We start from the raw sequence: 121,896 nt of genomic DNA, 5'->3' as shown, positions 1-121,896 counted from the left end.
ATTATCACGCTGCTGTATTTTCAAGTCTTTTTTTAGTTAGTTATACGATTTTTAGGCATGGTATCTCCATACCAAGACTCTGCAAGTGAAATTTCACCCCCCAAAAAATGTTTTTACTCCCCCTCTTGTCATTTCAAACCTGTATTACTTTCCTTATTCCATAGAACTCAAAACATATATCAAGTAGAATGTTGTTTACTGGCACCCATTCACTTGTTTATTTTATTTTGTGTCCATACAATAGAAGTGAATGGCAGCCACTGCTGCTGAGTAACCAACTTTCTTTAAAAAAGCTCCTGAATAAATGAATAGAATAAATATAATTTATTATAATGTAATAAACACTAAAAACATGTTTTCATGCATGATTTACGACAGCCTCAGACAGGAAGTGTTTTTATTGCTATTTGGGCATGTCAGTGTATTTATATACAGTATATATATATAATATCGTGTTGGTCCCCCTGTAAGGCATTGTGTATTTTGACACCTTTCTACTCAGGACCAACATTATGTAACATCTTCAGCAATTTAAAATACAGTAACTCGTCTGTTGGACCACTCAGGCCAGTATTCGCTCCCCACATGCAACAATGAGCCTCGGCCGCCCATGACCCTTTCGCCAGTTCACTACTGTTCCTTCCTTGGAACACTTTTGATAGATACTGGGAACATCCTCAAGAGCGGCAGTTTTGGAGATGCTCTGACCCAGTCATCTAGACATCACAGTTTGCCCTTGTCAAACTCGCTGTAATCCTTACGCTTGACCATTTTTCATGCATCTAACAAATCAACTTTCAGAAAATGTTCTCTTGCTGCCTAATATATCCTACCCACTAATAGGCGCCGTGATTAAGAGATAATCAGTAGGCCTACTATTCACTTCACCTATCAGTGGTCATATTGATATGACTGATCGGTGTGAGCGTATGCGTGTGTGTGTGTGCATGCGCCCATGCGCATGCATTTATGCCATCAAATCCCATGCATAAAAAGGACATTGATGTGTTATGTAACACATCGTTATGTAACGAAAAGTAGCGTTCTGTAGGTTAACATGTATTTCTATATAGTATAATAATATTTTAGTCATTTTTACCACATAGGATTAAATAGGAAATTAATATTTTATGCTTATTTTACCCATAGTGTCTTCTCTCCTGTGAAGCTGCTTCCTGAAACAGAAGGTCACCAAAGAGACACATCACACACAATTACATTTATTAAATACATACAGATATTGTCTTATGAAATAGTTTTACTCTTAATCTCTCTTGATCTGAATACCTTATACTTATTCTGTGAAGAAATCTCTGCAATTGGCAAAGTTATTCCAGGGGTTCAGAAAGATTGCCAGCATAGCATAATGGCAGAAGGGCTGTCTATCTATGATTGTGTCCCACTCCAGTCTACATATAACAGACATTATAGTCACATGTGCTTGTCTTCCAACTTCTCTATCACCAGAAGGAACCTTTCTTAAAAATTTATTACTATGTGGAGTCTATTGTCATTGTCATTTTTATTGTTTACTGCTTCTAAGTTGAATGGACTTTATCTGTTTTGAGTCTAGTTAGTTTCTACTTAGGAATCGGAGTTTGCCTCCTGTTGGTAAATGCTGTTACTTATTTCACCATTGACAATAATGTAACAAAGAATCCTACTTAAACTAATATTTTTGTGTGTGTCTGTGTACAAAACATTTAGGCATACATCTGTAGAAATTTTTTTTTTGAAGATTATGAGAAACATTTCAATTAATTGATGAACTAATTACAGGTATATTTTACAATTTGTTTATATATTACTATAGTACTTTAGTTATTTTGATTCATATTGTCTCTTGTAGCTCCAATTAAATTTTTATGAAGTTACTCCCTTCATGTTTGTCTGGGGGTTTTGCAAATATTTAACCAATTAAAAAAATTTAAGAGTTGACAAGCTTTGACAGGACAGTGTTTAATCATTTAAACAAATGAAGTGCCATTTCCTGTAAAGTGGCAGTATTGGAAATACAGAGTTTCTGTCTGATAGCAATGCTGATGTATAACTGGATGATCATTTCATGATAAACACACAGTCTTCCAATATTGGAACTGATATTTCCAAAATATATTTATTACACTTGAATATTGTATTATCCTTAAAAACACATTCATTATCACCATTATGCAATGAAAAGAAGAAAACTGTTCATCCACGAGTTAGTATTTTATACACTCATTTAATCTTTTCTATATATTCATAACATTAAAAAAATCTATTCTTCAACTTTTAAAGCAAGTTAACAAAACATGCAAAACAAATATGTTACATAAAAAATAGGTACTTTCAAGAGAGCGCTCAGAATAAAAAAAAACAAGGCAAAGAAATACTGTAGATAGCCAACAAATGACAGATACAAAAAAGAAAAGAATTTAGGCACAGAAATCTTTAAAATGACAAATGATTTTGACCTAAATCAAATGAACCTAAGTATATAGTCAGTTAATGATGCATTTTTATCTGTATTACGTAAAAATATGAAATCTCTCTAAACGTGTAATACAGAGTATGCATGTCTAATGCATTATTTCTAATTTGAAATATTTTTTTAATAAACCCTGCAAAGGGGCTGCAAAAACTGCATGTAAAATCTCAAGTCAATTTCTCAGTTGAGGTGGATTTCAAAATACTAAAGGATCAGTTCACCAAAGTAGCCGTTCCTGGTATGATATCCAAGGCTTCAAGGTAGCCCTAGCCTCTAGTGTCTTCATGCAAATGGTAGATGCAATGGAAGGAAGTAAAGTCTCAGTGAGGATCTATAAGCAACATAAAAAAACAATGAAGCAACAAAATTAAAAAAGCCAAGAAAACAGTAAATGTGGGGAAACAAAAACATTCTATGAATCAAACAGTATTTACCTGAATGTCTGAGGATGCGAGCTGCTGTTGAGCATCATTTATCTCGTGATCCAAGACCAAATGTGCAGCATCGCTAAGTTCACCTCTATTAATTGGTGACCTCTGTTGAAAAATGTGACATGGGACAATTTTTTTTATCTGGGTCAAGAAAGGTCTACAGTAGATACAAAGCAAATACAGCCACAGAGACCACTCCACTTTTGCCTTTAATCAGGAGTGGCAATTCCAGTCCAGTGTCTGTTGAATATCAACAAAAACAAACCTCTGGAGTGATAAAATTACCCAACAGCAATATGAAAGATGCCAATTTCAACTTTCTGAAAATAAAATTGTTCATTTGGAATTTGCAAGAAATATTGTCACTAGTCTACCGAATTTAGTCAAAAATATCAGATTTTACTTAAACATAAATGAAAAAAAGGAAAATAATTTTGGAGTGGTTTTTCAGCTGTATAAACTATTCACATCACTATGAAATATTTGAATAAACCACAGTATACTTCTAACACGGAAGAACATTAGGTAGAACAGTGCAAGATAAGATCAGTGCTGTCTTTAAAAATGAAGATGCATTATATTTGTTCAACTTACAAGTAAAAAATTCATCCAGATCTGTTCAGATGTTATGAATGTGGAATGGATCAGACATCTGAGACATCTCAAATCTTCACTGGACAATACACCACTGGAGGACTGACAGTGATCTTGTTCTTGGCATTCAGGAGCAATGAGTTTTGCAAAGAACTTGGGATATGTATTGGACTTTCTTAACAGTAAACCCAGCTGATAAAAAAATGGCTTGTTTATACTAGCAGTTCTCTCTTTCTTTAGTGTTTATGTTTGTGTGTATTGATTTCTGGACATTCTTGAAATTCAAGCCATTTCTTGTCAAGCTTCTGGTACATTAACCTGAAACTACCTCTCTTATAGTATGTAGAAATGTATGCTACATGAAATATTAAATACAATCTTTTCAGTATTGGTTAAATGATATCAGAATGTAATTAGCAGTGCTCTTAAAATGTCCTTAAATCTGATGGTGTATTTAAGTATAAAAATAAAAAGGTAAATATATCACGTTCTTCGATGATCTAAAGGGAACTACAATAATCCCAAATTAGATAACAATGATTAGAGCTAAGCAACTAATTGAAAGATTGTAGGTATCCAAACTACATGAAAGATAAAGATACTTGTAGTTTTTGCAATGCGTATCAAAAATGCAGGGAAAAATAAAAGCACTCTTTTTATGTATAATTAATAACTATGTAATATGTAAGTGTAGTGTGTACTAAGCTGATATAAAGGAGCATGTTTGACAGGTCCATTGTGAGGTCAATTTAAAATCTGCGGCTGTAACTAGAGGAAGTGTAGGAAGCTGATGAAAAGTTCATGTTGAATCCAGAACCCGTAGCATCAATGCTTCCTCTTCTTGAACCAGACCTAGAGCCTGTCCTGGACCCAGACCGAGAGCCAGAGGCAGATGCAGCACCACTGACGTTGTAGGGACTGTAAAGACCTTTACTGGACATTGATGATGCTTCAAGAAGCCTAAGGCCAGATCCCTCCTCAACCATGCTTCTTTCCATGGCATCTTTGTAGGAAATCTTTAGTTTGGTTTTAGGACATGTAAGGTATTTGGTGTAAGCACTCACATCTCTTAGCTTTTGGGCAGTACGACCATCAATTGAGCCTTTTCGAATTGCCTCCTCTAGAGAAATTCGTCCTGAATCCTCTGGCTCGATAAGGCCACCAGTGAGATACTGCACCTCAAGGAAACGCTGTCCTGCTTCATAATAAAGCCAGCCTTTTTTGAGGGCCTGTGCAGCAGACATTTTAACTTTAGTCCGAGGATCATCAAATCCATTGAAAGCTTTCTGGGCTAGGTTGAGTCTATCAACCATTATCTTATCCACAAGTCCTTTCTCTGTTGCTTCGCCTACTGTGAATTTCTCTCCAGTAGATGGGTCCAATATACCACCGGTGCAAGCCTGTGCCTCTAACAGTCTCTGGCCAGATATAGAATCAACTAAGCCCCTATGCATGGCTTCAGTGATTGAAACTTTTTCTAGACTGTCTGTATCAAGAATTCCAGCCACAGGACCAGTCTCCTCTGTTGGATCATTCCATATAGTTGCAGGAGTTTTAATTGAGGGTATGGGGCTCATTGGATAAGAGGAGGTGGATCCAAAGGAGGAGGATCGGGAACGGAAACCTCCCATGTTCCCACATAACATATCAGCAAATTCTGTGATTGAAAGAGTGCCAGAGCGGTATTGGTCAATTGCAGTACGATCAATAAGGCCTCTTGCAATAGCATCATCAATGTCATACTGTCGACCCGACCTTCTGTCAATCAATATGGACTTCTCTACCCCATCTGATGATGTCATTGTAATTTCTTCCCATTCACATTCTTGTTCTGAAAGTTCAAGATATGTCTGATGGTCAATTAGCCCTTTGTGGTAGGCTTCATACACAGACATCTCTTTGCCTGAATCAGGATCTACGATGACAACTCTGCGTTTACGAACTGAGGATTTGGAAGAAGTCTTTCTCTCATGTTTCTTTTCCTTAAGAAGCAGGAGCACGAGACCTGTATCCGGATCTATAATACACCTCTCCATCAGTTGCAGGTAAGTGAGATTTTCTTCTGTGTTTGGGTCAAAGAACCCCTTGGTGTCATCTGATGGGTCACTAAGGATTTCATTCATCTCCTCATCAAAGAAACCTCGGTTGTAGGCCACTTCGACTGGCAAGCGGTGACTCTGCTCAGGATCAATGATTCCACCAGTGGCGATCTGAGCTTCCAAAAGACGAATTCCATGGTCTCTTAAAATAAGGCCCTTTTTCATAGCTTGGAAAAGTGAGATTGTTTTGCCTGTATAGGGATCTCTGTAGCCAGTCACAGCTCTCTCAGCTGACAGGAGCTTGTCTTTGAACTCTGGACCCACAATTCCCATTTTAATGGCTTCATTAACAGTTAACCTGAGGTTCTTAATCGGGTCAATGATATAACCTGTGGCTGCTTGAGCTTCCAGCAATTCAAAAGCAGTACCTGGCCTGATCATATTCTTTTTCATGGCTTGGTAGATGGATAGTCGGTCTTTGGTGGACTCCACGTAAACACCAGCAATAGAACTTGAACCCTGAAGATAATTCCGCAATTTACTGCTTAGCTCATCCATTGTTAAAAGTCCCTCATTAAGTTCAGTGACTGTTTGTTCATCAATGACCTTGGAGAGGAGCAACTCCTCTATTGTAATGTCCTTTCTGATACCTTTGAACAACAACCTTCTGTCTGATAAAGATAACAAATAGAGCCCATTTTGGTCAAGCTTGCATCTTTTAAGAAGCTGAGCATATGAAACCTTGTCATCAGTTAATGGGTCGACATATCCTTTAACCTCATCTGCCAGCCTTTCAGTTGTCTCTTTGTTAATGTATCCACGTTGTGTGGCAATGTCTGCTGGTAGATGAAAGTTAAATTCTGGATCAATAATTCCACCTGTAGCTGTTTGAGCTTCAAGTAGCCTTAGAGCATAGTCCTCTAGTACCAGTTCTTTTTTCATTGCCTGGAATAGGGAGATAACCTTCCCACTATATGGATCCTTATAGCCGGTGACTGCTCTCTCGGCAGACAAAAGCTTGTCGTGAATTTCTGGCCCAACTACACCCTTGCGCACTGCTTCATCTACTGTAAGCATCTCATTCCTGATGGGATCAATGATGAATCCAGTAGATGCTTGAGCCTCTAAAAGACAGACTGCTGCATCTGGCTTTAAGAATCCTTTCTTCATTGCTTCATAAATGCTGATCTTGGAATTTGAATCAGTCACCACACCAGCAACACTACCAGTACCATACAAATACTGTTTAACACTCTCCATTGCCATTACGTCGCGCATAGTCTTTTTCTCCTTCTTCAACAAGTTGTAGGTCTCAAGGTCAATGATGCGGGCATTATAGAGATCTTCAGTGGTGATTTGGCGTCGTCTACTGCTGTTGCTCTGAATGCCTCCACCTACAACAATTTCCTTCTGCTCTAGAATTTCAATGATGATGATTATCATCCGTTCTTTTGTTATTTTTCCAGAACGATATTCCTCTAGAAGCTGAGTCCTCTGCTCCTCAGGCAGTAGATTAGAATTCATAACATCCCATAGTGACATAGAACCCTGGCCTTCAATGGGTAGATCAATCTGAGTAGTAGACAAATCACTTTGGGTTTGTTCTTCACTGTAAAGGTAAGTTTTCTCCACAACTGTTGGGGCCTGTGGTTTAGAGAGTTTTAACAGATTTAATCCGGTATCAGGGTCTGTCATACACTTGTCTTTCAATACTTTGTAAGATATGTTCTCATCAGTGGCAGGATCAGAGAAGTACTTGCTTTCAGTAATGCTGCTGGCTAGCTGCTTGCTAAAATATCCCCTCTGGATTGCAATATCAATAGGAACACGGTGACTGTTTACTGGATCAATAATTCCACCTGTTGCCAATTGTGCCTCCAAGAGTGGCATGGCGTGTTCTTTTAGGATAAGGTCTTTCTCCATGGCGTGGTGTAGGGAGATCTTGTTGCCTGTAAATGGGTCTTTATAGCCAGTGACAGCTTTTTCAGCAGAAAGAAGTTTCTCATGAAGCTCAGGACCAACAATCCCCGCTTTAACAGCATCATCAACACTGAGAAACTCATTTCTCAAAGGATCCACAATGAAACCTGTGGCAGCTTGAGCTTCAAGCAAGGCAATTCCTGTGTTCTGTCTGAGGAATTTCTTTTTCATTGCTTGGTAGATGCTAGCTTTCTCCTGTGCAGGTTCAAGAAAAACTCCAGCAATGCTTTCAGAGCCTTGGAGATATTGGTGGATCGAGCTGTTTTTACTGATCTCTTCTGGAGTATTTTTGCCTTGTTCCAGCAAATCATATGTACATTTGTCAATGATTTTAGAGTCAAACAACGATTTTGCTAGAACGGGGGCCCTGAGACCTTTAAAGCACTTCTCTTCTGGTTTCATGTTCTCTTTCACATTAATTATTTCAATTAAAATCTTTGTAATCTTTTCAATTGTAATTTTGCCGGATCTGTATTGCCTCACTAGGTCAAGCCTCTGCTCCTCTGTAAGATAGTTAGAGATGATGAGCTCCCATATGGTTACTTTTTTCCCTTGGAACGGTCCACTCTGAACCTCAACAGTTGACTGAGTCATTGCATCTTTGGTTTGAGCCTCAGTGTACTTCAGCTCTTCCTTGGCATTAATGGCTTGCTCAGACAAAGGCAGAAGCTGAAGACCAGTCTTTTTGTCCGTTATACATCTTTTAAAAAGCTGTAGATAAGTCACATCTTCCTGTGTATTTGGATCAAAGTATCCTTTAACATCATCAGTTAGACTGGTCAAAGACTTGTGGGTTGCATCATCAAAACAACCCCTTATGCAGGCAATGTCATGAGGAATACGATGACTTTGAACTGGATCAATAATGCCCCCTGTTGCTAGCTGTGCATCAAGAAGTCGAATACCCCGATCTTTCATGATCAGATATTTTTTCATTGCTTCAAACAGAGAAATTGTTTTTCCAGTGTATGGATCTTTGTAGCCTGTGACAGCTCTCTCAGCAGACAGAAGTTTTTCATGAAGCTCTGGGCCGACAACACCAGCTTTGACAGCTTCATCTACTGTAAGTTTTTGATTTTTAATAGGATCAACAATGTATCCTGTGGCAGCCTGTGCTTCTAAAAGATTTAGAGCGAGCTCAGATCTCATTATGTTCTTCTTCATGGCATCATGAAAAGACATTGTTTGTTTTGTGGAATCAATAATTACTCCTGCAATGCAGTCTGTGCCCTTCAAGGCACTGTGCACATTCTCCATGTCAGAAACTTCCTTTATACAGAGTTGTCCCCTTTGCAATTTGTTGTAAAGGTCTTTGTCGATAACTTTGGATTCAAACAGTTTTGAGGCAGGAACAGGTGCTCTGAGGCCTTCAAAGGCAAGTTCATTCTTTTTCTCTTTCTCTTCTGCCACAGTTAGAACTATTTTGATGATTTTTTCAACTGTAATCTTTCCTGTTTTGTATTGACGGATAAGATCTTTTTTCTGGACATCTGTGAAGTACTCTGAGTTTATTATTTCCCATATGGTGACAGTCTTTCCTTTAAATATTCCAAATGGTATGGATACAGTTGTCTTGTCAAAAACGTCCTTCGTTTCCTCATCAGTGAATGTTCTGGCATTTAAAGCAGCCTCATCTGAGATGGGCAGAAGAAGTAGTCCTGTTTCTGGATCTGTAATACATCTTTCCATTAGCTTTTGGTATGTAGTATTTTCTTGGGTATTTGGATCATAGAATCCTTTCATATCATCTGAGGGATTCTGTAGGATTTTATTGGTGGCTGTGTCTAGCTGACCCTGCTTACAAGCTATTTCAGTTGGCACACGGTGACTGTTGAGTGGATCAATAATGCCCCCTGAAGCTATCTGAGCATCCAGCAATCTAATGGCATGATCCTGCCCAATGAGACCCTTCTTCATTGCTTCAAAGAGTGAGATCTTTGCTTCTGTGTATGGATCCTTGTAACCTGTAACAGCTCTCTCTGCAGACAGCATTTTGTTGTGAAGTTCAGGCCCAATGAGACCTTCTTTTACTGCTTCGTTGACGGATAGTTTTTTGTTTTTCACTGGGTCAATTATGTAACCAGAGGCTGCCTGGGCCTCCAGGAGCACTAGACCTGTCCCAGGAGCAATCTTTTTGTCTTTGATGGCTTGATAGATAGGCATCTTTTGATTTGGATGAACAAGCAGGCCACTAATGCAACCCTTACCCTTGAGAATTGTTTTAAGTTTGTCTGTCTTGCTGAGTTCTTGCACTGTGGTTTCCCCCCTCTGCAGCTTATCATAATCCACTTTGCTTAGAAGTCCTATGTCAAAAAGTCTGCTTGCATGCACCTTCTCGCGAATGCCATCAAAAGATAATGCAGGGAAACTGTCAACCTCCACAACACTTTGTCCATTAAGGACTCTTTCGCTTTCTTTCACCTCAGTGACTTTTTGAGCAACCTCCAGCTGCTGAAGTTTCTCACGCAGTTGCTGGTTCTCCTCAGCAAGCATCCTCTCTTGTTCAAGCTTTTTTCTCTCAAGTTCTTGCATTTCTTTTTGCTTGTTGAGCATCTCTTGTTCAGCCTCTTTTTGTTTATTTAGAGCTGCATCCAGAGTGGCCTTTAGTTTAATTTTTTCACCCTCCATATGTTTTCTCTGACGTTCCTGCTCGTCTTTTAAGTCTTTTGCTTTTCTGACCTCCTCTTCAAATTGGTTCTCTAACTTCTTTTTTTCATCCTCAATTTGTTTTTCTTTTTTCAGCAGCATGTCCTTTTCTGACATGAATGTCTGCTGTAGAATTGTTTTCTCCTGTTTAATTTGCTCTTGCTGAGAATTTGCCATCTATAAAAAAGAGAAAAACAATAAAAAGAATTAAGACAATAAAAAATATTTTAAATTGTTTTAGATTATCTTTATATGTGTTAGCACATGTAGTTTGGTTCTATTCTTTAGTCCGGACCAAAAAGAACAATACAATTTTGTCTTTTAACAATGAATGTACAACATTTTTAATACAGAATATACTAAATTGGACCTACAGTCATAAGGATAAGGTAACAACCTCAGTGATCAGCTTTTATCATATATACTTTGCAATAAAACTTAAACATTTAATCAATGTTGTGTACTAGCTAAAAGTGCTAAATATTTGCGTGCACATGGTGGTATTTTTTTACTAGCCAAGAAAACAGGAATAGCTCATAAAATGTTTTAAGGAGTCAAAACAGTGCCAGAAATCCATCCATTGTACACTAACAAGCACTGTGTGACTTTTAGGGCCCCCTCTTGTTGTTAAATACTGTTTCTGCTTTGTTTATGTGTTTGTATATATTTCAGTCAAACCGCATGATAGATTATTTGGAAGTGAACCAGCACTTTCCTTTTCAGGGCTTTTGGTCCAATTGTTTGGTATCTAGCAAGGATTGGATGGAAGTACGTATTCAAATGAACGTAATTGCTAATAGAGCAATTACACCCATTTGTTTTAATCGAACCATACCAGCCAAGTGTGAACACACACTAAGTTAAGTAAAGGGTTGTTATGATATGGTAATGTTAGTTTTCAGAGAGAGGGGGTTAACAAAGACAATTTAAGACATGTTTGACACAATACCTCTTTGGACTTTTTCTGTAACTCCTCAGCCTCATTTTTCAATTTTGCTTTCTCTTTCTCAAGTTCAGCAATGGCTTTGCGCAGTTCATCTGCTTCTCTGTCACTGCTCAACCTCTTTATTTCAGTATTTTTCTCTTTGGAGGCAAGTTCTGTAGCATGAAGCCGGGCACTGATCTCATCTGCTTGCTTTTTGAATTTCCTGGCTTCCTCCTCAGTTCTGGACTGGGCATCACTGAGTTGGGAAACCTGAAGTCTGAGTTTCTCTGCCTCAGCTGTTATTTTCAGCTGTCTTTTGCGCTCAGCTTCTAATGATTTTTGGAAACATTCAGTTTCCTCTTCAAGTCGTTGCTGCATTAGCTGTTTGTCTTCAAGGAGCCTTTGAGCTTGCTCCTGGGCAAGATCTTTTTGTCTCTGTAACATTTCTGCTTCAGCTCTAAGTTTAGATGCCTCCTGAATAGCTTGCATCTTTTCTTTGAGCATCTTTTCAGCAAGTGTTCTTTGTTCAGCAAGATCAGCTTCAGCAATGTGTCTCATTCGAGCAGTTTCCTGTGCCTCGATGCTGAGTCTGGCAGCTCCTTCAGCAAGCTTTTTCATGTTTTCAGCTTCCTCAGCCAGAAATTTTTGAGTGTTGTCCTTGTCCTTCTGCATAAGACGTTGGTTCTCCTCTTCAATTCTGAGCTTAAGTTTAATAAGCTCCTCCATTTGAATCTTGACTTTGAACAGTTCATCCTCTACCTGGGACTTCTGTTTAACAGCATCACTGACCTCATCCTTAAGGCGATGAAGATCTTCATCTAGGAGAGTTTTCTGTTTATCTGTGTCATCCAACCTCAACTTTACTTTAGCAAGTTCTTGCTCTACCTGAGATTTTTGCTTAAGTGTCTGCTCTGCAATTTTCTTGTGCCTAGCCATCTCTTCATCTGCCAGCTGTTTTTGCTTCAGTGCTGCTGCCTCAGCCTGAGCTCTCTTTTCTGCATCAAGCTCTGCCTCTTTTCTGAGCCTCTCAGTTTCCTCCTGGGCTTTGGCTTGATGCCCTGCCTCGACCTCAGCAGCCTGTCGTTGAAGGTCTGCCTCCTCTGCTTGAAGGCGGAGTGAGGAAGCCTCTCTCTCTGCTTTTTGCTTGGCTTTTTCAGCCTCTTGTGCAAGCTTTTTGGCTTTCTCAAACTCTTCCTTGAGCTTTTTCTGCACCAGGCTGTCCTCTTTCTGTTGAACAAGAACAGCCTGGACTTGCTGCTCAGCTGAAATTGCTTTCTCGGCAGCCTCTTTGGCAGCACGTATTTGTCTCTCAGCCTCTTTATCAGCATCTTCTTTCTGCTTTCGGGCCTCTTCTGCTCTCTTTTTGAGACGCTCTACTTCTTCTTGAGCAGTCTGGCGCTGTCGAGCAGCTTCCTGTTCTGCCGCAGTAATTTTTTTTAGTTTTTCTTCAGCTTCCCTTCTCCTGTTCTCCTCCTCAAGGGCAAGTTTGCGGAGCTTCTCAGCTTCCTCCTCAGCCCGTAGCTTACTTAGTTGTGTTTCCTCTGCAATGTTCTTCAGCTTGTTGAGTTCAAGCTCCAAATCAAGCTTTCCAGATGAAGCCCTCTCAAAGCTCAGTTTTAAGATACGAATCTCCTCCTCAACTATTCTTTTCTGTTTAAGAGTTTCATCTACTATCGATTTCTGTCTTTCCAATTCGGTTTCGGAGGACTTCTTGAGTTGTTCTATCTTCTGTTCAATGTCTTGTTTGTGCTGGCTCGCCTGGTCTTCGAGTGCCTTTCTCTGGTAAGCCTCATCCTCTGCGTTTCTTCGAAGGCGTTCATTTTCTGCCTCTTTTTCTTTAAGTGCTATCTCTGCTTCTGTTTTTAAGCGGGTGGCCTCATTAATAGCAGCTAGTTTCTCTTTAAGAATTCTCTCTGCTTCTGCTCTCTGTCTCATTGCTTCCTCCTCAGCCACATGTCTCTGCCTCTTTGCCTCTTCAGCAATAGCACGGAGCTTGGCTGCTTCATCTGCGAGGTCCCTCAGTTTAGCAGCTTCAGCTTCGAAGAGTTGTTTACTTTTTTCAGTGGTAGACATGCTATCCTTTTCAGCCTTTGCTTTCATCTGCAATAGAATCTCCATTTCACTTCTAACCATGGAAAGCTCGTCCACAAGCTGCTTTCGTTGTTGCTCTGCTGCACTGACCTCATTCTTAAGACGATACAATTCATCCTCAAGCAAGGATCTTTGCTGCTCTGCATGTTCAAAATCAGCCCTCAAGCGGATAAGCTCATGCTCTGCGGAAAGCTTTTGTTGTGCTGTGCTCTCTGCCAGCTTCCTTTGCCGTTCCAGCTCTTGTTCGGCCATCTCCTTCTGTTTCAGGGCAGACTCCTCAGCTTTGGCACGTTTTTTGGCCTCCCGCTCTGCCTGTTCCTTCTGTTTTTCAGCATCTTCCTGTGCAAGAGTTTTCTTGTGGGCCTCTTCCTCTGCCTGGAGCCTTAGACGAAGAGCTTCATTGGCTTTTTGCCTCCATTTTTCAAGTTCTTTCTCAGCTTCTTCTCTTGCCTTGTCTGCCTCTTCGTGTTGCTTTTTGAGACGTTCTGCCTCCTCCTGAAGTTGAATGACAGTCCCGTGCTTCTCTCGCAGTGACTCCTCAAGTTTGGTTGTCTTTTCAACAAAGGACATACGTTTACTATCCAGCTCAGTGGCGGCTGATTTCTGAGCTGCTTCTTGAGCAAGTTTGTTTTGCCTGTCTTTTTCAAGCTCAGCTTGCTTCATGTTCCTCACTGCCTCTTCTGCTTGCATCTTAAGCTTGTCAAGGTCGTCCAGGGCTTTCTGTTTCTGCCTAGCAGCCTCCTTTTCTGCTTCAGACTTCAGTTTTAATTCCTCCTCTGCCAGGCGTTTCTTTTGGGTTTCTTCATTAACTTGCTTGTGAAGTTTCTCAGCCTCCTCCTGAGCTGCCTTGCGAAGTCTATCTGCCTCTGTAGCCTTGTCCCTAAGCTGGTTCAGCTCATCCTCCGCAGTGGACTTCTGTTTCACTGTGGTTTCAAGCTGAAGTCTTATGATGCGGATCTCTTCCTCTATTTTTCCCCGGCTAAGCAGAGCCTCCTCCACTTGCTGACTCTTTGATTTGATCTGTTGCTCTGAGAGGTTTCTGAGCTCATGAAGTTCCTGCTGGATGTTGTGTTTCTGCCTTTCAGCATCCACCGCAACAATCTCTCGTTTGCTAACCTCCTTCTGCATCATGAGCTTGAGTTCATTTGCCTCTTGCTCCGCTTTGGCAATGGCCTTGGCATGAGCTGCAGCTAGCTGCTTCTGTTTTTCTAACTCTGCCTGCATCTCAGCCATTTTTTTACTTTCTTCCTTTTTAAGTTTCTCAGCAGCTTTCTGTATTAGTGGAAGTAAATGGTAAAGAAATGATTAGGGTTAAGCATTGCTGGCTGTTAAGTGTTAAAGTTATTGTTTAGATCAAAGAAAGACAAGTTTGCATACATGACATATGGTGTTAAAGTATTAAAGTAAATGAACAGTCAAACATTCAAGCAAATAGTGAGGTAAATTAAGAAATTAATTTGATTATGTTATAATGATTTCTATAATATGGCATAATTAATGTATAGAGATATAAGACATACTTTCAAAACATTCCACAGTCTAACTACATGTCTAACTAAATAAATAGTCGCTTCCCAAAAACAATTTGCTGCATTTCAGTCAGATAAAGCAACTCAAGGTGCTCGGATTCTAAAAGAGATAAATATTTTAGTCGTACTTAGGCCTGAAATTACACTCTTTAAATTATGAAAACTTCCGACACGATTAATACATTGTGTGGAAAGTTATCTGTTTTCCAAAGATATACCATAGCGAAGAGAGAGAAACCAAACGGTAAGATCAACAGATCAATAAAATTTCAATAATACAAGCAAGTACGAAAAAGTTACTTTTAAAAGCATAGTTGTCATGTAATTTAGTTTCCCAGATCCACAGTTAAAGAAATGCAGCAAAGGTGAGGCAAAGGTTAGTGATGGAAATGTTTCTGAAAATTCCACTCCACTCGCTCAATCCCCTTGGTGATTTACTTTTCGCTGCTAGCATTCATATCCTTTGCACACTGCATGAGCCTGAAGCCTGACACTAGCTGCTTATTAATTCAAAGGCTGCGTCCTTCTGAGATATATTAAATGTAAGACCTAATTCTAGAGTCATTCTTACCCTAAAATGTAGTAATGGTTGCTTTTCTAAAATAAAACCTGAAATGCGGTCGACAAATGCGACCTCCAGAGGACGCAGCCTTTGAATTGAAACGCAGCTACATTGCTTATGTAGAAGTGGCTAAAAAAATATTGGCTGTAATGTCATAGAATGACGAACTAAAACATAACTGCTATTTTTTAGCCTACTACCTTAACTGAGACATTTATGCAACAGTTTATTATAAACTGAAAACAATTTAGGCCTGCTAGACACATTATATGACGGAGCAAGATCTGAGCAAGATTTGGTTTACTGGTGAGAGTAAGTGCAACATGAGCGGAGAGTTTGCTTGGTCCACGAGCGACTGACAAAGCGCACAGTCATAAAGCAAAATATCGTGTGGAGCGTCACACCGCTCTGCTTTGCTCACATATGCTCTGTGTAAACTCCACTGTCATCATAACCTTATGAAAAAAGGTTACGTAAAACTAAAGAGACAGCATGTCATATGCTTATATCGCGAATGTGTGAGAGAAAAACGATCGCATCACAAGTCAAGTTTAACACTACTAGTGCCTGATAATATAACTGTTTATATTAAATTGTTGTTATATATGTTTATTTTGTTGTATGTTCATTTTTAAGTAGACAATTTGTTGAATGGGTCCTGTAGTTTTGACGCATTTAAAGAAATCGTATGGTCAATTGACATCTGGTGGTTGAGCTTGGTCTCGCAGTCTAAATAAAAAATGGCAAGTTTGGCCAAGTAACGGTTCTTCTTGGATTCTTTTGTTTGTTATCATAAACAATATACAGGAACTCTATTATTTGCTATAATGGCTCTATTAAATGTGTACCAAAAGTTAAGGGGAGTCCACTAACAAGCACACGCGCTGTAACATTTGTTTATGTTGTCACTTTGAAACACAGGGGAATTGTCATGTTGGAATAGAATCCTGTTTAAACTGCTGCTATAAAATTAAAACCACACAATTCTCTAGAATATCAGTAGATGCTGTCAATTTAAGATTTGTACTCATAAAAATGATCACCAAATACACACGAAAACACACTAAAAAGTGAACTATTTAAATTTAGAGAGAAAGGGCAAAATGAAAGCTTGATGGAAAGAAACAGAATTATAATGGAAATGGATACCGGAATGTGGATATGGAATTACCAGAGCATAGTAAAAAGTTTTACCTCTTTAGAGCCCAAAAAAGATCAAGCAATCATCAAGACAAAGCACTGGCAAGCAGTTAAGAAAAGCAAAGAAATCAAGGGTTAGGGCGTGAAAGACAGTGAGAGAGAAGTCTATAAGAAATTGTGTTGGTTGTACAGTTATAACATTATAGCCTGCTCTGTTAAAATGCTTTATTATATTTTACTATTTTACGACGTGTTCTTTAAGAAATGGTGAAGATTGTATTTAAAAAATGTATAACATATTTAACCCTTTTTTTATCAATTTGAATAGGTCGCTGCAGACTCTTTACAGACTCTTCCTTTCAGCTAGTCTGAAATACTTACAGCTGTTTGTTTTGATACAACACAGAATAAATGTCTAGTCACCCATTAAGTATATGTAAGTGATGTTTCTTTGATAGCTTGGGTTGGTTAAACTTAATATGTTGGGTTAGTCTAATATGATTAGTGTGGCTTGATTTCACGCACCTCTTCCTCCTCTAGACGGCGTTGCGAGTCTGTGATGAACTTAATGTATTGACTGGTCAATGTCATCAGTTCACTATAGCGAGTCCTCAGAGTTACATACTAAGATGAAGAAGACAAACCATGTCATTTAAAAACATTCAATAGCATTAAATGGCATATGATGCACGATTGACTATTTTACAAGAAAGCTTAATAATTGTACATTTAAAAATAAACAGCACAAAATTACAAATAAATAAAAAAGAACAACAATGCATGTGTAAACTATTATGACTCGACTCCTTACCTCTTGAATGATGTTATCTGAGGCAGATTCCATCTTGTTTTTCTTCATAGGAGACAGTAAGGGTTCGACATGAGCTTTATAAGCAACCAACTGTAGTTCATAATCCTGTAAGTAAATACATAATAAATGTTTCCGCGCTCAACCACAAAAAGTTTAAAAGACAAAAACAAACAAAAACACAGAATATACATATCTGCTCTTCTGCCTTTACCTTAATAGTATCAATGTAAGCTTTGGCATATTTCTGACACTCATCCACTTTCTCTTTGTTTTTCTCGATCTCCTCTAGAAGTTTCTGTGAAAAAAACTCAACAGGTTAATCATTGTACTGCTTAAAACTTCTAAAACATGTATGTGCGGTTTCCTAGACAGTGGATATATTAGGCCTGGACTAGGTTTAAGTATATGAAGACATTTAAGTAGTATTTACAACGTGCCTAACAAAAAACACTCCGTATTCCGTTGTTAAGTGGTGACGTAAAGAATACCTTTACATGGTCCCAGCATCTTTTAATATCAAGCGGGGCTACAACTTAAACAGCTGTTTATGAGCATGGTTTACTCATATTGCATATTTAAGCTAAACATTACAGTCATCAGACTCACGGAATCTCTGACATCCATATTTGAATAAATTATTTAAAAAAAATCGCTGACTGACTGACAGATAGAAGATAAAGGATGGATTGTGGTTTTCCGATAGTTTTATAGCTCGCCATGAGTGTATATTAGCATTTGTTGTTGTTTGCCCATGTCATCTTATTGAGCGTTTAGACCCGGAAACAGTATATGACCTTCCATATATGGTGGTGCCAGGCTTAACAAGCAGATAGGGTCTGTGAGCTGTCTCATGGTCTATCACTGTCTGTCTGTTCAAACAGCCCTTATGTCTAAATTACATTTATGATCTCTTAACCTTTAAATGCATACCTCGAGTCTTTATGACCTGGGGCATCTATCACTACCCTCCCCCTCATTCATCTTTTTTATATTTTCAACAATTCAAGGCAAAAATGTAAAATAATATCGGTTTTATAATTATAAGGTAAAAAGTGTATATGGTCACTAAATACCTTTTTATGTTTTTTGCTTGTTTTCCCTGTGTAAGTGTGGGTGTCCTTCATGAGGAGTAACTAAACCGGACTTAGGTGTGTGGGTGTCTGTGAATGTGTGTTTGTGTCTGTAAGTGCCCTGTAATGTACAGGTCATCTATACAGCGTGTACTCTGCCTGTGACCCAAGATGCCGGGATAGGTTCCAACCCTCTGCTGACCTTTTATAGGATAAGTCTGTTTGGAAACTGAATAAATGGATGGATGTATGGACTGAAATAATTTGATACAAATGCTGCAGTGCTCTGACTATTGCGGTGCCTGAATTATTAGTGTGTAACTTTAACCTTTTACATTTTAACAGCTTTTGATGACAACTAAAATATATAGTAGGCGAAAATGAGTATGCTTCATAAATAGTCCGAAACCTAGAATTCTTAATGTAAGTGCCAATAAGTACATTTCTCGTGACTAAATTATGATTTTATCAACACTCAAGTGTGGGTTGTTGTTAATACGTCATAGGTAAAAGAGCACACGGGTAACATGACCATAAACCCCATAAATGTATTCATACTTCTCCCACTCATACTGTATAAAACGTAGGTAACCAATAGGTAGGTACTTATTCAAATTCAGTACGTACTGTCACAGTATGCAATTTCGGACGCACCCCAAGTGTGTAAATGCTACTTCTTCTGCAGCTCATTCTGCAGTTTCTACGCGAGAGCGCCCTCTGGCTTTCGGATGTAGCATCATTTTACCGTAATTTATTGAGAATCTGTGTATAATAAGTGCACGATAAATCGTCTGCAGTCACTAATTACCTTCTCCTGTGCCAGCTGTTCTTTCAGTGTTTTGCTGTCAACGATAGGCACTGCCTGGATCTTCTCCTGACGCTGTTTGGCATCTGCAATCCAGCGGATAAGCCAGTCATAGCTCTCCCTGTAGTAGCCCAAATGACGTCCCAGCTGTTCCAGCTCACGCTGACGCAGGTCGATCTGGGCAAATACGGCACGCCATCGTTCCTGCAGGCTGCTCTGGAGCTGTCTGTAGTGGTCTAGCTCAGCATCCCGCTCTGTGTGAATCTTTACCATATGCTGACTGACCGCTGTGGCTTTGGACAGCTCGCCCTCCATACCATCAATCACGGGCTGTTGAGCTTTTGCGTCCACATAGATTTTCTGTGACAACGGAGAAAAACAATGAGATGATTCCCGAAAGAAAATTAATTTCAGTAAAGGAAAAACTGTCATCAAATTTCCACACTTTATCGATCTTGATTGCATATAACAGTTTTGCTTTAGGACCCACATTTTCAATGAACATTGAATGGCACAGTACCAAAAAACGTTTACTGCACTAAAGAAAACATAACTTGACAATTTAACTTGTTTTGTTTTTCTTGTAAAAAATATGTAACCTGAAAACAAATTTAAAAGTTAAATAAATGGAAACAACAAAGTTGATAATCCTGAATATTGTTAAATCTTGCTTTGCACTAAGTGTAGTGCTCAATGTAGTACAAACATCGGTAGTTCAATTGGTAAAGCATTTAGCCAACAGGCCAAGGTTTGATTTCCAAGAAGAAAACATGCTGACGAAATATACTTGAAATCACTGTGAGTTGTTTTAGATAAAGGTTTCTGCCAAAAGCATTAATGTAAATTTTTACCAGTGGGCACAGCACAGGTTACCTTGAGCTCAGAACAGTAGGTCTCCACTTCCTGGATATTTGAAGGAACAGTGTGAACCTCACGCAGGTGAGTCTCATATTTCTTTACAACATCTTCAGCTCCCTGTGTGTTCTGGATCACAAGTTCTATAGTCTTAAGCCTGCAGAGAGAAGTTACCTTGAGTTCTTATGCCTCTTTAAGGTTTATGAGAATGACAGAAAACAGCATCTTTAAAACTGTGGTAGTAAACAGCAGAACTCATATGTTTAAGCCACAAATACGGCATTCATACTTCTCCAAGTACACAGAGGACAGGTTGTAGGTATGGTCCATCTTTTGTAGGGTGATATCCAGTTCTGAGCGTAGCACTGGAGTACTTGACTGCTCTGGAGAGGCCAAGAGCTCCTCAGCTTTCTTTGCTACATTATCCAGGTTCTTCTTAATACCCTCCAGCTCCCCATGCGCTTTCTGTTAAAATCAGAAACAGAGATTCTCAGAACGTCTGAACAATTACATGAAATTAGTTTTATTGCTGTTGCTCTATTGGTAGATTATAAGCCGCCTTTCCACTGTCGAGCCAAAAGCAGGCGTGCTAGTGCATGCCAGGGTCAGTCACGTTTTAACACTTCCTGGGGCTTGATTCACCAGGTCCTAAAACCTTGAGCCAAAGCGAGCCAACTGTGGCTTGAGGAGTGGTTAGGGTGAAAGGAGGAGATAATCTGAGTCAGAGAGACTGAGGCAGATGTGTCTCACTTACAAAGACAAACAAATAACTGCAAATTAAACTCAAAATTGTCAATTGCTAGCACTGATGTAAAGTTAATACGCGAAAATAAATACAGTGAATAATATTACAAATTTCAAGATTTTATCAAATAAATCATTCTTAATGGTCATATTCTTTAATGATTGTCTGATAAGGGGCATTCACATTTTAACAATAACTATAATGATAGCTATAACCATATTTGCATCCACAGTCCACACGAGTGGACGATAACACTACTGTTATGTTTATTTTAAGCATGCTGCAGTGTTCCCAGTCACTAAACTGAATGCAGATGCTTTATTACTGAAAGTCTTCTCCAATACATGACAGCAGGATGAAGGTGCGCTCGTGTCCGGCATGTAAAGCATAGGCCATATTTTGCCAGCTTGCTACCTGCTAGCACACATAGGCCTACGTCTTTAAGACGTCTTCTAAAGATCTGGAGATCTGGAAAACATCTGCTGTGTAAAAACATCTGCTAAACATCTTAGAAAGAGCATTTTTATTTCATTCATATAATCTTAAACATCTTACAGTCATCTTATAAACGTCTACCAGGTCCGTAGCCAGCCTATTGAAAGGGGAGGTTCTTTTTTTTAAAAGTGGACTTTTTTGCAGTTTTTCTCCTCCTTTTGTATTTAATTATGAGGTTCAAATACTTCATTTTGGTGACCTTTCATGCTCTAATTTGTGCTGGATTAGCTTGTCTGCTGGTATTTTAACCAGCACGCTTTTCGATGCACCTAAAATATTTATTGCATTGTTGTCCAATTTCTTCCTCGTGTAACACTTTTGTCAGTCCATACACAGTTCATAAGTTTAAAGACCAGAATAGATTTAATGAACTTTACTGAAATATTAATAATAATTCTTCTCATCATAATTTCTTGACTCTCTGTCAATGCCTCTTTGCTATGTTTTATTATTATAATCACGATACGTTTATATGGTTATTATATTGTAGACCAGGGGTCCACAAACTTTTTTCTGCAAGGGCCACATAATTCTCCCTGTCTTTAATGCGGAGCCGGGTCGGTTTGTAACAGAAAATTACATGGTTTGGAGGTACTACTTGAATTATTGTGGAGATTTGAAATGTATTTAGGATGCCTCCTAATGGTAGAATAGTTTATTAATAGTTTATAGTTTAGTGCTACTCAAATTAAAAAAGAATTCTTATGCATATTAATTAACCTTTCTCTTTCCCAACCGCTTGGCCATTTTGTCGTCTCTTTGAAATTTTCCGATGGTTCGCGCATCACTTCTATCGCAATGGTACGTTATGAATTCAACAAATAATTAGGCTATGTGAGTAACTTTGCGAAATTTGGGTCTGAAAGCCAAAATTTATTATCAAATATAGACATGATATAAGTGAAACTGTACGCCTATATATTTTTTTTTTTAAATGTCTCATAGAGTGTTCACAGCGAATTCGCGTCATGGGAGGGGCTTCTGACGCTTGCTCAGAGCCCTACTAGAGCAAGCTGCTGATTGGTTAACGCGCCGCGAATTTTCGCCAAAGTTCAGATTTTTCAACTCGCGCGAATCACGCGAACGCTCGAATCGCGCCGCAAGTAGGTCATCGCGTCTTTGCATTGACTTAACATGTAAATCACTCGCGCTTAACGCTTCATTCGCGCTTGGTGTGAACACACTATAAGGCATTGTTCAGAGGGCCGGTCCAAATCTGTGGGCGGGCCGTAGTTTGGGGACCCCTGTGTAGAGCGGATAAATCCTTTTAATTAAAAAAATTATATATATATATATATATATATATATAACCCCTCCCCCCGCATCATTCAGAGGCGATGCTTCTTCACGTTGCTTTGAAAAGTGTATTGAGAGAACTCTCTCTGTCTGCACGCACGGCACACACGCGTTCTGCAACAATAATCATATTAATTTGAAACAGCAACCCAGAAATTTGTCACAAGCATTAATTAAAACAATGATGACAATAATCACATGAAAAAAAAACTACTTAAATTCTGGACCTTTGGCAGTGAGGGGGGGGTTCGTTCGAACCACACCTGCCTACAGGCTTGTCTACTTTTTCATTGTTTTATATGTAAACCAGTGCTTGTTTACAGTAGCAAGTTGATACAGCAATTTCTATTATGTAAAGCATGTCTAGAGACATTTGCATCACGCGCTGTAATTTCTTTCCTTCAGAAGTTGCCAAAAACGCTTATGTAATTTTTAACCTTTACTTCACACATGTACAAATATTATTGTTGTATTGCTTAAAAGTGAATATGAACTTGTTTCCTTGGCAGTATTTGAGGTCTGAAAAAATACTGAGAATCTTGTTGATATTTTGACATGTTTCTCCAGTTTTCACTTTTTGCAAATAAAAACAATATTACAATATTCATGGCCCAAGCACCGAGGTGCAGGCCAGAGGCCTTGCACTGTAGGTGCACAGCCCTATTGTTTTTGTTCCATTTATTATTATTATTATTAGGCCCTGAGCACCGAGGTGCAGGCTAGAGGCCTTGTAGCGCCACCTTTGGGCAAAAATGTGTGGGTTAGTTTTACCGACAGTTACCAAACTTTTTACATATATTGTTCTCACCAAACCAAACAACAGTCATGAGCTCTGTCCAAAAGGAAGTCAGCTATTTTGACAATGGCACATTGAAGATTCTAAATTATGAATGGATAGTCGATATCTCGAATGGCGAGGCAATGAATGTATGGTGAAGTGTTCATACCTACTGCATGCATTGAGTGACTTTGATCAAACGTGAGATGTATGTTTTTTTCATGGCATTTGATCACATTGATGTAGCTATGATGAGTCCCAGGTATAGGGCCAGCGTGGCAGGAAGTGTCTCATATCTACAGCATACATTGATCTATTTGGATCTTAACTAAATGTTCCCACTGTGCATTGTTTTCTAATAGCCAACATGTAGTGGAGGCACAGTAGTGCAAAGTCCTGACATTGCTGCTCGCAGCTATATTTTTATTTGAAAATTTGGAGAAATATTGTTAGTCATTGTACCTAAACACATACCTATAAATAGTACATCTCAAAATCAGAAAAACTGATTTTGAAATGGTCTTCACATTTTTTCCACAGCTGTATATAAAAATATTCTGTATATATAAAGAGTTTTACTTCAAAACATTACTTCAACTATAAGTAATTAATCAATAAATAAAACAGATAATTATGTATGAGGAGAGCATGATATTCTTTCATACCCTCTGTTCAGCAGCCTTCTGGATGCAGTCTCTGAGTGGATCCTCATTTAATGACTGTCGGATACGGGTCACAGTGCGAGAATCACAGTCCTCAATCTGCAGCCGTAGGCTTCTAATCTGAGTGATGTAGTTCTTACAGATGGACTCATTCTGCTCACCTGTAAAGAGATGAGACTTCTTGTTAACGTTTTCTCAACACACAAAAAGAAAATGAATAGCCCATGTATGTCAAAGGCACATGTTTCTTTAATCTGTGCACTGCAGCAACATTCCTGGCACTCTGTTTGTTCAGACACATTCACAATTTGTGTTAGTACATGAATCTCTTTAGACCATGCTCAGGCAACTACTAATTATAATAGCATATTTTCTACTTAAAATGTTGGCATAAAAAGTGAAGTAAATGGTTTGTGAGATTCAACATAGAGATTCAAAATGACAGTCTTACGGATATAAAGTAAATCTGTTGACAACTATACCTTTACACCGGTGTCAAAAATGTCATCAGATAACTCGTAATGTGTGCTTTTTATTAAGAAATATAATCATGTACAAAATCCGAATACACAAATAAAATAATAAAAACATACACACTCTGAAAATAGAGTTAGCTAAAGCACGGGAAACAACAACAGCTGAAATGAGCTCAAACAACAAGTTTTTGAAGAAGATCTCTGCATGTGACTGTTTTTTTTCGTCCGTTACCACAAATTTATATTTCAGACCCGCTCGCTCCCACTTAAAATTCACTCCACTGAGTTCACCCACTATCGGCTTAGAATGATTTTCATCATGGACCCGGACCCGACGGAACCCGCTAAATTTAGATCATGTTTCCAGATCTCACATTTAATAACTCACATTAAAATTTCTCTATAACAAGCATGAACTGTGGGCTATACAAAATTGTGTCAGTTGTTTTTATTCCACTTGTCCATATACAAAATTGTTTTAAAATTGTAATGTCCCCACAATAGACATAATGTTGCAGAGAAAAAAAATCACTGTCACTCAAATTATAAGCAAAATATTAGTAAACAAAACATGTTGGTTCATGAGCGTCATTTGAGGTGCACTCGTCGGACACCTGCTCAAACTGTAACTGTGTGGCACATGCAAATTCAACTTATAACGCATAAGGAACTGGTCCGTGCTTATAGAGCAGGCATAATACAAAATTCCGATCAGGTGAGTTAGAATGACTCATTCTGAATGAGTAAACTGTGGATACCCTGTTGTCAAAGGACATTGGAAGTGGGCTCTTGTCCTGTAAATCTAGAGTAATCGACCGCTACTGATATCGAAAATATTATCCTGCTCCACAAGAATTCTTAGAGGAAATGCAGACATTTATTTTAAAGCTTATCCATGATTAACAGCCTTTGGTCAGGACTGCCTGCAGGAGCTCAATGCTTAATAACTTACCTTGTGATCTGACACCTGTTCCTGAAACTCCTGTAACAATTACCCAACATTCATAGAAAATGTCAGCCATGTTTCGCAAGTGCTTTAAGCCATCAGTAATGAACATTGGGATCTGTTTCGGGACTAAAGTCTGTACCTTTCTCAAGGCTGCGGAGCAGGTTGTCGAAATGCTGTGTTGTGTCCTTGTAGTCCCTCTCGAATTGCATGTACTCTTTTGAATCAAAGAGCTTTGAGTCTTTGCTGTCCTTCAGAAACTCCTGATAGTGAAGCTGAAGGTTCCTCAAGATCAACTGGTAATCATCTGTCTTCATTGTCTTGAACTGAAACAAAATTGTAGTATAAGCAATCCAGTAGCTAAATACGTTTATATATACTTCAATAATTACATTTTCACCTTGTGTTATGACAGAAAAAGTAAATCTGCAATAAATAATGATTTTTTAACACATGACAGATGATTCAATTCAGTAAATAACAAATAAACCAGAGAGAACGAACCACTGTGATGTTCCAGGAGCGAATGAGCTGAATGTCTTTCATCAGGTATTGCCACGATAGCAAAGTTCTCAGGTCGCAATGCAGTTTCTGCCACAGAACCAGTATCTGCTGGTGATTAGCATCCAGACTGCCACAAAAATGACCACACGTGTAAATAACTAGCCATCACTTTTGTATTCTACTATTAAAAATAAAACTTAAACCGCAACAAAAGTAGTAGAAACCCTGAATATATGGGTTTTATTTGTAGAAACCACACAATACATATTAAGAGTAAGTCATTCAAATTATGGTAATTCAAAATTGTAATAAATTTGCCCCAAAAAACATAATACATTTTTAAAAAGCATTAGATTCCTTTTCTTAACAAGCAACCTGATTCTTATCTACAAAAGGCATGCAAACATTGCACAACATTAGCAACATACTCTCATGCGCTTCACTAACGTAACAGCATTTGTGAAGTGTGTTGTGATTGGTAAAGTTTTATCTATGTACTGTCCTGTAGTTCACTATGGTTTGTATCAACATAGTCCAAGTAATATATTAAAGTATTAAAGACTAAAGAGAAAAGATTTGACAGTGGAAGGTGTCTATGGCTGTGTCTGAAAGCTTAGGCAGCTGACTTGTTAGGAGGCATGCGTTTGGGCATGAAAGCAGCTCAGAGAAAAACATTCAGACAGCCTTCACGGGCAGCATAAGGAATTCTGTTCTAAATATACTGTAAACAGAGGGCACCTTTGTGATAACTAATCAAATATTACTATCTTCTCGCTAGAAACTGTGCTCCAGCTGCTTTCTTGGCCGCATTTAATCACATTTCCCGTGCGAGCACAGGCATAGAATTGTGGGACATTGAAGGCAGCGAAGGATACATCCATGCTGCCTTCAAAAAATAATCTGATGGAGGAATCTTAGACAGGATGTAAAGCAAACATTGGATTCGGACGTGCCTTGATGCTTTCCTACCTTGAAATGCTGCCTCCGAAGGCAGCATTTTAGAGCTTTCGGCTGCAGACTACAGTATATTATTTACCTGGACACACTCTCCACAGCCTGCTTATTGACAGGTGGCACGAGGAAGCAAACCGATGGTACAAGAGCCTCATCGCCTGAACGGTTCAGAACTTTCCACTTGAAGGGCTGTGAGTTATTGATGAGAGCGCATTCATCTCCTTTGTGCATTGTGATCTATTACGAGAGAAAAGAGCATCAGCATACTGGACAGCTGTTTGCACATAACATTGAGTGGTGTTTACCTCCATCTGTTTGAAGTCACACACTGACTGAATGGGAAGTTTGCCTTTGAAGGGGGCGGTTGCGTCCCGGGGCTTCAGCTGGATAATGGTTTTGGCTCTCTTGTTCAGGTTGGCCATGTCATTCTTAAACTCGTTCAGCTGCTCTCTTTCCTCCTGTTGAAAACAGTGGTACGTGTAAAACTGCTTAATGTGTTTGGTTTAGGCAGAATAGATCTACTGTATCAGAATAGGCCTTGACTTGCTACTGCCCATACACAACATGCTGCTATGAGCCTGTAGTAAAAAATATGTGAATAACCCCCCATAAAGCAGGATACACAGAATCGACAATACAAGCCAGTATAAACATACTGCTGAGGGTAAGATATAAACTGCTGCATCAGCGGACATCCATATTTCCACACTCAAAAAATAAAATAAAAACCCAAACAAGCAGCTCTATCGCCAAGATATGTGTACAACCGACAAGCGATAGGAAGACGTGCTCATCAATATTGGCTGCATTGTGGGCCTGCAGCTGCAGCTCTTTACTCTTGTGATAGTGAGAGAAATTGAGGTGTGTTTGTTTGTTCATGGCGTTTCAGTGATGGATATTATATTAACGGTGGATATGAAAAATTCACCTATTTGATACTGATAGATGGCGCGGCCCCAGTGCTAAAAGGTGCTGGACATGAACTAAGGAATAATGCAATGATGTATTGTGTGCTCGTGCTGTAGTTCATCCCCCCCTGCCTGCCTGCAGCAGCTAGTCTTTTTACGGAAATCATCGTTTAGCTCTTTTTTAAACATTTTATCAAACTAAATACTCTTTGAAGATACAACGTAAGCAATACTTCTGTATAGGAACACAATATAAATATGATATTGGCAGACACAGTGTGTGTTACCACGTCTTTCAAGATATTTATGAAGATATTGGTTGAATTAATGAAAGTTAAATAAATAAAAGTCAAAAACATGAATACATTCAGCACAAAAGTAATCCCTGCACCTTGAAACGTCTTACAAGGCGAATCAATTGGTCTGTGCAAAGAACTGAACACTATTATCGCATCTTCAGCTGAACTCCTATCGCATCTTCGGATGAATTCCAATCGCATTCATGTTCATCCCCCCTTCACTCCCCCACAATTATAAGGGAAGATACTTTGAAGTGCAAGTTCTAGAGGGAGATGAACAGCTGTTTTTCGTAAATATAGCCATTTAAATCATACATAATGAGTGCCATAATAGAAACAACACACTTTGCCCTTATCTGAGACAACCGTTCGCATGGTGTGCCCAAACCGCAGTTTCTTTCAAGGGCACAAGAAGCATTTTGGGATGTGACCTATCGTGTGGGCAAACCGATTTCCTGTGGATTATAATGTTGTAAATAACATTAAGTTTCTTGGACAGAACGATCAAATCGCTGTATAGTCAATATATAGTTATGAGCTGCCGGAACTGCTTTTATTTTGAATATAGCATCGTTTTGGACCTTCAAAGTTGTGTCGTTTCAGGACGTACATTTCTTAAAGCACACGATTCATAAAGTCTCTCCACTTATTTTAAATGTTAAGGCGACCAGTTAACTAGCCCTGCTCTAGACTGCATGTTGCCTTGGCCGGATTCAGAACACCTTGGGCTTTGGGGCTATAGCCAGAGGTTCTTCTATAGTGGTTATTATTCTATATTGCTATTATTATTATGTTTAGTGGAATACTTCACATTTTGACATGCGGAAAGCATAACATAAAGAGGTGTTTCCATAGGTAATGAGGTAATTTTAAAGTGATTTTAATTGGACAGTGTATCAGGAAAATTTTCTTTTTATTTCGTGTTATTTTATAATCAACCACCTATATGAATTGTCAATTAATGATGTAAGCACATTTACCATTTCCTTCAGGCAATCTAGGGCCCTCTCCTAAATTAAGCTGAGCTAAATTTTAAACATTGGACATTGATCCCCTCAGAAAATATAACACTTTATGGACAAAATATTACTGTATGTGGAAATGTCCCACATAAATATAAATAAGAATAAATAAATAAGTAAATCAATTAAAAAATTATAAATCTGGGATGTGACTTACGACAGCATCCTGAAGTAAGTCTTCCAAACGGGTGGCAGTAGTGGTGCGGTCACACGTGTACTTCTTCTTCATGGTCTCCTGCATCTTCTTCATCTTCTCCTGCACTTCTTTCAGATCAGCAAAGAACTATGGGTAAAATGGGATGGAGAAAGAGAGGAATATCATACCAGTTATGCTTGACTGAGAGACTTTGTAAGAGTGGTCGTAAGGAACATGGTTACATCACTGCAAAGGGAGGAGTGATGGGTTGCACTGTACCTGGAAGTATGCAGTATTCTCTTTTAGATGAGTTTCAATACAACAGCACAGTTGGAGGATCCAGCTCCACTGGGTCTGTAGAGCTGCTGTGAAGGCCTGAGAAACAACAAAACAACAAGAATGTAACATATATCTGTGATATGTTATAGTGCAGGGGTCGGCAACCTTTTTGGCATGATGTGCCATACATTTTTTCTTGGTAATAACTGTGCCATATCAACATTAATGTTTAATATTATCTTCAATTATATCACAATATAATTGTCCAGTATATGTTGCTTACATATGTAGAGTTTGGTTCCAAAAGGAGATAACTCTGTTTAGAAAAAATCTAAAATCAATAAAAAAAATGTATTGTGTTGGTTAGCTTTATTTTTTATTAGGGCTTAAATCAAAACAAACCAACTGCACTTTGATTAATATTAAATGAAATGCGCTGAGTTCTCATTATAACACAACTTGACTCATTATAACACAACGCAACTTATAACACAGGCTAGGCAGTTACATTTGTCATTACATTTAAGATGAGACAAAGAAACATTAAACAGGCAGAGTATATATAGTGTCTAGTGGTGAGCATGATGGCTAGCAGGTGCGATGACAACAAACAGGGACGGCCACCGTGGCTGTAGTAATGGGGCCGGGGAAGTCAGGGATGATGGAGATGGGGTAGTCCGGGATGGCGACCACCGTGGCGCTGGGATCTGCCGTGGGGATGATGCTGGTAGCCGTGGTGGTGGAAATGGGCATTGAGAAGGAGGCGGTTGTCCTGGCTGCTGAGAAGCTGCTTGAAACAGCCATGACAACCGCTACGAGGGGGTGCATCTTGTGTCCGGTCCCCAGGAAGGTGGGACTGGCCACTGCAGCGAGGGTGCAGGAGTCCCCCCCAAAAAATTTTGGGTAACCAGGGTAACCATGCAGCCACGGCGTATTCCAGCTCCATGCCAAGCTCTGAGGGCTTGGGAGGTTCTGAGGGCTTGGGTAGCTCTGAAGGTTTGGAAGGTGGAGGGGGCTCCGAAGACTTTGAAAGCTCACAGGTCTCTGAAGACTTGGAAGGGTCTTGGGAAGGCTCACAAAACTTGGGAGACTTAACTTGGAAGGCTTGAAAGATTTGGAAAGGTCTCCTTTAATATACAGGGGGTCGAACTCCCTCAATACCTGATCCAGGTCCAGGGAAAGCTCGGGTGAGCATCGAGGTGCCATCTCGGGAGTGCAGCGATGTGTACGGCACCAGGGCTTTGTGGAGAACTTCGCCATGATGTTGGGTGAATTTGGGAATTTTCTGATGGGATCCGATAATGAGTCTCATCCAGAATTAATTTCCAGGATGAGACTGATAAACTCAAACTGACACCTTTCTATCCGAACGAGCATGAACTTCTTTGGCTATTTGAACTGCAGTAGCTTGTATGTTGAATTGGACTACACAGGCCAGCATTCGCTTCCCACATGCATCAGTGAGCCTTGGTTGCCGAACATTTCTGAAAATATGCACATATGAATTGAAAAAAGGAAAAAAGGGATACGATTCATATTCCCTTCGATTCCCCAGTAATCAGTGTACATCTCGATCACTCACCCCTTTCTTTCTTTTTACGGTGCGTGGTGAGTGCGCCAAAACTTGGGAAAACCATGGGCAACTTAGAGCAAACAATAATGTTAGTTCTCCCCCTCTAAGTTGTGAAGTCACTCAACAAACGAAGCAATATATTGCATTCAGAGCGTTACCTTGCGGCTTCGTCTGTGAATGATTGAGGAATAATTTCCAAAAAAACAGCTGAAATCTTCCGTGGGGAAGACTGGTAGACGTGGTGTCATTTGTGCTTCCACGATCTGTCACGCCAGAGACATTCCCATAGTAAAATACCGTATAAATGTTAGAAAGAGAACTAGACCTTGACTTGAATGTTATTTGTTTAGATTACAAAAATGTTTATTTTGTAATTCAAATAAATAACATTTATCTGCATGTGTTTTGCGTGCCGTTGATTTCCATTAATTGTGCAAATAGTTGCATGCATGCCTGAGGTTGCCGACCTCTGTAATAGTGCAATGTAGGAGTGTAGTCACGCCGTACCTCAACAGTCTTCTTGCCTGGATGACCATCTTTGATGAGTCTGTCTCCACTGGCCTGGATGTCATTGACTTTTTTCTCTCTAAACTCTAGTTCACGCATGAGTCCCTGCAATTAGACAGATCACAGAAATATTATAAACATTGTGAAACATTCTTCAACTACACCTTGGTCCAACTAAAAATGCTGGACCCTGAAATATGAAGAGTGATATCTAGATCAACAACCTTTTCAGCTTTCAAGCTATATTCCTGCCAGTTTAAGGATCGATCCAGAAATGTAAAATAAATATTTTTGTGAACAGACTGACTTTCACTCGTCGGAAAAAAAAAGTCTGCATGCCATATAAAAATGAACAACACTAGAGACATTATACTTACTGAGTAGTTATCTTTCTTTGTACTCATGTTGTTGTTGCGTTCGCTCCAGTCGTAATTTACTTCCTCTTCCTCTTTGTCATTAAGCCACATCAGTTCCTTTGTGGATGCGCTGACAAAGGTGTACAGCTGGTCCAGATACCTCAAGTGGGTCTTGGAGGAGTTCTGGAGGAGGGAAATTACACATGAGCAGACACTTTAAGTATATATTTCATGACTGATATTACTCCATATAGGTTACAGAGTCCAACACTCACCAACAGCTTGTTGTACTGCAGATCCAGTTTGCCCAGATATACTCTGTACGTGGCTTTACTGGAAGGTGAGAGCTGATTCTGAAAATACAGACATGCAATTGCATCGTAAGATAAACCATAAGATGATCAATTGATCAAATGACAACAAATAAATAAATAGTGTTATTGTTTATTAACATATAGTCTATCATGTTACCTCATCTGCTCGTGCTCGCTCAATCTTAGCTTTAAAGTCTTCAATGGTTTGGTGAAGACCACGATGACTACCCAGTTGTGACTCTACAGAAAGCAGATCAATGCCCCACTCAGCGGTTTCAATCCTGCGCTGGTTCTCCTCCACCCAAGTCAACAGGTCCTGGGCATAGCGTAGGGTAACCTCATCCAGCTCGGGCCGGCCACGTTGTCCCTTGAACCTTAGGTTGTAGTCGCTACGCAAGTTAACCAAGCGCTCATGCAAATGGTACACCCTAAGAAAAAAAACAAGCATCATTCTGTTTTTTTAGCTGAAACAATATATCATTGATTCCATCAATGATTACAAACTGATGCTGATGTGCATCTGAAGACAACTGCACCACCTAATGAATTGACATCGATTCAATTTGTACCTCCGATACATCTGCTCAGCTTGCAGGTGGCGACCATCTTTAAGAAGCTGAACATCATTAAAGAGTAGGCGAATCATTCCATCGGCTTTGTCCAGATCCCTCTCCATCTCAGCTGTGTGCTTGGCTGGTTTACCTGCATTAATGAGTCGTATATCCTGCAACAAACACGGCAAAGCCAGTTAATAAACAAGTTGCCAGTTACTACTTCTGTTTTCAGCCATCAGACTCTAAACAACAACAAGATTTGTGGACAGATGTGAACTGTGGTAATAACGGCTGTATATATGAGTTTGTGACAAATTAGCTTACAGTCTGAAGTAGAGACTCAAGCTGGTTGAGCTGTTCCTCACACACGCCTGACTCCATCTGCACTTTACTGACAATCTGCTGGAGACGTTCTAACCTGGACGAATTTACAGCAAGATAAACAAAATATTAAAACTTTTGGTTAATATTGAGTGTGAGGAGCTCTTACATCACATAGAACAGTTTTGTAAAAGTTAAGAAAAAAAGAAACAATTGAACAAGTGGTCTTTGACTTTTTTGGAGCACACTGTGGTTTATAAAGTAAAAATGTATAAATATAACTAACCAAACTTAAATGTGAAAAACAAATACATTAGCATATAAACAGTGCAGCTTTTGTTAAAAAGTAAACAAAAGTATATTCCTGCATTTATCTAAAATATCCTGTCCCTAAAATAACAATGTGCTGTTACCAATGTGAGCAATATATTACCCACAAAACAAAACGTTGTAATCTTTTCATGAACAAATATTAAGCAAGGAACTCACAGTTTTCCAGGACGAAGCAAATACTCTAAACGACATGGGTCTGTTAAAAAAGCCATTTCTTACAGTCCAACAGCAGATATTCCGCAAACTGCATATGAAACCATATTTTTTCCTGTGATATTCCTGTCATAAAGCTCAGGCAAACCAAAGCAAGGCCAGGAAAAAATAAGTTGTTGTGGTGTTTAGTCAGCCATTCCACAACCCTGTCCACAGGAACTGTGTGCTGAATATTCTTATTCTGAATGAAGTTACATTGTCTTGTGACAGGGGCTGTGGCCTGTCCTAACAAATACACCCTCTTCTTTTACATAATTAATATTTCTAGCTGTTTTCTCCAGAACATAACTGCAACATTTCCTTTGCATCTTTATTTATGTCAAAATCTGGCCAAAAGATCCAAGTGGCCCCATAGCATCTTGTATGGGTTTCTCTAGAAGACATAATTCAAATGTTTTTTCCATTTCCATGAGGATCTCCGAGCACAGATTTGTGATTTCCTCGCTAACTGTATTAGTGTAGAATGTGCTTGTATTCATGTCATCTTAGCTAATGCCAGGTTTTATACTGGCAAAGTTTAGTGTTCTATTCCAGTCAGACTGTGATTTCATTACATCTACATTCCATTCTCAACAGGTCATTGACCACAAATTAGGGTTAGCACATATCTCTTGTTCTGACTGGTCTAGATTAAGCCAGTCGTTAAGATAATTCAGAATGCAGATGCCCGTCTGTCTCAGGAATCTCAGGAAAAGCTGATGGCTCATCCGACTGTTTTCATGTCATGCAGAGCCAAATCTGTGTCGCTGCACAGCTCGCAGAATAACCCCGCCTCGTCCATATCACGGAGAAGCTTCGCCTGGAAAACTGATAAGCACCGCCATTGCGTGGAGGGTAGTCGCTGTTTGTTTTAGTAAATTGTTGCTCTTAGTAATACTAAATGCAGCTTGGTAGCGTAGTTTCCGCAAAAGGCTCGTTTCTACGGAGAGTGAGGCTTCTTCTTCGGAGCAGCGAGTTGATGTTGTTACTGAAAATGTTACTGAATGGCATTTTGCCCGGAATTATAGAGCGGTGCCTCCCAAAAGGGTAGGCCCAAATGCCATTGGTCTGTGATTTTCACAAAGGGTTACCAAAAGGCTTCAGTATCGGATAAAACAGGAGTAAACTGTGTCGAAATGGAACTCTCCTTTCTGTGTTGGTCCAATAAAATTTCATATTTCCATGCTGCTCACCTCTCAAATTCTATTCTGAGCAGTCTCTCCCTCTCTAGAATGGCGACGTGGATTCGTCCCCATTCTTTCTCAACATCAATTGGGTGGTAACCCGGGGGCACTTTAATCTGACCAGCATGAACCGCACTCTGTGGAGAAATGTTGTGATAAAAATATATTCAAGGGGTAAAATACGTAAGTCAAGTATTATGTAGAGGAATAAAACAGTTATCAGTTTGGTCGGTAACAGTTATTTACAATTATTAAATTAAAGTCCTCTAGCTCAGTCAGATTTTACCATTATAAATTCTGACATTATACTCTTTACTAACCTCAAAGGACTGATAAAGATGTTGGGAGCGGATTTTATCAGACTCTTTGGCAGGCAGCTCTATTTCTTTAAACTTCAGAAACTGACGCCATAGAATCTACAAAACAAAAGTGTTACATTGGGAAAAAATTATAAGTTACATACTGTATTAGGTGTACGAACACCACAAAATTAAAATATTTAGTTAACTGTCATCTATTCGTTATAAGAAGACCTTAAGTAAAATTTCACATTATGAAGTGCAGTGATGTATAGAGTACCTAAAAGCAAATACTTGAGTAAAAGTACAAATATCTTGCCAGAAAATGGTAACCTTTTAGAATATGACCTGAGTAGACGTCTTAAAGCAACAGATACATATTGTATTCACGTATATTCAATCTACTTAAGTATTCAAAGTTGAAGCAAACGTTCAAAATGTATAACTTTGAAAAAGCTCTGCCTCAAGCTCAGTCTTTATAACGTCTCTGGTTACTGTCGTAACCTCGGTACCCTGAGAGGAGGGAACGAGACATTGTGTGAAATGCTAGGGGACTCCCCTTCTCTAAACCTTACTGAAACCTTTTTGAATAACGCCAATAGAAATGAAAATGTAACTGGCCAATGTGGTCAGAACATTACAGTGCGACGATCTGAGAACGCAAACACGGCAGTTTACGCAATGTCTCGTTACCTCCTCTCAGGGAACCGAGGTTACGACAGTAACCAGAGATGTTCCCTTTTCGAGAGAGGTCTCTCAACATTGCTTGAAACCTTAGGGGAACCGTATAAATTAGAGCCGTGAGAGCAGCAAAGAGCTGAACCCAGCGTACATAATCACAAGGCAAGTGTGAGGGAACTCCCTCAGCCAATCAGCGTAGCTGCAAGCAAGAGCATTAAGCTCATTGCATGGCGCGCAAGCGGAAGCCATCAGAAACGGTTCTCTGTTCGGGCAAAATGCATAATTTCAGCTGATGCAGTGGGCAATGTTGTCATGATTCCGCTATCATCTCATGTTTATTCTTGGTCTTGCAGCGGAGTCATGGCATAGCCTTAGGTTTTGTGTGAGAAAGACATGGCTTTGTTTTGATTATGACTTGCCATGTGCTTTCTCGTGTCTCTTCAGTGTTTCCCGCCCTTTTGTCTCGTTAACCTTCCCTGAGTGTTTCAGTACCCACACCTGCCCATTGTTATCTCCTTTGTAAGTTTTCCTATAAGATGCCCTCATGTCTATTGTCTTGGGCTCGTTCGATGTACTTGTTACCCCGTTATAGAAGCCTGGTATTTTGTCCTCGAAGCATTGTCCTGCAAGAGACTTGAGTTCTTGTTGAGTTTCAGTTTATCGTGTTTGTTATTGTCTACTGTTTTGTTACCCCCTCGTGGGTCTTTGTTTTCTGTTATTATTAAAGTCTGTTTGTTAACCCCCGTTTTGCTGCCTGCACTTGGGTTCTCCTACACAGTTCATGACAAATGTGTTCAATCACGCCGTGAGAACAGCGAAAAACAGCTTGACTCCCACAGACAGGGCACACCTTACTAAGGCTCTAAGATGATTGAATACCACATTCTGCTATGGGATCCAATAAAAACACTCAGAACTCTGGGGGATACAATACCACCATAGCAGGAATGCTATGCCACTACACTGAGCAGGGTAGCAATACACATAGTAGAATAACAAGTATAAAAACAGCAAGTGCCAGGGCAGAGCAAGGTAGAAACAAACCCTGTATATTAAGCGCTGGCATGCAGCCTGGTATGTTTGCATCCCCAAGCAGTAAAGACCGTGACGGTGAAGGACATGGCCACATGCTTTATTAGACATAGGCACACGCGAGTCATAACCTGAACCGCAAACATTCAGGTGTAAAGCATGGGCTTGTGAGAGTGATAGTTGGGGGAAGGACTGCCCCTTGAGCCCAATACGACCAAGCTGACATACACAGCATAGTCAGACAGCTAGTACGCTGCTGCAGAACACTGCACAAGCTGCCCAACACACTGCCTGCAAATTACACAAGCAAGCTCTCAATGGTCGACTTTGCGTGAAGTGGTTGCGTAAGCAAAATGCAGAGAGCATTCCATTTGCGCACAAAATGCCATTTAGAGTGATGGGCACATAATCATGTGGTCTGTGTGTGACATACGATTCAACAGGCGGGGTATTTACACGGATGCCTCTTCAACAGATCGCATGCATCGGATCGACCAGAAAGAGAGTACTTTCAAACAGTACCCTCAAGGCAAAATCTTGGACCAAAGAAGAGGACAGAGGGCGAAAGGTCTCTGTCATTCTGTTAACCTCAAAGATCTGAATGCCAGATTGCGCTTCCTACTGAACGTTCATGCATAAAAAGCAGTGAGAGCCGCGACTACATCCATATTAGAAACGGTATGCTGTAGCCCTCCTAACGTTAAAATGTCTGACACAGGACAGTAAATCTGTATCCAACTGTCCGACAAGCATTACACAGAGTAACGTGTACCAGCTGTGTAGCAAACGCAGGCTCGAGCAGCTGCTGTTAGGGCAGCACCACTGCAAAATCCAGCCACATGTAAAAATTACAGGGACGTGAATACGTGAATACATTTGCTCTCTGAATCAGTTTACATTCAGAATGGTCACATGAATCACAGAAAACGCCTATGACGACGGGTTGTCTAGATTAAAACCAATATATGGCTCAGTTGGGGTACAATAACCTATATGATGACTGTGAACTGCCGAAAGCACCTGATATAAGGGGCTGTCTTGATATGCAACACATATGATAGAACGCAAAAATCGAGGACCTATATTTAGCGAGGAGGTGCATAATAACTGCGCAATGATGGGCAAGGTCCGGGACAGGATGTTGACAATCATTCGACTTGGCCATAACTCTGCACGGTGGAGCCACGTCCGCTCTCGTGAATGCCCACTCCCAGCACCGATGCTTTCTGCTGACTGAAACGGAGATCAGCTCGCTGAATGGGGTGATCTGCGACAAAACTGGATTGCATAACAGCTCGTACTCAGTCACATTTCGTACTAGTAGGCAAATTCGCGGCCGTTCAAACAGACGTATGATAGGGAACAGCACTGAATGACCTGGGCGTTGTGAACTCATAATAACACAGCTCTACTAGCTGCCATACATGAAGGGGAGCTTAAAGCTTCACAGATCCATTGTTCGATACAGGGGGCTTAGCGCTGCGTATACAGGAACAATGAAAACCTAATGTGTATCAGCATACAAAAGGACACCGCCATGCCTGGAGCTGGAGGCAAAGAACCCTAGTAAGGCTGAACCTATATAGCTGAACAGTACCAAACCTGCACCACCCTAAGGTGTGTGAAAAGGCTTGTTGCCATTTCGAACAGCGCCCATCTGAAATAATAATCACACCATTACAGGCGCCCAATCATGGGTGAAAATTAACATAAGGCCCGGAACATAAGGCACACTTGGGCATGCTGGAACACACGAGTAGAAGGATCCTAGTTCTTCCTCTTCTCCTGGGTGTATCCTCAAACTCTCCTCCGCACGTGAAGGTAAGTGAAGGAGAAAGATTCTGAGGTAATGTGGTCCAGACGGTGTAATATATTAGTGGCTATTACGCCACCAAGCGGCGTCTTGGACAACATTGGCCAGTTACATTTTCATTTCTAATGGCGTTAGTCAATGAGGTTTCAGTAAGGTTTAGAGAAGGGGAGTCCCAGAGTGTTTCAAGCAATGTTGAGAGACCTCTCTTGAAAGGAAACTTTACATTATAAATTAAGCTTATATAAGGATAGGGTAACACTTTAGTTTGCAGTGCCCTTGTTACACGTTACATGTATTTACTATAAATTATGCATAATAACATGTTATTAATCCTGAACCAAACCCCAATCCTGACCTTTTTTCTGCTGAAATGGTTCTTTGTATTGGCAAATGCCTGTCTTTTTTTAGATGATATCAAATCAGTTATTTGGAAGTTGCCTTCTGATTGGTTGTTTCTCCTGCATTAAAATCCTGATCCAGGGTCAGGAATACAAATAATCAAATGTAACTTCACATGTTCGGGAACTTTTGGCAAATAAAAAAAATGTATTTGTGTCTGTTTGTACTTTAAGACTTTCAGACTTTTCTGTGAGGCTCTCCAAATTTGTGCTAAACAAGCCTAAAACACCATTTATAATTATTATTTATTTTTGTTTAAGAATTGTGTGACTACTTTTGGGAAAATATAATTTTTTCTGAAAAGTTGTTATGTAACAATATAAAATTGTGAAAGAACTTGTAACAATGTTATTTAATATGTACAAATATATTTTAAATGTTGCATGACAACTAATGTTTTAACCAGTAGGAAATAAAAAAAAGTATTACTTAATTTACATGTCTTGCTTCTTGTTTTTAAACTGTAAAACACTTTAAATGCTGGAAAAAGAATAGAAACCCCTCCTGACTTCTGATAAAGAAAGGGTTCTTTATAGCACCACAGAGGTTGTATATAGCATTTTTCAAGGCAAGGTTCTTTATGTCATCTTAGAAAAAATGGTCCTATTTAATAACAAAAGGATTCTGGTTTTGTTACAAACTGAAAAAACTGTTTTTTGGTCAAATGTAAACTACGATTCAAAAATGTTATGGAATGTTTATTGAACAATACTGCAATCTGACTCTGATCTACTAGTACTCAACTAAACTTTAGTCATCTAGTATGGAATTATATAACTCAGGATTCTTTCACAAAGCAGGTAAAATAAATACCATACTCTCAGACCAAGATGATACTCCTATTACATAGCTGCCCCACCCTTGCTGGACCCATCCATTCAAATTCATACAAAGAGCAGGAACACGAGTTCCTTCTCTTCATTATGTGGTTTTGTATGACATGAGTCATGCACTTCAAATACTTTTTTCAAAGTAACATTAAATTACATGACGAGAACTCTCTGGATATGTAGTGTGGAAAACTATAGTCTTTTAACAATATATTTTTAAATACATAATTTGCTATGTATAATTGGATAACTTTTTCAAAATGTAACAAATAGTAGCATGTTAATTTAAACCATGAACTGCAGCATTAGTGTCTAAGGGATTATTACGCCATTGAAAAACATTTGGTTCAAATAGCAGAAACAGTGATGTTCATCCGTAAAATTTTGCTGGTGAAATTGGTCATCAAGCATGGTCATTCCTGTGAAATCATTCTGTCATCATTTACTTTCCCTCTTGACATTATAACATGTATGGCTTTTTCTTCTGGGGCACACGAAATTATATTTTGAAGAATGTTGGTAACCTTGCAATGCATGTCAATGGGAACCAACTATTCTTAAAAATATCTTCTTTGCTGAAAAAAAAGTCAAAAAGGTTTGAAATGACAAGAGGATCTTTGGGTGAACTACCCCTTTAGGAAGTCTAATGGTGATACCATAATTCAATAAACACAATGTGCGGGTCACCAGTATACAGAAAGTTCCACATAAAATCAACACAATGTGCATCTCACAAACAAACCAAAACAATGAAGAGTATTTCATCTACATATGAACAAGGTTTCTAGTAGCAACCGCATCACAATACAACAGCAGACTTTAAGTTAGTGTTTTTCACCTCAATCTCTTCATAGCTGCCTGGGAACTTCCTCTCCTCAAAGATAATGACATGATGTCTGATCCACTTGAGTAGAATGGTAACCAGCTCATAGTATTCATGCCAGCACAGTTCCAGGCCCTGCAGCAGAGAGAACGGACAAACATATCAGAGAAGTACAGGAGAGCTCCTTTCCCCTGTGCTAATTCACTTACTCACTTACCACACTCTCTCAATTAGGAATTCACAAAGCCGTGTCTGACAACCTCAGATTCAAGTGCAAAAATAGTGCATACAATAATTGATTATCTATGACATAGCCTGTAAAGATCCTGAAGTAATCAGACATAATAGATGCTTAAGGTGTAAAGGATTCATGTGATGAAGTGCATCTGAAAGCAATTGGTCCAAGTTATGTAAGAGATCACAAGAAATCTAATATTTTATACAGAGAAAAGCACCCAAAAGCAAAAAGTAATAATTTACTCATGCTCATGCCATCCCGGGTGTTTGTAACTTTCTTCAGTGAACCCAAACAAAAACATATTAAAACGTATAAATAAGTATTAATATAGTGGAAATATAGCAAGGCAAATACCAAGACTAATGTTTTTAGGAAGGCTTTTAAAAAAAATGCAGTTATTATTAGGTTAGACTTGCTATTTAGACTCAGTGCTGACTGACGGAGTGGGAAACTGTGAGAAATGCAACATCTGATACTCTGTATAATAAGGAGAGGGAACACTCACACTGGCCTTGACACCATCCTGGACATCAGGAACACGTGGCATAGCATCATAGAGAGAGGACACATACGTGATAATTGACTTCTCATCAGGATGGGGCACATCCACGTCTAAAATAAATAAAAACAATGAACATTTATGAATACTTGTTTTCATTTAATTTAACTCTATCATAAAGTGGGAGGTTTACAGTACATTTTAGCCATGTTTTGACAAACAGTTGTTTACTGCACAGTTACAGTAAGTAAGGCATATTATGGAATTATACTATTACAAGTATTCAGTTTATCTTTCTTCAGAATGTTCACAGAGCTATATTTATACTTACCCTCTGGGTCAAGTAGTCGTGTGACCCCAAGTTCTCGCTCTGCCACAGAAAAGGCTTGTTCCAGGTTCTCCATGTTGGTCTGGCGATACACCTTCGACATTTCGATAAGCCTGGGCCTGAGGGAAAAATAACATTTACACGTGTGTCCAAAGCAACTTTTAGGGAAAACAACTCACTGTGCATCCAAGTCATTCATTTTTGGTTTGTGTGGACTGGGACTTTAAATTATGACCTTGCTCTTGCTAACACAATGCTATACCAGTTGAGCAACATAAACATTGCATTGCTATATATACAGCTGTATTTTCTTCAATGAGAGTTCACAATAACACTGAATGTTTTATATATTTTGTTATGAAAATGGGGGAACAAACAAGTTCAGAAAACTAGGTACAGTGTCCACCTGCTCCATAAATCCACAGTAACATTTATGTCCTGAGGGATGGAGCCATACCTGACATGCCATAAATACCCAAAGATGGGTGAGGCTCAGAACAACATAGAGGGAACATTATATATATATATACACATATATAGATATATGTATGAGCCCAAAACAAAAAAATATACTACACTAGAAACATCTATAGAAAGTTAGAAATGAAGCACACCCAGTCAGCTCGTGGAAAGGAACATAAAATAAATCTCCACCGGGGCAAGAAGAGTCTGCCATTACGGTCAGATCTTCCATTTTGAGCCCTCCATGCAAACCCCCCAACTTCCTCTCTGGTAAACGGTTAGCTGAGCTCCATCTCGGCCCGTCTGGTGTTTGAGAGTCCCCACTGGAACGGTCCCTCGAGCTTTGCGAGCCCCAGCCAGAGTCCTGTGAACTTTCGGAGGGGATATCCTCACAAACCATTATCACACGGTCCTCCGCATCATTCATAGAAGCCACCGTACTGCTCGAGTCAGTACGGCGCTTTTTAAAAGTCAAACGCCTCTTCATGTTCAGCATCATGGTCCTTTTTGAGTATGTCCCGATTTCAAAGAGGATTTAATGTCCCAAACGGTGTAAAGCCCTGCTTCCAGAAATAAGCAATATCAGTTTGTCTTCTGCATGATTGTGTGAATCCTCCAGGTATTCGGTCTTCTCCTGTTTCTCAAAACATTTAGTCCCATAGAGCTCCAGAATAGAAATTTCACACTTGGTTTAAAACTAGCGTTTTCCAGGCTGCTTCACAACTTAAAAGGTGGCAAGACTGACTACTCCTACGGGTGTTTCTGACTGACAAAAGCATTAAACTCTCTCTCTCTGCTCAGCAGGGTTTGTGGGGCGTATCCAAGCTTTGCAGGTACATGTCTACTGTAAGTTTCGGGAAAGGTGCCCCGCAGCGAGGCCTGTGTCTCAGCTAATAATGACATGGACAATTATACACAGTATTTATCTTTTCAACCCTCACATTCATTGTACACTTCTATTTGCAGTCTATTGTGTTTGTGGGACATGGGACACACCCTAATTGCAGACACAGTTTTAATTTATTTGAAGACTGTTTTTCATTCCGATTTTTCAAAGCATTGTATCGTTCCTTTATTGCAGTGATACTCTTATATCTTGCTAATGGCAGAAAAACTTTTCATCAAAGGACTAGTTCACACAGAGAAAACATTTTCAGCTGCATGTTAAAATTATTTTGTGTTTTGTGCACAGTGCAGTCATACGACTGCCATCACTACTAAAATATGTTATGAATTCAGATTAATCTTTAATCACCATCTAAACATATAAGCTCAATTTACTAACTATACAAGCAAATTGAGAATTTGAGAATGAACATTGCACCTACTCGTGTTTGTGTATGACAGCGTTGAAAAGTTTTCCGTCCCTCCAGCTTGTGGTAAAGTTTTCACATCGAATGCCCTGGTAACCGTCCACCATACGCTGGGACCACAGGAGTAACTTCTCCTTTGCTGACATATCATCTGACTGACCACTCACCTGGATATCTGAAATCTACGAGCCCACAATATGAGTGTTATGGGTTACGTCACATGAAACTGTAGTTATGTAGCGAAATCAATAAATAATCAGAATCAGAACTATCAGACATGCACTAACCCATAGAATACCATTGACCTCCTGGTTCTGAGACAATCATATTTACAGTCAAAGTGCCTTTATGAAAATGTGGATGGCCACACATTACCTACAAGCTGAAAAAAAACTAACTAACTGCATTACAGTTATTTAAGGGTCCAATATGCTGTCAATTTCAAAACTATAATTTGATATAATTAAATATTTGTTCATGCCTTTTTATAAAACGTCTACATGAAAGAAAGATTAAGCTCTTAATTTCCAGAGGTCAGTCAACAACAATCCTAAAACCTCTTTATTTCCTTTAAAGCAAGCATTTCTTTGCTGAGTCTCTAGACACAACAATCTTTGACTCAGAGACTAACCAGGTGGTTATTTCACTGTTCCAAAGCAATTGGATTTAAGATTCAGAAAAACTCATTAGTTAAGATTTCTTTGTGCTTTGAGCAACTGAGCTTTCATATGTATTATTCACAAATTTAATAGATTAAACATTCTGGACAGTTAATTCATACACTGTAAAAAAACTTTTTAGTTTCGTTAAAATCATTTGAATGAATTATTTTTCATGACGAGTGACTTATAAAAGAAATAGTTCAAGTTAAGCAAAGACATGTGTTTATAAGACTTATTAATCACATTTTACCGTGCATAAATTAGACCTCAAACCATAAAACTGATTAAGAGATTATGAAACTAAATATTTAGAGAGAGTTCCTCATGACATTCAACAAATCTGTTTTTAGAATCAAATGAGTTGTCTGATTTATTTTCACATTTTAAGACCACTGTGGTTGGTAAAATCCGGTTAACTACAGTAAATCAGAAATGTATTCGCATAAATCAGACACTGGTTTGAAGAAAAAAAACGATCTATTGACCCCATTGATTTGATGGTGATTGGAAGATTAATAAATATGGCCAAAGACACCCGAAGCTGGAAAGTGAACCAGTAAATTACCCAGACTCGAGTGATTCGCTAGACTGATTTGAAGCCCAGGTAGAGGAGGTAAATGGTATTGGAACTTAACACTGACAGAATGGGACACCTGGAAGTGGAGGATGATGGTCCATATGAGACCCAACGTCAGCTTTGGGTTTCCATCAGCAATATCATCATTCCTGATGTTCACCAACTTGACCTGTGGTTTACAAAAGGAGAAGATTCAGTTACTCTGTCAGGGGAGAGATTGTGGTCCAAGTCACTTTATGGAAAAAGCAATATTAACTTAAGAGTTATCTTAAAATGTCTTTTACCTGTCTGTGTTTTAGGAAATCCAGTGCTATCTGTACATTCTGAAGTTTATGAAATCTCATGCGTCCCCTCTCACGAGGCTGTGAAGAAACAGGAGGAATGTTAAGATTGATAATGTGTTGTATAATGGCAAAGAGAGGTTGAGGTGCATCCTGGATTTATTAGATAAGTGTCTTGAAAGTCATAATGAAGGACATAAATGAAGAGAGAAGCAAAAGGGTCTTGTATGGAGCTAATATTCATGACCACTTACAAATCTAGCAAAGAGTCAGAAGTAGTGGAGTTGTGGCTTTGGTGAACATCGGTTCAGGACAGATGTGCATCTGGCATCAGGTGGTTACACCACGAGACTCGATTTTTTCACGTAATGTTACTCTTACAAGTAAAATGTCCCCCATTTAGCATGCACACATGAATAATTCTTAAAGAATCTAGCTATAGTTTTTAAAAAGTAACATCACTCTTTAGTCTGCAAACATTTAGCCGCAAACCTCTTAAATTGATTAGCTGAGGAGCATACATTGTTAATGACATTAAATAGGCTTTAACATCATGTGACATTTAGAGTTTTTCTGAATTCTCAAGACACCAGAATCCAGAAGAAAAACAAGAGAACGATGGTGCGACGAGATTGGCTGAAGTGACATCATGCACAGGCCAGCCACAGTAAGTGACACAAGCCAATGAAGCATGTACTTGACAGACCCACTCACCAAGCGAATGCTCCGCACAACGTCCCTCTCCCTTGGCTTGCCCCAGCAAGAGAAGTGCATAAAGAGCCGACAGAAGTCAAAGGGCAAACGTCAGCAAAAAGACGGGGTTGTAAATGTCAAAAGAAGGTGAAATTATAGGCGGAGAAAAAGATGTGCCACACAGAGTCAAGAGAAAAGCCAAAGAGTGATGTTAACGTCTTAGCTATAGCCAAGAAATTAAGCATTGTGAGGGGATGATGTCAAGATAGTGTGCCTTGAATACCTGAACGCAGTGTTTTGGCTGTGATTCAGCAGTATATAGCACTTTTCAAGGCAAAGCCTATAATAATGGCAGAGTTACGAATTTCTGTTGACCTGGAGGTCTGGACCTGAATGTGGACTTGAGGGAAGGGTGGGGTTCAAAAGGTAAAGTTTTGTATTTGAAAAGGATTAAGGACGTACTCACACTGTCCTAATCAAACCCGCCCGGGCGAGTTTGACACCTAGTGCCTGGTTCGATTGACTAATGTGAGTGCTTGGCGTGGTTCACCTGGCCTGGTTGGAAGAGATGGGCTAGCGTGCGGTTTGTGTTTGAAAAGGTGGCAGTATGAGAGCAAACCACACAGGAGAGCGGAACTGAATGCATGAAGTAAATTGTGCAACTCTTTATATTATACATCTGTATATATACATCCTGAGATTCAGCTGTAACGGTAGAACTATCTAAAGTGCACAGCACTATTACATACAGGCGTGTGTCACCGCGGCCAAATCTACTCCACATAGTAGGTTTTTCAAATGTAATGCAATGCTGTGTAACGATTGGCTTTATGAAATAATTTACACAAGAGTGATTACAAGGATAATGAGCCGTATAATCTCATATCGCTCTCGTATGAGAATTATATTTTAAGCGGATCGGTCTATGCAGCTCTCGTTAAATACACGAAGTTAAATACACCTAATAAGCCACAAACTGAATATTACGATGGATTCCGTTGTGCTGAGAGAGATCGCTTTGTTTGTGTTTACTTCAAAGCAGTCCCATTGTAATGATGAAAGCGCGTTCGGATGTTAAAGTACAATGTGAGCGAGGGGAGGGTGGGCAATCGCGCTCAGGGCACAGTTGAGATCAACCAGGCTAAATGTGAGTATACCCTTAAGGTGGGTCTTAAGTTGACTGGTTGTTTAGCTAGTGAACACACAGTCAGTATCAGAACATTTGTGATTCTCACCAGTGTCTCCCCGGAGAGGACCTCCAGCAGGGAAATCATGTTGTGTCCATCTCTTAGATCTTCATACAGGTCATTCACATGACGCTGGGCCTGAGGGTGAATAGAGAATAAGAGTCAAATCATCATGATTTTATAGAATTAAAAATCACATCAGCCGCAAAAATATTTTTTTGCCAGCATAGCTTTTTGGTCAAGTTAGTCTACCTACAACAACCATCTTAACCAGTGTGCAGCAATACAAGCTTTCCAAATAAGCTGCAACATATTAATTCATTTTCTTTTCTGAGCGTGGAAACAAAGTCTAAATACAAACATGTATGTCTTCTTCATGCAGAAACAAAACACTGATTTCAAAAGCATTTTATTCCTGCTTTGCTCAGCAAAATGAGGAAGAGGCAATGTATAGCCCACGGCTAAAGAGCGGCCCAGATGCCACACGTCAATAACTTCACTGATTTACAGGGTTTTGAGTCAAAATGAAACTCTGAAGCTGTGTACTTTTTAATCTCACTCTATTTATCTTTCACCATCTTGATCTCTTACTCTCAGCTTGGCTTACTTTCAACGGTTTTATAAAAATACCCTAGATCAAACAGACACGATTGCTTCAGTGTCCTGCAGTGTGATGCAATAATTCATGCAACACTTGTTTAAACGGTCTATATATATAGCTGCAAGCAGCAGTTATGGGGTCAAGCTAAAAAATGGCCCAAAGAAAAATATTTTGGACATGTCATATGATCAGATTTTTTTAAAGCCAAGTTTAAAACCATACGGAAATCCACTTAAAACACAATAAAACTGCTGATACATTTATTTTGACCGTTAGGTGGTGCTGTCACCACATTTTAATGAGGCAAAAGAAGATGTGACATTGATGATTCATACCAAGTTTTGTGTCAATACACAACAGTATCGCGAAGATAAAGCCACATGACCCTTGGCACACTCGCCTTAGAATTTGTTGATGAGGTATACGAGCACTATTTAAATCAATCAAAAATATTTTAATAACTTTTTGTCAGTATTGTCTCCAGATGCTACATACCAAATTTCGTGAAAATCGGACAAATTTAGTAAGAGTTCGAATTATATATTTTTTCTTCTATATTATACAATATGGTGCATAGGAAGTATGGTGGAATATGACAAGTTTGATATCAAAGTACTCGGCTTGAGCTAACAAGTATACAAATGTAAATGACATGACGTTATGATGACTTTTTAATCATCACAAGCATTTTAATAAGATACAGCCTCAAAATACATATTGGCATGCTTGCTGTCTAATTTGTTGACGCGCTATACTAGAACCTTTTCGACAATCAAAAATCTTATAATACATTTTTATTAGCATTGACTCTAGATGCTGTATACCAAATTTCTTGAAAATTTGATAAACTGCCTAGAAGGAGTTCGAAAAAGTAGGTTTTAACCAATTGACATGCGCCAAGGTTTCAGAGGAAATATTTATTTTGTTTCTAGGATGTACTTATTGTCAAAAAGGTACGTGGAAGTTTAGACTGTTGGTGACACTATGGATTTTGGGTTATAAAATAATTTGTTTATTGTTCTCTCAGAGTGAGGTCACAATGACCCTCACCAGGTTTCATTGACTGCACTAGAGTGATTGAGTTAGAGACTAATTTGATGTGGAAAATGTTGGGACTGTCGTCTATCAGTGTGCAAAATTTCACAACTTTTTACTATACAATTTTTTGGGCTGCCATGGACGCAATGGCGGAAGAAGAATAATAACGCCACTATGCCACTTTGTGGCTTGACTCCTAATAAAAAGAAGACTTACGGATACAAAAGTTGTTGACCCCTTAATTATAGTTCACCTTTGAGAAACTAGAAATTTGAGAAACATGAAATACTTGTAGGTTCAAAAAGACTTTTGCATTGCAAGATAATACAAAACATACCGGTGAAGTTGAAATTAAATGAAATTGCAAAAAAATATACTTTCTTTCATCTACCTGTATATACAGTATATGTAACAAATATTTGTTTCTGCTGACAGACTTGTGACTTCTGTTGCTAAATATTTATTTATTTCACAACAAAGCAAAATCAATTTAGCGCAACTGTACATACAGGATTGATTCAGACAGTTGGGTTGAGTGCCTTGGGTAAGACAGAAGTACATGCATGAGTGAGATGGACCTGCAGGGGCATGCTGGCAAATGGCACCTACCTCAGCTTTCCAGTGCTAGATGAATGAATGAAGGATGAAAGGAAATAAAATAAAAGAGAAATCAAAATAATGGAAGACATGAGGAAGGTCATAAAGGACATGAGGAGAGATGAATGGCTTTGAAGATGTAGAAATATACATTTGAAATATGACAAGATATGACAACATTCAGATTACTGTAATTTGAAACATGAACATTTTGTTTTATTTAATGTCCTAACAAAAGTTTATTACTTTGCTGTAGTTGGTATCTTTGTAGTTGTTCTACAACATCTTTAACTTGGAACTTTAAAATTATGTCATTCCAGCAATATGAACAAGAGTTTAATTCAAAACCTTTCTGAACATTTAAATAAAAGGCAGTTGGTACATTATGTCGAACAGTGAGTTCTTTTGTTATTTTCGTGCTGACCAGTAAAACAGTCCTAATACAACTGTATACGCACAAAGTAACTGGAGTGTTTTGAATAACTGCTGCAGAGGACACAGACAGTGTATAAGAAGGTGAAAGACACATGGCTTTATTTCAGCAAAATGAAACCAAACGATTTTGAAAGAATGACTGAATAAAACCTCCAGACTTGAAAGAGAAATGCTTATGATAAAGAAAAAAAGAGAAAAACAGAGATAGAACGAGAATGTGTGAGACGTAATTTGTACTAAAAGACTTTGCCACTAGAGGTCCCTGTTGATGAATTAATGCTTGCCTGTTCCCTTTAGCCACACCTCAACACAGATTATATTGCCTTGACTACAACAAGTTTTATCCACATTAATTGGAAAACATCAATAGTGGCCTTTTCAAGGAACATTTCCCTAAGTAAAATTGTAGGTCTCACTTATGTTCCCTTTATTTGGGTGTCCTCTTATTCTCACATAATCAGCTCAGTCAGCACAAGGCAATAGCATCATCTGTGCTGATAACAGCTGATGAAAGATTAAAACCATGAACACAGTTTGTGTTTATTTTACTATCTGGCTGAGTGCTGGTCAAGGTTAAACTCTGGTTCAGTCAGCACATTAATATTAGTTTATTTTTATGCAGATTAAGATTTGTTTTAGGACATTCATTGTTACATTTGTGTTTACCTAAAAACTATATTCAATAGACTTCTCAGTTATGTTATATTTAAATATTTACAGCTAATATTAAGGCGGGTAGACAAATGTCTGTGCCACACATGTGCTACTGTTGCCCTGAACTAAGGATTGTTCATACCCAGAGTAAAAAAAGCAGTTAAAAGCTGCAAAATGATTCCAGATGTTCTTGACATGTAGGTCTGTCTTTTATCAAGTCTCTTGGGGTCGTTTTTTGCCCCAACATGTTTGAGTGATTTGGGCTAGTGCGGAAGCTACAGCAATAACCTCCAGTCTTTTTTGCTACAGATGGGCTTTTCACTTTTCTCACCTAAAGAGAATGTCTACATTCTACAGAATTGTTTGTATTTCAATACACCCATCTTACATAAATTCCCTCTTCTGAGAATAGAAAATGATCAAATGCTGAAGTCACTGATGTCTTTGCTGAGGTGTTAATGAATAGAGGGCTGTGATCTACGTGTCGAAATTGAAATAGCTTTTGAAACATGCATTTACTTTACAAAAACATGCTTTAACATGCTTTAACTGTGTGTTTTGGGGAACACACAGTTAACTGCAATTGACGTTTTGAAATCACCTGATCCCATGAATAGATTTTAAGTTTTCTTATTTAGGTACGTCAGTTTCAATAACTCATGATGTGCTACAGGATTCTGGTATAGCATGATGATAGCAACACTGGATGAAACCATGTAAATGAATGTAATACGAATGCAAATCAACAAGAAATGTACCTTTATCAGATGTTTGTTAACCCATTTTGTGAAAGTCTTTTTTTGCACTCTGTCCCGTTCATCTGCAAAGAAGAAAGAAAAAGAAAGGTTAATACATTTCAAGAAAGATTGATAATATGCAGAGACAGCTGTAAGAAAACAAGTAATTTCCCCAGAAAGTATAAACTCGAATTGTGTTATCAAAACATTGCTCTGTTCGTTTAAGCATCCAAAACAGCTTGGCACAGCAACACTGGCTCAACCAATGGTGTGCGTTTTGGACAACCATTGGTAATTGCTTCACTTTAAAGCAATAATAAGGAACATTTGCTCACCACCATGTTGTTCATAAGCGCAGTTGTCTGTTACTAGTGCCGTAAATACTGTCGCTGTATAAGCTTACCAATGGGCAGCACAATACACATTCATTTGTTGACTAAAGCTGATGGAACCGGCAAATGTGGAAAATCTTTTCCACAGACCCGAACACATAACTTGCAGAGTGTGGTTGTAGCCGATATGAGGCTGCTCAGGTAGCAGCAGCAGTAGCATTCATCTGGTTAAGAGTTGTTCTAGCGCTGAAATCATTTTAGAGACATTACATTGAGGTCGAAAAACTATATAGTGTTGCTTTAATACTATTGTGATAATTAACACTGCCCAAAGAGTGCTCTGCTTCAGCAAGACTAGAGCACTGGTGTCAAAAAAAAAGAATTTTGACATAAGTTCTTTGGTTTGAGTAGTGAGGCATTACAGCACACGACCCCACCCAGAGGCACACCCATCTAAAAAAGATGATCTCTCTGTAGAGCTGAAGAATTATGACCGCAGGATATGTCTAGGCAACTCTATTGTCAAGCAAAGACTGAGCACTAGGTCGGGGAGAAACATTATACACTGTGATGTCTCAGCCAGGTAAAGATCTACTATGATGGCAGAAAAACAATGCACTTTTATCTTGTAGACGTTGACTATCACAACACCACAGATACCTGCACACATATAGTATATGAAGAGTCATGTCTATTCAGCAAACTTAAACAAAACAACTCATTCTGCTGTGTCATACATATGACCAACACTCATGGTGTCAATTTTTCACAACCTTTATAGTAATTGTGTCACATGGGGCTGTATCACAAGGTTCAAGTTTAACGTTACAGTGTTCAAAGCACTCCATGAAGTTAAACAAAAAAAAATGTTGACAAAATAATTTAGAAACAAACAAGCCAATCAATAAAGGGCACACTTTCTTGCCAACACTTTTATGTTAAAGGCAGAATGCATGCTATCTTAAGGTGCTAACTGTAGCCTGCTAGCACTGAAATCACGATCCCACCCTCCATTCGAATCACCTTCCAAAGCCACACCTCCTCCAAAACACCGTAACATTATTATCGAAGCATGTACATACCTGCCCAAAAGAAACAGAGCAACCACGGTATCATCATTCATATTCTTTTCCTCCCGGGGCTGTAAAGGCCAGCTGCACCCATGTTAATTTGAGTTTTACCTCTTTCATGGTCCAGACGTTTTTTCGTCACTGCTTTTTCATATATTATCTATCATTTTTTTATCGCAACTCTAGCTGTATTGACGGTGTGAGTGCGCTGATGATTTCTGCATGAACTGAACTGGGTGCAAATTACATTGGACGAAGATTTAAACAGGACCAGTCTCAACCAATGAGTATCGTCAAAACGTTCGGCCAGAATGTTTTTATTGGTCGAACGTTTTTTGGTCCTATGCCTTTCACAGATGACATATAAATACAACAAAATATTTGACCCCTATTCTTCTTGATTGCTTTCAGGATGTGAAGAGATTTCTAATCAGCATTACAAAAAAGATTCTGAACAGAATCATGCATTCTGCCTTTAAGTATTATCATCAAGAATAACAAAATACACATCAGGTGTTTTTCAATTTTTTAAGTAAATTATACATTTAAATTGCAGATTCATCTGTACTACTGTAGTGTTAACACTGAGGTTTCAAGACATTGCTCTTTTATATTAACTGTCCCCACCAGGCCAACACAACAACATTTGCTCATCCAATGTCATGAAATGGTCTAGAGACTATTTGTTCAGTCAATGACTGTGTGAGTATTTGGTGAATTTTACACACTTCACTGTTAAATACATACAGTAGGTGTTTTAGAGTGAGTGGATATCCGGGGCTTAGACCAGAGACATCTAAATACAGAAACCTGAAATCTAAATATAGACTGTGTATGTTAAAGTCATGAAGCTTTATTTCTTCACATTTACACCTGTGCCATTACAACTATGTGCAAATCACACTCACCCTAACCATTTCTATGCATCACCATTCTGCCCGAAATTATTGTAAACATTGGAAATAAATATCTGAGGTAACAATTCATTTAAACAAGTGTAAACTAGAAAATAATCGTGCACTGCAAAATTGTGAAATTTTAGATCATTATTTTGACAATAAGACAATGATGCCGTCTGTTGGCTGGGCACACCAAACATGGCAGCATGAACACGTCTGGTGGCTTCACCACCTGTCGTTGTTTTTTTGGTTCAAGTTATTTATAAAGATTAGCGATTGCAACATATGTGCGCACAGCCACGGAGCTCTCTATTTGAATGCAATTTCTGCGCATCTCCATTTAAAATAACGAATAATGTGCGTGCAAAAGAAGTCAAATGTAAACTGGTAATATAAACACTTAACTGAAAACATTAGGGCCTTAAACCAGCCATGCAACTGTGTTTCTGACTTATTTACAATATTAAACGTGTTGTCTTCTCATGTTTGACATGGTCAACTGAGTTGGATGTATGACGTAGTATTTCTGTGCTCTATACACTCACCCAGCATTCGTATAGGTTTCGTTTTTTTGTAAAAACTTTCCTTACTCCCTTATTGGACAGTTCTCCCGGTAAAGCATGCAGCATGCCCACGTGTTAACCAAGGAGAGCAGAAGAAGGAGCATGCGCACAAGTCAACTTCACTTGTGTGCAGGAGGAAGAGAGCACAATATTCGCGAAGTTCAGCTGTGTTTGTTTGTTCACTGCATTTGTGTGATGAATATTATATATACGGTGGATATAACGCTGGATTTGGAGATCGTTTGAAACTGATAGATGGCGCGGTCTCAGCGCTAAAAGATGGCAGAAAAAAATGCACATGGTAAGTGAAACTGATGTCTGTGTATTTTTTTGCAATGGGTGAGCACATGCTTTAGTTCCAAGTGCTTTTAGTTTAAGTGCTAAGAGAGATCGCTTCGTTTGATCAAAGTGTGCTCGGGTGCCAATGGTAAAGTACAATGTGAGCACAGGCCAGTGCATACGAATGTTTCTTGAGCAAGTTCAGTCCTTTCAAACACGCCCAGCAATTCAGAGGGAACAGCTGATTCAGTCCCGCACAGACACACCCGCAGGTCACACTTTGTTTCTGCTGGGTGGATTTAAACATGCTTAGCAATAATGTTACCATGGTGACTATTTGTGGGTGGAGACCCGGTAAACCTTGACCTCAAGCGACCAATGTAATGTGAAGCTTCCATTTTTTTATTTTTTATTCAATTTATTGTCATTAAACACATACAAGTACAGTGCAACGAAATTTATTTGGATGATGATGTGGATTAAGATTGACCAGCATTGTGTGGCCTGTGCTCTTAAAAGACCCCTGATTGCCATTAACAGACCTTTGATCACCTTTCAGTATGTTCTACTAGTTTCCTTTCACAAGTATAATGTTACCACACTAATGTTTTAACCCTTAAAAGCCTTAAGTAATACATTATTGGTATCAAGGTACACATTTTTTGTCTATGTAGCACAAACTAATAAAATGTCTGTTAACCATATAATAGGCAAAAGAAAGCTTCACTTTGTCTTGTTTTCAATTAAAGGTGAATCTATGAAAGATTATGGAAGAATAGCATTTAATAATACACCAGGTGCCAACCATGCACTATGCATTTCCAGTGGCGTTCCAATGGCATTGCTTCACTCTGGTTAAAGAGTCTGCCAAAACCATACATTTAAAGGCCTTCAGCCTACCAGTTAATAACCGAAAGTTGATAACTATAAGGCTCATGTACCAGAAAATCTATAACAAAACATTGTTATTTTTGCAAACACAAATATTACATCTTTCTGAGAATAGCAAGTGAATTAAAGAGCTGTCCTATGGTACCTTTCCTTCCATCCATGGCTTTTAGCATTCCCTGATAATTAAAGTCGTCTGAGGGTATCCTTTGTCTCTCCACGCTGTCCGTGGAGAATTCCCTCCGTCTCTGTCTCTCTTGTGTAGTCATCTCCTTTGACTCACACTCACAACTAAATACAATGTTCAGCTTTTGTCTCCGATGAAAACTGGTGATCTTGACAAGTTCCTGTGTGTAGTCCACACTTTCCCAAGAAACTTGGAGCAATGTTCTCAATATGCCCTAGTGCCTGTGATCTTCTCTTTCTGCCTCAATACTCAGCCTCTCCTCTGTCCCATGTAAATGATGTCTGCAGGCTACAGGTGCTGGGTCTGCTTTAGTGCTACTCTGACTGCTCTGAGACAAGGAGGTTGGAGGACATCGCAGGCAACGCTTGGCCCCGCCTTCCTGAAATGTGATGTCGGTGGAGCCAGGGCAGGAAGAGAAGGGTGGAATCAGGGAAAGTGAGTGGGAAGGTGTGTCCGCCAGAATGCCTCGTCTAGAATCCCACACCCTCTCCACAGTCAATATATTTTTCGTTATCTCAAATGAAGAAAGCAACAGGAAATTACATGAGAGTGACAAAGTTGTGCAACTTTACGAGAAAGAAAGCATTATGAATTCCCTTTAACATTTGCACTGTCACACAAGTACTGCAACAAACACTACACTAAACACACATACTCCTTTTTAATGATTAGCCACTCATAACATACCTGAGTGGTTGGCGAAGTATGACTAACCGAAGGTCTGTACTGCCAGTAAGATAGGGTGAGGCTCAAGGATGGGCTCCTCATGTCTATACACGCTTATGAGACATTACTGCATCTATACCAACCCCACTAAAATTCACAACCAGGGGCTATAAAATTACAAAGCCATAAAATTGAGTTTCAAATGAACCATTGTTGGTTTTATACGAACAATAAGAATCGTCTTTAGGCTGGGACTCACATAAACATTTTTTAAATCTTGTAAGATTTTCTAAATTTGAGAGACCACAAACATGAGGATAAAAAAATCCTGGATTTAAGCCTTTTGCTCCTTTAGTCTGTAGTGTGCCGCGTAGTGTACCACAATGTGACAAAGTGTTAAATTTGTATTATTAAACTTTTTCAAAATTGCGATGATTGGATTCGATTTATTAGACAAAGTAATGAGAGATCTTATGACGGCAGGACTGGTGTCACTGGGCAGGGTCCTAAAGTACACCGGATTTTGCACGACACATGCAGACAAATGATTTGCTGATTTGTGTTGCGTTTGTTCTCTTGTCTTCAGCGGCAGAGGAAAGGTTTCCAAAAAATAACACAAATATGTCTATAATTCCAAATGTTCAATTAATAACCATAAATATTTTTTTTACTTTGATTATCTAAAATTAACATGAGATAAGACATGACTCATTAGAAAAATACCCCACCTTTAGTTGGGCATATTTACACTACAAACCTTAAGAGTGATCTACGTGGGCAAAATGTCAAGAAAATGTTCAATTAATCGAAATTTTGATTTTAGGCCTAATCGCCCAGTGCTAGAATGAAATACGCTAGTTTTTCAAGGATAAACACAAAATGTGAAATAAATGTATTTCCATTGTGGTCCTTCATGTAATGCACAACTTCACAACAAACTTTGGTGACAGATTACCTTGGCAAATGCAAAAATACAAATAAAACAATAAAACCTAAGATACGTACCTCTATACATCATTCTAATAACCAACTTTTGACGTCTAAACTAAAACTAACTGTATTTGAAACAATTTAAACATTCACGGGCAACTTAGTCTTCTAAAGACAGAATACAGAAGATGATGTACAGACTAGAGAAAGGGGTTTGGTTGAAGTCATGACTACGGTTGTTATGCTTCCGTCTACTGTCAGCTCGCTTTCTGACTGGGTATCGTTTCGTTCCATTGTGACAACCAACACAGTACTTGCATGTTCGTCCTCAGGGTTTCACCCACACATCAGGATTTTTGAGAACACGATTTGCGATTGGGTGGCTCTGATGTTCTTTAGATCAGGTTCAATCACCCTAACACACATTACACCACATGACAATCTGATAAAATAATCGGTAGAACCATTAAGATAATCAAGAGTTTACCTTTACCTTTGGAAGGAGAGAAATCGGCCCTGTAGCAACTCATAATGTATGTATGTATGTAAAAACTGCACATAATATTTTAAGTATTACATTATTACTGTAATGAAATTCTCATAATGTAATAATTTTATCAAAACTTAATACAATATTGAGCTCATAATGTAATAATAATTGTTACATTATAAGAAATGAATTACATTATAAACGTGTCATATTGTCATATCTGTAATAGGCCTTTTAAACATTAAAAACATTGGTTCAAACAAACTACGGATAACTATTATTATTATTTTCATGGTATAAGTAAACTATAGCTAAACTTTAGTGAGTAGACATTGTTCCTCTATGGAGTTCATCGGTTCAACGGACGTGTCTGTGATTGGCTACACTGCTCAACAAATGTGTTATCATTGCAGTTTCAACTAAGGGTTTTCTTAGGAGTGTTTAGTTCCCTAAACTGGAGGTGACACAATAAACTGTCTTCCGTATGATTTAAAATGGATTGTTACTTAAACACTTTACAGAATAAACACTTAGATTGCATTCTTACTTTAGCCATGCATTAAATGCACTTGCTTGAATAAGTGCAGTTTACTTACTTCTCAGGTTGCCAGATGATCACGACAGTAGTTGGTTACATGTAAAGATATTTTAATTGTTTGATAAAAATGATTGCTAGGAACAACTGAGTTGCGCATCTATTAAACTTTATGTCCTTGAATTTTTTATGAACAAATTTGGAAAAAACTGAGTCTGGGTTAGTTATGGATCGCGTTATCAGCCTCGGGCAACAGCAGCATGGAGTACAAGTTAAATGAAAATTTCTTCACTTTAATAGAAGTTAAATGAAGCTACATCCGAGGATACTGTTCGTTGAAAAATAAAGTACAACTTACAATCACACATTATTTCTGTGCCTATAAACTGTTTCAACCAGGGCAATCGTCAGTATAACAGCCTGTGAAGAACTTGTCAGCTACGAAGTTTACCTCGGAAAGATAAAAACGTCTGTTTCAGGGATGTCAACAATTAATTGATGATTGCTTGCTGATAAAATATGTAATCGTTTAAAGCTATCAATGGCCGATCAAGCAATTGTAATTTGATACATTTTAATAAGCTTTTATTATGAACCAAACTTACATTAAAACAGAAACAAAACCATGTCATTCAATTTGGAAAGTAATAGAAATTTTGTAACCAAATCATTTTAATTTCCCCAGATTTCTTTCACACGAGGGACACGAGCAGGACATAATTTATTCCCTCAATTTGTTAATTCATTACTACAATTGAGTAATTTAGTAATTTGTAAAATGAGGAACGAATTAACAGGTCATATAGGAATGAATTCTTAATTCATGGCCACAAAATATTTTATTTTCCAACTGCATACCACAGAAAGAAATTGAAAACAGGGATTAAAAATTATTGAAAAGAAAATGAACCTGCGAAATTAAAGGGTGATACTAAGAAGATGTGGGAAAATAAACTATAAGTATTATTAAGTTCATGGAACTTTGTGACCAACCAGCAAAACTGAACACAAAGCCGAAAATTGCTTTAAATGTATTGTCTTTAACGGCATGAATCCAAAAGCAAGATCACGATGTAACATTTACATTTATGCATTTGGCAGATGCTTTTATCCAAAGTGACTTTCATTGCATCATACAATACATTTGTTTCTGAGAATGAGCAATTCCTAGGATTGAACCCATGACCTTGGTGTTGCTAGCGCCCTTTCCTAGCCACTGAGCTACAGGAAAGTGATTTGTTTATTGTATTGACAAATAATTATTTTATTATCTTATTGGTATTATCTTATGAACTGATTACAGATGATTACTTGCCACAGTGTCTTCATAATGTAATACATTTCTCAAATAATTACCTATTACGTTTTGAGAAAATTATTACATTATGACAATTTTATTTCAGTAATAATGTAATACTTATTGCACCATAAACGTCCAAAAGCTGCTCGTTTGACAACCTGTTCGGGAGCACCAGTGAGTGTAACAATCTGAACTTGACAGTGTCCCTGTGTGTTTATTTTATGATATCGTTTTCCTTTAGAGATAGGGATGGTAACGCCCAATATTTGTTTTTTTTATTAGAAAGGCATGTGTGTGTTGATACAGGTAAAAGTATTAGGGTGTGGCCCAAATATGGTGAAAGATCATCCAGTGGGCTCCAAGTGTATGAGATCTTAGGTGAACATTACCCAAATAACCCTGTCATGTTAATCTTGAGTACGTAGACAGTGTATTGCATACAGAATATCTCCCTGGAGAGATACATTTTATTACATTTATAAAAGACAGATACAGCTGTACGATTCTTTCCGTAAATAGTCGAGCTCCTGGGGGCATACATCATGGCATTAGGGGCTGCGTTCACCCCTATTTACGCGGCTGAAAACGGCAGGAGCTCGGCTGAAAACGCCCGCTGCAGGCCCAGTGTTCTGCCCAAAGTTGAACACTGGCGCTGATCAAAAAACACACACAGATTGATATATAAAGGTTTTCTTCTTCTCACAGACATTTGAATATTAAAATAGAAAATGTGAAAAATGGAAACAGCTAACAAGGTTAATGAGACAGAGTGCACAGGTCATCTGTTAACTGAGATATAAGGCATCCAACTGGAGTACAACCAAACACTAGGGCTAAGAGGTATGAGGGGTATACTGTACATAACATAATCATATATATTATTAATATAATATAATGAAATGAAGATCAGCAAGTATGTGTATTATGTGTTAACTTTTTCACCAAAATAAACATTTACAAATGGAGAACTGCTTAAATGTCACACATATCTGGGAATACATAAAAGCTGCCTGTAACGTAAAAGCAAACCAGCCACATATAAAACTGCAGGTTATCTGCAAAAATAATGCGAGTCATGTTATAAACAAGGTGTTTAAAACATTCCTGGACAAGGCGTTTACTCAAGCACATTAATTGTGAAAGTGCCTCTAAAATTCGTCCACAACTTTCTCTCTCTTTCTCCTTTCTCCTTCGTCTTACTTCCCTTTGCATGTGAGAGCCTGTAGAGAGATGTCTGGCATGCCCATAGGGAGAGGAATGTAAGTCTGCTTTGAACGTACCTGAATATAAGACACACCCTGCCCCTCCCAACATTAATAACTTAGTCACCTGAATCCTGTGTGTTCTGGCTCATTCTCGTTGTTTTCTGGCTCATTCTCGCTCAATCTCTGTTTACTGTGCAGCAGAATTTGTAGAAGCCGTCATTATAAGGCTTTCCATTCTCACATAATTCATAGATTCCGGTAACGCCCCATGATTTCTCTAAATACAGGAATCAAGTAACTTAGTTTAATGGTCAACACTGGATTTGAGGAAATCTTAGCTAAAGATTTACAACAGAACACCAACTGTAGCTGAGAAATCATACAACCTACAGTTTCATCTTAACACAATAATAAATCGTTACTGTGCATGGGCACTTTTGTGGCCCAAACTTAACTTCCGGTACAGATTCACAAACAATAGAGTGCCTGTAGATTATTTCTAAAAACATGCAAAAAAACCCGGAGAAGAACCATTACTTGGCTAAACTTATCTCTCCAATATTTTTTTATTTAAACTGCGATACCAAGCTCAACCGCTAGATGTCAATGAACCATAATGTTTAAATGCTTCAAACAACAGGGCCCATTCAAATTTTTTTTAAATAATAATCATAAACATTTACATAAATTAAATAAAAATAAAAATTGTTAAATTGTTAGACAGCAACCAAACACAAACTGGAAGTTAACTGGGGTCAGGCGCATGCACGTCCGATGAAACGGTCTATAAGACTTTCACAGCCTGCATGGAAAACATAATTCTACCAAATGGTTCTGCCAACTCACCTGTGGATCCTTTCGGTAAATGGAGCAGGTTGACAAAGCTACTTAAATTAATGAATTGTTTAAAGACATATAAAGCGACATCAAACAGCCCTGCCTTTTTCTAGTTGAATATGAAATATAATAAAATTTAGACAAAATTGTTTATTCAAAAATTACAGTAAATACTGCAGATACACCAGAATACACTTTAACCTTGAAAACTGCTGAAGGGGCTATATTTATAGACTGGTTTACTTTGGTTTGTCACATAAACTGATGACAGGTTAGAATAACAAATTCTGGCATAATTTACTCACCCTAACGTTGTTCTAAACCTGTATAAATTTCTTAGTTCTGAAGATATTTGGAAGAATGTTAGCAATTTTCAGTTCAAGGATATTATTGACTACCAGAGTAGGAAAGATTACAATGGTAGCAGTGGTGTGCTGTGGACTTAAAAAATGAGGAGGCAGATTTCTACCCATGTCATTTTTGTTCATCTCTGCACTATTAACAAGTGCGATTGTCAGAAAACCAGTGTCATTTCAGTGTTTATGTGTGAAAAATTCATTTTAATTACTACAAGTTCATTACAGTATGTACTTAGGATTTTTTGATTTTCCCTGCTTTGGGAAAAGGTACATAAACACCACCTTCATCTTTTTCTGGAACATTTGGGATTTCCTATATAAGAATAACATCATTACCAATACCATCAATTTAATTATTAGCAGTCCCAGAAATACTCAAAGCATTTAAGAGATCAAATCAAATAGATGTGACTTACTTTAGCCTTGCTGCTATCCTGAGCAAGCCTGATCACAAGCAAAAGTTTTTTAACAAATCTGAACCACGTAATATTCTGTCAACAATTGATAACTCCTCTGCATCCGCTATCTCCGACACGAATCCTAAACTCCGATTAATACAACTAATAAAACAATTTAATTAACGTTCAATCTAATTTAGCGCCCGCAGTTTAAAACGTATGACGAAGACGAGCAGGAAGGCAGGATCTCGCTGACGAGTTAATCCAATCATAGCCCGTTGGAGGCATTGCCTCCTCTCACGTGACTTTTCTCCATTCTTTTCAATTACCCCCACTCAAACTCACAGCACGCTTTAGCGGGTATATATAAAGTCAATGAGCTTAGAGGAGGCAAGAGAAACGCTGCCTCCCTTTGGAATTCTTTCGAGCGGGGTCGCTGTTTCACACTGTTGTACATGATTTATCTCATATTTAGCTAAATACGTTATATCCGCTGTCCTATTTTATTTCTGAAGTGTTAATAATATTCTCATTCGATTATTTTCGAGGGGGAGGGGAGGCACTGCCTCCCTTGCCTCCTCGGAGGAAACGCCCCTGAATGGTAGTCAAAAGTGCACCAAAGCATTCTTCAAAGTATCTTCTTTTGTGCTCAAGAGAACATAAATGTATACAATAATGTTTTTCCACAATGGTAGTCGATGGTGCCCCAGAACTGAAAATTGCTAACATTCTTCCAAATACCCTTCTTTTTGTTCAACAGAACAAAGACATTTATTCAGGTTTGAAACAACTTGAGGGTGAGTAAATGGTCACAGAATTTTCATTTTTGGGTGAACTATTCCTTTAAGAGCTTTTAGTTAGTATCTCCTTTTACTCCCTCTTCTGGTCAATAATCAAGACACTTGGCAGGTGCTTAAAATGATGTCCCCATCTTTAAATGATAAACATGACGCACACAGTTGTGTCAATAAAAATGACAGATACTGAAATGCGACGTCATCTTTATGAGATCAGATGAAACTACGTGGCATGATTTCTTTTTTTGGCAGCATCGCCTTGGTTACAAAATAACATGTGAAATGCTGATGGTACAGAGATGCTTTAGGATGGTGAAATCTGAGATCAGTTGTCTAAACACAAAGTAGACATGGCAACAGAAGCGAACAACACACACTTACTCATGTCTGTATTTATAGTTCAATCGTGAGCGCTTCTCCATCCACATTGAGAAAGTTATTTCACCAAACCTAAATATATCTACACCATACATGGTGAGTACACCAAGATTAAGCTCCGGATTTCCCTGTACACCCATGAACCAGCTTCTTATGTCAGCTGAGAGAATTTGGTTATGAGCAAATGAACGTGACCACCATTCGATTTCACTTTATGTACTAACTTCTCTTTCATATAGGGATCTCTGTTCTGTTTAGACTTTTAACTAGGTTTTTTTCTAAATATTACATTATTCTCAATGTGAGACATTATTTTGACACTAGAGGTCGGCAAAACACAAAATATTCATATATGGTACATTTGAAGGTAAAGTGTGTTTTATGTTTGCTTGAGCATCCCTATATGATCAACACATGTTGGCTCAAACAATTAAAAGAGTTTAGGGTGGCCAATGGCTGATGAGGGAAGTTTTGGAGAGGAATGGAGCGGTCACATTCAGCGGCAAAAAATAGCAAAAGTTAGCAGAATAATTAGTCAAATCAGCAAAAGTGCATTTATGAAAATACTTCAGATGTTGGTTGTAAAATTTTGCTCACTACACAGTCGTAAACCTTGTAGCAATTTTTTTTAGTCAGGCAGATTGGTAAAGATTTCATGTATTCTGTCAATTGGAATTTTATTAAAAAAAAAACACTATTATAAAATAACTATTTTAGCACTACCATACAGTATATGTAACTACGAAAGCAAAGTAGAAGTAAAATGATTTGCTAATATTAATATTGTTGTGTGAATTGGAAGCACACGTGATTTCGCATATTACAAACTGGCACCAGACTGCCAAAGTGATTTATAATCTCTCTGGCAGGATTACGATAATGAATCTGGACAGCAATTATGCAACAAGCAATTATGTTAATAAAATATATAACACTGATGTGAATGAGTCAAAGCACGACTTTAGTAAGGAAAGGGAGTGGCTAAGACTCATGTTTACCCTCGGATCTGTCCCCCCCATATACAAAACACCTTCACTTAGGAACACAGCACATCATTCTGTTCAAGAATTGAAGTCTTTCTCCATAGCATATCTGGTAAATAATTCCATCAGTTTAAAGGCCACACCGTCATTCTTAAAGAACCAGCATTTCTTACTCTTCCCATGACCTCAGCCACTAAAAACAGAAAAGCTGCATGGTGTCATTCTTATAGCAAAACTATTAGCTATTATTCATTGTTTGATTGATCTGGTTAACACGTTAAAGTTACTATAGTCATCTATAGCATAAGCATAGATCAATAAATTAATTACGAAAATTAAGAAATGTAATGAAACTGTGATTTTCTCATATATTTATATTACAGAGTACATATTTTTCAAGATTTGCTAATGACAGATGATAGAATGTAAATTAAAGTCATGCTGAATTAACACATATGTTAACAGCAATTTTACCATAGTTAAAGAGAAAGCAGATACATCCCTTTAGTCTCGAACATAAATCTCAGCAGGTCATGCATCAAGTATCAATGGCAGAGGCCCTTTTATGAGTCTTAAAGCTTCGGGCTGCATAGCCTGAATCCCATCCAACAGTATTAAAGCTCATGATGTAAACAGAGCACATATGCTCCAGGGCTCCATGCAGAGGAGAAAATGAGTGTGGCGAGCAGGACGGGACGAGAGCCGTGACTATGTTGTGCTTTAGTGTGTTTGCATTTTAAGTTTGTTTTATTGTTTGTTTATTTTATTAAAAGTCTGTTTAACGTTCGCTGGTTCCCGCCTCCTTCCTTCCTCACATGGAACTTTGTTACAATGAGACCTGCTCTGAATGGAGCCCTGGAGCATATGTGCTCTGTTTACATCATGAGCCCAGGGCTTTCCATTACGACTGTTTCCAGAGAGCCAAAGTTTAGTGAGGAGAGAAGATACATTTATTACAACACATCTGGAAGTTAACCCGAGGTTCCAACCATTATGGTGGGTTGGGAATATGGCTAGGATATGTACAGAACTGTTTAAGGTGTACTTTATGTACTGTACTTTTTTCCTTGATGTACAAGCGGAAAAACTCAGAGTGGACTTTCATTCGTTATTCAAAGTTTCGATATCATTTGCAATTCAAAGTTGTAAATTACAGCAACCCTGAAATGTTTCAGAGCCTTCCGTTGTATTTATCCATCCCTTGTCTATTTAAATCAATTTGAAAGGAGGTGAAAAAGGAGGAAAAATAAACGAAATAGGCTAAATAAATTCCTTTGTAATCATTTATTTATCATTAATTAGTAGAGATGCAAATACACATAGTACTCGCATACGTGTTTGTACTGTAGGTTGATGTTAGCTTATATCCTCTCATACTGTGTCAACAGGAGTCAGTTTGTCATCATCCCCACAGAAAACCCATCAATATAGTCAAGTTCTCTACAAAGTAGCAGTAAAGAAATAAAGTGTAACATGATAGGTTGGATCATACAGCTTTATAATCAAACAAGCAAATGCAGGAAAGAGGAGAATAAGCACCGTCACCCAGGGAAGTGTCAGTGAAAGAGGCCACCTGCCAACTACTTGCAGAGGTCAATGTCATTCCAGAAATCAGCTCCTAATTTACAGGCACTGTGAGATGAGACTGAAACAGGGCACTCGTCTGGAAAAGGGAATCTCTGGCCTGAAACCCTGTTTAAAAGACCGAAGACCCTGTTTTGCCATGTACAAAGATGGAACTTTAAATAAACAAATAAAGTAAAAAAATCCTCAAATAGACAAGGATGCATTTTAACTGTATATTTACAGAGGTTTTATAATACATTTGATACATTTTAGAATACCTTCTCAATTAAACTAATGTATAAAAATGTCTCTATCTGAAACATGTTATAAACATCTTTAACTGTAAACACACATCTTTTTTTACTATGCTAAAGATTACACGCAGAGCCCTGATCAGACGAATTTCAAAGCCAAGTACTGCATGTCCTTGACAAATACTTTACAAGCCAGGCACATTAACATATGAGAGGTTGCATACCACTGCATTGGGCAACAACAACATCACATACTCCGATAGCCTCACACACGCAGGGCATAATGAGACTTAAGATGGTCACAGTTGCGTCAGTATACAAACATACTCTCTTTCTCCTTAAGAAGCAGAAATAAACTGGAATATGTTTTAAGTAAAGAGATTACTTGCAGTCACTGCTGCATAACGCTGACATGATATTGCATACTCTCAAGTGGAAGTGTAGCACAATATACATAGTGTTCTATAGCATACCAAGTCAAATGCTATTTTGATTATTAAAAGATTGTATGGATAGTCATTCTGAATACACAAATCCAATCTACACAAAAAATTAAGTAGCAAACTGTAAACAAAATATCCAACAATGAATAAACCACTCCCCTTTCAAAAACAACCTAGGAGATACAAATTTAAATCTCCCCACAAAGCCTCGAAGAAGTGATGGAAGAGAGAAGCTCTGCAGACCAGACAAACTGGGCAGAAACACCAATACAAGATTTTGCCGTTGACGGTAAATCTCTTATATTTAACTCGTGTTTGCCTCAAACACCCGACTGCAATCAGGGTAGCAATGTGCCCCAAAACCACCAGGGTGGGGAGAGCCGAATCTGAGGAGCTTAGTGGCATTAGGGCTACATTAATCCAGGATGAGTCAGACAACAGGAACAGGTGGAAGGGTATATAGCGACATGGGGTGACATGGGTTTTTTGCCCAGTGTTAGTAAGTTGGGACAATTGGGGGGTACACTCAGACTTAACAAATTGATGTAGGAAGCAGCGTCATTCTTCAGCCAAACTTTGTAAAGGGGAATGAACAGATAATTTTTCCATTTCTTCCCTACCACTTTATCTGTTAGTAATATATCCATTCCTTTTTAAAGCCATTGTCGCTGCCCTTCTCAAGTCCTCTCACCTGTTCTCCAGCTAAATAAACATCATCTTATTCATTAATTCTCTCTCACTGTCTTTTATTCCCTAAAAAAGCCTGAAATTTTTGACAACCTCATTACCTAATTTTAACATGACCCCCTAAGGTTTACAAAGCATGTTAAGACTACAATACAAGACACACCTAGTTTCACAAGAAAAACAAGTTGAGGGCAGAAAGGACTTTCATCAATTTAGAAATAAGGATACACCCAAACTTTGTGGGAAAATCATTAGCACTTTCTCAAATCTCATCTTTACAGACTTGGTGTGTCTGATCACGTGTTTATTATTGGTGTTGTGGTTCAGTTCACTTTATTAAAAAGTTACGATATTACTTGTCGTCTGATGTCACTAATTCCTTTCAACCTCAAACTGTTTGACTTAGGTGTGTAACACTCCCTCCCATTGCAGTTTAACTCTAAATGTTAAATGCTGTTGACTGACTCATTATGTACAACTTAGAAATAATTGTTGACAGTAACAGTTAATATAACACCAGAGACTTCCATAGCAAATCAATTCGAAAAGTTTAATGTTTTGAAACTGAAGCGATTTAAAGTTACAGAACATTTCCTCCTTTGTACCTGCAGTCATTTAAACATCAGATGCTTTCTATTATTACATAGCGGGGGTGCTCTGCTTCAAGCCTAAAACAGGTGGGAATATTTTTTCAGCTCTCACAAATAGCACATATATGAGAAACTTCGCATTCACATAGAGGCTTAAATAATTAATTTCTGAAACTCAACTCTCACCCTCGTTTCCTACCTGCCCACCCAGCTAACAATATGACCGTGGGTCAGACCTATTGAACGGCTAACTTCTCCCGTTAGCTGTAGGCTGACATCCTGTGAGATGCGAGACAGCAACGAATAAATAACTCATCAGCTATAACCAGTGCGCCATTTCAGCACCAACAGGTTTTAATATGGAACAAAATTCAAAACATGTTGTCTGGAAGCTGAAGCATCTGTGAATGTCAACAAAGTGATTCCCCTCTACAATAACAACCTTTAACATGCTGATCAAACACAAAGACAATGTCAAATTTTAGTTAATCTGCTTACCAGGTATGATTTTCATGGGGAACAGAAGAAGCTGTTAACCAGAGCAAGAAAACAGATAAAGAATGAGTCTCCGTTTGTTTGGTCAGCTCTGTCCCCTTCTTATTTTTGATGGCCCATGCCTGCTGTTCCAACATGTCAGCCCTTGCTTTGCCATTAGGTGGGTGGAGGCAAAGCAGCATGGGGTTGGGGGGGTGGGGGGCGTGAGAGGCAGTGTGAGAGGAGAAGGGTATAAGAGCTAGGGGGATATAAATATCAAGCAAGGGTGAGCTGCTCATGCTGGCACACTTAGAATCTGATGAAACCCCTTTGGCCTCCATTTGGCCACAGCTTGTTCCAGGACGATGGTGGACTTATTCTATGATATGGCATCACAACTCCCTTGTCTTTGCCTTACTTTCTGCTGCCAGACAGCACGACTACTTTTTATTGACGTTTATGGAATAATCGGCATTAAAAGGCTAAATAAAATAATCAAATGAGTTTCAGTAGATCAAACAGCACTCAGCTTCTAACATACTGCATATAGCACTGAACCGCATAGGTCTGTCAAACTATTCTTTACCATATGAGTTCCATGTTTTTCTTTTTTTTAATTGGGAATATGGTAATGAGATGCCTGACATGGATGGAAATTTCAGCTTCTTTTGAGCCACGTCATAAGTCTTTTGAGACCCTTGATGGAGCCAGACATATGATAAATATAGTATGGTTTACATACTGTAGTGATCCACTGAAATTAGCATATGGCATTATTAATTACTCAGTTGACAGAGTTCCCTCGTATTTATAGTACTTATGGCTGTGCAGTAATTTCATATTTAGTAGAATCTGAACAACCCTTGGCATCTGAACAACCCTTGGAGTTTTGACCGACAAGCACCTGTACAGTAATCTGGTTTAATTTTACCATAGCGAATGTGCACAATACATTATTAATAGATTTAAGCAGCATCTGATCATTTCTACTGTTAAATTAACATACAAATAAATAAAATTAAGAATATCTATTTACCATGTAAATAACTTTATTTATAGTATGTTCAAGGTATATGTCTTTATCAAGATATTTTACTTTCTCATTTCTGACTTCTGAAAGGCCAGATTGATTTTACCTTCAGGAGACTTATGCACTGTATCACAATCATGTGACAATGAGAACATCAGAGGGTCTGTCACATCACAAATATGCAGGAATGTTTGGTGGAGGTGGAACACTAAGAACACACTGACACGTCTGCTCAGACAACAATGCTTCAAAGGTTTAACCTTCCATATGTCTAGTGTAGTTCTGAATAAAAATTTTAAAACTGGTTTTATGGCGTATGTACTAGACACCATAAATCATTTCATTCACAGTTGAAATGTTTTATCTAAAGGTGATAGAAAGGCCTTTCATGAAGACTTGTGCATTGGAGATGCAGTAGGGGGCAGTAGAAAATTACCTATGCATATGTCATCAAGCAAATCTGACTTAAGTTTGTCTTTCTTACTTTCTTATGAGCTGACATCTGATCAAAATATAACAAATTATGGATCCTCTTTAAGTCTTTCAGTTCAGTTCGTTTATGCATTGAGAATCTGAAATTTCCTATGGGATTGTGACTGTACCCAAAGTTATGACTGTGATGAAACAATAAAACTAAAGGCATTTCTTTATCCTTCTATGTGAGACACTTACTAAACACACCCATTAAACCATGTAAAATCGAAAATCTTCCGTTCATTGTTAAAGCCTTCACACCACCCATGATTCCTCAACTCCCTCTGTCAGGCGTTCTCTTGATTTATAAAGCAGATCACGCTAATGTACAAAAGCAATGCTAATAAATATTTCTGTTAACAGTTTTGTACCAGGATGCAAATGAAATGCACATCCATGAAAACAAAAACAAATCCAACTGGAGCACACGTTTTCTTTTTACAAGGTCTGGTGGAGTGCTGCAGTGGACTAAGACACTGGAGAATTTTGGATGGATAACCTTATCTGCAGTATGTCATTCCATAAACCAAAAAGCAGGCTGAAGACTCCAGTATAGAACTGATCACTGGAAACCAGAGACAAAAAAGGAGAAACCACAGGAAACAGACAAACACACATGCTTCCTGTGACAATGGCACATAGTCCTGAAAGCACAGCACTGGTTTTGTTATTTCATGAATCTTTAATGCTAAGAAAAGCTTTTTTTACTCAGAGAACATGTAGCTGTAGCACTATCTTGTGCGTGGCAGCATGGTGGGTGGAACTTCAAACATTATTGTCCTGTCAGAAACACACTGCTGGCTAACTGCTTATTACAACCGGTCTGGTATTCCCCTTCAAAACCAATGAAACCTCACAAAAAAAATCACAAGACAGCTAGTCACAAGCAAAAGTGAATACCAAAAGGGTGATTGTGAAATTTTATGCATAATTTGATGTTTTGGGTGTGAATTACTAACAGAGGATAATATCTCAGAGTTAATTGGAAACAAATATGCCCAGACTTAGATTTGTGACTGAACAAAACAATGTTTCCAAGAGTTGAATGCAAGCTTAACTTCCTTTAACTAAAAACATTACAGAGTCTAAATCTACAAACCTTCTGTTTATTCATTCTGGAGAGAATAGACACAGATCACTTGAATAACCTACATACATATACTGTCACATGCCTCTCAAGTATAGGGTGCCCAACAGCCTAATAACAGCAAAGCTATTCCAACACCACAGCAGTCACCTTGAACCTCCCAAACAGCAAACACAGATGGCAACTGTCATCAAAAGCTCACAGGAGAAAGAGAGGAGACAGAACAGAAAAGGTCTCCTACCTTCTATGAAGTTGGGGAAGGTTTTTTGCTCAGGCTCCTGTAGTGAATGATCCCAAAAAGTCTCTTTTTCAGGACTCTGCAGGATGCCACGTTCTATGGCCAGTTCTTCCAAGACGTCATAGTCTAAATCATCCCCTACAACCTCTGGCAGAGGGGGTGCAACAGGTTGTTCTGCACCAGGACTGGCTTTCTGTTGCACTTCAACCACTTCTTCCACCACAACGACCTTTTTCCGCATGGCGTCGTCTACAGGCTGCTTTTGTGCGTCGCAGGTGAGCTCTTCAGTGGGAAGAGAGCCAGTGTTGACAGGCTGTGCAGGGGCCTTGCTATCCGATAGCCTTTTCTGCCTGACTTTACTCTGATGTGTGTGAGGAGAGGCAGTGTGTTGTGCAACACTGGGAGGTTCCCTGTGGTCAGGGAGGGGGTTGGACTGAACAGAGACTCCTGCTGTAGCTTCTGACGCTAAGGCTGCCGGTTCTTCCCACTGTCTCTTTGCAGAGGATGTCTTTTTTTTCAGAACGTTCCATTTTTCAGCCAAGGGCTGAGCAGGCTCCACCTCTTTTTTGTGAGTCAGGGACACATTCTGTACAGCTGCTGACTGTGTGCTCTCCACAATGTGCATTCCTTCTGAGGATGTCTTTGCAGATTCATTTGTTTCAACTTGCTCTGGGGCTTCGACCTTTGGCAGGTCGACATTACTGGCATCCTGCACTGTTGATTTCACATGTATTGCTTCTGTATCAACAACAGGGGATGGTTTTAAAACGAGAGTTTTGTCCGCCGATTTATGTTTTTTTTTCTTTCCTTTCGAAGGCTTTGCGGTACCTATATCCTTGTTTATTGCAGCTTTAGTTTCACCAGCAACATTCAGTTCCTCAGTCAGTTTTCCAGATGATGGTTGTTGTTGAATGGAATCAATCGGTTTTGGTGCTACTGCCGTAGATTCCAATTTTATTGCAGTTTGCTCAATTATCACTGTCTTACTGGTGTCAGCACGTGTAGATGGGGACTGAGATTTGGCCTTGTGACCCTTAACCTTTGTTATGACCTCAGCAGTAGAAATGGCATCAAGAATGTCTACCTTTTCATGAACCGGCAGCGTAGCTTGACTCTTGGATGATTCTTGGACTTCATCAGCCTTTTGGGAAATAGGATCTTTCTGTTGCTTATTAATCATCTTAACATTGGGAGATTTAATGGGTGGCACTGCAGTGGTAGCTGAATTACTGACAATCTTTTCTATTGAAAGCTCAGGAGTTTGCTGTGGCAAATGAATATCAGATTTCCTTTCAGAATTGTTCTTTGCCAAACCAGCTGCATGTCCGGAAGGCCGATGATTTGGTGCAATAGGGATATCCACTGCAATTGCTGTGTTTTTATTACTGAGAAGTTGTTCTTTTACAGTTTTGGTCATTGATATCTTTGTTTTATCCACCTTTGGTTTTGAGAAAGTTGGATTAGGAGTATCTTTAATGATTTTGTCATCAAATGTGGATGAGTTTTCGAGAGAGGTTTTGATAGGCACCTCAGTAAACATGGTGGATTCCATTGTTACGGTCTCTGTCGTTGATGAAACTGTTGGCAAATCATGAAATTTTTTGGTCAAAACTGTATTCTGTGTTTTCTCCACCTTCAGTTTTGAAGTATAATGAGAAGCATACTTATCACCTTTTACCATGGTCTTCTGAGAAACCATTAAATCGACCTCCTCCTTGGGGTTTTCTTCGGCTGCTTCGACAGGGCCAGAAAACTTGGAGGATTCCACTTTTAGTGAAACAGTTGTTGATGAAACATTTGGCGTTTCCAGAGTCTTTTCGGTCACAATTGTTTTCTGTTTTTCCTTTAGTTTTAAGAGAGTAGGATCAGGCGCATCCTTAGCCATTTCATCTGTGTTTGTGATTTCCTGAGGTACGATGATAAACACCTCTTCCTTGGATTCTTCTTTGATGACCTCAGTAGGTGATGAAGAAACAGTTGGCACATTCTGCACTTTTTTAGTCAATGTTTTCTGTTTTGTGTCCACTTTTGGCTTTGAGAAAATAGGTTGAGAAGCATTCTTAGTCATTTTACTATCATCTGTTACCATGAATGCAGTATCCTGAGAGATGTTTACACCCATCGCCTCCTTAGGTTTTTCTTTTACTGCTTTAGTGGGGACAGAAAAAATTGAGGATTTTACTGTAACTGACTCCGCTGTTGGTCTGTCCTGGTTATATTTGCTCTCAACTGTTTTTTGTGGTTTCTCCACCTTTGTTTTTGAAGAAGTAGAATGAGCATCCTCCTTAGTGGTTTTGCTGTCTTTTGTGGATGTGGTTTTCTGAGAAACCTTGATAAACATCTCCTCTTTATTTTTTTCTTTGACTGCTTCATTAGGGAGAGAAGACGTAGAGGATTCCCCTATTTTTGTCTCAGTTGTTGAAGCATTTGATATATTATGCATCTGTTTAGCCACAACTGTTTTCTCCACCTTTGGCTTTGAGGAAATGTGTTGAGGAGCATCTTTAGTAATTTTGCTATCAACTGTTACTGTGGAGGCGGTTTTCTGAGAGACCTTGATAAACACCTCTTCCTTGGGTTTTTCTTTGATGGCTTCAGTAGGTGACAAAGAAACAGCTGGCACATCCTGCACATTTCTAGTCACTGTTTTCTCAGTTTTTTCCAAATTTAGTTTTGAGAAAATAGGTTGAGATGCAGCCTTAGCCGTTTTGCTATTGGTAGATTTTGTGGATGTTGTTTCCTTTGTAAACAGCATTTCTATGCTTTTTTCTTTTACTGCTTTAGTAGGAACAGATACAGGGGAATCCACTTCTATTGTCTCCACTGTTGATGAAACAGTTGGCACATCCGAGCTGACATTAAGCTTTTGTGTTTTTTGCTCTTGTGCTGTCTTTATACATTGCCTGAGTTCCATTTCCATCATCTCTTCCTGTTTAACTGGCTTGACATGGTGAGTTTCAATATGGGAGACTGTATGCATACCAACTTTCCTTCTGACACTTGGTTCCATCTCTTCGGTGTGACCGTGAGAAAGTTTGGGCTGGTCCATGGGTTCCCATGATCCTTTGGGTCTCTCACTGCTAGCTATTGGACGGCCTCTAAATCTTGGTGATCTCTCATTTGATTCAATCCTCTCCTCCTCATCAGTACTCGTCATTTTGCGGCGGTATTCTTGTCGGTCCTGTATAGCCTCTTGTTTTTCTGTGCCCATCTTGAATGGTTTGGGAACATAAGAAGTTGGACCCTGAACAGATTGTACCCGTGCCCCTCTTGGGGCAATGGCCAGAGTGGCAGTTGGCCGGCGTACTCTCTGTAGTGGTGTAGGCACAATCTCTGAAGGCAAATGAAGGTAATCACGCAAGTAAACAATTCCTGTGTTGGTAAGGTACCAGTAAAAATGCCTCCATGCAAAGGTCTCCCTCACATATCCCCTGGACTTCAATGAGCCCATAACTCTGATCACCTGCAGGTTATCCACACCAGGAATCTCAGGATGCTTGGTCTGGGGACGCTTGTCTTCCTTGGCCACCATGACACCATCCCGAAAGAGATGCTCATAGATTGCTCTCAGGTTATCAAGGGGCATTAACATTCCAGCAACCATTGTGTTTCCTTAAAATGGCTCACAGCGTATGAGATAACAGTGACAACTACACTAAAGAAGAACAAATCACTGAATGACCTCACTCCTCTGTGTCCTGCAGCAGAGCCGGCTGCCACGTGCTAATAATTCAATGAAGAAGAAGAATTCAAAGAAGGCTAAAAATAAATACAACCTGCTTCTCTGGCCTGTCCGTTGTAGTTTAGATAACGTCCCTTCTCTGCAAAAGATGTTCTTTCTATTAAAACTTTTCTTTGAGACAAAAGAAAAACTTAGAGAAGGAAAACAGTTCCCTTCTTTACCCAGCCTTCCTTGAAAGTGAGCATAGTCCACACTGGCAGAGCTGCAATGAGAGGGGGTGTGTGTAATAGAGAGAGAGAGAGAGAGAACTCTGATCCAGTCAGCCCCTCCCACCTCAGTTAAGCAAGGAAGAAACTGTTAGAATAGCCCGGTCGGCACACGTGCAACAGTTGTGACTTAAAGCTTGAAGAAAATATATGCATAGATAATACCCAAAACTATGTTGAACAAAAATAGAGTCCTAAAATAGTCTAAAGAAATGCCCACTCAGCACATCCATGTTTCACTGAAGCATTTGTACAACAGTGTCTATGAGGAACCACCCACAGGACATGTTACACTGCCTCGGGTGTGTTGGACACTCTTACCGCCGGAGAGACTAGATTGGTCAGAAATAATTTAGACGAGACAACCTTTATGTATGTCATCCAATAGAAAATAAGATACAGGGGTTAACACACACCTTAGGCAAGGAGTTTACACACGTCATATCATATGACAGAACACACCTTTTACCTTAAAAGTCACTTGAATTCCTCATAGAATTCATCACAAATCTTCACATTTCAAGGGGTCTGTTTTACGTGTGGTTATTATACTACACTCTATATGTAAACAGGAGAGGTAGGGACAGATTATGATGAGAGATAAATAGGTTGGCATAGAAGATAACGCTCAACTGATGATTAAAACCGGATATACTATTGAGGTAGAAACTATATAAACTCAATATTGTTCACATACTGACATTGATAATAAAACGTGCAAAAATCCAGAAGAAGTACATGTTTAGCTCGAAAAAAATTAGGACTATTTTTTATACTTATTTATGTGCAAGCACTGTATTAATGCGATACATTTCTTTAACAGTGTGCAAACACGCTCAGAAGAGCGTTAATCTTTAAACTCATATTAAAGGAATAGTTCAATCATTTGCTCACCCTCCAGTTGTTACAAACCTGTAAAATGACGATATTCTAATAAAAGTTTTTAACTAAGCCGTTTTGGGTCTTCATTGACTTCCATAGTAGGACAAACGTTTATTAAAATATCTTCATTTGTGTTCAGCACCACAAAGAAATACATAGACAATATTTTTCTGACAACTTTTCCTTTAAGCTGAGCTACTGTATATTGTAAAATGTATTGATTTAGCTGGTTCATGTTTTGCATAAATGCATATATTAATGTAATACTCTGTTTAATAGTAACAATTTTTTATAATAGAAAATAAAAGACAATAGCATTTCACCAAAAACTTTTGCAAGCGCTATTAGCATCAAAGTGCTGCATGATGTAACAGTCTGAAAGAACCAAGAAGGAATTCATTGAGGGCTCTATATATCTTAATATAGCTTATAGATGAGTTTCCTATGAGAGAGTAGACTAAATAAAGAGCTGTGCTTTGCTGCTAACCTTTCAAAGGAACTAAGAATATGATGCCTGATTTGTGAGGGAGAGAAAGGCAGGACAGATACAGACAGATGCAGGAAAGTGAGAAGGCATGTGTTTTACTGATTGTCTATGAAAGCTTCTGGAAAAAAACTAACAGAAATAACTTCTCATTCGCTGTAATTACCAATTTTCTACGTATATCTGGTAGGAAAAAAGTATGGCAAAAACCATGCGCAGTGTTTAAACCTCAAATGGACCGTTCACAAATGTTTTGATTTCTGTTGCTATGGAAATAGACATACAGTTCCGGGAAGGTCAAATATCCTCTTTCGCTTCTCTCCAACACCATGAAAATAACTCCTGGGCAGCTGCGTGAGACATCACATCACAGCGCACCAAACCCAGAACAAACCAACTGTTGAATAAATTTGACTGGGCCAAAGCACTACACCCAGTTTATTCATATCACAATTATTTGTTTATTATTACTGTTAATACATCTAAACATCCTGAAAAGAAAAATACAAAGATGTTTTCAGTAGAACCAATTTTATTTGAATAATACATTTTTAGGCAAGAATGTAACTTACAAGGTTTTTAATTTTTTTAAACTTTTTTTTATATATTTCAGACTAATGGAAGTGTGCACTCCAAAGCAGCGTTTCTTATTTCCACAATAAATAAGTCACCTTACATAAAATGACTTCATATGATCCCTTATGTAACACATATAAAGCACGTGTTTCTTGACTCATAGTTTATTTGTCAAATAACACAAGGATTTAATAGAACACAAAACAAGGACCCACGATGAGGATAACAACAAAACACGAACTAGACACTCTTATAACAAAACAAGAATTCAAAACTATTCACACGACAGTGTCAAAAATAACTAACTATAACAGCGACATAACGTCTTAACAAACACGATAAGTGTAGGCAACGGGCATGGCAAGTTAAGGACCACCAACAGCAAGGTACATAGCACAACGTACGAGCACAGGACTATATACACAAGGGCATTAAATAGGGAGACTAAAAAAGGAGAAAACCATGGGCAGGTGTAGGTAATGAGACACAGGTGGGAAGCTAACAAGGAAAATAGAGGGGCGGGGCCAAAGACGAGACAGGAGAGACCACAAAATATGTCATCTGACACCAATCTGATACAATTTGATGAAATAAAGAAAATGAGAAAACAGAAAGTGACTTAGAGGGCATATAATTGAATCTCTATCTTGTGCCCAGTTCACCGAGAATAGAGATGAGGAGCTAGATCTGTGCCCACTGTAAAGTGTCACTAGAGCTGAAAAACAAGTGTCCCCTTCAATGGTTAACATGTCCAAGATATCAGTGTTGCATGTGTCCAGGGCAACAGAGGTAGCAGGTGGAATATAATAAAGCCAATATGTGATTTTTAAATCTGATTAAATTTCATTTTATTTTCACATGATTGCACATTAAGTCACCATCAGGCATCTGTAAATTCTGGGGAGACTAAAAAACATATGCATATTGATGAACTTGTTTATTCATGACTTCGATTGTCTGCTTCAGATCTAAACTACAAAAAAGCACAGTGCACTTGAGCCATGGAACATGATTTGCAATAACGACTCAACAATGCAAATCAATCTGAGTACACAGAACATGACCTCTGCTAACAGGGTTACAGCCTTTCAAAAGTACACAAAACACAATAGTACTACCCTACCCCATATTTGCTTACACAGTGAAGTCATCCATTAGTATTTCACTCTTTTCTGTCACTTATTATTTTTTATGTATACATGTATCCAGTGTACTTTAACCGCATTGTGTAAGTATGAAAATTATGATGCAGCTAAATACTCCAATGTACTGTACAAACGTTCACGCTCTCGAGTGTGTTGAGCTAGAAGATGTGTACAGAGCTTCGGCTGTCTTCAGTGAAGAAATGTCGACACTGCTGTGGCCTCTCCCGTCAAATCCACTGATCCACCTTTAACCTCAAACACCTGTTCACACCCAAGAAGAACCTGATACTTACTCTGTTCTCAGCGGTTCTGCAACCAAATATGGACTGAGGTCGAAGCACCGATTGCACCTTTGATCACAAATATGAGCTTAAGAAAAACTAAAAGTAAACTCTTTGCTACACTAAAAGGGGCAAATGCTCTTTTACAAAACACGCCCCAAATGTTTTGTGATTATCTCCAAGCAAATAACACCAGAGGTCAAGCTTTTTTGATCAGTCAGTTGAAAAAAAAAATCATCCCAGTGTGAAACAGCTAATTCAGCCAATCAAAACCAAGCAAGTCTATTGGTGCTAAATGAGGCACAAAGCAAATATACACTGATGCATGTGCAGAAGGGTCACTAGGACGTGTTTTAATAACTGACCTCATCATGACCTAATGGCTTCTTTCTGTTTCAGGTTCTTTTAGCACTAAGATGAATATAAATCCTAAAACAGGCCACCTTACATACTCACCTGCTTCAAGCAGTCTTTTAAACATGGTTGAAATCCATGTAACCAGGTCAAAACCCCCCAAAATTAAAATAAATTACTAAAACAACCAACTTTACACCATTAGGGGTGTTGTGATTGTGGAAAAGGAAATCTGTAATACCATAATGAAAATAATTTTTTAATACACTCCAAAAAATAATGCTCTATAGCACTAAAAGTAGTTATTGGCTCGTAAACATAGGGAAACCAATTTTATTGCTATATAGAACCATATTTTGGTGCTTCAATGGTTCTTCAGCGGTTCTTTGGGATGACTGAGGTGCTCTTTAGAACCGCTGAAGAACCATGCAGGGGCTTAACCGGTTATTTATATGGAAATGTTTCCCATAAAATACTACTATTAAATACTATTGAATACTTCTAGCGATACTATACAAATATGCTTCGGCATTTTACTATGTTTTTTTTATTGTATTAATTACTTTAATGACAGTAAGATTATTAAATAAACATTGTTTTAGTTTTTTATTGAAACGACGCAGTAACATTTATGATAAAATTTACTCAAACACTCCTAAATACCCCTCCATGTTCCTCAGAATGTCCTACAGTGAACAAGAAAATACTCAAAGAGTACATTTGAAATGTAAATCATTTCTCAGCAGGAAACAAGAACAAAGGATTTTTTAATTTTCAGTTCAAAAGAGATGGATGAACTTTGCACAGTCCAAGTATTTCTTCTACATCATATTAAGATGAAAAATCAAGTCAGAAAGCTTTCAGAGATGTGCAAAAAGCCCTTGTGTTGTTAGCTGAAGAGAACATTTACTCTACTCACAGAAGCATTGCACAAAGAACCAGTAATCAGTACTCATGGGAAAAGTCCTTTTAGATTTTATTGCCAATGCTGAACCAAGCAAGCCAAGAACCGATTTCAGTGTGTAGCTAATACAGTATATATTTATGAGATGGGGAAAATTCTCATCTGGCCAAACATTTGAATAAACCAGTGCTTGTTTGGTTAAACGTAATTAGTTATAATGAGAAATCAAAAAGCTTTTTGGGTACTTAATGTATATAATCACCAAGACTAGACATTGAATAACACTTTTCTTAAAACATCTTGAGTTAAGAGTGGCTACATTTCAGTAAAATATCATGAACACACCTTTACAGAATAATAATAATAAATCAATAATCAAAATAATAAATAAGAATAATTCTACAGTACAACATCGATGAACAATATATAATTAGACATTAAGGGGTGGTTTCCCGGACAGGACTTGAACCTAGTCTCCGACTAACTTAAACTAAATTAGTCGGTTAACTTAATGTGAGTTGCATTAATCGAACACAACTCGCACTGACATATCTTTAAATATATCTGTGTGATTGTTTTGTCTCAAGAGAAAAACAGTAATGTTTGTTTGTAAAGTATGTTTTTAAAAAACAAACTTATCCTGTATCCTGATTTAACTAAGACCTAGTGCTTGGTTTAAGATAATCCTGTCTGGGAAACCACCCCTTAGTCATTGAAATTATACAACAGTTCTTTCGGGTTCTCGAAACTGACTTGTTGAGAGACATGTGATATTCCACCAGTAACGTGATACCAACGAGATATACCAACGAGCAACGAGAACATTCTACTGTAAACAACATAGTGCACGTTAACTTTAATAACAATGGAAAGTGCCGTAGTGCAATGGAAATAATGCATTCTCAGTGAGGCACCTTTTGCAGTCTCTTTCGTTCATTCAAACGCACGTGACTCATAATTCCTCACTAGTAGCTTTACTGAAGCAGGACAGAAAATTTTAAAGACGTGACGGTTTGTCAAACTGTTTTGCTGGGCTGTAATTGGAGGAAGAGAGTTTCCCAGTTCCTTTGAAAAACTGGTTTTTAAAGACACTCAGATGTTGTTTCTGATTTATCTACACAAGTGGCTCTATATTAGCCTCCAAGCCTCTGCCTCTGGCCTAATCACAGCCATGCTGATATAAAGTTATATCGCGCTCCTACTCAAGCGATATTGCATATATATTGCAATAATCTGTAATACTTGAGCCAAAGTTTGATATAAAACATTTGCTAATCAGAAGCAAACATTAAGTCACAAGTAATTTGTTCCATTGAACAAAGGAGCCACTGACTATGATTGTAATTTTCCCTGGATGTGACTGCTTTGTGCTCCGACGTAAGAGGAAATCACGACTGATTTTAAGTCTCTCAGTGGCTAATGTGTCTATGGAAAAGTTGTGAAATGATGTAACACTGCAAAAATTACAAGGGTCCTTTGTGTTCTCCACAACATGAGTCATGGATCACCCTGACTTGTCCATTTCCTCAGTGGAAAAAAAGTAAAGCGTCTTAGATTGTCCTGCCTCCGTCTGGCCCTCACTCAACAAAACTCCAGCACACTTCTTAAACAGATCTTTAAATCTGAACAGAACATGACATTGCTTGCGGGTTGTTCTATCGAAGATCAGCAGATCTAGTGGGCTTCTCGGTTATGAAGGTCTCAAATATTTACCCTGAAATAATAGGAAAACTAAAGACTAAACTAGTCATTGTGGAGACAATGCAACATTTGCAGCTACTTTAGAAAATTCCCCGTTCTTGTAATATTTGCGTTTTCCCCGTTCTAATTATCGGTCTGTTCTGTGTCTGCTAATGAAAGACAGGCTTGGAGCTGGAACATGAACTGTAAAATGCTTGAACAGTAAACAGTTCCAGAGGAAATTCTCTCATTTGAGGCTATTGAGAATGTGCAACAGCTATGATTTCCAAGCTCCACCTGTGGGAGTTCAGTAGGAGAGGCAGCAGTGTTCAAGAGTCTCACATCAGTGTGGGATTGAGGCAGACATCCAGACTCACTCCATAAAATGAAAAAAGAAAGAACATTTTGCTCTTGAATGCAGCCTGGACGGAGACCAGCTTGAACTGTGGGTGCTGATGGACATTAATGTCTGGACCAAGAAATCATATAGAAATCTGAAAACAAACATCCCTTCCTTCTTAGGCGAATAGTATATGGTCCTCCACAGACATAGCATGCTGTTGTTGAAAAGCTTTACCAGTTATGTCTTGGCTGTACCAGGTGGTTGCAAAAGTGTTGCTACTGTATGTGTTTTTCTGGCTGTTTTGTTCACAGGCCAGAGCTCAGAGCCCATCCTAAGTGTCTTCGATTTAATATTTTCTTCATATGCCTCAATTCTCGAATTTTTCCAGATTTTTTTCTGCAAACATTGTTGGTTCAACAGTTTACAAAAGCAATAATACACAATTTGGAGGTATTATATACTGTAGATATTATGTCTCCAAGTGAAAATAATGCAAATTACAGGGATAGATCACCCAAAATCAATATGTCGTCATAGTTTACACACCCTCTTGTCATTTTAAACATGTATGACTTTCTTTTGCAGAACACAAAAGTGAAATTTCTTTTTTGAAGAATATTGGTAACTGAACTACGAGAGTACCCCTTGACTTATGGACACAAACCACTGAGATGTGAATGGGTACTGCCTTGTTTCAGTTACCAACATTCTTCCAAAAATATCCTCTTTTGTGTTATGCTGAAGTATAGTCATATAGGTTTAAAATCACAAGAGGGTGAGTAAATGATGACAATGTTTATTTTTGGGTGAACTATCCCTTTAAACTTAACACTACTAAACAATTCACTTCACAGTAGGTTCACCTAAAATACAGCATAAACATTTAAGTTATTTTTCATTTAAAAACAAGCCTAAAAATGCCTCCATTTCTGCTAATAATAAGAAATCTGGTTTGCATGCCAGCCCTTCAGAATACAATAAACTCTCAATTTAACATTTACATTTTAACTGAACTATTCATTCTGTCTGGTTAGGTCACTGCCCACACACTACCCTACTGTCACCACCAACCTTTCTTCCTGCTGCGCCAGAACCGATCCCCCAGAATATCGCCCATATCCCGGTTCACCTCACACTGCATGTTTCACTGGGCCCTGGAGCAATCTACCTTTTCCACCACATCTTTCCCATAAGGAGATCAACACCCCATCTGAAACCTATTCTCCCTGTAGCGTGCAGGACGGGGCAGGAGGACATGTGGAAGAACGACAGGGGAATGCAGAAAAGAAACAAGAGCTTCTTTTCATGTTCTGCCCACAATTGCAAATTCAGTCTTTGGAGTCTATAAATCTGCCCTGGCCGCCCCTCTCCATTCCTCCCAAGACCCATATATCTGCATCTGCTCCAGCATTGTTCCAACAACATTAACACACAAACACTGGCTTGTTCTGTCACACAGTAACAAAAAATCGATCTTGCGTTTATTGAGACAAGATTAATTGTGTTGTTGTGAAAGAGCAATTGGAGAGTACAAGCACTTGGGTTTGGGGCTTAGAGATTTCGGAGTTTTATAATCTAATTTGGCAGCACAACTAAATAAGAATTCGGATTTAAAAGGTGGAACTGACTTCTACCATTAACTACAAAAAACGTAGTTTAAAACTTAGGGTGGTTATAGAAATTTTGGACCGCCTATATGGATCATTAAAAACGTAAGATCTCATGAGCACAAGTGTCTTTACCATAGCAACCACACACACAGACAGCTGATTTAACACCCTGAATCCTTTGTCAAATTAAGGGTTTCATTTTCTCTTTGCCACATACACTGCTGTGTATGAACATCTACAGTAAGCTTTCTGTTTTTAAAGCCTTAAAACAACATCACAAGATTTTGTTCATCACATTTTTATATCTGTGGAAAATTATTATTATTATATTATTAAATAAACTTTAGATGGAACTGCAATTCATTTGTATTTTTTTTGCCTTATTTAATTTGTTACTAGCAGACAATCTGTATCTATAATCTAATCGCATACATCTGAATGTTTCACAAGTCAAAAACATTTTAAAAGTTTGATTTTGGACCCTGTAGGCACCCATCGAATGGTTCAAAATTATAGTGATGTTAATCTTGCAACATAAGAAAAGAGCACTGCGGTTTAACATCAGCAGGTATTTAGTTACTCTTTCAGCACAACACTGTCTGAAATGCTTTAAATTCCTGTCTGCACATGTTAGTCATTGTTCAAAGAGATTTATCGTGAAATCAAGCTATTGCAAGCATTTTTGAAAAGGATAACTTGTGCATTTTGAGCATTCACTAATGAAAAATAGTCTACAATTTTAAATAACAAATAGATTTGTTTTGTATTAACTATAATACATTGATCTAATAAAGAGTAATGATTGTTCATCTGTGATTTAACAAATACCACACCTAAAATTTTGTTTTGCAACCGCTTGTCGGCTGTATATCTAAACAAACTCCAATGATAAACATCAACAAACAAACACTCAAAATGGATTGGGAAAAAGCAAAAAACTAAGTGAGAAAAAGCAAACGCGTGAGACTGCTGCTGACTCACATGACAAACATCAAATCAGGGTGTGGTCAGCCAGACCCTGTGGTTACTATGGGAACATGAGTCACATACGGGCGGTCGGTTGGGTAAATACTGAAGTGCCTGGCCTGGACTTTTGTTACTTCAGTAACCGAAAAGCAAAAATTATATTGGCGTGCCATGCTTAGCAGGGGTGTTTGAATACTTGCATCCTAATCCAAGCTTTATCGGCAACCAATTTAATTCCCATCTGCAACAAACATATGCAATAAGAAAGTATGCTGGCTAGTAATGTGTGCACCACATTATGCAATAAAGTGATTTATGACACACTCCCCGCTCATAAATGAGTGCAGTTCTTTCACTAGAGAAAAATTGTTGAGCAAGAATAAATTTTTCTCATTATGTGGCAATATCTGCTCATACATTATTAGTATGTCTACTGACAGCGTTCTGTTGTTCATTGAAATATACAAGACTGGCTGAACCACAAGAGGGCACTTCACGGCTGTAATCTATAAAGACTTTAAAATACAATAAAATGGACCAATTTATTGCCAGAGCAAAAAGAGTCATATTTTTTGTGACAATTTCTCTGTTGCTGTTCCTCTATGAGATGGCTTAAAAATGTATAAAATTGTAAAGCGCTTTGGGTGTACAGCAAAACACAATAAAAAAACAATATACTGTAAATGACTCATTCATTCAACTATGTGTTCAGACTTCTGTTAGCTTATCAGAGATGCAGAACACCACACTGTAACTTTTCGGTATTGCACCATTCAGAGTCAGTCGAAATCATTACAAAGAGCTAAAACCAAGCCCCTATCCAGGACATTCGAATAAATGGATATGACGTTTTTGTGGGCGTTCCCAGAAATGCAGACGCTTATCCACATCCATGATTAACATGTCATTTGCATGACAATGAAATGAAAGAGAAAATAAAATGAAAATCAAACTTCACATTTCATTTGAATTGTGTCAGTATTATTGCGTGAGAATGAATACAAACCTTTGTAAAAATATTTTGTCTTTTTCTTTTTCACATTTGCCTTTTTATTTTCATATCGGCAAGTCTTGCATCGAGATTTCAGTGAAAATGAAATGTCAAATCACCATTTGCATTGTCTTTTTCAATTTGAGAGGGAAAACGCCTTAAAATTTAAATGAAAATCATTTCATTTTATTTTTCGTTTTGACACATATTGGCTTGAGTTGAGTATAATGAAATGGTTAGTCTGGTTTTCATTTTCATCGTTTAATTGATTTATTTAAATTTGGCAGGATTTACCTTCCATACTATTCCACTTACTCCCTTACAAAAAAATGTGTTTATGACCAATGCGAAATTCTTCCAAAATTCATCAAAATCCTTGCCCTTTTAAAAGAATGCTGAGTGTTATTCGTGAAAAAACCCACTGTAAACCAGCCAAATATTTCTGAAGAGGTCCATTGTTTTCCTTTTATTTAAAAGTTTTGTTTTTATAACTTTATCCCAAGGATTCCCTCAGAAATCCCAAACAGCTCTGAGACATAGGCTACTGTTGTATTACTAAACAGAGCAATTCAATGTCACATGTCTGGACCTCTGCAGTCTAGGGTGTGGTGCATTTCATAAAGAAATGTGAAAGTCAAAGCCTTTGATTAAAACAGAACAGACGTTATCAAATCATGAACCGTTTATGATAAGTTGTCTCCGCTCTCTCTTGTGTGCTCAAGAGTCCTCACTCCCCCTGGGAGAAGCTTTTGAAAGCTGTCCAAATGTGGTTGCATTTTGTTTTAATCTTCTAAGCTAACTTACTTGTTTGCAAAGGTAAGAGTGCATAATTATGAGTGCAGTCACACTATAGAGTAACCAGCGTAAAGCTCAAGATACTGTAGATCATATTTTAATGCAGGTCTACAGATTAGTTGATTTTTCAAGCAGGTGATACAAATTTCCAAGTCTGTCTGCTTAAAAAACAGTAGCACGCCTCTCTTTACTAAACCACGCATTAAAGGAATCAGGGCAAAAGAGACAGAACTGAAGTCATTTTTGCTCATATAGGCAAGCAGAATCGTTTTATCAGGTCATGTGGGTAAAATAACAAAGCATTATCCACGTATTACGTTATACAGCTAACATAATGTGTTTGTGTGTGTGTGTTTGTGTTTGTGTCGGCTTCTCTAGTTTCAGAATAAAGGGTGTAATGAAGCTTTCTTTACAGAACAATGAGTGCAAACTCCACCCTAGGGAAAGGTAGGTAAGCTAACAACACAATGATCTTCACCCACTATTGGCCAACAGTACACACAAGGATGAAACTTTTATAACCTGGTTTTCAAAGACACCTGCAAGACCAAAGGCCTCCCTATCCTTGGCTCTGGAGAGCTACGTCCATCACTACTAAAAAGAGACACCACACCCACACTCAACTAAGTCAACACTCATTTCCACACCATAAGAATCGTCTCTCAATGGCTGTTGATCAAACATAAAGATTGGGACGTTGGGACGAATGCTGCCAATTAAGTCTACGACGTGTCTAATCGTGTCACAAAGAGTAAACAAAGCAATGGCAAGTAGATAGTAAGTGCGTGTGTATTAACTGATAGTTAAAAACACGCAAAACCGTATTATCAAGGTTAAACAGCTGCTTAATGGAGTGTTACATCGAGCAGTGTTGCGCCTTTAAGAGTATTACAGTAGGCCTACTTGCATATAAGGACATCTAAAGGTGTGCATCATGTTGTAACAGCTCTTCAGCACAGTGCAATGTAGAAAAAGCTGCAACTTACCTGCAAAAGACAAACACACAAACAAACATGGATTTACTTATAGACAGAGGATATGTGGCATCAGAAAATGTTTGCACAGATATTTCTTCTGCAGTTTCTGGAGAGCCAGACTTGTTGCAAAACACTGCCACCTGCTGATAGTTTAATGTTACTAACTGCATTACTTTTGAGTTAACATGCAGTTTTAGAGTCTTACCCATGCACACAGGCGATACCCTTTAGAGCGGTGGTACAGTAATGTTATTCAATTATAAAACTGTGGCACCTAAAACAAAATACTGGATTCTACAACTTTTGTATCCCTTTTAACCAGTAGTTAAAAATAAATATGCTCCAATAACATTTGACATTTTAAAATGTTTAAATTCAGTCTACATAAAGTTTATTTAAAATTAATGGCACTTTGTTTGGTATTATGTTATTTAGAGCACTTACATTTAGACTTTTGCAACACAAAAAAAAGAACGTACAGGAACAATTTTCTCTCCTCAATAAGACAGAAACATGATTATTATTTCGCGACAATAGCCAGCTGCTTGTACATTATCCTGCTTATTACAAGACTACTTGCCACATGAGAACATGAGAAAGAAATATTGAAATATTTTATCAGGCAATTTTTAACGAATGCAGACCTTCCTTCCGTGAGGAAAAGCCATTTACTTTCGGTTTTATCTGGGAATAACGAACATGCAAATGTCGTGACTGGCCAATCAGAATCAAGCATTCCAACGAGTCGTCTAATAATCCATAATAACGTGTGAGTTTTTAATGGTTGACAGTAAGCACAGAGACACTTCCTCTGAATATTTCCATATATATATATATATATATATATTTATATATTTATAATTTCAAATATTTCCTCAAACAGTTTTACACAACATCCAGTAAATACCAGAGAATGTGTGTGTCTTTGGTCATTATGGGGTGTATTTATTCTGCTAATTAAAATGAAAATATTGTAAAACCACAAAACATTATGGTGCAATAAAGGGCATTCATTATAAAATGTGAGAATATGTATGTGTGTGGTGGGGGTTGCACACACCTCTGTATAAACTTTTTTAAACTGCACATATAGTCTAAAATGAATAGTTCGACATAATAGTCAGACATAATATATCTAAACAATGACAATTTCTAAAAAACAAAAATATGCCTTGAAAAAGTAAACCTAAAGTTGTTAGTTTGAGATACTACAGGGCTTATCTGGGCTGTGTTTTAATACATTACTTTATAAACCCAATCGAAACCACAATCCATCCAATTTTTCACCATGTACGCAATGTGCTTAGCTATGCACATGCTACAAAATAGCACTCTACCCTTTAAATTCCTCTCTTTTCCGTAACAAAAAGATTTCAACGTACAGTCAGGCCCGTCGCGACAAGGCAAGCAAACCAAGCAATTGCTTGGGGCCCCGAGCTGGCCGGGGGCCCCGAGCTGGCCTGGGGCCCAAAGACAACAACTGGTTAAGAATAAAATGCAACGACAAACTGAGCGCCCCTTTGACAGTCAATGCAGTAAAGTGCAATGACACTTTTATTGGGATCCCCCTCAAGGGGCCCCTTTCGTGATCTCTGCTGCCGGCAAAAACAAAACCTCCGTCGGCAGTCATGAAGCGGAATTATGCTTCAGGATCCCAAAAAAGAAAGAAGAGAAAGGAAGAGGAGGATAAGAATAAACAAGATAGTGGTAAGTGATAAATTACACTGGATAAAATAGCTCTTCTTGTCTTGGTGTCATTTTGCAGCAGGTAGGCTTGCAAAAATATGTTAGCTAACGTTACCTGTAACCTGCCTGACGGCAAATGCTGCTTGTAACGAACAGTTAGTGCAACTTCGGACGGAATATGGTTACATACTACTGTAATATGTTTTTTAACGGGATAAGGAAGATGCAGATCTGTTCCAGAATCACTGTTTATCGTATTTAATGACATGACATTGCTATAGCTTTGTAATAGGTTTTGATGAAAGTGGCATAACGTTAGCATGCTATACTAACTATTCCACCGTGATGATCTATTTACCAAATGCGGGTGTTAGGAAAACCACACAATAAATTCCGTGCATCAAACATTAGCTTGGGATGTTTTTAAGCATTAGTAACCCTTAACAAAGTGTTAGGAATATCTGGTCGTCTATCTATGTAATGTTTATAGATATTTTAAAATGGTTTCTTAAAGGTTTACAAAAAATGTTTAATCATTACCCGATACCTAATATATTATATGATAGATATAATGTGTGTTACAATAAACTGTTAATTTACAGCACTACTAATAATTAGTAAACATATAATTATAATTTCATTGTTTGTTAACAGTAAAAAGACTGTTTGCTAACAGTTAAATGACAGTAAACTAAAGATTAATTAACTATCAATTTACCATCTATTAATGATTGTTATTATTAAGTGTTACCATCTTTTCTTTCTCCCTCAAGGTGCTTTGCTTAAATTTCTCAGCCCTCAGGCTCTTCCTAAGGAGACCTCCACTGATGAAGGTAGAGTGAATTTCTCTCACTGAGCTGAGCTGTTAATAGTGACCTCTTTCAATATGCTAACAGTGAAATGGTAAAACGTACTTCACAGGTAATTTCAGATTTTTTTTTTCAATTATTTTCCCAGCTACACCATCAACTTCATCCTCAACATCAGATGCATCACTTCTCAGTGCTGATGTTTCCTCTATAGCACAAGGTACCACCACAAGCTCTAGAATTACAGCTGATATCCTGCACAGCCCAGAGTTTAAACTGATAAGTGTGTGCTGTCATATTGTTAGAAAAACAACAGTGCAAATCACTATTGAATTCCCACCAAACTGTGTAAATAGAGAAAGGCCAAGAAAGGCTCACAGGACTGGCACTTACGTCAATTGAGCGCGATGTTCGCCAGTCTTTGGACATGGAGGACATTGTCATTGCCTTTGCAGAAAACAAGGCTCGCAAACAGCAGTTTTAGATAATTTGCACGTTTGTGAGAACTGAAAAATGTTAGTGTGTGTGTGTTTTTAAGTATGTTGGATTTAGTTATTGTGCACTTTTTTAATGTATATTTGATTTTATGGTACAGTGGTGTTTTTTGCAAATGGTCAATTGTTGAAAATGTTAAAATGTTATGCACATTATATGCAACAGCAGTATTTGCACTGTAATTTTATTTTATTTATGCACTGTTTATGCAACAGCAGTTTATGCACTGTAAACCTTTTTTATTTATATAAAGTGTGGTTGAACTTAAACTTTATGGCTATGCTGGGGTTCCTGTAGGCTTTGCGTGTGTGCGGGCGGGGCGGGGAGTTGGGGGGGCCTCCATGTCCATTTTGCTTGGGGCCCCCAAATTCCTTCAAACGGCCCTGCGTACAGTACTACACTATTATTGTAAAATGTGCTTATAAAACATATTATAAGTAATTTTAATGTTGCATTTTTTAATGTATAATCTATTTTTATTTATTTTTATTCCTCCTATAATATTTTTTTTCATTAACCTATAAACAATACAGATATTAATTTACATAGTAGTATATATCCACATGCAAACACTGCGTCACTGCTCTACTATCTAATGAGTCAAGCTACTCTTCGAGATTCCCTCAAACACATGAACAGCTGGTGTAAACTGTACTTGAATCGCTTACACCTGCTGTCTAATGTTCCGGCCTCTGTGTCTGTCCTATCCTGTTACTGGTGCACTCCAAATACAATAATCTCTTACCTTTACTCGAGAAGTACAAATCCATCACAGGATTCGACAAGGAGCGGCCGTCTAAAACAACAGCGGTACGTTTATTATTTTCTGTTCCGATCGTAGCTGAATGCTCAGTTTTCCTCCTGCTTCTCTCTCTCGCGAGCACACGTCTCATTTTTCAGAGCCACAGGTTGACATTGTGCCCCCTCCCACTCAGGTAAGAGTCGTCATTCCCACACATTCAGCGGTCAAGAGGCTCTGTGCCATGTGTGTGTGTGTGTATCAGCACGAATCTTCGCTTTAATTTTAACCTAACCCAAATGGTTGAGAGGTGTACAAGATATAGCAGTGAGCTGTCACGCACAACATGGACTAGTAGTTAGACACGTGAAGTAGGTGACGTAAAGGTAAAAAAGAATGACCTCAAGTAAATGATTAACCCTTCGGGTTCAACTATAAATAGGGATCCAATGCAGTTCAGTCCTAACAGTCATACACTGATATGAAAACACACGGAGGGGTGTATAAATAAACAATTAATATTAAGGAGACCTGTCCTTTTAAAAATGTCTTTATGTACTCTATGTATTGATTAATATACTGAAGAATTGAAGGAGTTGTATCAGCAGCATATAGATTCATGACAAAATGCCAAACAACGCAGATAAATACAGCCTACTGGCACCAGAAACACTAAAACCTTATAAAACAATGTCACTACAATTCAGAAACAATTCACTAAATTATCTTTCTGCTCTTAAAAACACCCCAATCATGGCACGGGTTCTAAAAACCCTATGTAAGCCATACAAATTCAGAAAAAATAAGAAAAGATTGAGGTCCCTTCTGCACCACTGGAGGAGTCCCAGATACTTTGATGGGCTACAGATCCTGTCCCATCCAAAAAAGCGCAGTAAACATTCATGGGGATGTCATGAAAACTGACCTCATTCCTGATAGAGCAGTTCAAACTTACTGGTAAAAGAACTTGACTTGAACTGTTTCCCATAGCTGATCTTTAGAGCGGTTCATCTTGAATAGGAGGCTGCATGTATTTGGCCCTGCTCACATAGCACTTAATAACAGTGGGTTTAAGTAATAATTATAGATGTAGATAGGCGGGATAACCGTACGCGCCAATGTGTTGTTTAGGGTTTAAATACACCTAATTCAGATTTAATTCACGTCATGCCCCACTGGCTTGAGGGACACTTCACCCAAAACATGCTCTCACGTTGCTCAAAATTATTTATGTTCCTCTGTCCATAAAAATACACATTTAAATATTTTAAGATTATAATCAAATTATTTGTCATTTTGTATTACTCAGATGTAATTTATTGCAAATTTCTTGCAATATACATCAATACATTTATTATCAATAAATAAAAGCCTAAGATTCTTGACAGGAAACAGAAATGTCTTCAGCGGTGCAAACAAAACTAAATAGGAAATAAAACGCTTGGGAGAGTTTTTCTCCATTTGACAAAATTGATGATGCAGACCAGAATGATTTCTAAAACCATTATTAAATTACAGACACGGTAAACTACACGTCACAATCTTATACAAAAACTCAAAGTGGTCCTATTAATTCATGATAATCTGTTAAATTATATATGTATGTCAGTAATTAAAAGCAAGTACTTTTTCATTTACAAAGAACAAACATTTTGATTCTCTAAGCTATTGTAAGAAGCAAATAAAATTAGTTGATTATTGGTAAAACATTTTTACATTGTAATATGGACTGGCATAGAGTGTGGGGAGGCAGATTCTATTGTTAAATAAAATATTTTCTAAAATTCTGGATTGATACACAGAAATAACTAATTTCTATTTATAATGGCCAAATGCCAAATGGTGTGCAACACTACAAAAGAGTTAACATCTACAGTGGCATTTATACAACAATAAAGGTGCTTTACTGTGCAAACAAACACTCAAGAGCGTTCAGACAAAAGCAGCTAAGAAAAGTCTTTATTTTTAAAAAACATCCTAAATAAAATAGCTAACTTATGTGCTGCACCATGAAGTCTACATTTTAAGATAAAATATTTCCTAAACATCACAACTAATCAACACAGTGTTTCCTATTATTTTAGAAAGCTAAACACATTGACAGCAACGGCAAAAACTAGGCCACTTAGAGAACAAACAAAGACATAAGACAAATCCATTTGTCATTAGAAGCTTGCATGACTGCTGGTGCCACTCCTGGTACTGCATACAGCCTGTAAACCCTTATTAACTGAATACTGTACTAACCATAGGTAAACAATTTGCCACCAGTAGAGACCACCAGGGAGACTGTGAAATACAGGAGTATTGCCACAGTCTTCATCTGATGAAATCAAACTTATGTGCCACACAGAGCACATTTACCTGTGAACCCATGAAATCACAAGCATCACTGCATTTTCCTTGTAGGGCTTTATCAATGAACGTGACAGCTCCGGAAATAAGGGTCATGAATTGTGTAGCTTATGGGAGAAGCAAACAGGAAGTGGAGGAATCAGGACATCCTTGCACATACATGCAGATTCAGAACAAAATGTTAAATTGACTTATTTTGTTTCCTGAAATAAATAGAGAGTAGATAATATGAAAATAAAATGTTTTGGTACCGGCACCAAATTCTGAATTATCATGCCATGTCATATCTTATAATTAAATTTTGTAAATAAGCCAATTTGGGTCACCATTGAGTCCCATAGTATTTTGTCTTATCATAGGAGTCAATGGTTCGAAATCGGAAGATTCACACACAGTCTATAATGAATGCTGAGAGAAGACTTAAAGTTTTACCGAGACATGGTGCTTTGACTCAGGCTTACTGAAAGTCAGGCTAAGGCAGAAAGAAGCCAAACTTCATGATAAATCTTTCTCACATAAACTTGTGGAATCAGGTGATCAGTGTGAAAATCCTAAAACACGCCAAGGAGGGGTAAATTCTAACATTCCTGTTGTATTTGCCAAATGCGCAAATATACATTTACAGATCCATCGAATGAGCTAAACCTAAATATTCTGTAAGCACTGTTGTGTTAAAATGGGCTTCTAGTGCACATGCATTTCCCATTCTTCAAATAGATCTAAAACATCACTTTTTATAAAAAGTATACAAACACAAAACACACTTATAGAGAAGGAAAGTTTGTCTAAACTTCCAGCTTCTCTGAGCACAATGCACTGGGCGGACACCACACCCCAACCAGCCAAAACAATGAAAACATTTTCCCCATGTCACGTTCTGTATTCTTCACGTTTACATGGAAAAATGTGCAACAGACAGGAAACCAAAGGTCCAGAAATTTTCATAGAAAGCCACACATATGAGATTTAGAAAGAAGAACATAGCAATGTTAAGCTGATAGAAGTGGAATGGTTATACCTCTCAGAATCATGATCTCATGCTGTATAGATCTGGAGGTCATGACTGGATGATGTTCTTACAGGAAGCTTCTCCTGTTATCTCTGGTACAGCTCTCTCTCTGTGACTCAGTCCTTTATCTGTTTCTTCTTCAGTCTTTTGGCGGTGAGTCTGTAGTCTTTGACTTTTCCTTACAATTTGCTCTCAAGCCCACCTTCTCTCACTACACTGGAATCGGTTCATTTGCCGCCCATCCATTCCATCAGACTCACTCCTGAACTGAGAGCATCCTGCCTGAGCCAATCCCAGCATTCATATTCATGAAGGCCGAGCCAATAACTGTTACATGCATATATTAGTGATCAAAGCTATGATAAACATTTCACTACTTTGAAACTCATTGCAATTTTCTTACAATGATGAAGATATATACATAAAGGTCCAAGTTTGAAAGGAAACTGTATATATCTTCTTATGTTTAATAAATGTTCATTATTTTTTTTAGTACATCATTAAATAATGATATGCTTTTATTACTCACACTTGTGCTATTTTTTCCTTTTCTGGTAGACTGCACAACAACATAAAACATTGCCAGTTCACATCTCCGCAGATCTGCTTTCCGGACATTGTAAAAAATAAACAAGTCCCCCAGGGAGAGCTGACTAACACAATCTGGGCATAGTTCATTTTAAAATCAATAAAACATTATTACTTATCGATAGAAATGTAGTCAATATTGGAATGTGTGCATTCCTTTAAATGTATTACAGCTGTCAAAAAGTCTTTATCATATTTGCATACTTTGCTTTCGAACATGCTTAAGGCTCTTTTTCTTGAATACACTGTATTTAGCATTCAAAGTTGTTTTTTGTGTTTGTTTATTTTATTAAATGTTGTGTTAGATTCGCCGGTTCCCGCCTCCTTCCTTCCTTTTATGGATCTTTGTTACACCAGCCTTTTGAGGTCACCTATTCCTGCAAACACACACATCACGACACTCGGATCTGGTTGTTTGTGTTAAGAATGTATGAAGGTGGTGTAAAGCAAAGGGAGCATCATAATGGAATTATGCTTAGGGCACCAAAATTGCTAGCAGCGGCACTGTATGTCAGTATGTGACATTATTCAATGTTACATTGAATAATGAGGCAGACTTAAAAGGCAGACTTACAACCTAGCAAATGTCAGATTTCCCCAAAGTCACATAACGCAGCTGAAACTTAAACACACACATATAGCAGTACTGGAGAAACAGGCCCTGGCGGTCCATTCCTTCCTACTGTGGAATGCTGGCAATGAAGGACAGAGGAAGTTGTCAGACGCTTACAGGTTTCCTTTGGTTTTTTTTGCCACATTAACCAAAGAGCTCCATTACAATGGGAGACAGACATCTGGAAAGCCTGTACTGCAAATTTTATGAACAGTAATCTTGAAAATATCTTATGAAGACCCACTGAGCTCTTAAATCTACCACAGATTCTTTATAGCTGTTATAGAGTCACCAGTCCACTACTAGGGAATGTGCTTACACAGACAAATTAGATAAGATTAGATTCAACTTTATTGTCATTACACAAGTACAGGGCAACGAAATGTAGTTACGAAATTACCCTTCAGTTTAAACCTGCCAAATCCAAAGCATCTTTTATGAAGGTGAAATGATGCGAAAAAAAGATTTGAATGTGCAGGATAAAATGTGTGAAAGTGTACATGACATTGCACGCATTAAAGACATTTGCATGCACAAAAAAGTTTTGTAAAGATGTTAACTAAACTGCAAGCGAAAGAAAATACGTTTTGCAGTATTGTAGCGTTTTCGTAAGTGTAATCCATAGGCTGTGAAAATGAAACCTCAAATTAATGGCAAATAAATATGATCTGTATTTTTCTGATCACAATTTTTCCACGCTAACACGTTTTTTTGTGCTGAAATACAGCCAAAAGGCATTGCTGGTCTGTAAAAAGAGGTGTGTGTGAAAAAACAAAGGTGTAATGAACTGCAAAAATGATTCACTTTGCTACGCAGAACTTGTCCTTATCTATGTAAAATAAATCTGTTGCAAATGTATAAATGTCTTGTTGCGTACGCAGAGAAATCAGTTTCTTGCAATACCCGATGTGTACAGTTCCGTCTCGCTTGTAGCTGTTCTTACAGTTTTGGCAAGATTGTCTCACTCATTTGAGTTTGGAAGCCTCCAGGCAGGCAGACATCTGAAATTGTACTCTAATGCATGTACACAGACAAAGAGATTTAATACATTATATGTACACGATTCTTTAACCATTTGGCTGATTGACATTTGCCGATACTGAATGCTTAGCTGGGGTTTTGTACAGAAAATCTTGTTTAAAACATATTGAATTATTATCACTGCTATCAATTCTATACATTGTGTAAATCTGTTTAAATCATTAACTGAAATTATACAATCTATAATTATAACTGTTAATACCAAGTTTCTAGGTCTCACGTTAATGAAGTGCTTCTTCCCAACAATACCAGAAAATAAAATTTTATGCAAATGGTTGAGATTGGGGAAACTCAAGTTGTCAACAAGTTTTTAAATGTTTAACTATTGATTCAGGAAATCTCACAATATTTATGTATAAATGTGCACAGTGTTTGGAAGCGATTTCATGGATAAAAGATAGGGAATGTGAAAGGACTCGGATGGACACACATATTTCCCAATGGTCATCAAGTGGCGACCCACTTTTTAGGATGTTTGACATTGTATGTAGTTTGTTTTAAAAAAACGACTCACTAATACTAAAATACTGACAAAAAACTATAGGACTATGTGACGAGCCGGCCAGTGGCCAATCAGCGTCGTCAAGGCAACGGCGAAATCAAGCCGCCACACCTGCAGATCGTCACCACCTGGTCCCTATCAAGCTCACCCTTTATAAACAGAGGGAGAAGAGGAAAGCGTGAGCTTCTTCTCAACTGAGATCTGAATGACTAATGTGTGGTTTTTCCCCCTTTAACAGAGACCAGCTCACCAGCTCACCAGCTCACCAGCTCACCAGCTCACCAGCTCACCAGCTCACCAGCTCACCAGCTCACCAGCTCACCAGCTCACCAGCTCACCAGCTCACCAGCTCACCAGCTCACCAGCTCACCAGCTCACCAGCTCACCAGCTCACCAGCTCACCAGCTCACCAGCTCACCAGCTCACCAGCTCACCAGCTCACCAGCTCACCAGCTCACCAGCTCACCAGCTCACCAGCTCACCAGCTCACCAGCTCACCAGCTCACCAGCTCACCAGCTCACCAGATACTTCACCACTTTCAACACCGAGGCACGAGCACCACCTTCAATCCCGTTTTTTGGTTTGAGCCACCACTCTAATATGAACATATGTAATCTTTCATTATCAGTTCATGTCCTTTTGTATTTTGTACAAAATAACGCAAAGCATAAAACATGTCATTTTGGGGGTTATGGGAACAAAAGTTATCATGGTAAATACTCAATTCTAACATGAACTGTTAATGATACATTTGTTTGAATATCATACTTTCATGTAAATCCTTCCCAGCTAAAACACGAAATAACAGTTACTTTACTTTTCTTTCACACATTGCATGCCATAGTCGTATTTTTATTGCACTTCATTGAGTGAGCACCACCACATTTGCATGAGTATTGCACTGTATACAGAAACAAATTCTTGACAAAATATAAAAACGTGCCGTGAGCCCAGATTTGTCTCGGTATATTATAAATAAATATATTATTCATGTGCCCAGCACAAACAGTGCTGGATGTTATAGATTTGTTTATAAACAATAGTTTCAGTCATGCTTGCCTTATCAAATGACACTAAATAGACACATACAAAATACAGAGGAATTTAAATATACACACTTTAGATGGCTTTGATATTACAAAAAGTATCTTATTGGTTAGGATGGTTCCATGATTTGTGTATTTTTGTGTAAACATTTTAATGTGCATATACAGAGTTAATAATTCTGTTGTTTTGGCTACAGGTGTTGTGCTCTGGAAGAAATGAAATAAAAGGAATGTTTCCAGTACCTTGTTGAATCTATGCAAGGATTAAGGCAGTTCTGAAGGCAAAAGGGGTCCAACCCGGTACTAGTAAGGTATACCTAATAAAGTGGCCAGTGAGTGTACATGTACTGTAGCATTTTATACAGTGAACGTGTAATAACCATTTTGTTTTTGGCAGATTGATTACTACTTGTGTTATCTGTAGGCCTATAGATTACATGTTGCGGTTATTTGTAAAGCTAAAGAAACTCTGCATTTATAGTGTTAATAAACATTTTAGGCGGCTATGAATTATTATTATTATTTTTGTTAGCAAAACTTGCAGCTCGCAAATACAGTGTATGCGTCACTTGATTGACTCCATACTAGAGCAGCTGTGTCAGATGATCTGCCACGACAATCCTGTACTTCCCGGTGACCCACGTTGCTTCACATGCCATTGCGCTGGGGTAAGCTGCTTAGTTCTGCCTTTGTGAATGTGCAAAGATTTCATCCAGTTCCAATTTGTAAAATGACTGTCAGTTTATCATAACTACAAAAGAGGAAGAATGAGGGTGCTATGACAATGCATGAAATTCTTAATTAATCTCAGCGAGTTCACACACTAAACATTTTGAATAAATGATCTGACTGGGCATTCTTTAGGGTGCCTTAAAATAAAAATGTCACCAATTTGTCTCTCCCTGTCATGATCAGGTCTTAATTTAAAAAGAAACTTCTGGATGTGAAATCATAATGTGAAAGAGACTGTATGTCTGGTAATCTAGCTTGTCTCCATTTTAACAGTACAAACAAATTCATGATCTAGTTATCAGATGACTTTACACCAAATAAAGCAAGAGGCAAACTGAATGTGTGTGTGTGTGTGTGTGTGTGTGTGTGCGCAAGCATGAAAGAACAGAAACATGCTGTTCAACTTGCCCTTGAACAGTTGACTTGTAACCTGTGTTCTGATAAAATGCACTTCCACTTCTCTGACTCTCTCTGACTCATTTACAATATACAGTGAGGTCCATAAAAAAGATCACATTGAAATCTGTGGTTCAATATTTCATAAAAAGATATGAAAACAGATGCCCTTTCATTGTGAGAGCACTCTGGGATCATATCTAATGTAGCGTAAGACATTATGGAATTAATTTAGTTTCAACTGACATTTCACTGAGGTGTTTTGCTGACAAAATAATTAGTAATGGAAAAATCTGTATTGAATGATCAGGGAACAACAATAAAAAAAGTTTTTACTAGTGTAAAAGTGTCTTCATCATATTGCCCCCATTGTATCTGTGCACACACGACAACTATATCTCACCTTTAAACATTTAATGAATCTGACCTTACCATACACACACACACACACAGGATATGTGAGGGCAGAGCTGGGAAATGAGGGGGAGAGAATGTTCTCAGAGTGACAAATTTTCTAGAACAGTCCTTCCATGCTGCAGCTCACTGTGTGCAGGAGAGAAAGATACAGTTATACTGTACAGAAGTGTCAACTAAAAGATATGTACAGATGGTTTAGGCAATTTTAAATGTACAACTATCCAAATAATTTGCACATTGTAAATTAATTAACTTAAAAAGATTTCAAGAGAGTCCTTGTTGTTGGTGACTTTAACATCCATGTAGATAATGATACAGAGTAGCTTTTAAAGACACTCTTAATTCCATGGGCGTTAGACAACATGTGTCAGGACCCACTCACCTTCGTAATCATACTTTAGATTTAATAGTGTCTTACGTTATAAATGTGGACGACATAAAAATCCTTCAGCAGAGCGAAGACATTTCGGATTATTATCTGGTATCATGCTTACTTCACTACGCTATGGCTGCAAATCAAACTCTAGTTACAAATATGGTAGAACAATAACTTAGACTACAAAAGGTGCTTTTCTTGATAATTTGCCTGAATTGTGTCAAATCTCTAGCATGAGTAAAAACGTCGAAGATCTTGACTTTACTTTAAAAATTTGAATGTCACCTTCTCGGAAACGCTAGACACAGTTGCTCCTCTGCGCTTAAAGAAGATTAAAAATGACAGCCCGACAAATTGGTATAATGAACAAACTTCGTCAGCGACTTCTGATTCTGTATACCAGCATAGCAGTGATGAATTTATGAACTATTTCACAAATAAAATCCAAGATTAAAGTATCTGTATAGTATCTGCCCATGATGGTATTTCAGACATAAGGCTCTCTGGAGATGGTGATGTTTAGCGTCTCCAACCCTCTCACTCTCCTGAACCAGTGGTTGATGGCTGGTACCTAAGAAGGAAAAGGGGTGACTGGTAACCGAGCACGCATTGGAAGGGGTCAGCTTGGTGCCTGGTTGGTGCAGGGAGTTCTGGGCGTACTCAAATCAGGTCAATGATAAAATCCACCCCCAGCTGTGACCATGGATGATGAGGAATCGGAAGGGAGTGGAATTATCCAGCCGGCAGATGTGGTGTACTTTTGGAGATGGAGCATGCTCAACTACTCCAGACGAACTATCTCACGTCCGCTGCCATACCAGACAACCAGCAGCATTCCTTCATGAGTGGTTTCATTGGCCCCTGGGTGGCCAGTGCCCAGCGAACTGTGAACAGAGTGAATGATGTTAGTAAGTTGTGAGCATGGAACACGCATACAGTTAGGAGGACAACCCGGTAGCGAGCACTGGGGCATTGGTGGAGGTGATGCCTTTATCGTAAGCCCACTGGATAGCACTGTGGAAGAGGTTTTCAGGGAGGAAGAGGTTTAGAAGGCTGATCACCTTCCGCTGGAGTGAAAATTTTAGAGAGAGCATAGGAGATCTTGTAACCTGGACGATAGGAGATCTGGAAACTGAACCTGGAGAAGAACATAGCCCAGGAAGCTTAGCATGGATTTAATATTTTAGCTTCACAGAGGAATTATTTTACATTTACATTTAGGCATTTGGCAGACACTTTTATCCAAATATACTTACATAGTATTATCCTATACATTTTACATAGCTTTCTGCAATCCCCAGGGATCGAACCCACAACCTTGCATTGTTAACGCAATGCTCTTACCACTGAGCTACAATGCGAGCTTGATGGGAGTAGAAGGCACTTGGGTTTAGAATTGCCAGTTTCTCCTGCTGCTGTAAAAGCACTGCTCCCAATCCTGTGTAGGAGGCGTCGACTTCTACGATGGATGGTTGTGTAGGGTAGGGGTGGTGAAGGAGCGGGGCTAAGGAGAACTTGAAGTCTTTGATTAACTTCCTATAGATGTTGGCGAAGCCCAAAAAGCGTTGGAAACCTTTACATGGTGGGAGTGGTCCAGTTCCTTACGCCTTCATCTTCCCCTTGTCCATGGAGATAACTGACAAGGAGATGTTATAGCCAAGGAACTGCACAGAGGGCTGATGGAAGCTACACTTCTCTGCATTCAGAAATAATGTGGTACTCTCGCAGGCATTAGAGGTCCTCCGCAACGTGACGGTGGTGACCTTAGTGGTTTTGGGAATATATCAGGATGTCATCAATATACACAATGACGAAACGATGAAGGACGTCTCTGAAAACCTTGTGCATAAAGTCTTGGAAGACTGATGGAACATTAATTACACTGTATGGCATTACTAAGTATTCATAATGTCCGGTGGGTGTCATGAACAGAGTCTTCCACTCATCCCTTTTCTTGATATGTACCAGGTTGTAAGCACTGCGGAGGTCCAACTTACATATACAGCTCCTCTGAGCTGTTCCAGTGCTGCTGGGACAAGTGGAAGTGGGATGCGAAACTTAATCATGATCTTGTTCAGAGCCCTTTATTCTAAACAAAGACACAAACCCGAAGAAGAAGCTTGATGCGGCAGGGTAACAGGAAGGACGGATGTAACCTTGTCTTAGGGCTTTTGAAATATGGCCTTTTATTCTGGTATTAGGAGAGGATATACTTTTCTAAGGGGCACTGGCTTACCCTCCTTGAGATTGATTGTAGGCCGCCTGGGCTGGACAGAAAAGATTTAAAACCTTCTGTGATGGTGACAGATAGCTTATGATGTGGGTTCTCGATGGTCATAGCACAGATGTTGATACTTGTGTTCTTAGCCTTGTGGAAGGTGGCAAGGGATGGGACGCAGGCAGGAGATCTCTCTGGTTCGCCAGTAAACTTCTAGTAGATGTTGGGTGAGCCACGAGCGACCCAGGATGATGTCAGTTGGAGCCTGCTCCTGGAATATTAGGTGGATGGATTTGTAATGACATGCAGCAACTTGCAGCTCCACTGGCCCAACAAAAAAACTGACTTTGCGTTTGCATAGGATAGTCTGGACTTCATATAGGACTTCTCTGGATCAGTTCTACATTTGTTGAATGCTCTGCCTGCTGCTACGAGATCAGCAAAATCTGTAACCATCTTTAAGAATCGTCTGAAAACACATCTCTTCCGTCAACACCAGACCAATTATTACTGACTTTTATTTATTTTCTACTCTTTCCATCCTAAAAAAACCTAGCATTGTATACTGTGGTGGGCTATTTGATACCAGTTTTTACAGCAGCTTTAATGCATTTTTGTTGTTCCAAATGTTTCTATTGTTTGGAGAGCCCAGGAGAATTTGTGGAGACAATACACTGACAAGGAGACTTCTACGCGGGACTTGGAGGTGAGGAATTCAGGTAGGCATATCATAAGTAGTCCGCGAGACCAGACAAAGATTTAGGATAAGTGGCGTGCTTATATGCTGGGGAATAGTAACTGCGGTGATGAAAGTCAGATGTGGGTGATCAGAACTCAGGTCACTTTTCTTGTGGTAAAGGTATGGGTAGTGAGCCTGTCGTCTCCTCAATATTATGGAATGCTCTTTCATTTACTGTTAGAAATGCACCCACATTAGCCAGTTTCAGGAAGTTGTTAAAAACTCATCTTTTTAAAAGGGCTTATGCTGACTGTCATGAGTAGCATTTTATTGAGTTGCTCTGTTATGATTATTTAATGACTAAAATTTTTGTACTGTATTATGTATGTACCTCTTCACTTAAATTTTGTATCTGTTATTGTTTGTAGTTCCCTTTCTGTTGGTCTCTCGATGTTGTGTCGAACCGACAGATGGGGTTTGACTTGAGAACCTATCATCTTCTAACTATTTTGAAAAGGCCAATGAAATTGGCGAATGAAATTTGCATGCCGGACTCCGCCCCCGGATATCCGGGTATAAAAGGGAGACGGCGTGCTGCATTCATTCACCTTTTGTTCTTCGTGGCCTTCGCATCTGATGACAATCCTTCTAAAAGAGCTGATTTCTCGACGTGGTGCAGCGGACTGTCCCTTATCAGTGATTTCCCCTGGCGTCTCAGCGGTTCCGGAGGTGTTTTTCTCTCTAAAAGAGGAAATTTCTACAGTGCAGAATGTCTCGCTGTTCTCACGGGTGCATCACACTCATTGAGGAGGGGTAGGGGCACGATGTCTGCCTCGCGTGCTTGGGGGTCCAACACGCTGAGGCAGCTGTTGTGGATAAGTCCTGCCCGCACTGTGGGCGGATGGCTATTCAGACGTTGCAGTCACGGGTGGCTGTGTTCTTTTAAGAGCCTGCCACCACCTCGTTTGCTTCCTGTCCTGTGACCGCGTTTCCGTGAGCGTTAATCCGTCAGCCACCGGCTCGCGGACCGTTCATGCCCTGTCTCGCCGTCTTGCTCCTTCCTCATGTACTCGGACACGATGCGTGACGAAAATGAGATGTTCCTTGCAGCATCGGAGGGTGAAGTACTGGCTTCCGACCCGGATGATTCCTTGGAGTTCCCTCCCCCGGGAGGTTGAGCTCGAGATGAAACGGTCGTCGAAATGTCGGCCATGCACTCTCGGGCCGCCGCAAGCATTCGGAGGCGATGCACAACACCACCCACCCGGCGCTCGCCGGACTTACACAAGGGGAGACCGACCCAAAGGTAATGCAGGAACTCTGCGCCACCATCAACCTCGCTTTCCAGGCGAATAAGGTGGTGGTGCGGGCCCTGGGTCAGACGATGTCCACGATGTTGGTCCAGGAGAGGCACCTCTGGCTCAACCTTGCCCAGATGCGGGATGCCGAGAGGGTCCGCTTTCTCGATGCTCCCATCTTGCAGGGTGGGCTGTTTGGTGAGCCCCGCCGCGGGCCGCCGCCTTCCGACTGTCGAGGTCCCGTTCGGGGTCTGCTCCTAAACAGCCCGGACACCCTTTTCGTCGTCCTTGGTTCCAGCGCCCCCTCATCAGGCGGACCCCCGGAGGAAGACGTCAAGGAAAGGTCCGCCGTCTCATCAGCAGCAGCCGCAGAAGCACAAGTGCTCCTGATGAGGTGAACCCAAGGAGAACAAGATTGGGCCCGACCCCAGCCATTCCATCGCTGCCGGGTCGGACTGGGATAGTTCCTGCCCCGTCCCAACATCTGCTGGGCCCCTTCGGGGGCCTGGTGCTGTTCACAAGAGCTTTCGTTCCCCCTGGGTCTTTCTGACAGCTGCTCTCACCCTCTGCGGACGGTGTTTGGCGACTCTGCATAGCGTCACAGTGACGCGCAGTGCAGAGTAGAAACATAGCCAGCCCTCAGCACTCTCACGCGCGCACAGTCAGTGCTGAACTGTTTGAGCCTTCTCAGACAGCAACCAGTGGTCCCCCCAAAATTATTTCAGAGGCTCCTGGGGCACATCCTGGGCGGGGGTGGTCCCCCTCGGGTTGATGCACATGAGACCGCTCCAGCACAGGCTACAGAGACGAGTTCCCTGGAGAGCGTGGCACACAGGCAGCAGGCGTATCCTCATCACGCCTCTCTGCCATCGCATCCTAACCCCCTGGTTTTCAATGACCTTTTTTACGGGCCGGAGTCCCTCTCGGGCAGGTCTCGAGGCGAGTCATGGCGTCAACAAACGCCTCCTCGCAGGGTTGGGGTGCGGTGTGCAACGGGTACGCAGTTGCACACCGCCTGCAATGCCGCCTGCGCTGGCATTCAATTGCCAAGAGTTGTTAACTGTTCTACTTGCGCCCCTGGTGCAGGGCCAGTAGGTGCTGGTCAGGTCAGACAGTACTACTGCCGTAGCGATCGCTCACGGCAGTTAACGCAACTCTCCCTACACCTCCTCCTGTGGAGTCAACAGGTGACGAAGTCCCTGCGTGCCACACATCCCCGGCGACCTGAACCAGACAGCCGATGCGCTCTCTCGTCAGTCGACACCTCGGAGAGAGTGGCGACTCCACCCCAGCGCAGTTCAGCTCATTTTGGTGCGGTTCGGGCAGGCGCAGGTGGACTTGTTTGCCTCCTTGGAAACCACCCATTGCCCGCTACTCCCTGACCGAGGCTAGACTAGACTAGACTAGACTAACAAAACACAGGAACTCACCCAACAACCACAATGAACCAGCACAAGACAGAAGGGCATTAAATAAGGGACCAAATCAAGAGGGGAACAGGTGTAGGGCATGAATAACGAGAAAACGAGAGGATGGGAACCTTACCATGTACTTTATTATTAACAACCTGTTTGCCATTTTCAAATATTTTCTTCATTTTGTTAAAAGTAAATGCCTGTTTGATTTAATTTGTGATATGATGATTCTGTCTAAGACACTGAAGCTGCTTGCAAAGTAGTATCGTTTTTACACCCTATTTTTTCATGGGGAGGACAGATCTGAGATTAGTCATCAAGTCATTTTCTACAGTATTAGACAGCCATCATAAAACTTGGGTTCTCGCCCCCAATCCCCCAAGCCTGTATGCACCTGAATACCTTATATGACCAGTTGCTATGCCACAGCTTCTGTGATTTGCCTTTGCTGGTTAATTGTCTGCAATGGAACTGTGTGTGAGGAGAAATGGTCTCATCAGCCATTGCTTTCTCCGATGGTTTTGTGCTGCATTAAAGCTTTTTTCTTTTTTTTCTTGCAAAGGCGATGTACCTAGTAGCGTTAGGAATATATCTTCTTATGCTGCTGATATTCTAGGTACTTAAAATCTTTTTTCAAATAGTTTAGGTTTAATAGGCAGCAACAGTTCATTGTAAATGCACAACCTAGTGAGATGAACCATTTCAAGTTGGATGCACAAGACTACATGCAAGTAGTCCAAAAGTTTTGACACAAAGAAATATGGTTTAGTAAGGGACATAGCACTGGTAAGTTACGCAGTTTTTAAATGCACGAATTCCACTTATTTGATTATATGGTAAAGGGGCTCCATCACCACTCTTGCGGGAGGACCACCACTGTGTTACGCCACTGTGTTTATGTCGTTTTAGCTGTTTCTCTGTATGTTGTGATGACAAATGAGGGTTGAGTCAGTGAATGAAGGAGGTTTCCTGTCACATATCTAATTAAAATGTATAAAATGCCCAGTGTTTGTGGTTTTATGACTATAAAACACAGCAGAGATCACATCATGTTGTAGTGGTACAATTTTGAATTTGAGTATTCAGAAAGACTAAGGTTTATTTTTTGGATGGGTGCTACTAACTCTTGGAAGTTGGGAGTTCCAGTGCTACCAAGTAAAAAGGTCAATTTCAAGCCCCACTATCATTTTAAGTGTATTTCACAGCTCTTTTGTTTCCAAAGAACAAAATGCAAACAATGTGGCTGCATAGTGCAAACCACAGTATGCCTCCCAGCTACGAAAATTCTTTCTTTATGAAATGTTATAACTACATGATACTTTCGTAAATGGGTTATTTTACTTTTTGGACCAAATCTTTGTACTCTACAAGTACATTGTTTATATTTATTTTTAATTGACTGTATTCATATATGTGACCTTGAAGGACTCCAAAAGTAATCAGATTACATGACTTTTGTATATTGATAATTGGATAAAGTTAATGAACAGTTTTTATGAAGTAACTTGTAACTGTAACAGAATACATTAAAAGTAACCATCCCAAGTCTGCAAAACAGCATGACACCATGAAAAGTGTGAGAAAATAAGAAAGTAGGAGGAAATTATCTTTAACTAGATAGTTCTTTATTAAGTATTTGATAACTCTGAAACTGTCAGAATGAACATGCAATACAAAAGATTTTGTTTCACATCACATGCTTAAAATTAAAAGATTTAACATATATTGTGTACTGTATAAAAGATCTTTTCAACAAGCATGTGTGACATTCATTTATTGATAAATTTCTAAGCGCTTAACAGAAATGTAATGATACTCTGCCAATGCACGTATTCATTTTAAGATAAGTTTTTACATTGTAATCAATATACGACAGGCAGAAACAGTGTTTGGAAGCAAGCAGCCATATAAGGTATGTACTTTCAGTCTGTGCTGGTAATATTGTTATTGTTCTGTGCACTGTGAATGTCTAAATCTCTTGAGCTCGGTTTGTTCCAGCGGTGCCCTTATAATAATTTCCTAACATATGAATATCTTTCTTGCACTAAACAGTAACAAACAAAAAAGCTCATCACAAGTCTGTTTTACTCTACTATAATGAATGCCTGTTCCTAAATCAGTCCAAACCCATGCAGACACTGTGATGTGACAGTCATTATAAATTTCAAAATTATTCAAACAACACAAATTGACACAAAAGCAAGCATTATATAAAGCAAACAGCCATTTATCAAGGGCCAAAAATACAGTGGTATGTAAATTGCCCTGTGCTAAACAATCAAGTCTGCCAAAGACTCAGAATAACCTTCCATATTAACAAACTATTTTTAAGTCTTTTGGGGGGTTTCAACAGGACTGCACGGTGCAGGCTGATGGACAGAAAGGGTGTGGATGGTGGCATGGAGTAATAATCCCCCCGGCAGCAGCGACGTACAGCCACCTGCTGCTGCAAATTGCATTAGATTAACACTCCAAACTAAACATAAGGAGGTCCTCTGAAAAAATACAAAAAACTGTAACAACTAATCTAAATGTTTGTAAAGAATCTAAAAAGAAAAAGAAAACTGTTCAACGCAGCAATTGTATTACTCAATTGAAAACACATCATAAAACATTTTCAAAACAGTCAAAGAGGTTCAAAAACTTAAATGGAAACGTCTTGCTCCACCATAAATTGCTTTTCCTGAAGTCTCAATCAAAAGGAAAAACACTTTGAGTTATTTTAGTAAACTATATATTTCAGCTATATAAGAAACTTATGGTATGGTAGCATGGCAACCGCTCCATTTAATAGCAGGAAGTGCTGACATAATTCTCGGTTTCATGCACAAGCACACTAAACCATAATGACACACTAACGTTACTATCAGAGCAGAATGAACCTCATGAGAGCTGCAAAGTCTACCAAAAAGGTCACAGATTAATTGCAGGGGGTTTACGTGACAAAAACTTTCCACTGTCAGACAACAGCACAACAGTAGTGCACATATGGTATACAAACTGCAGTATGACAGCGCTGATTCAATGTAATGAGTGAACTGCACTTATTACACTTAGTTGGCTAAACTTCAACAACAACATGAAGGCAACAAACTTTTTGCAAACTGCAAGGATGGAACAGTAGGGCATTATGGAAAAGTGCGGGCTAAGTCATGTCAGTCCCATTAGTTTACTTGCACAGGGTAAGTTGCACATTCATGAAAAATGATCATAAGAATCTCAGACTGCAGCACAGAAGTCAGGTCCACACGGTGACACCAATGTTGGTCTGTTACTCACACAAAGCTTTTGGATGGCTTAGGAGAGTTGCACAAAAGAGTCCACTTTATTTATTTATTACAAAGAACCCTTTTCATTTTATAAAATAATTTTATAATAATACATTTTTGTAAATCCTATTTTTTATTATTTATTGTAAAGTAGATCCCAATGGCTTTTATATGAAAAAATGTCACACTGGCTGGTGGGACTGACATGATAAGTAAATAATGAACGACTATTTCTTAGAAGGACAGGACAAAACAGATACAAAAAATAAATAAGAGCATTGGCCAAGACCTATCAATAGAGACATAATGGAAATTAAAAATTTAAATGAGCAGAAGAGAAAGATTGACGGACAGAGATGGCATGCGCACAACATCCAGTCTGACGTGCCTTAAAAAGGAGATCAGAGAGAGGGTCTGGCAGAGGAAAAAGGAGAGCAGAAACGCTTCTTCTGTGAACTCCAAATAAACATAACCCAAACACACACACACAACCCGGCAACATGTGGAGGATGAGCCAGTGATTAATCAGAGACCCTTTATCTTTCAGCCTTAACACAGGAACAAAAAAAAATATATAATATAGTGAAAGCAACAACATTATGTTTTATATCCTCCTAAGTCCAAATAATAATAATAATAATACTTTTTATTTATATAGCGCCTTTCCAGAGCTCAAGGACACTTTACAATAAACAAACAACAAAAAAGGCGGTTGACAAAGACAGTAGACAAAACAACAGTAGATATGAATTAGGTGAATGGGCAGCACATAAAAAATAGAAATAGAAATAATAATTATGAATTGTGAAATTCTGAAAAAAGGTGAGTTTTGAGCATGGATTTGAATTCAGAGATAGTGTTAACAGAACAGAGAGATCGGGGGAGAGTTCCACATTTTGGGTGCAACAACACTAAATGATCGGCCCCCCATTGAAGCAAGGCGATGCCGAGGGACAACGAGAAGGCAAGAGTCAGAGGATCGTAAAGTGCGAGTCGGGGTGTAGGGGAGGAGCAGGTTGAAGAGATAAGGAGGAGCCAAGCCATGCAGAGATTTAAAAGTGAGAAGGAGAATTTTAAATTTAATACGGTAAGCCACCGGGAGACAGTGAAGATCATGCAGAATTGGGGTGATATGTGCAGAACGCTTGGTGTGGGTTAGTATTCTAGCAGCAGAGTTTTGGATATATTGCAATTTGGAAATGGAGCTGACAGATCAGCCAATGAAAAGTGCATTGCAGTAATCAAGGCGTGATGTGACAAAAGCATGGATGATAGTTTCAGCATCTGAGGTACTAATGAAGGGACGGAGGTGAGCGATACGGCGTAGATGAAAGAATGCTGATTTAGTGATAGAATTAATGTGAGTGTGGAAAGATAGAGACAAAAGATAACCCTGAGATTTTTAACAGTGCTAGATGGTTTGATATGAGAGCCAGCGATCTCACAGGTGAAATTGGTAGGAATGTTCTTAGTGACTGACGGAGGTCCGGTGAAAATAATCTCAGTTTTGTCCACGTTAAGTTTTAGAAAATTTGAATGGAGCCAATCTTTTATTTCATGCACACAAGTAGAAATTTTGTCGGGTGTGATAGATAGAGTTGATGTGCAGGTAGTATATATTTGAATGTCATCAGCATAAAAATGATAATTAAAACCGTGACGGCGGAGGATCTGACCAAGAGGTATTATGTAAATTATGAATAATAATGGCCCTAGAACGGATCCTTGGGGGACACCTTGTTTCAGTGGGACAGTAGGTGAGCGGAAATCCTGAGGTGAAATGTCCTTTTGAGAGTAAAGGAACAAACACAAGCATGGTAAAAGACAGAATGAGGCGTTGCTGTGGCTTAATATCCAGACTGGAAACTGAAGTGGAAGTTGTAGGTTCAAACCCTTTTATAGGTTAATCTGAAGTAAACTTTAATAAAAGCCTATGCTAAGTGATGATACTTCACCACCTTCATTGCTACAAATCCTATAAATAAGAAAGTCTACAAAATTAAAGTCTAGACATCGCTCGTGAAAGGGAAGTGAAAAATCCAAGATAACAAAGAGCAAATGGTGAAGAACAATCCCTAAACATAAGAATAAACAACTGATGCAAGCAAGATGTATTTGTCCATGATAAATTAATAAGTAGATCACAGCATAATACATTTCCTTAAATTTACATCCAACTCAAACTAAACAGACTAAAAAATGGACAAGCTGCTGGTGGCTAGTGCATCTATAGTGAATCCAACGACCAGAATCTATTCTGGGCACACAGGCAAGAGCACTTATATGTAATTGTTAGTAAATGAGACCAAGTTTGAGTAAATGTGGTTTCTGAAGGGCGCTGCAATGCTACGATACTGGCTATCACTAGCCAAGACTTAAATGTAGCACAGCAAGCTCATTGGCATTGATTAAGATAAAGAAGGAACCAATCAGCTGTGCCGTGAGATAAAGTTACTATGTCAGATTGGGTTAGACTATAGGACTGTGCCATCTAGAGTTTAATGGCAGAACTTTCTCTGTCATTTGAATCATATGCAAAAAAAATCGTAATGTTTTTATTATTATTATTAAACAAGATGGCGCCGCAGATGTCTGCATCTGTGTGGAGCTCTCCAGTTGTTTTAGTGTTTTTGTTAGTTTGTCCTATTTAATGTTTTTCCCATACAATCAGTTTCAAGAGATGAACTTCTGAACATTTGGCAGTGGACACCAGCTGATCTTTTAGCGTTTTTTTATTATTCTAACGTTTTACTTTACATCTTAGTCGGAGGCGCAGCGGAACTGCTAAAGCGCTCCAGCACACGCAATCATGCGAAGCGAGGTGGCGGCTATAAAACTGCACTGCCTTGCATACATCTGGCAAATTTGCGCTCTCTGCCAAACAAAGCAGACAAACTTGTACACCGAACAAATAAGGATTTTTCAAACGTGGTGAGCCGGGACGAGAGCCGTGAGGCGTGAGTGATAGTTGCAATCAGCTGTGCGTGCACAGTCCCACATATCTTACGGAGGAGATCTGGAGCTTAAAAGGACGACCGGCAGGACTGTTGACAAGAGAGGACCAGGCCAGGACATTGTGTTAAGTTTGTGTTTATGTTTTATGGCCAGCAGTCGACCGTGAGGTGGCTGCCGGTCTTTACTTCCGTGTTTATTGTTTGTTTAATTAAAGTTTTATTGTTTAAATGTTCCTTCTATGGAACTTCATTACATCAAACTTTACTATTTTGTATTTCGTGGAAACGTGGTTGAATGACTTCCTCCTAGACAAAGCGCTACAACTGCCTGGCTACCAGCTGTGCAGAGCGGACCGCGATGCAGAATGAACGGGGTGGGGTATGTTTCTAAGTCAATGAAAAGATGTGTACAGATACAACAGTGATGAAGAAGATGTGCTGTGTCGACCTAGAAGCACTCTTCATTAACTGTAACTCGCCGCAAAAGTTTTCCTCGTTCATTCTCGTGTGCGTTTACATTCCACCGCAATCGCACGTGAGCGTGGAGTTACTACAGCTTGCCGATCACATTACGGACACTGAGGAACAACATCTGGACGCTGTTATTATTATTCTTTAATCAGGAAAAATTTACACTCGAGCTGCCAAAATACAGACAACACATCACATGCCCTACCACAGACAAAAATATTTTGGACCATTGATACAGCACAATAAAGAATTCATATCGCTCTGTCGCTAGAGCAGCTTTAGGACTGTCTGATCACTGCCTGGTTCACCTTATCCCAGCCTACAGGCAGAAACTAAAATCTGCCAAACCTATGGTAACGACTGTTAAAAGATGGACCAACTAAACAGAGCGGGCCTTAGAAGCCTTTTTCGAGTGCATTGATTGGAGTGTTTTTGAAGTTGCTAGCACTGATCTGGACACAGAGATTGTAATCATAATCATAATGCCCATCCAAAAGAAACCCCAAATCACAGGAATGAATAACTACAGACCAAAGGAATAAATGACTTTCAACCCTAATCCCATCACTGGCTACCCATTAAGTATCGTATTGACTTTAAAGTTATTTTAATCACTTATAAAGCCTTAAAGGGTTTAGCCCCTACCTACCTAACAGAGCTTCTATCACACTACAACCCATCACGCTCTCTAAGATCTCAAAACTGAGGACTTTTGAAAATACCTAGAAAAACTAAATCCACCAAAGGGGGTTAAGCTTTCTCATACATAGCACCTAAACTCTGGAATAGCCTTCCTGGTATTATTCGAGGATCAGACACACTCGCCCAATTTAAATCTAGATTAAAGACGCATCTTTTCAGCCAAGCATTCACTTAATGCAAAATATGCTAAATAAACCACCAGGAGATGCTGACATTAGATATTATTTCCTAGAATAATTTAATTTATTATATAAAACACCATGTAGCGTGTTTTACCCTTTTTCGTTTTCCCCTGTAAAGCTGCTTTGGAACAATGCAAATTGTGAAAAGCGCTATACAAATAAAATTGAATTGAATTGAATCACTACCCCAGACAAAGTTTACCCAGCTACCTGTTCCTGGCTCTATCTGTCAGTGGATCACCATCTTTCTGACAGACAGGCAACAGTTAGTGAGAATGGGGAAACTCACATCCAGTACACGCACAATCAGCACTGGCGCACACATGGGGTGCGTTCTCTCCCAACTACTCTTCTCCCTGTACACCAATGACTGCACTGCACACAACCCTTATGTCAGACTTCTGAAGTTCGCAGATAAGTCTGCATACAGTCAGGAGGTTGAGCAGCTGGCTGGCTGGTGCAGTCATAACAACTTGGAGCTGAACACACGTAAAACAGTGGAGATGATTGTGGACTTCAGGAGAAAGCCCCCTGCACTCCTCCCTCTCACCATCACGAACAGTACTGTGGCAGCAGTGGAGTCATTCAGGTTCCTAGACACCACCATCTCTCAGGACCTGAAGTGGGACAATCATATTGGCTCCAATGCTAAAAAAGCCCAGCAGAGGTTGTACTTCTTACATCAGCTAAAGAATTTCAACCTACCACAAGCTCTGTTAAAACAGTTTTGCTCAGCAGTCATAGAGTATGTCCTCTGCACATCCATCACTGTCTGGTTTGGCTCAGCCACAAAGTCAGACATCAGAGACTACAGTGGACGGTTCAGACTGCTGAGAAGATCATTGGTGCTCCACTGCCCACCCTCCAAGAACTGTATACATCCAGAGTGAGGGAAAGGGCACAGAAAATCACCCTGGACCTGTCACATCCAAGCCATCATCTCTTCGCAATGCTGCAGTCTGGTCGGCGCTACAGAACACTGAGCACCAAAAACCGGACACAAAAACAGCTTTGTCCCACAGGCCACCCTCTCCCTCTTGAACAGTTTTTTTTACACACCGTGCAATAATATTTAAGTGCAATATGAATTATATCCTCCAGATAATACGCAACCATATTTTTTACAACTTATTCTGTAAATTATATTTCCTTCTGCTGTATATAGCACATACCTTGTACTACGATAGTCTATTCTTATTTTTTACTAGTACATATTTACATATACATATAGCTTTATCTTATGTTTATTGTATTGTATTGCTTAATTTTGTATACCCATAGGCCCTTATTTAAATAATCTGTGTATTGTATTCTATTTGTCGTTATGGTCTATGTGTACTGTTGTTGCTTTTTCTGTGTACTGGATTAGTACACGATTAAGTGTACAGTGTACAAATAAAGTGAAGCAGTAAAGTGATTACTATAAGGTAGTCTTTTATTTGACATACATTGGGTTCATTTAACTTTCATTTCAGTGTTACAATTGGATTTCAAGTAGTCTGTGAGTCATAAAGGAAAATGTAAAAAATGGCACTATTGCCCCCAGTCTCCCCTAATCATTTATCAAAAACAAATAGGTTTTGGACAAGGTTTTGGAAGGACAGCCATAATACATAAATATATATAGCAAACCTTTAAATATACTTCATTTTATTATCTTAATTTAATTTTCATGTCAAATTATTAATTAATGAATTCAGGATATATGACAGAATGTTTTGTACTATTCAACGGCACAAATTAGATAATTGTTAGAAATTAAATTGACAACATTGTGTCGTTCTACAAAGCTTCTCCCAGACCTCTGTGGACTGACTAACAATATGGTACATCTGTAAGGTTGAATTTTTTCCTGTCAGACATGCTATTAAAATGTGGTTGTCCCTCCACACGTTCTGCAGTCCGGTATTCTTTATAAACGCTTTTTTTGTGAAGGCATTAACTTTTCGTCTCAAAATAGTTTAAACAGCAAATGCTGTGTTGTTTGATTATATGGGTTGCCATATTTTAATAAGGCAGAATTCAGAAAATGCTACTGCACCATTAGTTGACCAAGAGTACAGTGTATTGCTGACAAAAAGACTAAACAAATACAAAAATACTATTCCAAATCAACCACTGACTGTAATGGAGATTACACTGCTTCGACCTGTCGATGGGACAATCTTTTTGCGGACACAAACTGTGAGGAGTGTGCTGTGAAATAATAATAACAGAATGCTTTTAGCAGGGATTCCAATCATCTCTACTCCACTTTGTTTGTAAAGCCTATACTGTTTGGTTTTGCCTACCAAAGGGGCAGCCTTTGAGGGCAAATGGGCAGTGGCACAAGCCAAGGAGCCACCACCCCACGTCCGTGGCAGACACCTCACGTGTTTGCTGCTCCAGTGACACTTTATGAATTTAACATGAGCGTTTAAATAAAGCCACATATATGTCTCTCCACTCTCTGTGAGAGAAATGCTTGCCGCAGTGATATTGAGGCCAGTACAGCGAACATTTGAAAATCTCAGGCAAACCTACTTTAAACTTCCCAACCTAAAGAGATTCACTGACAGACAGCATTTGTGCCGATCAATAAGCAGCCAGCAGCTGAAACCTATCTGCACTTGACTCAAGTAAGCACGCACGAACGCACACACACAATCATTACTGCAACCCTTTTCTATTGTCTGTTACCTTTGTATTTCTCTCTGACATTCTCATAGGCTTGAACAAAGTCCTGTTCATCTGCGTTGGGTGGGAGGCAGATGGGCTCGTACATGGCCATGGGCAGATCTTCTGTGTCGTGTCTTTAAGCCGGCAGAGGATGTCCACCTCTATATGATTGTGGCTGAGCGTGTGGTCTCTCTTTCTGTCCTGCTCTAAACTTCATTCCAAAAGCTAGCACCAGCCACACCCCCCTCCCCCGTTCCTGTCTGGAAAATACCAGCAGACAGAAAAGGGCTGCCTCTTAAAGACACACAAAACGTGAATTGGAAAACATGACAGCACACCGGAATGTGTAGTTGACACACCTCTTAAACACAATAAACATAACAAGCATGGAAGGGGGTGAATCTCATGACTGTGTCAACAGGTCATATAAAAAAACATATTTTTTGACATCTTTTAGGCCTATTTAAAAGACAGCGGGCAGATAGAGTTAGTTCAGACTGGTGCGGCTGTGTTATTCATTGAGGAGAGAGCGGAGACGGGAGTACTCCGAGTGACCGGAATGAGAGAGGGGAGAGAGGAAAAAAGAACAAAAATTCTAGCGTGAGCGTGCATGGATGCCATGGCAGTTCAGTGCATAGCTTATAGTTTTCTTTGACACAACAGTAACTGCTGATGCAAGGTCTTCCTGAAGTTCTGCCCGAGTGGTTCTTGGCTCTTGGAGAACTCTCCTGATTATTCTATGGACTCCTCGGACAGGGATCTTATGTGGAGCACCTGATCGTGGCCGTTTAATGGTGAACTCATGCTCTTTCCATTTCCGGATAATGGCCCCCACAGTGCTCACAGGAACATTCAGCATTCTGGAAATGCGCCTATAACCGTTCCCATCAAAATGCTTTTCAACGATAAGATTACGAAGATCTAAAGAGAGTTCTTTGCTTTTACCCATCATGAAGTCTTTCCTTTGTGCTTCCAAGGTAATGAGAAGCCTTTATAGGCCATCAATTAGTACTGACAGGGTTTCCCTCTCAATACTGACAGATTTCAGGTGATCTCCTGGCTTTCTATGCCATTTTGCACCTTGTTATTTTCATGTGTTCAATACTTATTCCCTGTATTATTTCACTTTATTTATTATGACTCAACTTGTATACTTAAATGTTCTGATTTCTTTGTATGAATTCAATTGTGTGTCAATAGCCCACTTAGAAATCCCCTTACTGATAAAAATGCTGATGTGTCAAATATTAATTTTCCTCGCTGTATACTGGGCGTGAATACAGCTTTTTTTTATCGATAAAGCATATCGGCGTAATTTTTTATATTGGGCCGATGCCGCCATTCAATTTATAAGCCAGTATCGGACAATGATATATGCGTGCCGATAATATCGTTCATCCTTAGAAGTTGTAAATGATCACAGGCAAAAATCATGAGTTTGTCGCACCACAATGCACCTCACAACCTGCTAATGGGACTCCAGCCCGAGGAAAGGGACATGTCTGTCTGAGGGGCTAGGGTGCGCGGGCAGATAGGCGTGATGGGAACATGGGTTTGCCATGCTCTCCAGGGAACCCGACTCTGAAGTAGGTACTGAAGCGGTCTTTAATGCATCCACCCGAGCGGCATAACTGCCGACGAGGACGCCAAATGCCCCAGGAGCCTCTGAGCCCCAGGGGGACCACTGACCTTTGCCTTACGAGGGCCAGGCAGTACAGCACCAACACCAACTAATGGTAACAGAGTCTAGTTCCATACCACTATAAGAGGTGCTCTTTGCAGGGGAGAGCTGCTCTTGTCCCAGTTGACCTGTAAGCGTAATCAGTCACGGTGCAGGTACACAAGGTCCCTGTGAGTATGCAACAGATCTCACGAGTGGGCTGGTAGCCAGTCGTCAATATAGTTGAGGATACGCATGCCCTGCTCCCAGGGAGGAGCAAGAGCAGCCTCCGCGACCTTCATAAAGGAACTTTTTACTGGTATGCTCGACCCACGTTGGCAAACCGAAGAAACGGTCTAAGCCGCGAGAGAACCGAGACATGAAGTATGTGTCCTTCGGGTCGATAACCACGAACCAAGCCTGGTGTCAGGCGAACCTTACTTGTAACCACTAAGGCATCTCAGCCAGAGGGCATGCTCGATCGTCCCCTTCTCCAGAAGGGTGGTAAGCACTGAAGCGTTCTTACCTATGACAGAGGTAAGATAATTCCAAGAAACATGGGCGGAGTGCCTGACGAACCGGATTGCGAGATGGATCAACCTTACTACCCGTCATGACCTGCTGGAAAATTTATTATTTATTAAACTAAATAATTAGATAATAAAAAAACTTAACAGATCAGATGAATCTGTAACAAGGTGGTTCAAGAATAAAATATAAAGCTGCATACCAATCAACTACAAATAAAATCAAATACCAACAGGATCTTCTTATATGAAAAATAAAGAAAATTGTAATGAAAATGTTAGTAATGTCAAACTGTTATCAGTGCTAAAGTTATAAATTAGAAGCTTATTTTTTATTATTAGTACAAAGTTTATGAAACAGAAGCATATTTTTATCACAGAAATATACTAGAAAAAATAGTAATATGTTGTGATTATAATATATTAATATTGTAAAGCTGTTTGCGGATGATTCATTAAACATACTTTCTTGCTTGCTTAATTAACTAGTAATTTCTTAAAAGTATGCGAGGTTAAAAAAAATGTCAATGAATGGCCCAATAATACATGAAATATTTTTTTTTTATTTAGAGTCTTGGGGGCCCCCTGGTGGCTGGTGCTTAGTACGCTTATGCCTTGGGTTGGCTCTGCATGGGAGCCAATGGGGGGGTTTGGTTACTGACATTTCCTGGTGAACTTCTATCGCTGCACGATAGAGAGCATCCTGACCAACTGTGTCATAGTCTGGTACGGGAACTGTTCTGTTGCTGAGCGCAAGGCACTGCAGCGGGTGGTGAAAACAGCCCAGCGCATCACAGGGACTACACTTTCTGCCATTGAGGACATCCAGAAGAAACGCTGTCTGCGTCGAGCTCGCAGCATTCTCAAGGACTCCTCTCACCCCGCTCATAGACTGTTTACTCTCCTGCCTTCTGGTAGGCGCTTCCGGTGCCTTCAGACAAGAACCAGCAGACTAAGAAACAGCTTTTTTCCCAGAGCTGTTTCATTATTGAACTCTGCCCCCCACTGATTCCACTACCTCTCATACCCTTAACTCCAATGCTGCTACAACATTGTTTACATCGCACTACAGGGCTGCATGCATGACTGAACTGTACACACCAGAACTTCATGTTATCTGCTCTACCGGACTGTTTACACACACACAGCATCATTTGCACTCTATACTGCTCACTTGCACACCAGGGATATTTAACTGAATGCTCATTTGCACTAATGGACCACTTCCATAACTGCATTAACCCATCTACTGCACTGTAATTCTATTAACTGCATCTACTCATCTATTGCACTGTAACTTCAATAACTGCATTAACTAACCAACTGCACGGTAACTCTATTAACTGCATCTACTCATCAATTGCACTATAACTTCAGTAACTGCATTAACTCATCTTCTGGACTGTAACCTATTAACTGCATTAACTCATATACTGCACTGTAACTTTAATAACTGCAACTTCAACAACTGCATTAACTCTTCTATTGCACTGCAACTTTAATAGCCAATGTCAATAAATTATGCATACCCAAGTCACTTGCACTATTTTAGTCTAAATTATTATCTGTTCATATCCACCTGTACATTAATGTTCATAGTATATAGTCATCTGTATATATTGTTCATAGTATATACCTACTGTCATATTTTCATAGAACATTCCTACTGCAAAATATTTTTATAGTCCATGCCCACTGTATTACATTCTCACTATTGTATTCTGTATTTATTCTAACTGTATATCCTGCACTTGCTAACTGCATTTCTGGTTAGACCTAAACTACATTTCGTTACACTGTACTTGTATATGTGTAATGACAATAAAGTTGAATCTAATCTGAATCTAATCTAATTCCTCCAAATATCTTCCTTTATGTTCTGCAGAACAAAGAAATGTAAACAGGTTTGTACAATCTGAGGGTGAGTAGATGATGGCAGAATATAATTTTTTTGGTGAACTTTCCATTTAAGTGGTGTAAAATAATAACGGGTATGCTCCTATGAACTTCCCTGTGAAGAAAGACTGAACAGGTGTGTGATGCCACAGTGTGCGAAACATGTCTGAGGAATCCCAGTCAGGAAACTGATGATGTCCATCAGATATAATAGACACTGTTGTCAAATTACAAACAACTTGCTGTTGGTTTCAATGACATTCTTCCAGATAGAACTACATACTTAACTACTTTTCACAATCCATGCCCACTGTATAATATTTTCCTAATATTGTATTCTGTATTTATTCACTGTATATCCTGCACTTGCTAATTGCACTTCTGGTTAGACCTAAACTACACTTCGTTACACTGTACTTGTATATGCGTATTGACAATAAAGTTGAATCTAATCTAATCTAATACTACAGCACATTAAATCATATTGTAACGAAGTGGCAAAGCTAAATACTTCCTTTAAAATTAATATAAAGTGCAGTAAAATATAATAAAATGTTTTTTATATAGTTTATTTATAGTCAAAGCCTATGCTACACGCCATATTCCATGACTTGAATTTCTTCAGTTTTTTTAGGTCACTATTAAACCTATTTGTTAATTTCCTAACAATAAATTGGACAATATTCTTGATTCTTGCCAATGCAGCAATATCAGAACACAATCTTAATACTGAGTTCATTTTTCTCTCACTGAATATTACACTAAAGAGTGCAATAAAAAAGTTAAACCAGTAGCCCCTTATCTTACAGTCCTGTTACCCATGTACATACTATGTAACTGTGTAATTACTGTGTACTAACCCTGAACCTACACTAGGGAAATTACAATGTTGCATTGAAAGTGCATACGTAAAATAAAGTAACACCGTTAAACCGTTCAAGTTTATGTTTACTTGTTTAACTTTAACTGTTTAAAAGTTTAACCCTAAAACAAGCAGAATAAAGTCCTTGTTTATTCGTACACTATAAATCTAGAACACCGATTTTTCATTATCCATTTTATTTGTTATAGCTGTGTTGCTATACATTTTTTATAATACAATGTGGCGAGTCACCCCTGGCGCAATCAGCGTCACCATGGGAACTGACGTAGAGAACGAGGCGCAGCTGTCGGTCGTCAAGGAATCATCAGAGCCGGCATAAAAGCCTGCTTCACAGAAAGCAGAGAGAGCTACGACTCCATGGTAAAAGTGTGTCTAATCATTGTCTCTCCTGTACCTTTTACCAGGCTCGGACTATTGACGGTCAACAGCAGCCAAGGACTCGTGAACCCACGCACCCAGCCACTGTGCTATGGAAACGAGGGAATTCACGACCACAAGGGAACTCAGGGATACACGGGATTACACAGACTCCAGGGATATCACGAACACAGGACAACGCAAGGAACACGGCTCACCACCCCACCTCACGGCACGGGATATCGGAGACGGGCCTTTGTGTTTTTTCTCACCACCTGGTTGCCACCCCTTTAATAAAGTGTTGAAAAACAGGACAGATTGTACGTGTTGTTTCTCTACCCGTCACATACAAATAAAATATATGTTTTACTTCTCATATATATACATTGCTGTCTGTGTTTTGGTAGACATGAAATACCCTTGGACCAGTATACAGCATAAATCCTCAACTATACCATTAGCTTGAATATGAAATTTAATTTTTTATGACAAAATCACTTTTTAAGTGAATAAATTGATTTCAAATTTGTTTCTGGTCATTGATCTACTGTAGGTCGTAGGTTATCTGCTGATTAGAGATAAACCTAAAAGGATTACAGTAATAAAATAAATAGTTTTGAGCAGCGGAATGCCATAGAGAGCCATCCATTTTACTGGATGTGGCCAACTGCTCGTATCACAACTTTTGTGATACATTTAGTGAATTTATGTATACTTTATATAAACGTTAGAAAAGAGATCAAAAAATGATATTCTTTCAAATAGTTGCATTTTAAAACGGCAGCTTTGTAACTCGTGCTGCTGAAGAACTCCCTGGCCCCTGTGGAGGTTTGCGTGCGTGTGTGGTCTCGGCAGTGTGTGAGGGCATGCAGGCAACATGTTAATATTAAACATCCCAATGCAATCAAAGAGAAAGCCGACATGAGTGTGAAATAACTTATGTCTGACTTGCTCAAAGAACGATGTAACTCTACAAGACCATGTTAACACCACTCACACCTACCTATAATAGCACACAGCTGCCATTAACTTTGACCCACTTGCTTATGACCTCAGGTAGTGAACCAACAAACTGTGAGTAGCAAC

General features: G+C 39.0%; 1 protein-coding gene across 10 annotated transcripts; it reads right to left on the bottom strand.

Annotated features, from left to right (window-relative positions):
* Nucleotides 1-1,938: 1,938 nt before the first annotated feature.
* plecb (plectin b) lies at nucleotides 1,939-115,695 on the bottom strand. Of its 10 annotated transcripts, none has more exons than XM_079470307.1 (34): nucleotides 115,509-115,695; nucleotides 50,983-51,044; nucleotides 46,948-47,037; nucleotides 45,023-45,100; nucleotides 44,815-44,907; nucleotides 43,515-43,681; nucleotides 41,728-41,843; nucleotides 41,403-41,509; nucleotides 40,675-40,794; nucleotides 35,103-35,198; nucleotides 34,792-34,919; nucleotides 33,077-33,170; nucleotides 32,768-32,922; nucleotides 32,356-32,626; nucleotides 32,160-32,237; nucleotides 31,906-32,067; nucleotides 31,529-31,633; nucleotides 29,449-29,544; nucleotides 29,191-29,316; nucleotides 27,110-27,262; nucleotides 26,887-27,041; nucleotides 25,851-25,977; nucleotides 25,489-25,672; nucleotides 23,928-24,085; nucleotides 20,238-20,413; nucleotides 19,967-20,105; nucleotides 19,097-19,453; nucleotides 17,430-17,513; nucleotides 17,219-17,323; nucleotides 16,933-17,031; nucleotides 11,110-14,448; nucleotides 3,496-10,337; nucleotides 2,905-3,006; nucleotides 1,939-2,801 (listed from the first exon to the last, which is right to left on the bottom strand). In XM_079470307.1, exons 1-32 carry the CDS (start codon nucleotides 115,597-115,599, stop codon nucleotides 4,245-4,247), a joined length of 13,404 nt encoding a protein of 4,467 aa, XP_079326433.1. In that variant the 5' UTR covers nucleotides 115,600-115,695; the 3' UTR covers nucleotides 1,939-2,801; nucleotides 2,905-3,006; nucleotides 3,496-4,244. The 10 variants fall into 10 exon arrangements, with proteins under 10 accessions (XP_079326433.1, XP_079326432.1, XP_079326425.1 ...); XM_079470306.1 differs by having other exon boundaries at nucleotides 44,803-44,907; nucleotides 115,509-115,640; XM_079470299.1 differs by lacking the exon at nucleotides 115,509-115,695 and adding an exon at nucleotides 90,572-90,921.
* Between the last annotated feature and the right edge of the window lie 6,201 nt (nucleotides 115,696-121,896).

The sequence above is a fragment of the Barbatula barbatula genome (genome assembly GCF_947034865.1).
Source record: "Barbatula barbatula genome assembly, chromosome: 12".
Classification (NCBI taxonomy): domain Eukaryota; kingdom Metazoa; phylum Chordata; class Actinopteri; order Cypriniformes; family Nemacheilidae; genus Barbatula; species Barbatula barbatula.
Note: the sequence above shows the minus strand (reverse complement) of the source record. Positions and strands in the feature narration are given on the sequence as shown.

Bases quoted from the DNA above. Each gene is read 5' to 3' on its own strand.
- plecb (XM_079470298.1), bottom strand. From the start codon at position 74,504: ATGGTTGCTGGAATGTTAATGCCCCTTGATAACCTGAGAGCAATCTAT. The intron at 25,673-25,850 runs GTTCGTTCTCTC...ATTTTGTTTCAG, and splicing joins GCTCCTGGAACATCACAGTG to TTCAAGACAATGAAGACAGA. The intron at 19,454-19,966 runs GTAACCTGTGCT...CCGTTGTCACAG, and splicing joins CCTACTGTTCTGAGCTCAAG to AAAATCTATGTGGACGCAAA.